Source organism: Podarcis raffonei, chromosome 9, assembly GCF_027172205.1.
Source record: "Podarcis raffonei isolate rPodRaf1 chromosome 9, rPodRaf1.pri, whole genome shotgun sequence".
In the NCBI taxonomy this organism is placed as follows: domain Eukaryota; kingdom Metazoa; phylum Chordata; class Lepidosauria; order Squamata; family Lacertidae; genus Podarcis; species Podarcis raffonei.
This window is the reverse complement of record NC_070610.1, coordinates 36,996,266-37,135,919: the sequence shown is the minus strand read 5'-3', so window position 1 is coordinate 37,135,919 and position 139,654 is coordinate 36,996,266. Positions and strand designations below refer to the sequence as shown.

Genomic DNA, 139,654 nt, shown 5'->3' with positions numbered 1-139,654 from the left:
GAGGCCCCATTAGCTAAAGTGGTGCTTCAGGTTAAGAACAGTTTCAGGTTAAGAACGGACCTCCGGAACGAATTAAGTACTTAACCTGAGGTAGATAAATAGGTACCGCTCCGGCAGGAAGGTAAACGACGCTTCCGTGCACTGCTCCGGTTTCGCCAGAAGCAGCTTAGTCATGCTGGCCACATGACTCAGAAAAACTGCGGACAAACGTCCGTTCCCTCAACCAGTAAAGCAAGATGAGCGTCACAACCCTAGAGTCGTTTGTAACTGGACTTAACTGTCAGGGGTCCTTTGTAGTTGATTGAGAGCCCAAAGAGGAGGTGGCAAGGCAGGTCAGAAGTTGCAGGACCACACACAAACTTCAGGTGAGCAGGATAGGTTTCAGTGTATCTGAAGAAGTGTGCATGCACACAAAAGCTTATACCCAGAACAAACTTAGTTGGTCTCTAAGGAGCTACTGGACAATTTTTTAATTTATTTCAGGTGAGCAGCCTGCTCTGATAAAGGTTGGGAGTAGACCGAGGCCTTTTAAGCCTCTTGTCAACAGCCTACCTCCTCCACACTTCAGCCATTCACCAAGGACTTCATAGTCTTAAAGAGCCAACTCCTGCCCTGAAGACAGGGCAGCAGACAGGGCTTGGAACCCACTCTGGGACTGGGAATGATGAAGGGAGACCTAGAAACATATTAAATAAAGTAAGATAAATAGCGGTTGACAGGCTCTTGGCAATGTAGTCAGAATCACTGATAATGCATGCCAACCATTCTTAAGTAGTACTTTCCAATTGCTGCTTTTCAATTTAATTCTTTAATGGTAAAATTCTGCTCAAAAACTGAGAAAGTTGAGATCAGATAAAGAAAGGTGCCTTTCCCCATATAATTCTAATCCTCTGCATAGCATGAAACCTACTTTCTGTCAGTTTCTGAGGAAGACCACTGTGCTGATAACTAGGAACATTCATATCCAGGCTGATCTCTAAAATAAATAAATCTGTATCTTTCCAATTTACTGCAGGTTATATTTGAGAAGTCACTTGACATGCGGTTGAAGTAAGTTCAACAGAGTCTGATGGAGCTTGGTCCCTAGTGGGAGAGTTTAGGACTGCAGCCTTAAAACCATCCCCCCCCCCTTGAAACTGATTGTTTCGTAATATTTAATTGATTTGAGAAATATATTCACAGATGTCTCATTTATTTCACTTTAATTTTTAAAAGAAAACAAAAGCGGGGGTCATGCGTATTTTGATAGTTATTTACAGGGAGGGGAAAGAGATTGAAAAGTGAAAAAGAGATTAAAATGGAATGCTTCTTGTCAGAAAGAGCACTGCGATCCATTGACCACGAGATGGCACTATATTGTGCATGCACACACACTAATTTAATCTATATAGGAGCTTACCCTGGACCCTGAGATCAGCCTTTTCTGCAATGGCACCCCATTTATAGAATGCTCTCCCCAGGGAAGTTTGGTTGGCAACTTCATTATGCACCTTTAGCTGCCAGGCAAAAAAACCCCCGGTCCATTTCAACCGGGCCTTTGGCTGATTAACATCTTACACCCCTTTTAAATGTGTTTGTGGGAGGGGGTGGGAAGGGTTATTGGTTTGTTTGGGGTTTTTTATCATGCATTTTGCGTTTTTATATTGTATTTTTATGTTGTGAACCGCCCTCAGATCTACGGATGAAAGGGGTGGGTAGATTTAATTAAATAAATAAATAAATAGCTTGTAAATGCTGTATATAAAATTAATTTAGCCATAAATACAAAATCTGACGGGACACGGGTGGCGCTGCGGGTTAAACCACAGAGCCTAGGACTTGCTGATCAGAAAGTCGGCAGTTCGAATCCCCACGACGGGGTGAGCTCCCGTTGCTTGGTCCCTGCTCCTGCCAACCTAGCAGTTCGAAAGCATGTCAAGGTACAAGTAGATAAATAGGTCCCGCTCCGGCGGGAAGGTAAACGGCGTTTGTGTGTGCTGCTCTGGTTCGCCAGAAGCGGCTTAGTCATGCTGGCCACATGACCCGGAAGCTGTACACCGGCTCCCTCGGCCAATAAAGCGAGATGAGCGCCGCAACCCCAGAGTCGGTCACGACTGGACCTAATGGTCAGGGTTCCCTTTACCTTACAAAATCTGATAAACCTATGTTTTCCTTTGGAAATTAATATATTATACCCACGATCAGTTTTATTAAACACGTTGAGGAAAGGATCCAGTATAAATGCATGTTACATGATAACCTTGCCTAGCGTCAACTGCTGTTTATAAATACTTATAGGATAGGGTATCAAAAGCCTGACAGACATGAAAATTATGTATCCCTTTCCTTCTGGAGGATTGTACACCAAAGGTTAAGGAACTTTGTTTACAATTATTTGGATGCTGTGTTATATCTTATGGGTGAAATCCAGACTAAGTCAGTTGCACTTAGTTCCCATTGAAAACAATGGAATTTACTGTAAGTCATAAACTAATTTGTAACATTAGTTAAAAGAGGACTCCTCTACCCACTTACCTAGGAGTAAGCCCCATTGAACTTAATGAAACTTACTTCCAATAGCACATGCACAGGATTGCACTGTTAAGTCCGAGATCTTCATTGGAGGTCCCACTCTCTGTCCTTTCCCCTGGGGGGGTGAAGTGGGTGGGCTTCTCATTGGTGGAGCTGCAGCATGTGAAATACCCTAAATCAACTGTCTCCATCACTCCTGTCTGTTGGACAGATTAAAACCACCACCACCCAACAGAATTTTTAGTGTATAACTCTGTTACTCTTCTAGATTATACAGCTTAATTGGTTATTATTTTATAATCTTACTATTTTAACAGTATTGCATTTCTTATTGGAGTAAGCTGCTACAGAGTGCTCTATGAACTGAAGAGTGGTGCATATTCCTACTGTCGACTTAGTTTTTATTTATTTATTTATTTATATATTTATTTAAAAAAGCACAACCCAGTTAACTAGTGGACAAAGTATTGTGATCCATACACCTGAATGTTACCTGTGAGGTTGCAATCCTAAACGTAATTTACTTGCAAATAAGTCCCACTGAACTCAGTGGGAGTTACTTCTAAAAATACATGCTAAGGATTTCCCACAAGGCACAGAAAGAAAAAGCAAATATTCTCACTGGTAGCATATTTGTATAAAGTTAAAAGGACATTAACAATTTAGTAGTTAAAACACAGAGTCTTGTGGCATCTGATCTGATTTTCATAGTCTTTACTATCAAATGTATTATGGCTTCTGCCTTCATAGACAAAGACACATGACATATGATCCTAAGTTAGCGGGTAAAAGGTAAAGGTACCCCTGACCGTTAGGTCCAGTCGCGGATGACTCTGGGGTTGCGTACTCATCTCACTCTACAGGCCGAGGGAGCCGGCGTTTGTCCGCTGACAGCTTCCGGGTCATGTGGCCAGCATGACTAAGCCGCAGGGATATGAAATGCAGGAGACTGTGATAATTATTTCAAAGCTTAATTCTAAAAATTATTACAGTAAGCAATCACAAAACACTACTGATAACTTAAATATCCTGACATTTGTGAACTAATTAACACCTGTAAAATAATCATTGTGTCAAATTGCTTCAAGACGTAGGTGACAGAAAACCAACTTGTAATTCAACAGTTCATGCTGGGGTTTTCCTCTGAAGTTTCTCTGTGCAAGAATGGTCACTTTAAGGCACCGTATTTTTTGCTCTGTAAGACTCACTTTTTCCCTCCTAAAAAGTAAGGGGAAATGTCTGTGCGTCTTATGGAGCGAGTGCAGGCTGCACAGCTATCCGAGAAGCCAGAACAGCAAGAGGGATTGCTGCTTTCACTGCGCAGCGATCCCTCTTCCTGTTCTGGCTTCTGAGATTCAGATTTTTTTTTTCTTGTTTTCCTCCTCCAAAAACTAGGTGCGTCGTGGTCTGGTGCGTTTTATAGAGCGAAAAATACGGTAAGCAGTTGTGTGTCCTGTAATATTAAGACATTCTCCTACTGGGTTCTGAATATTTCCATTTCTGATGTCAGATTTCTGTCTACAGTGGTACCTCGGGTTACATACGCTTCAGGTTACATACACTTCAGGTTACAGACTCTGCTAACACAGAAATAGTACCTCGGGTTAAGAACTTTGCTTCAGGATGAGAACAGAAATCGTGCTCCGGCGGCACAGCAGCATCAGGAGGCCCCATTAGCTAAAGTGGTGCTTCAGGTTAAGAACAGTTTCAGGTTAAGAACGGACCTCCGGAACGAATTAAGTACATAACCAGAGGTACCACTGTACTTAAGATTGTCTGGTTTGTCCAATGCAGTTTGCAGAAGGGTGTTGCTGACAGATGATACCATATTGGAAGACAACCAGGCGAATGAACCTTTGCTATTGTGATACTATATTTGGCCCTGTAATAGTGTTGCCTAAGAATTTACAGCAATGATGAAGAGGTGGACACTGATATGGGATTACTATCATAATCCTTCTTGCCTAACTACATAGAGACATACTGAGACTAGTTAAAAATTGGGGTGACTGCTCATGAGCCTGATTCCACTAACTTGCTGACCCAGGCCATGCATGGAGATAGCTGCCTCTGGAATGGATCCCTTCCGCAACTGGAGGTACCACTGTATTAGCAGCTGTTTAAAACAAGTTGCAATCAGAGAAATAAGTGGGACTCTTTCTCTGTATGTAAAGTTGTTGGCAGCCATCTGTCTCGAAAGAACAGGGGTCACAAGTCTGGGGAGTGTGTATGGAGGTCCTAGGCTGCCTAGATGACAAGACTGCCACTCATGTCCTCACTGATGTGGTTCAAAGGAACACAGAGCAATATGTTTGGCACCAGCTTGGCTGCAGGAGTTGCCAGAAGGAGGCATACAAGGCACAATCCAACCATCTTAGGGACTCCCCTTTCTCTCTCTCTCTATTTATAGATGGCCTTGCAATGTGAATGTAGTCTCTCTCTATATAGATGGCCTTGCAATCTGTGCTTGTTGAGGCTGATGGGAGTTGTGGTTCAGCAACATCTAGAGTGCCAAAGGTTCCCCACATTGGCCTTATCCCTTACCAAGTTTATTATTGCAGTCCAAGGTTCATATCTGTATTCTGCCATGACACATCATCAAGCTACTATTGCAATTGAACCTACATGAGGTGGTTAAAAATACAAAGGAAATATCTATTTGTACTCTCCTGATTTTATTTATTTATGCAACATGCATACAGAAGGGCAGGTCCCTGCTCTAAAGAGCTTGCCATATGAAATATAAGACAGGGAAAACGTAAGTGAAGGGCAGGCAAGGAGACAGATGTGGATAACATGGATGTGTTATTTCCACCATCAAGTCCACGTCTGACCACCAAGTTGCCCTGTTTGTTTGGAGAAGGGCCCTATAGCTTAGTGGCAGAGCATCTGTCTTGAATCACATGTCAGGACAGTCTCAAACAAAGAGTAAAGGTAAAGGGACCCCTGACCATTAGGTCCAGTCGTGGATGACTCTGGGGTTGCGGCACTCATCTTGCTTTATTGGCCGAGGGAGCTGGCGTACAGCTTCCGGGTCATGTGGCCAGCATGACTAAGCCTCTTCTGACGAACCAGAGCAGCGCATGGAAACGCCGTTTACCTTCCCGCCAGAGCGGTACCTATTTATCTACTTGCACTTTGACGTGCTTTTGAACTGCTAGGTTGGCAGGAGCTGGGACCGAACAACGGGAGCTCACCCCGTTGCGGGGATTCAAACCGCCGACCTTCTGATCGGCAAGTCCTACCACTCTGCGGTTTAACCCACAGCGCCACCACGTCCCGCCAAACAAAGAGTGCCAAGCCCATATTCCTAGCATATTCACCCTCCAGTGATGTCTATGCTGGAGTGCTCATGTCCACAGAAAGGAAGATGGCAGGATCCCCAGGGATGTGCTCTAGGAGGAATTGGCTTCAAGCACCAGGCTCATTGGCAGACCAGCTCTGTCTTACAAAGATGTCTGCAAACATAACACGAAGGCTGGCAACATCAAGCCTGTCGTGTGTTAATCCCCTACAGAAAACTGTAGGGCCTGGAGACAGACAATCAGGTCATGTATCCATAGCAGTGACCAGAGGAGGAATGACCGCTGAGAGGAGAGCAGAGAAAAGAAACCTTCATCTACTCCAGCTGCAACAAAACATCTCTCCCCCTTATTGGTCTCTACAGCCACAGCAGGCACTGTAACTCTCCAACGGTTACAGGCACACTCTTCCATTGTCTCCTGAGACAAACAGATGTGAACAGCCAACAAGAGCATCTGTCTTGCATGAACATGGTCCCTGCTCAATCCCCAGCATCTCATGGTAGGACTGGGAGAGAATCCTGTCTGGCCCCTTGGAAGATGCTGCCGCGCAATGTAGACAGTACTGAGCTAGACGGACCATTGGTCTGACTCGCTATGAGGCAGCTTCCTGCGCTCCTAACTTTCCTGAACCAGCATTTGGTTCAGCTTTGATCAACGCTGACTCTTTAGCTGTCATTCCTGAATTTCAGGGGGTAGGACTAGCTAACCCTTTTTGGTCCCTTTCCATCTCTACAATTCTATGATTGTACAAGGCCCCGGGTGGTGCTGTGGGTTAAACCACAGAGCCTAGGACTTGCCGATCAGAAGGTCGGCGGTTCGAATCCCCATGACGGGGTGAGCTCCCGTTGCTCGGTCCCTGCTCCTGCCAACTTAGCAGTTCGAAAGCACATCAAAGTGCAAGTAGATAAATAGGTACCACTCCGGCGGGAAGGTAAATGGTGTTTCCATGCGCTGCTCTGGTTCGCCAGAAGCGGCTTAGTCATGCTGGCCACATGACCCGGAAGCTGTACGCCGGCTCCCTCGGCCAATAAAGCAAGATGAGCGCCACAACCCCAGAGTCATCCGCGACTGGACCTAACGGTCAGGGGTCCCTTTACCTTTACCTTACAGGGCCCACCAACCTGATTCAAAGCTGGACAAGGCTATTCATGGCTGTATCTAAACCTTGAAGCATAAGGAAAAGGGGGTTGGAGAGATACCACACCCCAAACGGGAGGAGCATAGGAGGCAACTCCTAGGGGTCGTGGTCCCTTTACCACCCCCAATAAAATATTGAAGGGCCCAAGCCCCCCCCCGCCAGTTGATGGGCATTGCCATTCAGATGAGGGGGTGCACCGCGTCTTGTGATCGATTATGCAAGGCGGGGCTTATTTCCCTCCCCCAGCCTAATATTTTATTGAAGTTTGCACCCCTGGGGAGGAGAGAGTCGCCTTCCACTGCAAGATCCCCCCAGCCTCGCCTTTCCCCTCGCTGCCCCGCTCCCACCCCAGCGCCAGTTGCCGCCATCGCGAGCTGCGCCCGCGCCGCGCCTCCAGGACCGCGCAGGGAGGGGGGAGAGCGCGTAGGAGCCATTCCCTTCTCTCCCCGCCACCCCGCACCAAGTCGCGCGCTGACGTCGCGTCACCCCCCCGCCCCCAATCCTCCTCCTCCTCATGTTAGGATAGTCGGGCTAGGACCCCGGAAGTGCCGGCTTGGCGGAATCTGGGGAGAAAGCGTGGACAGCAGAGGCGGCGGCGGCGGCAGAGGGAGGTAGGCGCAGGAGCTGCAACCCCGTCTGCACTTCGGTGCGGGGCAGCGCCGGAGGAGGAGGACGAGGCGGCGGAGGCGCTGCTGCTGCCGCCGTGGGTGGGGGCGCCGCGCTCGCCTCGCCTGCCTCCCTCTGGGCGACCTGCCGGGGGTGTCCCAGCGCTCGCGGCTGGAATGGTGCTGGCGCCGGCGCGCGGTGCCCGCGTTCCCCGGAGAGAGCAGCCCGAGCGGAGGAGCCGCCGCGATGGAGATGCTGCTGCTGCAGCCGTTGGGGTGAGCGGCGCCGGCGGGGCTGGGCGCGCATGGGGGTCCGGGGCGGGGGGAGAAGCGCTGGGCTGGGCCGCGCGTAATAACGAAGCGAGGGATCCTGGAGAGGGCATCCACCACCACCTCGACAGAGTGTACTTTGGAGCAGGCCTCGGCCCCGCCGCCGGTTGGGAATGCCCAAGGTCTGCTTTTGTGAACGAACGGAGCGGTTATTTCGGAGCCCCGGAGCACGGGCAGAGTTTGTTTCCTGTTCCCCAGAGGCCAGCCCGCAGGCGCCCCAGAGCAAAGGAAGTGGGGTTGGTATAGAAGGGTCGCCTTTGGGGCGATGCTCTCGGGCGTGGAAGGGATGCTCCCTGGTCCCACACCTTTGGGGGCTGGCCGAGTGTCTGGAAACAGAAATGCACTCTGGACGTGCTCAGAAGCACTGCCCGTAGAATCAGTAAGTTCCAGGCCAAAACACTTTCTGGAACTGGACACTGGCCTTAATGTAAGTATGGGCTGCTTTGAGGTAGCCTGTAGTCTAATTTTGTGGAACATTTCCATTCATTCTAAGTGAAAGGGAGCAGCTTTCAGGCAGGCGTTTTCTTGTTTGTCTTCCCTTCACACTTACCGGTCTGTATGTGCTCTTTTTAAATCCTAATGTGGGCTGGGGGCAAGCTAGCAAGAGAAGAACCAGTTTATCCTTGTTTGTTCTTTTGTTTGAATTAGTAATAATTTTCTATTGAATAGTAGTGTGTTTGGCGCTTGCAGTGTGTTGGGTAACGTACAGGAATGATGGTTTCTGCCTGTGAGGGCTATAGTTTTGTTCTGCACAATCACTTTAATTCTTTAGCTTGAAATAACTATTCTGTCCCCTGCCCCTCTGTTTTTTGTTCACTACTTCTAACACCCATGTATTGAAAGATTCGGGAAATGCACCCTAATATGTTTCAATTGCTGCTTTGAAAGAGGTCCTGATAGCATTGTGAGTTTGCAGTTTAAGTCAGTGCCCCTCCCAGTGAGGTACTAGAAGTGAAGACCTGTTGCCCATAGCTAAAAGACTCAGCAGGCAGGTTAGAGGATCCTCAAAGGCCCTTCTACTGATGCATGCCCCTGCTGTCAGATGTTAGATGACAATAAGCAGAGAAAGGGCTTTCTCTGTGATGGTGCCTTTACTCTGGAATGCTCTCACCTGGTGCCTTGTTCAAGCTTTATGTGTCAAAACCTTATTATCCCAGGCTTCAAACAATTACTGATGTTGCTTTCTGAAACTTTGTGATTGTTGCTGTCCTAACATAGAAATATACAGTACTGAGTTATACCATCTGGTCTGGCCATCTCAGAAATGCATATACACTGATGGGCAACAGTTTTCAGGATTTCAGACCCAACCTGGAGTCTTCATTATTTAGAGCATCTACTGTACTGATCTCCTTCAAAGAAAAGTTAACTCAACCCAGAGCCAGCAAGGGTCTGTGAGTGGCTATATTTATTTCCTTGTTTTTATTTTTGGGGGTTGCATATTAATGTTCATTATTTCATTAACTGGATCTTCCTGCTTTGTAAATAGATTATAAAATAAAATGCCATGTTTCCCACTTGTCTGCCACTTTCCACGTAGGTTTTTGGCCTAGCCTGAGTTACAGAAAAGTAAGGTTTTGGGGGTAGTAGAAATCTCAATAACGCGGTGGGAACAGTTTGGAGAGGAGGGGGAGCTGGGAATGAAGCAGACAAGGCAGCTCATTTGCTCCTGCATGATTTGGAGGGAATGGAGAACACAGGAAAAGAGACTATGGGTTGGATCCAGGTGAAGTTAGTTGCACTTAAGCTGCCTAATTTCAGTGATAACCAAATATGACTAATTTGTTCCATTCCATCAATTTCAGTAGGACCTCAGTTCAACTAACTTCACCAGCATTCTGCTATATGTATGAATAAATAACCAGCTCAAATTGTTCAAGAATTACACATCCAAATAATGGATGTAAAGTGCTTCAGGTATATGGTCGGTATCAGCAAAAAAAATAAATTGCCATAGGTTAGAGGGTTGTGTGATCCCCAAAGATTCTAAGGAGTTTTGTTAAGGTTCCTCCAAAGTCCTCTTTCTTGAAGCTAGGAAGGTGAAATGTATTGGAACAAGTTTAAGAATCCTCTGAAGCAATTAATCCAAGGGGAAGCGAACCTGTTGTTTGTCACATTAGATTGAAGAAGCTCTTCTGGGACAGACAGTTTTGTGCATGATGATAGAAAAGGGATGGATGGATGAGGTGCATTTTAAGACCAGTGGTTCATCAGGTCCAGGTTTGGGGAGCCGTTGGCTCTCCAGTTGTTGCTGAACTGCAATGCACATTGTCCTCGGCCTCTAGGCATGCATGCTAGGCCTGATGGGAGTTGTAGTTCGGCAATACCTGGAGGGCCAAAGGTCCTTCACACCTTATCTAGAATAACACCCTGTTTTCCATAGTGGCCTGCCAGATACCTCTTAGTGGGTAGACTTCTAAGAAGGATATTCAAAGATTTCTGAGGTCAGTGGAGCTACAGAAAGACGTATTGCTACCCATATACAGTGGTACCTCAGGTTAAGTACTTAATTCCTTCCGGAGGTCCGGACTTAACCTGAAATTGTTCTTAACCTGAAGCACCACTTTAGCTAATGGGGCCTCCTGCTGCTGCCGCGCCACCGGAGCACGATTTCTGTTCTCTTCCTGAAGCAAAGTTCTTAACCTGAAGCACTAGTTCTGGGTTAGTGGAGTCTGTAACCTGAAGTGTATGTAACCTGAAACGTATGTAACCTGAGGTACCACTGTATATGTGTTGTAAGGAATGTGAAAGCAGGTGCACGTGCCGTGTCCCCAAACTAGGAGTTAAGTGTCTGTCTTCTAGTCTAAATGGCAACAGATCCCTTCCGTTTCCTGCACGGCAGACTGAGCATCTTGGCGGGAAGCGAGGAGCATCCCGCTGGCTGTTGTCTTATAATCAGCTATGCAAGCAACACTGATAAATGTTAAGTTGTTTATCAGGCTTGATTCTTGGAATAGTGGATGGAATGAGGTAGAGGTGGGTGCCAATTGTATATTACCACCTCTTTATAATGAGTTATTGGACCGTTTTTTGAGAATAGGATGCAACACAGTGTAATCCCCGTGTATTAAAAGATAAGCCCTACTGGAAAGGGGGGGAAAACTGGCAAAGAAAATTAGCTGGGGCTCATGTTCTTTGGTGTCTCATAAAGTTTGACTCCTGGCCTTTTGTCATACAAACAGAGCCACTAAGTAGTTAAGAGCAGGGGCACTTCCTTGATTCTTAAAATGGTTTATTGAAGCAGAGGGGGGGGGGTCCATATGTACACAAGCTAACTACCTGTAACTTTTCTTTGAGAGTTTCACAGCGATGTGGATTTTCTGGAAACCTTTTCTGTCCTAAATTTTCTGTCCTAAATTAACTAAGATCTACTTTAGCATGTTGAAGATATATTCAGTTAGCAAAGCTATTTTTAAAAAATAACCATGTCATTGTTGGTTTTATGTGCTGTTTGGAGTATTTAATTTTCCACTCAGTAGCCAGAATTATTTGAAATGAAGTGCTTTTTTCAGGAAAACAAGGCACACTTCATGTTGTTTACATGCTATATTCAAACATGTTAAAAACTTTACGTGGATATTCGTATTTCAATATGAAATGTTTTTACTTTAAAATACTGTTAAGACATGACAGCTCAGTAGCATACACTTTGTTTACATTACAGTGGTACCTCTAGTTACGAACTTAATTTGTTCCGGAGGTCCGTTCTTAACGTGAAACTGTTCTTAACTAGAGGCGTGCTTTTGCTAATGGGGCCTCTTGCTGCTGCTGCGCCGCTGGCACACGATTTCCGTTCTCATCCGGGGGCAAAGTTCTCAACTCGAGGTAACTCTTCCAGGTTAGCGGAGTTTGTAACCTGAAGCGTTTGTAACATGAGGTGTTTGTAACTCGAGGTACCACTGTATTAACTTTTATTGTTAAAAGCTAAATACGGTATATTAATTTGCATTAGAATATAATTTTAGCATGCTTGAAGAACCATATATCAACAAGGGGCAGTGTCACAAGGCATACTAACGAATGTGTGTAGATGTTGATTTAGGTCTCTTAGCAAATTAAGATAGTTGCTGGGACCTTACCCACACTGTGCTAGCATCTTTCATTTCATTTATTAGACTTATTAGTCGCTTGCTGCTCAAAGTCTTCTATGTGCTCGATCTTGTCCATTGCACCTCCTTGCAGTTTGTTGAAGAACTGTTGAGCTTTCAGAAGTTGGGCTCCACTGGGAGGACCTGTAGCTGGAAGCACCAGTTGGGCAAGCAGTGGTGCTTGCTGGATTGATCTACTATAAAAGATCTTAAAGTGGATGGGATCTCTTCCAGAACTGGCACTAAGCTAAAAGAAGTAATAGAAGAGTAGTCATAGAATTGGAAGGGACCCTGAGGATCATCTATACTGAATTTATATACTGCCCTAAACTCATAGGTCTCAGGGCAGTTCTAGTCCAAACCATTGCAATGCAGGAATACGCAGCTGCCCTGTATGGGAATCAAACCTGCAACCTTGGCATTATCAGTAGCACACACTAACCAACTGAGCTATTCAGGCAGGCAAGCCACATAAAGGTCAGGAAGAGAAAAGGATATTGAGCAACTGCAAAAATAAAAAATAAAATACCACGCATGTTCCCCTAATGTAATGGACTTGGTGATATATAGAGGCAATTTCCGTAGCATGAGAGACTTTTGGTAACTAGAGGATCAATGATTAGAAAACAATGTCTTAAAAAAGTTAATAAGAATGATGGTTTGAGCTGATCTATTTTCTTTGAAAGGCCAAGTATGTCTTCCCCTTGATCTCTTTGGTGCTTGGATACAGACATTTGACAAGAAGGCTCTGCATTCACTGATTGATTGACTCACTTTGTTGCAGACATTCACTGTGACCTTTAGGACTGATTTGTTGGAAGGACAATCTGATCCTGATTCATTTGCACGGTACCTAGTGGCTCAAACTTGTGGAATAAGCCCTGTGCTTGCCTCTCTACTCTGACCTTTGGAGCAATTGCTAATATGTGATGTCTTGGGTTACAGAGCAGCTCTATTTGAACATAATGAGATATTGTCAGTGGCCATTCTTGCTGCCTTGATTGGCAGGCAGGGGGAATTCTCCTCAAATGAAGTATTGTGAGATATCAGGCCCATGTGTCGTCATACTAGCACAGCCCTCCAGATGTTGTGGGACTACAGTTCCCATCAGGCCAAGCCAGCATGGTTAGAGATGATGGAATTGCAATCCAAAACATCGGAAGGCAAGCAGGTTTGGGAAGGACATTGGGGCTCATGATTGGTCTATAGTGTATCATTTGCAGGTGCAGGTAAGTCATGGCACTAGGGCTTTTTTCTTTTTTTCAGATTTGGCTAAAGAGCACATCATTTTGACCTCTTTCCTTGCAATCTGTTAGTACATCTTGAGTAAGTATCTGTCAGAGCGACTCCTTTTAACTGGCACTGTTTTGATCTGCTATCAGTAATTTAATCTGATTATATATGGGTTTTTTTTGTCTTGGAGCATTTATATGCATGGATCTAAATCGTCCAGAGGTTTGGGTTGTTTGTCCTGAGTGTTGAGGGCCTGGTCAAAGCAAAGTTCTGCACCTGGCTTCCTTTCTTCAGGTGGTGATGATGCCGAAGCTGCAGAAATGTAGGCAGTAAAACCTTTTAGCCCATGTTGGTGACAAACTCTCCAGCAGACAGTTAATGAACCAGCCTTTCTTACTTGCAGATGTACCAAACTGTGCCAGCAGAAACCTCTGGATCTGAAAGATGATAATACCGAAAAGCACTGTCCTGTTACAGTGAACCCTTGGCATATGAAGAACGCTTTCAAAGTTATGAATGAATTAAGAAGGTACTACTTCTTGATATACACATAGTCTGATTGCTTGTCTGGTCATTCACTGAGCTTTGCCATTGATGGGATGTACAGGCTAGCATCATGTCCTAAGATGGGGTCTGGAGATTCTCTTCTGCATGCACAGCTGTCTTCCCCTCAAAAGCAGCTCCCTAAAGAAAGTTGGTTTTCTTTTAGCGGGGTGGGGGGCGGGTTAAGGTGAGTTGCATCTAGATAAACATTTCCATATGTAGAAGCCTACACTTCTGTATCCATTCATGGTGGTAGTTCTGCACCTTAAATGTGGGTTGCTACAAACTCTATGCAAAACAGGTGGGCTGGTTTCAAGCAGTGGGAACTCTGTGGCCCCAAGCTGTCCTCCCCCCTCCCTTCCATTTCCCCCAAAACCCTAAACCTTACTGGGTGATTTTGGGCCAGCCCTATGGGGCATAACCTGCCCCATAGGAAAGAAAGTTATGAGAACTGGCTTGGGCTGTGAGATAAATCCCATAATCCCTATTAGGATAGTTGCTGTGACAATAAAATGTAGACGAAAGATGGGATAGAATGGTAAGAAATGGTTTTGTTTTTGAGCCTAGTTGGTGGTGTTGGTGCAGGGGCACTTCGAGGGCATAGTAACAGCATCACCTGTCACTTTTCTACTCTTTTTGTGTCTAGTTCCCACATCCTTTGTTCAAAGTCTTGTGCACCCATGCCTGGAGTGGCACAAGTGTCTCCCCCCTTTTTGGCTCATGGCACCTTGATTTTGTTTGGAAGTAATACAATTACCGGTAGTTGGTAACTTCTAGCCTTGTTTGCATTATGAGACTTCTTCACCCATTATATTCATGGAGAGATTCTCATACAATGACTGGGGCCAGCCCTGGAGTTGGGGATGGCGTTGTCCCCACTTTGGAAACTTTGTGCCAGTGTGGATATCTGCAGGGATGAAGTCTGCTCATGAGCAGGTGCTGCTCTCCAGAGCTAGGGCAGGTGACTTGCCTCTCCTTAGTTGTTGCAAGAGGACGCTATCACACATATAACATGTAAACCTGCTTTGTAAGTCTCAGGGTTTTGTGAATAAGCTTGATTAGGACCTGCCATCTTGCGTGGACAAGAGGGTAAACTAGTCTGACATCCACAAATGTGCACAGCTATTCTGTGCACAGACCGCAGTCTACAGTGTGCTGTCTGCTAGGTCTTCTCCCAGCAGAAATAAGGGTCACTGTATTGTGTTCTGCATACATTTCATTCCTCACAACCAGAAATTCCTTGCCCTCATGTTTTTAAACTAAATGTCCTTGAGTTCATTTGCCTCTTTAAAATTCAGTTTGGAGGGACACACTTAATGTTCAACTTCTTCCATTTATAGGCAAATTGAATCTTGGCAAATAGTATGAAACTATCTGTATATTAATAAATTGTTGTTTTGCCTCTCTGAGCTTCACCCATCCTGCAAGTGATTCTGCCATCTGTCTTGCCTCTTCCTGCTTTGAACATACCCCGATAACAAATTTTCCTTCTTTTGAATGGCTTGAATTCAGCTTGTATTTTGCTATGTTATTATGAAAGTGTTGTTATGTTATTGTTTTGCTGTGTTGTTATGAAATTGTTTTTTTGTAGTGTATGTTTAAAATGCGTCCTGCTTCTTTGTTGTAAGCCACTTTGAGCTTGGTGTGTGTGTGTGTGTGTGTGGAAAAAGTGGCATACAAATAAAATGACTGAATGAGGGATCTAGGGAAAAGGTCCAGGTAGTGAAACCATGTATGGTCCTAATTCAGTGACTAGAACATTGGATCAATATTTTTGAGTTTGAGGTTCATTGTGTGATGTTGGACAGCCAGCTGTCTTTTGCCCTTGGTTCTCCATCTGTAAAATAGGAATACCAATGAAGTTAATAGTTCTTAATAAGATGAAGGTGTGATTAGTGGAGAGCTGCAGATGTGATGCAATAAAAATAAGCCGAGAGAGGCATGTTAATAGTGGCATCATCATTACCAAGAGGAGCAGTAAGCTTCTGGACTTTGGCTGCACTCTCCTCATTTTATTTTTTTAAATGCGGGGGGGGGGACGGGACTGATATTGGTGGGGTTTAGCAAAACTCCCTGTTCCCAATTGGCAACTTTCATCAACGTGGGTAATGGTTATACTTTTTGAAATGCATCTGGAAATTAAGTATATCTTAAAAGCTTATTGGGGAGAGTATATAATATTAGCAGCTTCGTAGCAGGTGCTGTTTGGGAATTCTAAGAAACCAAAAAAATTAATGCAGTTTTTAAATTAGAAGTTAAAACCAGTGCAGTTTTTAAAAGCCTTCCATCTTAATTCAGAATGGCATATGATTGTATCCAAACATAGATAAAAACGTGCTCCTTGATCTCAGGCACCATCATACAGAATTTGGTTATGATATCTCAAGAGGGGTCTGAATATAGAGCACACAAACAGCTTTCCAAAACAGACAGTAGATGTTTGCTTTCTTCCAGATTCTGCATTGTTCACAACTCATCCTCTTCTTTTCTCGTTTTCTACATAGTCAAAACTTGTTGTGTGATGTGACAATAGTAGCTGAAGACATGGAAATTGCAGCTCATAGAGTTGTGTTAGCAGCTTGCAGCCCATACTTCCATGCCATGTTTACAGGTACTGTACTACTTTGTTTCTTATTTCTTGAAACTATAGCGTAGCTAAATGAGTATACAAGGTCAAAACACTGCAGCGGAAATGGAATTGGGAGGCGTTGGGGGGGTGAGAGAGTGCTGAGACATCAGTTGCAATATTTGAAAATGTCAAGCTATTAACAGGCATGGAGGACTTAATGACTTTGCCGTCTTATTGCTGGAGTTCATGTTTTAGTATTCTTTGCATAACTCTAAGTGACAGCTGGACTGTATATCTTGCCGTAAATTATATGCCAGCTGGGGTTTTTCTCCTTTTCTCTCTCTCTCCTTGCACTGCTTATGCTGTGTGTTTAAGGCTGAAATGTTAGTGGGTTTTCAGGACACAAGAATGGTTGCATTCGTCTTTGGGGTTGATGTCCAGGTGTTGTGCTCTGAATTCCAAACCAGCATGACCAGTGGCCAGGAATGATGGGAACTGTAGCCCAACCTCATACAGAGGGCCACAGATTCACAGTCTCTTCTTTAGATGACTTCAGTGTCGTTTAGGATAAATATTCAGTCAGTCATCAGGAAAGTATTAGTATTGAAGCTCTGACTAAGCCTCCTTTCCCTTTATACTAAAGTTTCTTACATTAGGAATTCTTATTTTCAGACCAAGTCAATCACTACCTGCATTATTTTGATTCAGGTGTCTTCTTAAAAGATAGATGAAAGAAAAATATGGAGTTCTCATACAAGTTAGAGATTATTCTGTCAGCTTAAATGCTTTTGTTCGATGTGTGTAATCAAATACTAGGTAGTCCATTGTTATGACCGGCTGTGGCTGTGGCTGAACACATTCCTTGATGGCTCTGGTCTCCCCTTACACGCCATTTTTATTTAGAAAATTATGATCCATCTTTGGGTCTTCAGAGGGGCCACCATGGTGGCTTTTAGATGTAATACAAGTAAAATATGGTATATGCAATGGGATAATTAACAATGGCAGCAAGAGAACAGCAAAAAAAAACACAAAACCCTCAGTTTAAAAATTCACCTCTGTCTGTCCCATCTTCCATTGCAATTGGGTTATGTGCTCTGGCTTCACAGGCAGGGGTTTTAGCATCTCTGTTGCCTATGTATGTGTAGAGTCCGGGAGTTTTTTGTTCCACTCAGAAAACATATTCCAAAAGGACCAAACTATTGACTATCCAGCTAGAATTCTAGTTCGGAGACTATTTCCTTCCTATCTCATCTGTCTTGTTTTGTAATTCTATCCCATACTGCAGGGGTAGCCAATGTGGTATACTCCAGATGTTGTTCAACTCCAGTTCCCATTAGCCTATGCCAGCAGGCAGGGCTGATGGGAGCTGGAGTCTAGCAACACCATGTTGGCTACACCTGCCAGGCACAATGGGCTGTATCCAACTAAGTATGATTAATGTTGGGTACAGCCCAATTACATTGGGGCTGTACTACAGGTTACAGTAGGCTTTTCCCTGCTGTTGAGCAGAAGCAGTCAACATTATCTTTATTGTGGTCACAGACCAGAGCAGAAGCAGTTAAATATACCTTGAACAAACTTCATTGCTATTAGAGGCACTGGCTTTTTCTGGTCTTGGAGTCTTGTTCTGAATCCTCTTCTCTTGCAAATATTTGTGCTGGCACTGCAGATGGTCTTCATGACCAGCCTTTCAGCCTCCACAAGCTGACACCATATTTCCCTATTTTCTGGCTAGAGGTGAAATTGTTTTGAGAGACAGTGAATCAAATGCTGCTGCGAATAATCCTCCTTGTGGGCTGCTAGAATTTTCTAAGGCAGTTTCTACTGGTATCATTTAAATATATTGGAAGCTCATTGTATCAAGTCGTTATTCCAGTTCGAATGAGTGCTTTGGTGCCCTTTCTGCATCATTGTCATGTTCTGAGTTTTACGAACCCATGAAGTTTTTAGCCCTGAAATTACAAATAGATATAGACATTTTAGACTGGCATCCAAGGTTTTCACAGTTTTGTGCAGATCATCTCAGGAAGCGTAGCTAAACCTGATAGTTGCTCCATAAATTCAAAATATTTTTCCAGCACTTTGTGGTTTTTGTTGGGGATGAGGGGGTGTCTTCCAAAAAGAGACACACTGATCTATATAGCTTCGTTCTGGAGAATAAGCTTTTCCTTTCTCTTCTCTTAGAGGAAAGTTTTTGTGCTGAGGAAGCCACCTGGAGCTGCAACATGTTGATGCCAATTGCCAGTATCTGATTAAATTAACAGAGCTATACAACCATGTATTATAGGTGAAATGAGCGAGAGTCAGGCAAAGAGAGTTCGAATAAAGGAAGTTGGTGGATGGACCCTTAAGATGCTCATTGAATATGTTTACACTGCTGAAATTCAGCTTACAGAGGAAAATGTACAGGTGAGTAGGAGGATACTGTCAACTCATCCTTTAATGGTATGCATAATGACACAAAAAGTAAGGCACTCCCCCACCCCTGTGAGGGTAATGACATTTATTTTTAGCATCTTAGTCATAAGAAGGATGTGTGCTTTTTAATAGCATTTATGTGATCTTATAGCACTTCTTTTTCTTGTTCAAAATAACTGATACAGAACTTGCACTTTAAAGTCACCTGCTGTTTTACAGTCCTCAACAAGCCGTTTAGTACCATATTTTTCGCCCTATAGGACGCACTTTTCCCCCTCCAAAAATGAAGGGGAAATGTGTGTGCATCCTATGGGGCGAATGCAGGCTTTCGCTGAAGCCTGGAGAGCGAGAGGGGTCGGTGCGCACCGACCCCTCTCGGTCTCCAGGCTTCAGGAAGCTCTGCGCAACCCTCGGAAGACCGGCGCCACTTCGCGCCCGCCTCCCGATGGCTGCGCAGAGCTGCCTGCATTCCGAAGCCTGGGGAGACCGGCGCGACTTACCGCTGGCCTCCCTAGGCTTGCGGATAGCAGGCTGTTCTCGGGGCTGGGATTGGGGGAAGCTCAGGCTTCCCCCACGCCAGCCCCGCGCCTGGGGGGGGAAATAATTTTTTTTCTTTATTTCCCCCCCCCAAAAAAACTAGGTGCGTCCTATGGGGAGGTGCGCCATATAGGGCGAAAAATACGGTAATTGTAGATCAAATATAATGGCCAGCCTTGGAAGCAGTTGAGAAAGCAGTGGCTTGAAAGGGTAATCCTAAATACGCTGCATTTGGGTATACATCTTCGCTGATGCATGTCAGAAGCTCTAGTGTAGCAAAAAGGGGCAAAGTTTGAATATGGATGAATATGGATGTCAAATATACATATTGGGATCTATCATATTTAAATTGTCATGCATTCATTGTACTCGCCGCTGAAGTGGCCAGCAACCGCTAAATAAATAGCAAATATTTGTTCTGCATTCTGGAGAAGCTCAAAAACACACACAGAGGAACAGGTTTACTAGTTGTCCAGGTTGTTAACTAAATAGGCATAATCAGCCAGCTTTCTAAATGAACTCAGTTGTGGTTGGGTTATGGTTGTTGTTGTTTTATTGATATATATTGTTATATAACAACAATTACAAAACAAAAACAAAACTCAATTTCTCCCCGCTTCCCCCTTCCAGGACGGATCAGTCTGTTTAATTTGCCAAAGTCCAGTCCGTGCCATTCTTCAGGATTATCAGTAAAGCATTTTATTAAAGGATGCCATATTTCAGCAAAATCATCTACATAATTTGTATCATTCAGTGCATGTCATCTCTTTGTTAATTTATCTGATGCAGCAGTCAACTATACGTTCTGTTTCCACTGAGAAATACACAGACATTCCAGTCTCTTCCAATTATGTGCCACTACTGGGCATGCTGCTACTAAAAGAAAATTAATTGGTTCTTTATAACAGAGGTCAGATTGCCCTTCTTTAGAAATGATTAATCCAAACTTGGGGTACATTCCGTATGTTGACCTGTAATACAGCTTTTTTCCTGTAAATACCCTCTGCTGAGGGTCAGGGAACAGGTACGTGTGTGTGTGTGTGTGTGTGTGTGTGTGTGTGTGTGTGTTATGCAGCCTGCTTTGTGCCTCCTAAGCTAGCCTGCTACCTGACTGCAGTAGAAGATACTGTCCCATCACCAGTCGTGAAATAAGATTCAGCCACCAGTCTGGTCAGCTTCTGTATCTGGAATAGAGAGAGGGGTCCATCCCCTTGGGCTGCAAAATGTCTTCGGCCAGCCTGGTTCCTGGCAAAACTTACTGACCTGAAAGCTGATTTCCTTAGTTCAGCAGATAATGATGAGACTTAAAATGTCACAATAGCATTGCCTAATTGTAGCAACAATGTACTTAAGACCCTAGTGCAGTCTTAAACAGAATAATATCCCCCATTTGGGTTGGTACTGCCACATCCTTTCTCGCTGCAGAACTTCTATGAGCTATGACTGCTGCAATAGCCATCCCTACAGATTAGGAAAAATGATTGTTCGCTTACCAGAAATCAGATACCCATCTCTTTAGTGATTTGAGGGATTTGGGTTTCACTTTGTGAGCTCTGGTTTCTTACCTTACTAATCTTTCAGTGTACAGTGTTCAGCGTTTACAGTACTCGGGCTCTGCCGATGGGTAAATGTCATTGCTTGAACTATTAGGGCAAACTGTGGCATGTAAGAGTAGCAGAGATCTTGGTGCAGCAACATCACCCATTATTTATGGACACTCTTCATTCAGCTTTATATACTGTTTCTGATTCCAGCCTACATGCTGCAATAATAAGCCGTCCAATGTACTGTTATTACATTTCCTGAGTATCCATCTGGATCGCAGTATCTAACACAGTATTAATGATGGCAGCTGGTGTAGTCAACCTTTAACTCAAGCTTGTTTCCAAATCTGCCTAAAGATTCTTCTGCCTGGAAGGCCTCTGTGCATGTTTTTCAGTTAGAGTTGTGATGTGGCGCTTTGAGACCAATGTAGGATCATATAATTGTAGAGTTGGAAGGAATCCCAAGGGTCATCTAGTCCAACTGGCCAGTTGCACTGAGAGGAGGGAAGGTGTGGGTCTCGTTTTTAACCGCAGAAGGGGTGCATGACTTGCCTTCCTGTAGCCCTCAAGTGCTTACAAACCACCTCCTTTTAGCTAAGCTTTGATGCTGGAAGTCTGTTTGGGAAAGGGAAAAGTGCTTGTTAAGAGCTGCAGTGAATAGTGGGTGCAGCGAGAGTCCAGCGCCTCTCACCTGTGCTCCTCTTTTTCTGTTAAATTTGATTGCCACTCCCTATGTGAATAGGGGAGAGCCACATGTAAAGTATGCAGAACTGCCAGCATCATATTAATATGGCCCTGCGTGTTGACACAGCTGTTTTTGCATATATAATATACACATGCGCACACATACATACACACACACGGTCAGCAAGAGAATGACTTCTGTTATATAGCCATCATTTGGTATTCTGTTGCACTTACAAGTTGCTTCTTCGTTTTCACATATTTGAAGTGCTTTGGCCCCACAAAATGTCTTTCCGAAGTCATTGGGATTGGTACCTAATGCATTGATTACATGGAGATCCCCCATCGCCAAAGCTCTTTTATAAGCAGTTCCTTTTACTCATATTTGTACTCACAGCCTGTCTTTCACAAAAGAGTAGATAAGTCTCCAAGGGATTTGCAGTATCTGCAAAGAGTGATGAAAATTGGGGGGGGGGGCTATTTCCCCTGAATTAGGAAGGGAGTTAGAAGTAATTAAAACCTTATATTTTATTCATTTATGAAACTCTTCATTCATATCCATCTACAGCTAAAAGTAATTGTTTACTTGATTATGTTAATGGAGATGAAATGTGTGGGTTTCCATGTTTAGGACTGAGCCAGTACAGCAGAGCTGTTTTGACCCACCCAAGATAAGGTGGAAAGCTCCTTACCTGGCATTTCATCCTGACAGGTGTTGGTTGTCTTGTTTTTCATTGTGGACTTTGGAATCAAGCAGTGCCTCTGTTTTTCAGGACGGCTGAGCTCTGGGTAAGCCCTACAGGCAACTCGCATTGGGTGTCTCCATGGAATTTAGCAAAATTTTAGTGTAAGGAGTCTACACTGTGTATACTTCAAAGTGTGTTTTATTAGACATTAGGCTGGACTTTGATGATAGAGAAGAGGTATAGCTGCAATTATGGAAACTAGAATCCTGTGGCTACAAATTGAGGGTCTCTGCAACTGATTCCAGAAGCATTAGATTTTGCAGCCTTTACGGGCATCAATTTATGCTCCTTCACTTCAGATGTTCATGTATATGCCACATCCCCTTTGTTTGCAACCTGAACAAGCAGGCTGCACTGTGGCTGTTCTCCTTCTTGATGGTAGAGAATTATATACAATTCTCTAAAAAAACCCGAACAGCTGCTGTGCATTACTGCGCTATGCAAATGCTGTGTGTAATGCCCTCCATCTTGTGTAATACCAGTGATCTAATGATCTCGTCCTTTGCAATTTGAGTCCTATTTCCTGTTAGATATGACTTGCCAGTATCTTTCAACTCATTATCTGGTACAGCATGTAGCATTTCTGACAAACTGTTTGGCCAAATGTTCACTAAATGCAAGAAAATGTCTCAAGCTGTTGCATAGTCAACACTTTCAACGGCAGCAATTAAGCAATTAAGGATTTTTAACACCTAATAGCTTGCTGGATTAAAAAAATTCCTTAATTGTTGGGATTGGTTTGACCGGTTTGACATAGAAATAAACTACTGTGAGTAGTATCACACTATTTTGATTGAGACCAGCTTTACCCCCCACCCCCGAAAGTGATCTTCCTCATAAAATTTGTAGCTTCTTTCCTAGGCCTAGTCTGGTTCAGTTTAATCGGTAGCTGCTTTGAGGTGTTAGGACTGTTGAACTGTTGTGGTGTTAGGCGTAAAGCAACACCAGAGTCTAAATAGGAGGCAGGTTGAGGAGAAGGGAGATCCGATAAGACAGGATCTACTTTTGAGATCATAGAAGAGTTTATAGCATGTATTTATGGGTGTGTTTGAACTATAATATAGGTAAAAAAGGTAAAGGACCCGTGGAAGGTTAAATCCAGTCAAAGGCGACTATGGGGTGTGGCACTCATCTCGCTTTTCAGTTCAAGGGAGCCAGCGTTTGTCCACAGACAGCTTTCCGGGTCATGTGGCCAGCATGACTAAACCGCTACTGGCACAATGGGACACTGTGGCGAGTGCCATAGTGCATGGAAACGCCATTTACCTTCCCACCGCAGCGGTACCTACTTATCTACTTGCACTGGCATGCTTTTGAACTGCTAGGTTGGAAGAAGGTGGGACAGAGCAATGGGAGCTCACCCTGTCACGCGAATTCAAACCACTAAACATCTGATTAGCAAACCCAAGAGGCTCAGTGGTTTAGACCACAGCGTCACCTGTTCCCTTTGAACTATAATATACCATTAATTCAGTGTGACTTACAGGTAATAATAATACTTGCAATATCATTCATTCATTCATTCATTCATTCATTTAGTTTCTTCTTATACATACTGGCGTGGATATAGACTTGCTCTTAAGTCCTGTTCATTTGAGTGGAACTTCACACCAACTAACTCTGTTTGAATTCAGTCTGTTGTTGTTAATTAGGGATTTTCTCCCCACCCTTCCGATAAAATTCCAAGCTCATTAAAACATACTGGGTTGCATCCAGTGTTGCACCAGCAGGATTCCAATGGGGCAACACGTCTTCCCTTCCTCCCCTCTCTTCCCTTCCTCCCCAGTTCTGGGCACCAGTGTCCAGTTCTGGGCACCACAGTTCAAGAAGGACACTGACAAACTGGAACGTGTCCAGAGGAGGGCAACCAAAATGGTCAAAGGCCTGGAAACGATGTCTTATGAGGAACGGCTAAGGGAGCTGGGCATGGTTAGCCTGGAGAAGAGGAGGTTAAGGGGTGATATGATAGCCATGTTCAAATATATAAAAGGATGTCACATAGAGGAGGGAGAAAGGTTGTTTTCTGCTGCTCCAGAGAAGCGGACACGGAGCAATGGATCCAAACTACAAGAAAGAAGATTCCACCTAAACATTAGGAAGAACTTCCTGACAGTAAGAGCTGTTCGACAGTGGAATTTGCTGCCAAGGAGTGTGGTGGAGTCTCCTTCTTTAGAGGTCTTTAAGCAGAGGCTTGACAACCATATGTCAGGAGTGCTCTGATGGTGTTTCCTGCTTGGCAGGGGGTTGGACTCAATGGCCCTTGTGGTCTCTTCCAACTCTATGATTCTGTGATTCCCCCTCCCCCCAAAATTTGCTCTGGAGCTGATTTTGAGGGTGCTCAGGGAGCTGGAGGGACGGAAGAGGAAGTCCCTTGAACATATGGAATTCCCATGCACCAGCAGAGCAGCAACATTGGATGCAGCCTAATGCGTTAAAAGCAGGAAATGTAAAGGAAATGAAGGTACATTCTTTCACCTTTGGTGGACGTGCCCAAGGATTAAGGCTTTCTGAGAGATGATATATAATGAAATGAAAAAGGTATTTAAATATACCTTCCTGAAGAAACCAGAGGCCTTTCTCCTGGGCATGGTCGGCCAATTGGTGCCAAAGAAGGATAGAACTTTCTTTATGTATGCAACAACAGCAGCAAGAATTCTCATCGCAAAGTATTGGAAGACACAAGATCTACCCACCTTGGAAGAATGGCAGATGAAAGTGATAGATTATATCACTCTGCTCTGCTACTCCGTTCTCCTGAGGCGTTGCCACATTGGTAAGCCTATGTTTAATCCCTTGGGAACGCAACCAGTTTCTTAGGGAGCTTGCCATAAACTCTCCTCCCCGTCTGTCTTTTCGCCAAGTTGCCTTTCTACCCTTCTTACCCAGAACTTCAAAGTTTGGGCAACGTCAGACTTTTGCTTTAATGGATAGACCCAGCCAAATCTAGAATAGTCATCCACTAGGATCAAACAGTACTTGTTATCTGAGACACTTGGTGGAAAAGGACCAGTTACATCAGCATTGGGATTCGCAGGATACTGAGTAAGTCTGCAGGCTTCAACAGGATGATGCAATACTCTGTGAAGTGCTGGGTCAGAGTGACTCAGCAGGAGTGTGATTAATGTGATTGGCTATCACCTGTTTTAAAAAGGAAAGCCTGTTCAACAGTTAGGTTGGTGGTTGTGCTGTGGTGTGGTGGTGCTGTGGTGGAGAGTATTCGTTTGCCTTAAGGAGCAGGTACTCTGTATGGACTGTTTTTGTAAATACCTGTATATAGCTCACATTAAAAAGACTGCACTGAAAAACCCTGGGACTCTGAGCGTTTCTGCTAAAAGCGCCGCGAGGAATTCGCGACACTTTTCCCTCAAACTTGTGGAGGGCTTTAAACTGTACCCCTGCTTCTCTCACCTTTTCCTTACTTGTGAGGAGATTGAACACCTGAATAGGGCCTGTATATGAAATATAAATGTCTAATAAGTCTGACGTTCCCTCTGCACAAGCTATTTTAAGGTAATATCTACAATGGGAAGTGTAATTTTACAAAATAATTTACAGCAGGGAGACAGCTGTGTGTGTGTGTCTTGTGAGTGGCCTTAAGAAAGCCTGTGTGATTGCCAGTAGAAAGACACAGATCTGTCTTAAAAGCTACTAAAAAGACTCTAAGGAATGTTCAATGTTGTTTAAAGTATTTTTTAATACTTTTCAGGAGATGCTGCCTTTGCAAGGCATCTTACAAGACTAACACACATGAAACCCAATTACAAACCCGCAGCCAGATTCAAAGCAGCAGCAGCTAAAAAAATTCTTTACCAAGTGCGTTATAGCACAATTCTTTCCCCCCCTTTTTTAATAATATTTTTATTGATTTCCACACACACACAAAATCATTACATTAAAGAGAAAAACATAAAATAAAGCATTTATAACTGTATACACAATCAATATTAAATCCACATTGTGGGATTACTTGAATCCCTCGACTTCCCTCTACTCCTTGCCTTGGTTCCTTTGTATTATCTTCATTCATGCATGTCAATAAAATATTTATCTCTAATTACCTCCAAATTTAAACATTATCATATTACAAGTGTTTTTTTTAAATTCTGCTAATGTATTAACTTTCACGGTATAGCACAATTCAACCAAGCACTGGTTTAAAGAAATGTATCTTTTGAAGATTTTTAAAGGCTATTGGGAATGAAGCTCCAAAAATGTGGGGCCTCACTGGGAGAAAGTGCACCTCTCATATCCACTTGCCTAACAACTCTCACTGATACGTCAGGGAGCAGGAGAGCTTGAGGGGTCTGGGGAGGGAGCTGCTGGGTAGATGATAGATAGATAGATAGATAGATAGATAGATAGATAGATAGATATTTGTTGTTGTTGTTTAGTCGTTTAGTCGTGTCCAACTCTTCGTGACCCCATGAACCAGAGCACGCCAGGCACTCCTGTCTTCCACTGCCTCCCGCAGTTTGGTCAAACTCATGCTGGTAGCTTCAAGAACACTATCCAACCATCTCGTCCTCTGTCGTCCCCTTCTCCTTGTGGCCTCAATCTTTCCCAACATCAGGGCCTTTTCCAGGGAGTCTTCTCTTCTCATGAGGTGGCCAAAGTATTGAAGCCTCAGCTTCAGGATCTGTCCTTCCAGTGAGCACTCAGGGCTGATTTCCTTAAGAATGGATAGGTTTGATCTTCTTGCAGTCCATGGGACTCTCAAGAGTCTCCTGCAGCACCATAATTCAAAATACAATAAAGCATCAAATATTAAAAACGTCCCTAAACAAGATCCAAAGGGTGCAGTCTTTTAAGAGCTCCCATGTGTATAAATGGCAAATTCTGCCTTGAAAACTACACCTAAGTGGGGTTTGATCCTTTCCTGATTTGTGCTTATGTATTTTTTTCTGGCACAGTTCACTTTTTATACATATGGTGCCAGAGAACAGCATATAACATGGAACAGAACTGAGTGTAAATATTTGTTTGGAGGGAGAGTGTGCTGGGCAGCTGGGAACATTTTAGACAAGGCCACACGCTCGGTCTGTAAACAGTGTTTGGACTTCAAGCAGAGCTATAAAAAAAAGTTGGTCGCTTTAAAAAGGCCTTGTTTCAGGAGGCATGTGGCTTGTAAATGATTTTTAGGAACGACTTGCTACATCTGAAATGAATGAGGGCTAATAGCTTTCTTGGGTGAAATGTAAAGTGTTAGCATTAGCTTTGTGCTACAGATGTCAAAATTTATTTTTAGCCCTCTGCACTGCCACCCACCCACCACTACAGCTGTTTATCTTGACTCATGCTTTTCTTGAAAGACAAGCAGTGCAAACGCAAAGGATCTCTGCTTGAGGCATTTCTGCAGTTCTCTGCTGGTTCAGTGAGCCCTTGGGAACCCAGAAGCATCCTCTGTGTAGGGCAGATGAATTAAGTGCAGTAAAGTAAAGTCAGTGGTGTCTGTCCTCTTGAATGTGTTCCAGTTGCGGCTAGCATTCCATGGCTTCTGTATTTAAAAGTGAATACCGTATACAACTGCTAACAGCCAATGCAGTGTATACAAAGAAGCCCATTTTGTGAGCTTACTTAGATTTCATTGAGTCAATCAAATAAAGGGGTTGGGAATACAGAATTGGATAGCGCTTTGGAATGAAGCTGATCAATGTCAACCTCTTAAACACTAACCATTTTTTATTTTTAATGCCAGCCCTGTTGTGCTAATATGATTAAGTCCTACAGTGAGCAGTAGGAGAAAAATGAATAAACCTTTGAAAATAGAAGGAACTTTGTCCCATCGTAGTTCATGCGACAAAAGGGGCAACTGCATTTCCGCAGTCACCCAATCCTTGGCAACTCATCTGGATTCAAAGGCCAATGAGTCGGAATGATAGAAAATGAATAGAAATATCAGCCATAACTTATCTAGAATACAGGGTTTTTAAAACTTTCTCACAGCAAGCATCACAATCAACACTAGTACCGTAAATTTAAGGTGGTGACTTTAAAATGCAGACCTCTGTTGGTCATATTCTCTACCGTTCTAATGTTTCTCCTAATACGTGTGCCTTAAGTTTTCCTTTTCGTTGTTGTTGACGTTGGCAATGTGTGCATGAATTTGGTTTTGGTTATTGTAGGTACTTCTCCCGGCAGCTAGTTTGTTGCAGTTGCAGGATGTAAAGAAGAGCTGCTGTGATTTTCTGGAAACCCAACTTCATCCTGTGAACTGTTTAGGCTTTCGCGCTTTTGCTGACATGCATGCATGCACAGATCTTCTGAACAAGGCCAACACTTATGCAGGCAAGTGCAACACCGATTCTAAAAAAACACACTTGGCTGGACTGTGGTTTTGTTTCTAATGCTGTCTAATGTGGCGGCCTTTTAACATTGCTTGCACAAGAGGGAATTTGAGCTACAATGTTGGGGATGTGAAAGTCTTAGAACTGACTGCCTTGACTTTTTGCACATGCAAGAAAAAAAAATCATGAAGCAACTAGGAAACGAGTGGATTTTAAAACCAGAAATTAAAACCACATTAAAATTTTAGGCACCAGTATAAAAAAATGAGTCTGTGCAGCCCAAGCCTTCCAGGGCTTTCTAGCCTTACCCAAATAAATTCTCCCAGATGCTCTGTAGACAAGCCCCAATGCTATAGGGAACCTTTTTGGCTCCATGAGCCCCTCTCTCCTTATCATGATAGGTTTTGAAGGTCAAGTTTGACTTCACAGTCATTTTGGCACAAGGTGCTTTGAAGACCCAAAGTTGGGAGTACAAAGTGCCTTGCAAGGAACTGTTAAAACAAGTGTTTCCCCCCCTCCTTTTTAGCAGAGGATTCCATACAACTCTCTTCCATGACAATAGGTGTGTGTGGTAAATACATAACTTCAACCATCATTCATTAGATGATGTCCTAAGTCATTCTATCTGATGAGTAGGTGGATGAGGCTTGGGAGGGACATGGCCTTGCACGGCAATTTGGATACCCTAGCAGGGTAAGATTGGCCCATGGGTGAGAGGGTTCCCACCATAGCTGTCAACTTTTCCCTTTTCTTGCGAGGAATCCTATTCGGAATAAGGGAATTTCCCTTTAAAAAAGGGAAATGTTGACAGCTATAGTCCCCACCATAGCATAGGGTGAGGAGCAGTCTCAGTGGACTTCTTCCTGTGACCTATATAGCCTGTGCACACTTGCATGCAGCAGTATCTTGGATAAAGGGCTGGAAGCTGGGGAAAGGTCTCTCTTACTGCAACTCTGCTCCTCAGCATTTTACCCAAACAGTTGTTCTAGCATTTGGGGGCAGCAGATCAATGGCAGAGCTGATGGTCAGGGGGTTGGACTCGATGGCCCTTGTGGTCTCTTCCAACTCTATGATTCTATGAAGTTTGAGGAAGTGAGAGAAGATCCCTTGTCTTTAGTCAAGTCAGGTTTTAAGGCAGTGCAAATGAGTAGTTGATCTCTGAACTGCTTCACGGGCTCTGCTACTTGTTTGGATATGAGGCAATGGCTTGGCTGAACTGCTGATACAAGGTAGCGAGGAGGGAAAGATCTCCTTTTCCTTTAGGGCTCTCCAGCTCTCTGGGTACCCCTCCTTCCTGTGGGTCACCCCCCAAGAAACCATAGGAAAGCTGTCTGGGTCCTCTGAGCAGCTTAGAACATTCAAACAAGATTGGAGGCGTAGCTGAGAATTAGCGGACATGCTTTGTACACATGAACATCTCAAATTCAATTCCTGGCTGCTGCCAGTGATTATAGACTAGGGTTGGGGAACAGATGGCTCTCCAGATGTTTCTAGGCTACAGTTGCCACAGTCCCTGCTCATTATTGGTAGGGGATGAAGCCCATGTATATCTGAATGGCCACAGGTGGTTCCCCATCTTGGTCTTTGGGGAAGGCTTCTGCCTCCGTCTCAACAACACACATTTTTCTTTTCCTTCGCTCAGCTGTAAGATTTATATAATTTCAGAACAAATTATTCAAAATAATTCATTTATCTGTTCCTCTTTCATGACAAAAGGAGATGCCTCAAACAGTTAAAAAGATTTCCTAGGCAACGAACTACATTCTAAACAGACGGCTGATCATAACAATGCCGCTTCAGATTCCTTATTTTTCCTATTTTTCTCGTTTCTGAGAACCTGAGTGTGAGAGAGCATAGATGTTACGAAAGGGGCAACTTGCCAATCACCTAGGCTGAATTGCTGCAGAATCTGTTGAGAATGTGGCTACTGTGTTTGAATAGCACATTAATCAGATTGGGTCCCTTTAAACTGTTGAATTACCATGTGGCAAGTGGGGCCTTCAACATAAGGTTGGCAGTGTGGAGTGCTCCTGTTTAGTATGTCAATCAGCCAGCCAGGACCCCCTTCTAGGTTACTCTATTTCCCTTCCATCTGGTTTCCTTTTCAGGGTTCAATGGCAGCAAGGCCAAGGAAACCACCTACTGGCAATACTGCAATCACATTTCAGTTGCAGCCTTTCGTAGAACCTCATAGTCTTCACAAACTGTCCAACGCCAAACCCCAGAGAGTTTTACCCTGACTGCAGCCCCCATAGTCAGATTTACAGCATCCAAATCATGAAGCCAACAAAAGAGAGGCCCTCTGTCTTCTGTATACCACAAACCACCCCAAAGAACTTGATCAGCCATTTCCTCCACCTCCCAACATTCTGTCTCATTCCTCCCAACCTTGAACAAGCCACCCTGGAGGTACACAATGCCCTGTTGTACTAACTTGCCTCTGCCACCCTTTCAACTTAAAAAAATAAGCAAAAATCCTCCAATGATGGACAGAAGGAAAATACCTCCCCTAGCCAAAGAACCCAACTCCTGCTGCGCTGCCTTGGCCATTCAGGGGCCAGAGTCCATTTAAACCAACTTTTAATTTATGAGCAAGGCAAAAGTCTTCCTCCCCAAACAGTCAGCATTCTTTGTCCACTGAACATACTCAGTACTCATTGGGCTGTTTCTCCCCTTTGGGTATTTTTAGCAGAACTTCTGTACGTCTGCAAAGCTTGGGGCTCTGCCAAGCCTGCTTCTTCCCCTTTGGTGTGTGCCATTATGGCTACAGCTCTATCCACCCATTCACCTGAATATCAAATAATATTATCCCAAATGCTGTAATGATATTGTGGTGAGTTATTGTATTAGAATGCTTCATATATGTGCATTTACTATATATGAACTATGTGCTTTCCTCATTTTGCCGTCGTGTGCCCCAGCAAGTAGTCACTGCAGTGGAAACCACTTGCTTTTATAGTCAGTACCTCTTAACTTGCATCACACGGGTGTGCGCGTGTGCATTCAAAGATATTTTTCCCCTCTCTAAACAGAGCAGCACTTTACTGAAGTTGTACTTTGTGAGGAATTTCTGAACCTCGATGTAGAACAGGTGTGCAGTTTAATATCCAGTGACAAACTTACAATAGCATCCGAGGAAAAGGTAAGGTCCTTTTCTCCCAGTTTGAAAGCTGCTTTAAAGAATCTTAAGGTCTAATCAGATACAATGGAACCTTCATTCATGTGCCGCATCTACAACAACCTATCTCACAGGGTTATTGTGAGGGTGAAATGGGGAGGAGAACCATGTACGCCACCTTGAGATCTTTGAAAGATAAAGGTGGTATATAAATTTTAATAATAGCAATAATACATTTTATTGGATAAGAAGTCTTCAGATGATGATAACTGGAAAACACCTGCCCCTGGAAAGACTTTTACGTAGGCATTAGGTGAACCTCCCAGGAGTGCAGGAACTCCAAAAGCAAGTTGCTATAATAGAAAATGGCGTTTCCTTCACCACAGATGGTAGCTGCACCCAGAGAAGGGTTTCCTAAAATGAGGGTGGGAAGGGGGAAAACCCAAAAACCTAGTTCCTGGGCTGTTTCATATGGAAGCAGACAAGCCTTCAGGTAACAAGGTCCAAAGTTGAGTAGGTAGGGCTTCAAATTATATGCTTATGTGCCAGCACTTTGGAAATGGACCAGTAGCAGTTTTGGGGCCATCTTGAAAGGTTGCCCTATGCGCAATGCATTATAGTTGGCCAACTTCAAGGCTTTCCTTGAAGTACAGCTAAAGCATCCTACCTAAAAATGAGTATTATACAGTGATAGTGCAGATATTGGAATACACATAGGCCTACAAAGCAAGATCATATGATACTGAATGTGGGCCGAGATGTAGGTTAAGTAGAGCATGTGCTGACTTTCGGCATATGGAGAAGCTGTTCTGATTGTTTTGTTTTTGCCACATGCCCTGTGTGGGTTTCTTCCCTCGGTGAGGGCTGACACGCTACTGCAGCATCACTGTCCAACTCTCTGAGTCTTGGCAGTGGCGCAGTGCTGTCAGCCCACATCTCGGCCTGCTTTTAGAGCTGCATGACTCTTATCCTTTAATTAAATCCTCAGCAGATCTTTTGGTACCCTTGCTGCAAACTGAACTGAACTTCTATTAAGCATCCTCATAGACTGCAGATATATTTAGCACAGTATGGGAATTTTATAGATAATCCTTCTAACTCAAGTGGTAAGCGCTGACAAGATTTGTAACTGGAGACCACTAAAAAACAACACCAAGTTGTTGGCATCCTTGGGGGAATTCTCGTCTTCCGCACACGTGCCCCACATGCCCTATGCCCACCCCCAGAACAACTCGCAGGGAGAGCAGAGGATTAATCATTTCACCTGACAAGGAGAAATGCCTGTGCCGATGAAAGGATCAGCTTAGCACGATGCTGAATTCCACTCCGGCGGCTTGTGAAAACACAAACATTTTAATCGAATAGCTGAACCTCAGTAAGGGCTGGATCCAGACACATCAAAGAAGCGTTTCAGTGAAACGCGTTGTAAACTTTATATGAGAAATCGGGTTGGCAAAAACGGAACTCCAAAGCGCCGTCAGGTGTCACAGTGTTATAATGCATATACAGTGGTACCTCAGGTTACAAACACTTCGGGTTACAGACTCTGCTAACCCGGAAGTAGTACCTTGGGTTAAGAACTTTACCTCAGGATGAGAACAGAAATTGTGCGGCGGCAGCGGGAGGCCCCATTAGCAAAAGGGCGCCTCAGGTTAAGAACAGTTTCAGGTTAAGAATGGACCTCTGGAAGTTCATAACCAGAGGTACCACTGTACAACGCATACGAAGCGCTTTTTCTTTGCCAATGTAGCTGTGTCCAAGGACTGAGGATCCTCAGTAGCCACAGTATTCCTTTAAGGAGGTGAGAATATACTCCATCCTCCTGATGGCTTATGAGAAGCTGAAGGTGATTGGGGAAGAGACGATTGGGGAGGAGAGCAGCCACTTTCAAAAGGAGCAAGATGCTTGGGGTGAGAGAGGGAAGCAGCTTGGGCTTGGTACCCCTTTTTAACCATTTAGAGAGTGAGAAGGCTACTGGCATCTTTAAAAGGATAGGACCTGCTGAGGATAGCTCACAGAGTATGGGCGGCAGCTGTGGCTCCTTTCCTGTGCTACTGACCCCTGATGGAAGGGTGTCTGTTCTCCACGCTCAATTACAGCACTCGCAGAGAAGGGCTTCTTAAGAGAGAATAATATGTGAATCTGCCCTGTTGCCCCACCCCCCAAAAAATGTTCAAAACTCATAGTGTGTCCTTTTGTTACTCAAGGTGTTTGAAGCGGTGATCGCATGGGTCAACCACGACAAAGATGTGCGACAGGAGCTCATGGCACGCCTGATGGAACATGTCCGCCTGCCATTGCTCTCCCGAGAGTATTTGGTTCAGGTAAGTAAAAAGTAAGCATTTGATGTGCACGCCCTCTCTCTTATTCTGTATAACCTTAAGCGTACAGACTTAGCCATAGGAACAGAATATTTACCATTAAGGAGACAGAATCACTTAACTACAGGTAGCACTTCTTGGTTCTACCTTGGTTCTAAGGTTCTACCAATCTGCTCAGCGTTCTGTATCTTGGTAGTTACAACCGGGTCTTTTTTTATCTTGTTTGTGTCGTGCTTTTTGGCGAGTGTGAAACTTTTGAAAATAGTTAATAGTGGAAAGGGTAAGGCTCCGTTAATTTGGAGGAATCACTTCATCAATCTAACTAGCCCCCCCCAAAAAAACCCACAAAAACCTACACCTAAATTTGAAGTGACCTGCCTTAAATGGTTTATCGCTAAGAATCTGAATCTGCAGCTATACTAGAACAATTGTGTACTGGTTTATGCTTTCCTTGATATTTTGTTGAAGGGAATTAATATTTCCTGTTGCCCTAGGAATGTAGGAAACCAGCTTAAATGAAGTCACTTTGGTCCAGCTGGCAGGGCTCTCCAGAGTTTAATAAGGGACAACCCCATCTTTACCTGGAGGTGCCAGGGAGTGAGTTTTGAACCTTCTGCATGTCATGCAGAAGGAAATTGGCAATATTCACCTCATTTTTCCTTGAGCCCATTTGTTTTCATTTCTTTGAATAAGGTACCTTGATCTTGTTCAGAAAAGTACTGAAATGTCTTTGCATAGGACAGAATTCCAAAGCACACATAACAAGTGATACTCAAATTGCTTTTTTTTTTTTGCCAGGGTATACAGCTTCTGTGCTTGTCTCTATATTCTGGTTTCTAGCCTGTAGGCATCCACCCTCTTGAAATGCCTTTTCTTTATAGGGTTCCAAAAATTTTGGAAGCACCGTGCTTACATCTCTTATTGAACAGATCCAAAGGGCTTGTATTTTCTTTCTTAAGAGGGCTGGCATAGGGGTAATCTTGAGATGAACATGCCAACATATTAGTGTGCACCTGTTGCATAGCAGTACTTGTTAAGACTTTTGTCCAAATGTTTAATGCGCAGAGAGTCGAAGAGGAACCGCTTGTTAAAAACAGCAGTGCGTGTAAGGATTACCTCATTGAAGCGATGAAGTACCATTTGTTGCCACTTGAGCAAAGGGCTCTGATGAAGACCACACGAACAAGGCTGCGAACACCAGCCTGCCTTCCAAAAGTAAGACCCGTCACTCTTGGCTACCTGGTTCGCCATTTAGTATTGCATTGCATTATGGGAAGAGAACGTTCAGCAGAGATGTAACAGATGGATTTAATTATGTGGCAGTCTTATTGAAAATACAGTGATTTTGGAGTAATTTAAGACAGTCAAATGGGACACATACACACACACACACACACACCAGTAGGAAGAGGCGCACCACAATCCAGTAAGTGAATTTAGACAATCAATCTAGAACGTCTTTCTTTCATATTTGTTAGTAGGGTTCTGCTTGTTCAAGAATATTGGGGTGCCATGACGTAACTGGCAAGACTGTCATGGTGGTTCAGCAGAGAGACTCTTGTTTTGCCTGTCAAGAGCATCTGCCTTTTTAGTGAGTAGAATGGAGGTATTTGGTTCCATATGTGTCCCATGAATTGTCAAGGTGACCACTTAACAGAAGGAGCAGCGTTATAGATTATAGCAAGACTCTTCTCTCCCCCCCCCCAAAAAAAAACCCTGGTGGCAGCAAAGTTAGACAGTAGGAGTAGGACTATATCTCCTCCTTATTGATCCCTGTGTACTTTGGTGGTGGAACTCTTTCTCCTGACAGTCGCCTTGGCAGATGTAGTCTCCAAAAGAAAAGGGGAATGCAGGAAGTTCAAAGATGCTATTCTGATACATGATGGGTATGCGTAAGTGAATAGTTCCTAAGTTTATTGCTCTAGCCAAAGACCATGACAAACTACTCTGAGACATAGAATAGCAACTTGTATGAAATGATCAATTTTCCGTTGTTGTCTCCATTTATGTGACTAAGCAACAAGGTTGTTTACGATGTGTTTCTTCCTTTGAAGCTGATGGTGGTGGTCGGAGGACAAGCACCCAAAGCTATCCGCAGTGTGGAGTGTTACGATTTTAAGGAAGAACGGTGGCACCAAGTTGCTGAGCTGCCTTCTAGAAGATGCAGAGCAGGTAGCTGCTTAAATTGATAGTGTTGCTTACATAGCTAGGTAACTCCATGCCAACAACTTCCTTTTAAGAAGGATGTTTTTTTTATGTGTGCAGTCTTTAAACAAAAGAGCATACATGGTCTGCAGAGACCAATGCCTGAAATGCAGAACCTTTTCTTTCAGGAGTGGTATACATGAGTGGTCTTGTCTTTGCCGTTGGTGGTTTCAATGGCTCCTTGAGGGTTCGTACGGTGGATTCATATGATCCCGTGAAGGACCAATGGACAAGTGTTGCTAGCATGCAAGACAGAAGAAGCACTTTGGGGGCTGCTGTATTAAACGGACTTTTGTATGCTGTGGGAGGATTTGATGGAAGTACAGGTATAGAGCATTTCATTCATATTGTACTTTGCATTCTTACTTTGAGATGACAGTCTTCTAGATCAGACCTCACCAATTTGGTTCAGATGCTTGGCAGTACAATTCCCATCAGCCCCAGCAAGTCGTTTTGCACTATTAAAATTGTGCTTATAAAAATGAAAACACAACACGCAGTAATTCATCTGAGTGAGACCAGCACTCTCAAGCTCACGGTCATCTCCGTAGCTAATGATAGAAAAGAGTTCATAAGTTCTTAATTCCTGTTAATAGTTCATGGAGAAACGAATGAATAATACCTTCTTTCTTCATAGCTTTGTGTACTGCTTTGTTACAGGTCTATCATCAGTAGAAGCCTATAATATGAAGACTAATGAATGGTTTCATGTAACTCCAATGAACACAAGGAGAAGTAGTGTTGGTGTAGGTGTAGTTGGAGGTAAGGTCTCCTCTTAAGACTAAATTGGTTCTGGTGTCCATGTGACTAATAGCTGTTCCCAAGCTTAACTCCTAAATACACCATATGTTCATAGCAAGCACTTTGCAAAGCAGACTAGTCTTTTCAGTCTAACTCCATCTTCAGATGAAGTATTTATTAGACCCAGGAGTGCCCTCTGCTGTGTTCTCTGTGAATTTTTCCTAACCACCTTAGTACAGTATTTTTATCTTTATTTTATTAATTTTTTGCTTTCCTTGTGCCAAGGAGAAAGTGGCAGTGTGCTGCCTGCTATATTAAGAAATAGCTATAGTAGTCAGATTTTATTGGCCAGCTGAGAAGCTGAATAGTCCTTTTTTTAAAAATGACTGCTCATGTTTTAAAATAAAAATAAAAATCTTGAATTAAATGAATATGATTGAAAGAGAAATGTCTAAAAAAATATTTAAAGAGAAAGTATTTGTTTATTCTGAAATGTACGAATGATTTAAACTGAACCACAACCTATCTGAAGTAGACAGCTCAGATAAGGCTGCCTTGCTTTCGTTCAGCTTCTTCAAAGTGTGAGTCCATCAAACCTCACAAAAAAGGACTTGAGTGGAACCTGACAAGTTCTCTTCAAAATAGACCCTTGTTGAGAAAAGCCCATTTAGCACAAAGCATCAAATGCAAAAAGGTAAAGGTAAAGGTACCCCTGCCCGTACGGGCCAGTCGTGTCCGACTCTAGGGTTGTGCGCCCATCTCACTTAAGAGGCCGGGGGCCAGCGCTGTCCAGAGACACTTCCGGGTCACGTGGCCAGCGTGACGAAGCTGCTCTGGCGAGCCGGCACCAGCGCAACACATGGAAACGCTGTTTACCTTCCCGCTATAAAGCGGTACCTATTTATCTACTTGCACTTAGGGGTGCTTTCAAACTGCTAGGTGGGCAGGAGCTGGGACCGAAAGACGGGAGCTCACCCCACCGTGGGGATTCGAACCGCCGACCATGCGATCAGCAAGCCCTAGGCGCTGAGGTTTTACCCACAGCGCCACCCGCGTCCCTAATATCAAATGCAAACGTCCACGCTAAATGGTTTTGCATTGTTTCAGTTACACAGAGCACATACCTTAACTATTTTATGTGGAAGCTTTCTCATTCAGATCAGTCACCCCTTTTAACACAAAGGCTTCTAGGTTTAATCCTCCATGAAATGCACATCATACAAATCTAATGCAGCCTTCTCCAACCTTGGGCCCACCAGATATTTTTGGGCTCTTTACTTCTATCACCGAGCATGATCAGTGGTCAGGAAAGACAAGAGTTGTGGTCCAAAGCACTTGGGCAACACCAGGTTCGGGAAGGTTGACCTATCATCTACTGGTGTATCTGTATATGCAGAATTTGTTAATCCTCTTTCCAGGTATGCTGTATGCCGTCGGTGGCTATGATGGTGCATCACGTCAGTGCCTTAGTACAGTGGAGTGTTATAACTACAGTTCAAATGAATGGAGCTATGTTGCAGAGATGGGCACTAGACGTAGCGGAGCAGGTGAGTAAACAAACTTAAATGAGAACTCTATGTGTCAAATAGAAAAAAATGCAAGGAATCCCAATTTTTTTTTGGGGGGGGGTTTAAACTAGTCATGGCAGGTACACATATTTTCAAAATCCAAATAGCTGTCTTACTGTTGCTTGAACTTGTTCCTGCACCTCCCTCACACTCATTGCTGCATATGGGACATAATTCATGAACCAGGAAATAATTGCATTTATTGGAATATGAGATGTCTCTCTGATCAGATTTTAGCTTGAATTGCAGGATTGGAGAGGGTCATCTCGCCATTCATGCTTTACCATTCTCAAGGTGGGGTGACAGGTACATTCCAAAGATCAATTGCTATCAGTTTCTTTGGAAGGAACTGACATTGTGAGTTGCAATCAGGAAGTGTTCTCAAGATAATCTTTCTTTGTAGCTAATTTTTAAATTGCTGGTTTAACGCCCCCATTTATTTGTTTTTCAAAGGTTTTTGGTATGATCTAACAGCTACTCACTGAAAAATCTGACTTTGGTTGTTTTGTTTTGTTTTGTTTTTTGTTTTTTGAATCCCGATTTAAGTATTTATGTTGGAAGCTCCCAGCAGCAAACTCTTAAATGCCAGTGGCTTTGAAAAAGCAATTTCTGGTTCAGCATGACTTGAGAAAACATAATTTTGTTTGCATACGTCTGGATTACACCCATTCAGTACTTGGTGTCCAGTTCAATTTGCACCACTGGGCACTGTGGTGGAGTAGATGAGGGCCGGTATGCTGAGCCTGAATCCTTGGAAGATGGGTTGGTGTTTCCTGTGTTCTGAAGATTGACCGGTTGTGTGTGGGGTTGCACTCCCTCTGAAAGAATAGGTTCAGAGCTTGTGGGGTGGGGTGCTCCCAGATCCATCTTTGTTGCTGGAAGCTCAGATATAGCCTCAGTGGCTAGGAGTGTCTTTTGCCAGCAACAGTTAGTCCTCCAACTATGGCTGTTCTTGGACCTGGATAATAATGGTGATGATGATGATTGGTTAAATTTGTATTGAGATTCATGTACTGGTACCGTCAAAAACTCAATTATTGCAGTGCACTCATCCCTTGAGCAGAGGCTGCAGCTGATGCAGAATGCTGTGGCTAGACAGTCGATAGGGTCGGACTATCGGCAGCACATAAACCCGGTGTTCAAGCTTGCATTGGCCGCCTATATGCTACTGGACCAGGTTCAGGGTTCTTGTATTAATTTATAAGGCCCTTAACAACGTGGATCCAGGTACATAATGGACCACCTGATCCATTATATCCCTGCTCAGTCACTGAGGTCTTCAAGGGAGTCACTGTTAGTGGTCCCCCATGGCTTGGATGCACGACTCTTATTACCAAGGAGCCATGCATTCAGTATAGTGGGCCCAGTTTTATTGAACTCTTTTCCAGATCAGACAGGACCCCCCCTCCCTGTTAAGCTTTCAGTGCCTACTGAAAACATTGTTTTATTCCTGCAGACTTTTAAGCTGAATTCTGGTTTTATAGTTTTGACTCACTTTTAGTCTTACTGCTTTGTGTTTCCTGTATGCCACTGAGAGATTGCTGCAACTAAGTGATATACAAATTGAAAAGGGGGGGAAATGGGGTGGGAAGGAGAAAGTAATGATTGGAGGAGCTGTTTCTCCTCCTCTGGCAGATGGATGGGGCTAGATTGCTCTCCCATGATTCTCTTTCCGAGAGGTAGAGAGTGCTTCTCCCAGGGGCCAATGGTTTCCTGACTGGTGGCGAAGGAAGGCAAGGATGTGCCTCACTTCAACTCTGCAGTTTGTTTGCTAGTATAGTGCTTACGCTGCCCTTTTATTCTTGCATGTTATGTTTTTTAGCTTATAGAATCTGTTGCAGGACCCCACAGTATTTCCTTCCTGTAAGCTGCATTAAGGTTTGCAAGACCAAGAACTAGCATAGCATATTGGCTAAAGGTGCAATCCTATGCACACTTGTCTAGGTGTAATTTAGCATAGGATTGCACTGGACAAAGGATTGCACTGTAAGAGAGTCAGCTGTGGGCCAGTATTTCATTAGTTTAAAGTTTGCCCCTTTGATGAACTCAATAGAACCTTCAACAAAGCCACACACAGCTCCAGCAAACCATGTAATATTGGGATAAACAAACTGACCTAAAGGTGGCTGTAAGAGTTGCTGGGGAAAAGTGTGAAGACATTTTTCAAAACTCTCAAATTCTAGGTGCATACTAAGTGTGTGTTCGTGTCTGTGAATGTGTTGGTGCCTATGAACGTATAATGTAATACAGTATTTATGTGACTTTCATTGCATCTGAAATTTTTTGATTCCCACCTCCCACCCCTTGGTACTTTGTTGGTACTTGCTAAAACCCCAGAAGTGGGGATTTATGCTTTTTCTTAATGTTAACTCGTTTTGCTTTCCCCCCCTCCTTTCAGGTGTTGGTGTCTTAAACAACTTATTGTATGCAGTAGGTGGCCATGATGGTCCTTTAGTCAGAAAAAGTGTTGAGGTGTATGATCCCACCATCAATACATGGAAACAGGTGGCAGATATGAACATGTGTAGGAGAAATGCAGGTAAATATTACAGCCTTCAAAGAACTTTTAATATAGCATTGAAAATAGAAATGACACTCGCTTGGGCTTTAATTGCTTCCACATCTACCCCCCAGGCTATTTATCTGATGAGGACCTTGCTTTGAGTAATGAGAAATCTAACATAATTCAGTATATGACACTAACACAGCCACTTTCACCATAGAACTAAATAACAACAGACAAAAATTATGGCAGTTTTGAATTTTGATAAACCACTAGCCTCAAATGCTACATTGGGGGAATACATGGTTGTCCATCTTATCAAATAAATAATTGTGCACTTAGCTTGTCACTTAGAAAGGCCTTAATGCTTCTTTTTTACAACCTCCTGGCACCAAATGTGGCCTGGTAAGCTAAGAAACCAGGCGCTGACACTATTTTTCTGCTTTGTATTAGGGGTTTGTGCTGTCAATGGGCTCTTATATGTAGTTGGAGGAGACGATGGTTCCTGTAACTTGGCAACAGTGGAATATTATAACCCTACAACAGATAAGTGGACCGTGGTATCGTCATGTATGAGTACAGGAAGAAGCTATGCAGGTAATAAAGAATAAGTTAAAAAGGAGGAGTCTTCTCCCTTTTTCTGGAGGTTAATGAAGGGGCAGGTGGACTGCATTATGCTCCCTCAGTGAGCGTGTATTATGTGAATGGATGTAGAAGCTCTTGGAGGCTGGATGGGATATAAATGGAGTTAAACACAGATAGCATCTGTATGTGGTGAAAACCAAGCTCTCATCTTTATATTTGCTCATTTAAAATATGTATATGCAGGGGCGAACGAAGGCGTTGACACCCGGGGCGGGGCATCACTACATAGGGCGCATGTGCAGTGTCGCTACGTATAATGCATGTGCCTTACATAGCAACGCCGCATGTGCACTGTACATAGAGGTTTGCCGGTGCTCCAGCGCTATACGGACAGTGCCGGGATCCCCTGCTCGCAGCTGCAGCCTCGAACGGAGGATCCTTTACATGCGGCTGTAGTGGCGATGGAGGGATCCCACCGCCATCTGTAAGGCGCTTGAGCGGCGCCGGCAGAAACCGCTATGTACAGTGCATGTGCGGTGTCATTGCATAAAGCGCATGCGTGCGACACTGCACACATGCTGTACATAGCAGTTTGCCACTGGCGCCGGGATCCTCTACTCACGGCTCCAGCCGCGAATGGAGGATCCTCCACATGCAGCTGCCGCGGGTTGCCTTCTTGTCACCCCCCCAGACATGGCACCTGGGGTGCACCGCACCACCCCACACACCCCCATTGCGACGCCACTGTGTATATGTCACCTTTTTAAGAGTCAAAGCTTTCTGAGGGCGGCGTCCATAAAAAACAACGTGTAAGACAATTTCATCACAGATAAAATGTGAATAAACCAGAAATAATGAAACAAAATCCATACAAAGAGCATTAGTTATAGATGCTTTTGAACACCTATAGAAATCCACTGAGAGATGTATTAAGGCGATGTTGAGTTAGTTGGCAACCAGATCTATCTCTCTGTTGCCTCTGACTCAGGATAAGCAGTTCAGGTGCTTGTCAGTTGTATGGAGATGGTAGTAGTCTGGATGGGGAGTACTAAACTGAAACTTAATCCAGGCAAAATTCAGGTGCTGCAGGTTCTCAAGTGTAGAATATAGGGAGATGGTCAGTTCTGGAAGGTGTTGCATTCCCCTGGAAGGAAAATGTGCATTTAGGGGGGCAGGACTCCTTGATCCATCACTGTCACTTGAGACACAGTTCGCTTCAATGGCTAGGAATACCTATTTCCAGTTCTGGCTGGTTCGCCAGCTACAGCCCCACTTGGAAGGGGATTCTTTGGCCAAAGCAATGTATGCTTTGATAACTTCCAGGTTAGACTAGCAATATGTTCTTTGTGGGGCTGCCCTTGAAGACTGTTTAGATGATGCAGTTAATGTAGAATGCAGCAGCAAGGCTACTGTTGAGTGTCTAGCCTGACATGTATTATGCTGGCTTTGAAAGATCTGCACTGGTTTCCAATTTGCTAAAGGCTTAAATGACCTGGGCTCCAAATACCTGAAGGAGCACTTCCTACCACATCAGCTTGCCTAAGTGTTGCGATCAGTGTGGGAAGTCATTTTGGCAGTGCAGGCAAAATATGGTTTGAGGGGCGGGGAGACAGGGGAGACTTTCTCTGTGGTGGCTTCCAGGTTGTCGAATGACTTCCTCTCTGAGTTAGTTCACACACCTCTTCACCCAGGTCTTTAGTTGACTAGATGCAAGGCTTTGTTTCAGCTGGAACTCACCGGAACTCAAGTCCAGCACCTCTCAGGTGGGCGCTATTGCCATTCTAAGAGAAGGAGGGAGGTGGTCATGGTGAGTTCCGGCACCTATTTTTCTAGAAAATCACACCGAGTAGATGTCTTCCCTTCTACTTTGCTATGATCTGATGTTCTGTGCTGTTGTTGTTTTTTGGTTGTTGTTGGGGTTGTTTTTTTGGCAACTTTGCCACTGGTGGTTTTCTGATGCTATTTTACAGTTTTAATGTAAATTGTACTCGTTTTTATTTGGTGAATGAAGCGCAATAAATACAGATAGCAAATAAGCAGACATCCAGCCTAGAACTAAAACATAATTATAGCCCAAGACCCACTACAGCAAAAAGCACAGCAAATAAAGCCCCCTTCAGGGAAAATATTTTAGTTTCAGGGGGAAATATGTATGTGAAGCAAAACTCCATAACTCCACTCTAGGATCAGTCCTGCTTTCTAGCCACAGAATCCGGTCACATCTTTATTTTTACACCGCTGTTTTAACACGATAAAGTGAATTACGTAGTTTTAGAACAACCATATAGGAATGTTTCTCTGAATAAGAGTTCAAGTCCTGCTTTCTCTCTCTTTCTGTAGGTGTTACAGTTATTGACAAGCCATTGTGAGTTGGTGCAAAGATTTCTCCCTACCTTGATTATGCAGTAGAAGCAAGCTTTAACAAGTGATGTCGAAGTGATTGAGCATCAAGTCACTTCTTAACTTGTAGCACATTGAGACATGTTAGAAGCTGTGGCCTGCGACAATTAAGGATGAAAATGAAGATTATTCCAGTTTGAAGCAATGTGTAGCATTATTTGATGTAAAGCAGCATCTGACTGAGATGTAGCTGGCTGTGTTGACTACAATTTGGATTTGCTGGGTTTCTGGACAAAATTCCTTAAGGACCAATCATGTGTCTCATGGTTGACTGGATTTTTTTTTTTAAAGTAAAAGATAGTGTTTCCTGGTGTCTTTTTTCCAAAGAAAAAAATATCCATTAACTGCTGGCTTTTGGAGGAATATTGAATCCCAGCTTAGTACTACAAGCTGGCACAAGAATCTGGATGCTTTTATAAATCATCTTTGGTTACATTACTATTGTGTGCATATTTAAGTGTGTGTGTAAGTAGACTTTCTTTATACTTGTTTGGAACTTGATGATACTATTTATACTCTGCACGGAACTTTGAAGTTTGCCAGTACTATGTTGTAAAACAGAGGTGTATATTTTGATATTTACCAATGCTTTAACAAATGCCACAGAAAACATACAATACAATGCTCATGAAACAAGTGTAATGCCAAAATGTTTTAAACTAATGTATTGGTGATCTCTATTTACCAAGATCTCTTTTGTTATGTTTTGATTTATCTCTCTTAACTCTGTCATAAGGGTTAATACTTGGCATGGGCATAATGGCAGGTTTATAATGAATGTATGGAGCTCTGATTTACTTGCATGGCATTTAAAACTTTTCCTGTGTAACTAGCTGCTATGAATTATGTACTTCCTGTATGTGAAAATGTTTGTAAACAAACAATTCCTGGATGCTTTAAATATGACCAAAACTATTGTCATTTTGACTTCTTTTCTTTTAATAAAACTTTGCATATTTGTTTTTCCTAAAGTTTGGGACTTCTATTTAATGTAAAAGTGATGAAATAATTTCCCTCTTCAACAAGACAGGTATTTTTTGTTTCATAACTGTCTGGGAAGACAGATTGGATGAACTGAGTATGTTTTGCTTGGAGCAAAAGAACCATGCTGACCATTCTTCAGGATGAGAACAGAAATCGCGCGGTGGCGGCACGGCGGCAGCAGGAGGCCCCATTAGCTAAAGTGGTACCTCAGGTTAAGAACAGTTTCAGGTTAATGTCAGAGAAGAGTTAGAGTTAGAAGTTTCCAGTTTCCCAGAGGGAGAAAGCTTTCCCCAAGGGGGGGAGGAGAGCAGTGAATCAAATAGAAGAGATGTTCCCAGGAAAGGCAAGGGTTAAGTTCTAGCTCAGATTCGGAGGAGGGGAGATACAAGCCAGCTCTAGCCAGGAGGTTAGAAAAAAGAGCAGGAAAACGAAGGGCGGACATTTTGAGAGTGGCTGGTCATGGAGAAGCAGAGCTCAGAAGGTATCTGAAAGAAGTGACTCTGAGGAAGAATAGTTAAGAACCGTTTATAAGATTGTTTTGTTGATACACAATAAAAGTTATAAAAGAACAAGAAGCGTTTGTGTGGTGATCTGAAGAGGACAACGACCAGTCCTGACAGTTAAGAACAGCTCTCCAGAATGAATTAAGTTCTTAACCCAAGGTACCACTGTATTTTGAACATTAGGAACTTCTGACTAAGAGCAAGGGAGTGCTACAACAAGCTGTCTAGGAATGTTGTGTATATATCAGGGGGAAAGGATAAAATTGGTATTTGATTAAGATGTTTTTATATAAGACGGTAGGGAAGAATGTTGAAGCAGTATGGTAGATTTTTGTACATTCCAATGTTTATTACTTGATCAGACCCAAAGGTGTCTAGCCCTTACTGCACTCTTTCCTACAATGGTCAGCCACATGCATATGGGGACCTCACAAACAGGAAAGGGTATAAATAGGGAGACAAAATGCAAAATATAACAGGACTCCTAAACCTTTAAGTTGTGTAGAAATGGACATGGACATGTCAGAGAGCTGCTCCATCTGAAATCTTGGCCATGTGAAACAGCTGCACATGAAGGTTCTGGGTTGCTACCATGCCTGATGACTAGTGATAACCACATTCCACACCAGACAAAAAATTTTTTGGAAGAAATGTTGTGTTAAAAGGAAAAGTGCTCACTACTTGATATACTAGTTATTGCAGTCTGTAACTTAAGCATATGTTATATGAAATAATGGCTCCTCTTTAGCCTGATTCTTAGAGGGAGGTAAACTGTCTGGGCTGTACCACTTACAAGCTCATGTTTGAATGTTTCTCCTTATCCACGTGCAGGTCCACCCTTCAGAGAAAACTAGATGTCTGAGAAAAGGCTAGTCCCTTAAGAGCACTCCAAACGAGTGTGTTCTTTCCTTTTAAAATCAAGAAGCATTCTGTCACTGTCAAACTGGTTTCTCGAGTGAAATACCTCTGAGCTGTTTACCACATCACTGAACTGCATTATGAGGATGGGATGGTGTTAACTCTTCAGTGACAACACACTTGGGACACGTTTCTGGCAGGGAAGCTTAAAAGTAGCAGTGGTCTGTCTAGTTTATGTCAATGGGTGCAAAATGTGGCTGCCAGAGTTTTGACTTATACAACCAATATGAATCAGAGTACAGTGGTACCTCTGGTTAAGTACTTACGGTAATTTGTTCCGGAGTCCGTTCTTAACCTGAAGCACCACTTTAGCTAATGGGGCCTCCCGCTGCTGCCGCGCCATCGCGCAATTTCTGTTCTCATCCTGAAGCAAAGTTCTTAACCCGAGGTAATATTTCTGGGTTAGTGGAGTCTGTAACCTGAAGCATATGTAACCCGAGGTACCACTGTACATCAACCTTTAGACAACTGCATTGGCCATCTATTCATTTCCCAGCCTAAGTCAAGGCTGCACCTTTGTAGCCTTAAATGGCTGTGCATCTTTACACACTTAAATAGCTTGCAACTCAAATATCTAAAACACGGCACCTTCTCTGAGAGCTTGTGACTCAAATACATGAAATACTGAACCTATCTGTGTTCCAAGATCAGCAGAGGGAATCTTTTTATGTTATCTGTTAGAGACTAATTAAGTGGTGGTGCAAACTTCCCCAGCATGGCATCCTTGTTTGTGGAGTGCTTTCTCCCTACAACTATATAAGGGACAAACACTTTGTGAGAGAGGAGACTTTTTTTACTGACTTTTGTGGGTTTTAATGAGTGTTTCACCCGTCTGTTTTTAGTTCTCAGCCCGACAGTGTGTTGTTTATAAACTGATTTTTAAGATTGCAATATGTTACATCACACCCAACCCTGGCAATAATGAAGGGCAGGTTGTACCTTTTAAAATATATATATCAATGCCAGTTGCTGGCCTCACTGTTTGCATGTGGAAGATACCAGTAGATTCCTGGCATAAAGCAGAGAGTAAGGTAACCAAACTTGTGTTTGCTGTTGAACAAGAACAGCTGCAATCTGAAGCACTTGCCAGTACTTAGGACCAAGCCCCAAGAGGCAAGGCCAGATTTAGGTTTGATGAGGCCCTAAGCTACATAAGGTAATAGGGCCCTTTATATGTGATACTTTAGGGAGCAGGCTAGCAGGCGGAGCCCATTACTTACATCATAGGAGCCTACACAACACAAAACACTCTTGCTGTATGTAGGTTTAATTTTATTTGTTTTTTATATTATATTTTGGAAATGTACATCCAGGTGTTTTTTCCTTTAATTTTTTGGTGGCCCCCAAGAGAGTGAGGCCTTAAGCTGTAGCTTGTTTAGCTTGTACATAAATCTGGCACTGCCAAGAGGAACCAAACCACCTATGGGCTTAGGGATTTTCTCATGTATTTATCATTTATAATTGCTCCCTACCATAAGGTCCCAGGCTGCGTTACAGCAATGAAATGGGCAGTCAAAAAAAAAAAAGGGAAACGTGAAAGCGATTCCGCATGTAGCATTAAAAAAATAATCTGAATTTTTCTTCAGCAAAAGGAAGGGGGAGTTGTATGAATCGAAAACAATACCAAACATTATTTCTAGGTTTATTTTGTAGCGCGAGGCAGGGGAGCTAAGCTGCATCAGAAAGCTGCCGTTTTATGCCCAGCTTTCCTTGGAAGTAAACCCCGTGAGCAGAGGCTGCGATCCTTCGATATTAGGAGAAGCAGGTGAGCGTGCAGCCGCCGTGCGGTTTGCATGCCTACCTTCCGCCCCGCGTCCCCGCCATCCACCCATCTCGCTCCTCTCCCTTCTCTTCGTCAGTGAACTGGCGCCTCGTCCCATTGGCCGGCCCACGAGATCTGACGAGCTCACTCCATCCTTCCACCCAATGGGAGCCCGCCGAGACCTGCTCGGCGCACGCCTGACGGTCGCCACCTCTCGTGCGGCACCAATCGCGGCAGCGGGGCTGCCTTTCCTTCCGCGGCCAATGAAGGAGGCGTATTTGAGGACCCGGCGCGGAGGGAGCCTGGCCCTTGTCGCGGAGCGTCGGTGGGCAGAGCTGCTGCATCCCTCGGCGCAGGTAAGAGGATGGAAGGCGGAGGCGCCTTGGGGGGCGGGTTGTTTTGGGGGGTGCTCCTTTCATTGGTTGCATTTGGAGACCCCCACCCGAAAAAGGCGACAAACGCAACCCCTTTACATTTTGTTTATGGGCACCAAAATATTCACTTCTTGGCCGCTCAGGCCTGTTAATTTGTGACTTTCCGTTTTATTTCTCTCCCCTCTCACCGACTTCTCTCTCAGAGAGAAAAGCTGCAGTTAAGGGTTCGGGAGATGCATTTTTATTTTTTATAGTTGTTGTTATTTGGCCCAGGTGAGTTATAGGAGAAGGCATTTCTTCCTCCTGGTGCCTGTTTTCGATTTTCGCTGTTTTGATTCGCCTAGTGCTGCTGTTGTAAATAAAAACTTGCCCTTTTCCCTTATGGGGTATCCAAGAGCCCATATAGAGTCCTTACATAGGTTCCCTATTGGTAGGAGAAAATAACAGAGGCCAACCAGAGAATATTGAGAAGCAAAGCAGCTAGTAAGCCTGATCTTTATTGATCTGTTGCAACAGGGTGCTCCCCTCACACGCAGGAAAGGAGGAGGACCCAGAAAAATGGCATGCAAGGCCTTATAAAGACTTTTGAAATTCCCATCCTGTAGATCAAGACCACCCCCAGAAACATCTACATACATCACAGAAGGGGTGTAACCTAAGACCACCCCTCAGTTACATCCCACCTACATCACAGAAATTTTAATATTGTTTTTCTCCTGTTGTTGTTTATCTCCTGTCTAGCAGGTTACTTGATTGGATTTCCTGGGTAGCCAGGCCAGTCTTTTGTAATGATAAATACTTACCGTATTTTTCGCTCTATTGGATGCACCCGCTTGTGTGTGGCTCTTGGGGGCTTTTCCTGCTTGCCTCCCCCCCTGCATTCGCTCCATAGGACGCACAGACTTTTCCCCTTAGTTTTTAAGACAGAAAAACTGCGTCCTATGGTGCGAAAAATACGGTAGTTCCTGGCCAGGTCACAGGCTCACACCCTATTCAAACAGACATATCCTTAAGACAGGATTTGTGAGGAAAGAGACAATGGGGAGGCTTTTCCAGTTTGACCTTGCAGAGAAAGGATTTGGTCAGTTTAGGAATCAAAATGGTTCCAGGTTGGCCTTCCTGTACTTATCTATGTATGTGCTTGGTTGGTACACTTATGAACATTACCATATATCTAAGACCATAAAATTCCTATTACACTGCTTACCTGGTAGAACAAGAAAGCAAACCATGGCTTGATATTCTAAAGTTTATATTATTTGTTTGTTTGTTGTGGTTGATGAGCTTGGCCAGGCCTGACAGATGGACTGTCTAGTTTTTATGTAACTTTTTTAAGACAGATGAGGTAGCATGTTTTAAGAATGTAACATCATTATTATTTACCGGCTGTTCTCCAAGGAGCTGTAGGCATTCTCCTCCTGCAACTTGTTCCTAACCAAACTTTGGGATAGGTGGGTTAGGATGGATAGTGGGAAACCACTTTAGTGGTCCCCCCCCTACAATTTAGCGGTGTATAAAATTTATGGTATAATAAGTATAATAAGTAAAATACAAGGACTAGACCAAGAACATCAAATGTACTTTGTGGCTAAGCAGGGAGTTGGCCTAGTCTGATGCTTGGGCCACTGTGTCCTACAACATTAGCCCAGTTTAATTAGATAAATGTGCTGCGGAGTAAACATCCTTGAGATTGTGCTATAAGGTTTCATCATTTCGCATGCTTAAGTCTTGCTTCACAGAGCTAGGATGTATCTAGTTTCAGTCATAGTCTTGCGTTGTACAGGAACCAGTGGGTGGCATGCTCTGGCCTCTGTCACTAGCAGGGGTACACATGGCAACTAGGAAGACTAAGAGGAAGACCAGCCTGGCCCCCTCAGTCTGCCAGTAAAGGAATAGCTGCTCCAGTGCTTGCTTTTCATGCCTCCCCATTACTTTTCCCTATTGAGTTGCGCTGTTGGAAAGCAAACTTGCAGGCAGAGGTGTCTTATCTCTTTTAACTTGTAATAACAAAAAGGTAAAGGGCCCCTGGACAGTTAAGTCCAGTCAAAGGTGACTATGGGGTTGTGGCACTCATCTTGCTTCAGGCCGAGGGAAATGGTGTTTATCCACAGACAGCTTTTCTGGGTCATATGGCCAGCATAACTAAACTGCTTCTGGTGCACAAGTGAACAAAACAACACAAGCAACGCTGACACCAAACTCTACATAGATTAAACATAATAGAAACACCGCCACCCGACCCCACCCCCATCCATCTTCCCTCTCTCCACCCCCCTTTCTTTTTTCTTTCTTTTTTCTTCTCCCCCTAATGCCTCAACAAATGAAACGGATTTGTAAAAATGTTACATGGAAGAAGAAGAAAAAATACGAGGCACTACACTTCTGTAAAACAAGAAAATCCTTAATAAAAAATATTAAAAAAATAAAAATAAACTGCTTCTGGTGCAATGGAACACCGTGACAGAAACCATAGCTCACAGAAATGCTGTTTACCTTCTTGCCACAGCAGTACCTATTTATCTACTTGCACTGGCATGCTTTTGAACTGCTATGTTGGCAGAAGCTGGGACAGAGCAATGGGAGCTCACCCCATTGCAGGGGCAGAGCAATGGGAGCTCACCCCATTGCAGGGATTCAAACTGCCGACCTTCCAATCGGCAAGCCCAAGAGGCTCAGTGGTTTAGACCACAGCACCACCTGCTCCCTTTAACTTGTAATATGGGTAGAAGAATTTATTACTGATACTGTTAGGAGGTTGAAATGTGCATAATTATAGCAGATAGATTGGGTAAGTTATTTGATACATTCCAATTCACTTTGAGTTTACTTTTTATGTTAAAAAAAGTGTGCAATAAATAAATAATAGACCTCAATCATTTCAGATTTTAGTAACTTGCCAGTCTGGTCTGGTACCTGGCTGGACAAAGAGGGGGGCATAAACTTCCTCCAAATAGATTCACCTGAATATCAAGTGCAGCACAAAGTAAGGCTTGAGGTACAGAAAGGCAGAGTAGCCATTATAAGGATTTCACCCCCCTGGTCAGGTACCTTAGCCTGCAATCACTCGGTTTGATTGCCAAGGTGGGATTGGGATTCTCTTGTTGTGGCACTCTGAATGTTAGTTGATTTTCACACATATTGGGGATGGCTGGCCTCTGGCTCTCTAAATGTTGCTGGACTACAACTCCTGTCATCTTTGACCATTGGCCACTCTGGAGGGTCAGGATTGTTCTATCCGGCAAGCCTAAATTCTTGCTCTGACTGAATAATTAGAAGAGCACAGCATTTAATTCCTCTTTATTAAGAGTTACTTTATTGCATCAGGTTAAGCAAACTGACACATATACATTTGAAAGCATGTATGTGAATCCTTGAGGGATTCGGGTGGTGCTGTGGACTTGCCTAGGACAGAGCCTAGGACTTGCCAATCAGAAGCTCGGTGGTTCGAATCCCCATGACGGGATGAGCTCCCGTTGCTCAGTCCCTGCTCCTGCCAACATAACAGTTCGAAAGCATGTCAAAGTGCAAGTAGATAAATAGGTACCGCTCCAGCAGGAAGGTAAACGGCATTTCGGTGCGCTTCTCTGGTTCGCCAGAAGCGGCTTAGTCATGCTGGCCACATGACCCGGAAGCATGTAATTTGATCTTATACCTCCAATATTGAATGCTTATAAAAACTTTGTTCAATCTGATGCATTAGCAATGCCATATAGGTAAGAATTGGTTTGGACTGAAATTGGTACGTAAACATTGGCACCTGTCCTTTGTTCATATCAGGAAGGGAAAGATGATACAGTGGTACCTTGTGTTGCATACTTACCGGTAATCCGTTCCAGAGGTCCATTTGTAACCTGAAACCGCTCATAGCATGAGGCATACTTTCCCTAATGGCACCTCCTGCTGCTGCCACGTCGCCTGAGTGCGACTTCCGCTTGCGTCCTGGGGCAAGGGTCGCACAAGGGGGATCTACTTCCGGGTTAGTGGAGCGCGTAACCCGCAGCATTCGTAAGGGGGACGGTACATAACATGAGGTACCACTGTAATCGTTTTTGTAGTTAATCCTTGGATGCTCTCTCGAGGTAAATCCTGGTAGTTTCATGCAGGGCTTTCAATTTATTTTTTATTATGTAACAGATAACTAGCATGATCAATCAATTTATGGCCGAGGCATCCTAATTAAGCAGCAGCACATTTCCTTCTTGTCAGGCGGTAGAGGAGATTCTGTCAATGTATACAGCGCAAGCAGGTATGAATTAATCTCTTCTCCTACCGGACAAGGACAAAGGGCAAGCAGCGACATCTGTTTAACTCTGTTGTCTAGTATGGAAATGGATAGATCTTGTCCCCTACTATTTTTATGCAAGTCAACAGCTGCACACTGTGTTGCTGGCCGATGTCATTTTGGTTATGGTGTCTTTACCATGATGTCTATTTACTGTTCCTAGAATCCTGCAGAGAAGCTACAGGTGTGATGTTCCAGAACTGAATGATGGCAACTAACGACAGTGTTGGCATACTGAATTCTGCCTACCTGGCTGTAGAATATATAGACTCTTTCTTGCCTGAGAATCCGCTACAACAGCCATTTAAAAATGCTTGGACATATATGCTGAATAACTACACCAAATACCAGATTGCAACCTGGGGATCACTTCTCATGCATGAACTTTCCTACTTTTTAATATGTTTGCCTGGATTTATCTTTCAGTTTATACCTTACATGCAAAAGTATAAAATACAACAGGTAAGATGGAGTGTTGTCTAGTATGAAAAATTCCAGCTCTGGTGTCATACATGACTGCAACAAGTCGCATAACTTTGGAGCTCCCCAGATCATGAGTTCACTTCCCATATTCTGCCAGCTTGCGACTGGTGACATTTTTGTGAGCAGCCTCTTTCAGAGGATAGAAAAAAACCGATCTTATGCTTTACTCTGCTTTTATAACAAACATGGAACAATTTACACTTATGTGATTGTATAATTATTATGCATATTTTGGTTAATTTCTTATATTATAATAATAATAATAATAATAATAATAATAATAATAATAATAATAATAATAATTTATTATTTATACCCCGCCCATCTGGCTGGGCCTCCCCAGCCACTCTGGGCGGCTTCCATAAAAACCAAAAATACAGTAAAATATCACACGTTAAAAACTTCCCTGAACAGGGCTGCCTTAAGATGTCTTCTGAATGTCAGGTAGTTGTTTATCGCTTTGACATCTGCTGGAAGGGTGTTCCACATATAAATATTTAGTTTAGCTATCCATGAGTACGTATTGCTGACTTCCAATCTGAATTCTGGGTGGTACTGTTGAAAAGCACGAGGCAAAGGGCCTTTGACAGTCTGGCCTCTAACTTGCAGGCTTTCAAGTAAATAGGGTGTTTGTGTATGTTTTGATACGTTATTGTAGAATGTGGAACTTCTGAACAAGTTTGCCAACAGTATTATTTGCTAGATGTTTACTGTTATCCTGCACACTACCCCAAAGGACAAGAGGTAATGTTAAAAATGTATTTAAGCTGGAACGCTACACGGACTTACCTGTGAGTAAGCCACAGTGACAGTTGCTCAGATGTGATTGTCACTGTGGCTTACTCACAGGTTAGTTGGTGTAGGATTTTATCTTAAGCAATGCATAGGATTGCATTGTTCAGCCAGTAAATGAAGAAAGGAGATAACATTGTACAGTTGCTAGTTTCCCCCACAGAAGCTGTAGAGTGGCTAGAACACAGGTGGGAACCAGTGGTCCCCCAAACTGTCCTGTCATCTCTGACCATTGGCAATGCTGGCAGGGGCTGATGGGAGTTGGAGCAGTCTGCAAAGCTTCAGGCTATCCATCACTAAGCTAGAACATGGCCCCTGTATATAGCATCAGTCCTGGGCACTCTTGTTTTTAATAGTAACCATGTGTGAAATTCGCTTGAGTGACATACACCCTGATACCTGAATTGTATATATGTAATAACATAAAGCTTGGAGTATTGCAATACACTGGTACCTCGGGTTAAGTACTTAATTAGTTCCGGAGGTCCGTTCTTAACCTGAAACTGTTCTTAACCTGAAGCATCACTTTAGCTAATGGGGCCTGCCGCTGTGCCATCGCCACACGATTTTTGTTCTCATCCTGAAGCAAAGTTCTTAACCCGAGGTAATATTTCTGGGTTAGCAGAGTCTGTAACCTGAAGCGTCTGTAACCCGAGGTACCACTGTATTGAATAATAAGTCAGTGAAATTTGTATCGTATAGAATTCTGGTGCCTTCTCAATCCAGTTTCTACTAAAAAGGTAGATAGATCATAGTATCCTGCTTCCTAATGAGATCCGGAGCCCAGAAGTCTGTTATAAAACCATGATTACTTTACTGTGCTGATTTCCTGCAGCCTTCTTGAAACAATGTACAGGCTCCAAACTAATTCAGGAGTGGGGAAACCTGTGGCCCTCCAGATATATGAGCTCTGCTCATTCCTGACCTGGGCTATGCCAGCTGAGGCTGACAGAATTTGGAGTTCAACAATGTTTGGAAGGTCACAGGTTACTCATCCCTGCTGTGATGCCATAGATGCTGTGATCTATGCATACCATAACTGTTTCCTTTTGACTTGAAAATAGCATTTGTAATGTTGATTCATTAACAATAAATTCAGACCAAATGGCAGTACTGTTCCCGGGCTGAAAGACAAAAATCTGAGCATTCTAACACTACTTTAATATTTATCTCTCGCCTTACCCCAAGTACACCTGGAGTAGGATGATAATTGACAGGGAATCAACATTGAAATGTATATCTGATATTAATGGAAACATTGATCATCGCAGGCAGCAGTGTTGCTGCATTTTGGGGCAATATCAGTTGAAACAGTGTCAGATAAGACAAAGCTGATATTCTGTTACCTTTAATTTAGGTATTCTTCTATTATAGTATGAAGTACTATTAATTTAGTACTTATTCCCATGTATCACATCTTCAGTAATATCATTGGAATATTCTACTTCTATTTATAAAATACTTTTATTTCTTGTTTACAGGATAAGCCAGAAACCTGGGAAAGACAATGGAAGTGTTTCAAGGCACTTATGTTCAATCACTTTTTTATTCAGTTTCCTCTGATACTTGGTACCTATTACTTCACAGAATATTTTAATATTCCTTATGACTGGGAAAGCATGCCAAGATGGTAAGTAGATGGATTTCACTTAAACAGCTCTGTGCATTTAAGTACTTCAATAAATGCAGTGTTTCTCAAATCCTGTTATGATCAAGTACTGCACTTCAGCATCTGGAAGATTTCTAAAAGTTCTGCACAGAAAAATAATAATAAGTTTCTAGTAGTCAGTCATTTTCAAGCTGAACTTTCCCTATAAAGCGTTCTTATCATTACAAATTACAACTGATTTGCAAGAAAGAAAGATGTTAATGGATTAAGTAAATTTTATGTGAAATTAGTTTTAGAAAACTGCTACAATGATTTATATAGAAACTCAGCCAGGGGGATTTGAGGAAGTCACCTAACAATGATAACAAAAGAGGAATTTCTACAGTAAGGATATATGTTTGTTTGTTTGCTTGTTTTTTGATGTTTTTCTTTTTATGTTTGTTGATAAGTTTGTTATAAATTTGGAAAACTAATAAAACTTTTTGGAAAAACAACAACAAATTACAACTGATCTGCTTCCAGCAATGTCACCAGAGTTGACAATACCAACTTGCGTTTTTTCATTCATTAGCAAACAGAATACAGTATACACCTTTCCCCCATCTATATTGTATTTGAAACATTTCTCACTAATTCCTTAGGGAACAAAGCAGCAAAATATCTCACCAGCAACTATGAATCTTCCCATATGTTACAACTTAGGCTATATTTTTATCCCCATATCTATTGTACATGGTAGCTTGGTTTCTACTTGCGTGCCTTCTTATAGGTCTTTAAAAGTTGCTATAGTTGTGACCTACTTTGGTTGTCAGCAATACGCTGTTGCATATGATGCAATACACAAGGCTGTGTTGTGTTTCATATTGAGCATAATAATAATAATAATAATTATCAATCTTATGCTCAATACAAAGTAGGTCGCAGCTATAGCAATTTAAATTATTCTAAGATTAATGTTGCTTGACACACAACACAGCCTTGTGTATTGCATTATACACAACAGCGGTGTTTGTGTACGATGTAGTCTCTTAAGCCACTCTTATCCTCCCTATACAATAAAGTTGTTGTGGACAAAGGTTATGTGTATGGTAAGATATACTTTTGCCAATTCTTTGTAGACTGCTGCTGCCTTGCAAGCTATTGGATAACATTTTTCTCCAAAACAAGAAAAACTGGTTTTATAGTCAGATATAGAACTGCAAAAGCAAAAATTGGGTTGGGAGACAGGGTGTCCTAATCTATTATACTTGTCTTAACAAATGCTTCTCTTTCCCTGCCCCCCCCCCCCCAGGTATGTGCTACTTTCTCAATGTTTTGGATGTGCTGTGATTGAGGATGCCTGGCATTATTTTCTGCATAGGCTGCTGCATCACAAGAGAATTTATAAGTACATCCACAAAGTGCATCATGAGTTTGTGGTATGTATTGCCTTAAATTCTTGGTGAACGTTACCTAGTTAATGCTGTAATGCTGTGAGCATATAAAAGCACTAGGCATACATTAGCTATTCTTTTTGTAAAAAGGGAGAAGAGAAAACAGCACGCTTAGCAAACTGTTTTCATTAAGAGTTTAATATTGCTGTAGTTGGACAGACTTCGAAACTGATCACTCAAAATAGTTCGCCATTTTAAATGCTGTGCTCTGAGTTTGTCTAACTTCTTACCCACCAATGACTGGCTATAAAATACAAAAATCCCTTCAGCTGGTTTCCCCTACAAATGATCTCTGTCTGTTATTCTGATAATGATTATGTAGGTTAGGAACATAACCCACTCTGACCTAGTATATTTGTAGTGAAGTCTGACCAGCAGCAATTCTCCAGTCTCTGTTTAATAGGACCAACAGAGAGACCAGTGACTGAACTTTAGTCCTTCTGCATCACTGTGCTGTACTACTGAGCTAAAGCCCACCTGTAAGGTTTCAACCTACATTGGGTGGTTTCCCTAACAACCACCCTCCAATTGCTTTTTTGAATAGCTAGCTTCTATTACTGAAATAACACTCAGTAGGGAGCATAGGCTAAAGACTCAGAAAAACCTCTTCAGGGGGATCTGAAGGTGAGGAAAGCATCACTGTAAAGTTTTCATATAAGCTATGATTTGCTTCCATTCTGAATATTTTACAGGGGGTTCTTACTCTGTCGTCTTAAGTCATCATGGTTCTATGCTACCAGCTGAAATTATAGTGTTTCAGGGGCAGTCCAGAATTTGTAGTCATAAAGTGTTGGAGTGGAGCTAAATGCAGTTCACTCATTCCTCTGTTACCTGTATGTAACATTAAAACCAGGATCTGAGTGCGAGAGGGGGAGATTTCTGCTAGAACAACCTGGCCATGCAGGAAGTACTGTCCTATCTCGGGTTACAAACGCTTCGGGTTACAGACTCCGCTAACCCGGAAGTAGTACCTCGGGTTAAAAACTATACCTCAGGATGAGAACAGAAATCGTGCAGCAGCGGCAGGAGGCCCCATTAGCTAAAGTGGTACCTCAGGTTAAGAACGGTTTCAGGTTAAGAACGGACCTCCAGAACGAATTAAGTTCGTAACCCACTGTATACATTTCAGATTAGCCGTAAAGTATATTTATGTCTCGGCATACAAAAGAGCATTCTTTTTTCCCCTCTTCCTCCTTTCATAGGCTCCGTTTGGAATGCAAGCTGAATATGCACACCCTCTGGAAACCCTTATCCTTGGAACTGGGTTTTTCATTGGAATAATGGTGTTTTGCAATCACGTGATTCTTCTGTGGGCATGGGTGATCTGTCGCTTGCTGGAGACCATTGATGTCCACAGGTAATCTCCTTTCGCTGTTCAGTCTGGTCATATTCATCAGAAATATAGAGGGTTGTATTCAACAAAGTGTTACTTGGGGTATTAGACCTAAATTAGTCATCTAGGTGTACTCTAAGTCACACTTCGTTGAATACCACCCAAAGTCACCAGGTAAAATCTAGACAAATGCCTTTTTTTAAAAAAAAAATCTATTAACTATTCAGGATTTCCTCTAAATGTCCTTATTCTAAGTGCGTGTATTTAATACTGAAATCCTGTGCATTCCTACCTTAGAGTAAGTTTCCATGACTTTAGTAGAGCTTGCATAAACATTCAGAGGATTCTACTGCACATGATTCTTTAGATGTCAAGCTTACAAACTAATTTGATACTCTTTGAGCAAGTAGGGTCACCTTAAGTTCCACATAAAAGCTGCTCTATTAAGTATGATTAAGATGTAACTAGAAATGATAAGATACAACTGGAAACTATGCTACCTAAATGAGCCTTAGGCTCACATGCTCCCTCTTCCCCTCTATTTTCACATGTCAAAGATAGATACAGAGTGGCTGGGGCAACCCAGCCAGATGGGCAGGCAATTAATTAATTAATTAATTAATTAATTAATTAATTACAGATAGAAAGCTTTTTAATGTTAAGCTAACTAGAATTCCTTGTGATGTCTGAACAAGTGAAACAAATTAGGGTTAGAGAGAACATTTAACCATAATTTTTAGTTGATGGGAACAACATTTGGAGAGCAATACTTTCCCAGCAAAATCTAGCTATGAATCCAGACTGTGTGTGTGTGTGAGAGAGAGAGCCCACATTTTTCAACTATTTCATTCCTATGTTTGGCATAGTTTTGTAGACACTTTGTACTGAGATATTTACATGACCTCCTAGCAGGGACTATATATAAAGCATGTATCATCAGTACAGAAGTAAGAAACACACTTTAAATACCACATGACGGATGTTACTTCTACAGCTTCAGAAGTATGTTGTCCAGTTGAATAGTCCAGGAACTTCAGGGGTTTTACAACCAGGTTAACATGGAAACTGGTAAATGTCTATGGTTGTAGTCCTATACCCACTTACAAGAGAGTAAGCACCATTAAACTCAGTGGGACTTGCTTCTGATTTTAACAATGCTTCACTTGAATGGAAATGCGAGCAATGTCTTCCGTATCTGTATTGTAAATTCTCCTCTCTCTCCTTAGCGGCTACGACATTCCTCTGAATCCATTGCATTTGGTGCCTTTCTATGCTGGGGCTCGATTCCATGACTTCCACCATATGAACTTCATTGGCAACTATGCTTCAACCTTCACGTGGTGGGATAAACTGTTTGGTACCGACTCGCAGTACAATTCTTACAGAGAGAAATTGGAGAAACAAGAGTGCATGGTGGAAAAGAAGACCAAATAAATTTCCCAGCAGAAATATAAGGAGGAGCACTTGACAAATGCACATAACTACCATGAACTTTTGGTTAAGCCTGGAAGATTTAACACCCGCTGCAAATTCAAAGCTATATGATGCTTTAAACTGGAGCCCAAGAACAAGCCTGCTGGGCCCTAGCTGTGTGCTAGAGGAAACGGCCCTATCTTCCTAAAATGAATGCATTTTCTATTTTATATGTAAGTGAAGCATATATATTTAAGTAAAGGTTAAAGATGAAGGCCACAAATTTGAATGTTTGTAAAGAACAATGTATCCATTTAGAATTCAAAGTTTGTAAAAGAATAAAGTTTCCATTAGAGTTGGATAGAACTGTTTGTAAAGTATTTGGATATATGAAGTTAAGTTTCTTCTGAAGCATACCCATAAAAACTGGTTTAATGAGCTGCTGAGTAGAACTTCCTTGGGAACAAAAATACCGGAAGACACATGTTAATAGTTGTTTCCTTTAAAAAACCTTTCTTAGTCTGGTGTTAGAAAATTTTTAGATTTGAGAGAGGAAGCTTTTTTTCTCCCCTTCTTCTTAATCTGCTGGGATGAGCCTTTCTATTCTCTTTTACTAAATTAACTGTGTCAATGTAGTTAATGTTCATAAATAAATATTTGCAAACTACTGAATGATTGCTATATTTTGCACTTGTCGTTGGCAAAAAAAAATTTGTAAAGGTAGTCTGACATTTTCATGTTTACCATGCAACAAATAAATAGATATATATATTGGAATTTGAGCTATGTTTTCCTGTTCCTTTATAACATTCAGAAAACGAGGGTGTTGACCATAACTAGTGTCTGAGAATATACATCAGGGATGAGAAACCTTAGGCCTGGGGATCAAATGTGCCTCTGCAGACCTCTTCATTTGGCCCTCTGGGCCCTCTCCACTCCCCTGGCCAATACCCTTCACAGACCCTGCTCTGTACCCTCTTGAAGGGCTTTTGCCTGCCTGGATTGTGTTCTTGAACTGTCATAATGTTGTTTGCTTGTCTGAATGGAGGCTGGAGTGGGAGGGCATAAGCTTCTGACTTTGGTGAGGGTGGTATCCTGCTGTACAGAGTAAGACACCCGTTTCTCCACCCACCCATGAGCATGTTATTGCTTGAAGGTGGTCAATGAGCGAATGCAGCTCTTGTTTGACCATATCTCAGGTTTGTATGCAGGAGAGAGGTAAAAAACTACACAGGCATTTATTCAAACATCTTTGCTTTCCACTCTGCTGTTTCTAGAATTTTATTCTTCGGGGGAGAAAAAGTTTGCATGACAGTATTTCAGAAACAATCCTATATTCTCCGCTGCTCTTCTACTTTTTTGTATTAATAAAAGTAATAGATTTGTTTCCAGTTATTGTTGTCCATTATATTCATTATTTGTAATCAAAATCAATTTGCCTTACCGTACAACCTCCAGGTTTGGAAGTGACTCCTAACACTTAGTTTATTGCCCAGATTCTTTTAAACCTATGAAGTCTTTCTCGTGAACATTTGTGTTTACTAAACCTAATATGTTTACTGTATCTACCCTGTCTTATTTGTCTCAGTTTTCAAACAAGTCTCAATACTAGATGTGTATTTGAACAAAGAACAAATTCACATTTGTATGTTCTGTGTTTTTTCTTCTCTCTGCTTGGTTTGGGGATTTCCTTGGTCTGTTATACTTCACTCTGACCAGAAGATGGTGCATAATACTTCTTGGCGGCATTATGTGTGTTCTAGTTCCCCCCGCCCTCAGATTTTCAGTATTTTCCCCTCTGCAGTATTGTTCAATCGAACAAGCAGCTTAGTGACATCTTTCACATTCACACAAAGTGCCTAATTCTTCTATTGTAGAGAGAACTACTTCCCTTCAAAACAAATTGTTTGATGATTTGTGCTCGTAATGCTCTCTGGCCACTCACACACAAATCTGTTTTCAGTCATGTTTGTGCCTGCAAACGTTTTGGGGGCAGTCACACTGTTTCATTTCCAATCAGTGCATAGCCCATAACTTCCTGCTGAAATCCTGTAACTTTTTACGGCACAAATGTTCTTGCTTATCTTTCTGCCCAATGCACAAATATAAGTGGTACATAGGCAAGGCAAAGATTAAATGCCCTGAGGGTGAGTTGCAAGGTTAAGTGCAAGCAGAGACAATGATCCAAGAAGCTTCCCAGCCATTGTTGTTGTTGTTGTTTAGTCGTTTAGTCGTGTCCGACTCTTCGTGACCCCATGGACCAGAGCACGCCAGGCACCTCTGTCCTCCACTACCTCCCGCAGTTTAGTCAAACTCATGCTGGTAACCTCGAAAACACTATCCAACCATCTCATCCTCTGTCGCCCCCTTCTCCTTGTGCCCTCCATCTTTCCCAGCATCAGTGTCTTCTCCAGGGAGTCTTCTCTTCTCATGAGGTGGCCAAAGTACTGGAGCCTCAGCTTCACGATCTGTCCTTCCAGTGAGCACTCAGGGCTGATTTCATTAAGAATGGATGCGTTTGATCTTCTTGCAGTCCATGGGACTCTCAAGAGTCTTCTCCAGCACCATAATTCAAAAGCATCAATTCTTCGGCGATCAGCCTTCTTTATGGTCCAGCTCTCACTTCCATACATCACTACTGGGAAAACCATGGCTTTAACTATACGGACCTTTGTTGGCAAGGTGACGTCTCTACTTCTCAAGATGTTGTCTAGGCCTGTCATTGCCCTTCTCCCAAGAAGCAGGCGTCTTTTAATTTCGTGGCTGCTGTCACCATCTGCAGTGATCATGGAGCCCAAGAAAGTAAAATCTCTCACTGCCTCCATTTCTTCCCCTTCTATTTGCCAGGAGGTGATGGGACCAGTGGCCATGATCTTCGTTTTTTTGATGTTGAGCTTCAGACCATATTTTGCACTCTCCTCTTTCACCCTCATTAAAAGGTTCTTTAATTCCTCCTCACTTTCTGCCATCAAGGTTGTGTCATCTGCATATCTGAGGTTGTTGATATTTCTTCCGGCAATCTTAATTCCAGCTTGGGATTCATCCAGCCCAGCCTTTCGCATGATGTATTCTGCGTATAAATTAAATAAGCAGGGAGACAAAATACAGCCTTGTCGTACGCCTTTCCCAATTTTGAACCAATCAGTTGTTCCATATCCAGTTCTAACTGTAGCTTCTTGTCCCACATAGAGATTTCTCAGGAGACAGATGAGGTGATCAGGCACTCCCATTTCTTTAAGAACTTGCCATAGTTTGCTGTGGTCGACACAGTCAAAGGCTTTTGCATAGTCAATGAAGCAGAAGTAGATGTCTTTCTGGAACTCTCTAGCTTTCTCCATAATCCAGCGCATGTTTGCAATTTGGTCTCTGGTTCCTCTGCCTCTTCTAAATCCAGCTTGCACTTCTGGGAGTTCTCGATCCACATACTGTTTGAGCCTTCCTTGTAGAATTTTAAGCATAACCTTGCTAGCGTGTGAAATGAGTGCAATTGTGCGGTAGTTGGAGCATTCTTTGGCACTGCCCTTCTTTGGGATTGGGATGTAGACTGATCTTCTCCAATCTTCTGGCCACTGCTGAGTTTTCCAAATTTGCTGGCATATTGAGTGTAGCACCTTAACAGCATCATCTTTTAAAATTTTAAATAGTTCAGCTGGAATACCATCACTTCCACTGGCCTTGTTATTTGCAGTGCTTTCTAAGGCCCATTTGACTTCACTTTCCAGGATGTCTGGCTCAAGGTCAGCAACCACACTACCTGGGGTGTACGAGACATCCATATCTTTCTGGTATAATTCCTCTGTGTATTCTTGCCACCTCTTCTTGATGTCTTCTGCTTCTGTTAGGTCCTTACCACTTTTGTCCTTTATTATGGTAATCTTTGTACGAAATGTTCCTTTCATATCTCCAATTTTCTTGAACAGATCTCTGGTTCTTCCCATTCTGTTGTTTTCCTCTATTTGTTTGCACTGCTCGTTTAAGAAGGCCTTCTTGTCTCTCCTTGCTATTCTTTGGAAATCTGCATTCAATTTCCTGTATCTTTCACTATCTCCCTCGCATTTTGCTTGCCTTCTCTCCTCCGCTATTTGTAAGGCCTCGTTGGACAGCCACTTTGCTTTCTTGCATTTCCTTTTCATTGGGATGGTTTTCGTTGCTGCCTCCTGTACAATGTTACGAGCCTCCATCCATAGTTCTTCAGGCACTCTGTCCAGCAAATCTAAATCCTTAAACCTGTTCCTCACTTCCACTGTGTATTCATAAGGGATTTGACTTAGATTGTATCTTACTGGCCCAGTGGTTTTTCCTACTTTCTTCAGTTTAAGCTTGAATTTTGCTATAAGAAGCTGATGATCTGAGCCACAGTCAGCTCCAGGTCTTGTTTTTGCTGACTGTATAGAGCTTCTCCATCTTTGGCTGCAGAGAATATAATCAATCTGATTTCGATACTGCCCATCTGGTGATGTCCATGTGTAGAGACGTCTCTTGTGTTGTTGGAAAAGCGTGTTTGTGATGACCAGCTTGTTCTCTTGACAGAACTCTATTAGCCTTTGCCCTGCTTCATTTTGATCTCCAAGGCCAAACTTGCCAGTTGTTCCTTTTATCTCTTGATTCCCTACTTTAGCATTCCAATCCCCTATAATGAGAAGAACATCCTTCTTTGGTGTCACTTCTATAAGGTCTTGTAAGTCTTCATAAAATTGGTCTATTTCAGTTTCATCAGCACCAGTGGTTGGTGCATAAACTTGGATTACTGTGATGTTAAAAGGTCTGCCTTGGATTCGTATCGAGATCATTCTATCATTTTTGAGATTGCATCCCAGTACAGCTTTCGCCACTCTTTTGTTGACTATGAGGGCCACTCCATTTCTTTTACGGGTTTCTTGCCCACAGTAGTAGATGTGATGGTCATCCGAACTGAATTCGCCCATTCCCGTCCATTTTAGTTCACTGATGCCCAGGATGTCAATATTTATTCTTGCCATCTCATTTTTGACCACCTCCAACTTACCTAGGTTCATGGTTCTTACATTCCAGGTTCCTATGCAATATTTTTCTTTACAGCATTGGACTTTCCTTTCGCTTCCAGGCATATCCGCAACTGAGCGTCCTTTCGGCTTTGGCCCAGCCGCTTCATCAGCTCTGGATCTACTTGTACTTGCCCTCCGCTCTTCCCCAGTAGCATGTTGGACGCCTTCCGACCTGAGGGGCTCATCTTCCAGCGTCATAACTTTTATATGCCTGTTGTCTTTGTCCATGGAGTTTTCTTGGCAAGGATACTGGAGTGGCTTGCTGGTTCCTCCTCCAGGTGGATCACGTTTGGTCAAAACTCTCCACTATGACCTGTTCATCTTGTGTGCCCTGCTCGGCGTAGTTCATAGCTTCTCTGAGTTCTTCAAGCCCCTTCGCCACGGCAAGGCAGTGATCCATGAAGGGGTCCCAGCCATTACCTCTTCCTTTTGAAGAGTGGTGCAGGCACAAATCTCAGTGTGGTGAATAACAGGCATTTCTGCTCTGGGCAAGCAAAGGGCACTGCTATACAGTGGGCTGGGTCTGTGGGGTTCATTTATGTCAATGGTGGCATCTCCATGTCCTTGAGGACAGAGGTGTTGGTTCACGTCTCCAACTTCCTCTCAGGTGCCTCTGCTGGAGGGAGGCTCCTTCCTGTCAGGAGGAGCTGGGAGTGATGACAGCTACCTTTTAGGAGACGCCTGACTAGAGGCATCTGACGTCACAAGGTGGGACACCTCTCTGACAGCCTGCTTGAACCTTCTCCAGGATCCAGCTCCTGACTTTTTTAATCACAAGCCAGCTCCACCAGCTCTGACCTTTCTTGAGGCCTTGACCTTCCTCCATCCTGCTCAGGCACTTCCTGGGTCACCCAGCTCTGACTGCCTGATTCATTCCCCCACTTCTTTGGGATCTGCCAGTCCCCTCCATGGCATACCCACGGGGCTTGTGAAAGCCCTGGTGACATGAGGAAGCAATGTGGGGTAAACCGCCTGGGGAAACCTAGCCAGATGGGTGGGGGTATAAATAATAAAATTATTATTAATCAGTGCTTTTTTTCAGGGGGTACTTTCAGTACCAGTATCTCCTTTTTTGTTGTTAAAAAGTGTGGCACTTACTGTAACTTCATGGTGAGTCCCGGCGCCTATTTTTCTAGAAAAAAGCACTTATTATTAATTCATTATATTATTATTGACCTGTGGTGCTGCTGGGGCTTCAAGTCACACATGAATTTGAACTAATAAGCCAGTTCTTTGGCGACAGGTTTCCAGCCTGAATGTACTTGGGTGGGCCAGTAAGAGCTAAAAAGAAATCAATAAAGACTCCTTCTCCCACCTTCTCTCCAAAAAGAGAAATGTGCTCACACACATGCCAAAGAGATCCTAGGAGAGATTGGCTCAAATAAACAGGAATTCAGTTCCATTCCTTTCCTTTTCAGTTCAGTGTGCGTGTGTTTTTTTATAGAAACCGCATTGTTGTTGCATAGGATGCCATGGGAATATGATTAGCTTGTATATTCTGGCACACAATATGCTATTCTAGTGATTCCCCAATCCCTCTCCCTTCTTAGGCTCTGGGGTGCATGACGAATATTTACATCTTCTGGAGCTGGGTTTTTAACTACAACCACAATCATTCATAATCATGTTAAGCACAGGAAATGCCATGAGTGGTGCAGAATCCTCTTTTTTGCTTGATAGCAATTACTTCATCATACTTGGAAACATACGGCTACCAAGCAGTATCTGGAAATATATTTGACACTCAAACAATTTAAAAAATGAATTGTGTTGATTTTAATCTCCAGAGGGTTATGTGGGCAAATATGCATTTTGGTCATTCCTTCTAGGCTGCAGGACACCCATCAATCACAACAAATGGGGTTCATCTGGTCCCCTCACTCCATTTTTGGTGGTGTGGATACTCTGTAATTGCACGTGTTTCTTTCATGAACCTTCGGCCGTTGCGGGGGGGTGGAGTGTTTGTTATGTGTTTGATTCTGCTGAATATTTACTACACCCCTGCACACACTTTATCTGAGCCACATTAAACACTGTGGGAATTACTTTCGAATAAATGTGCACTGTTCATTTATCTTTCTGCTGTTTCAGTTATTTTTATTGCATTTGATTGTTTTGCATAATTAACTAATTAATTAATCACCCTTTACCCTAAGATCCCAGGGTGGGTTACAACAATTAAAACACAATGTTAAAAATACTGCCTTTTGTTGATCCGCTTTATATGTTTATTTCAAATAGAAAAGCAGTGTTTACAAGTTTTAAAAAATTAGTCCACACCGATGCAATATCTGTCATTCATTGAGCCCTTGCACAATGGGAAATTAGCCACAAAAAATGCAAAGAAAAGCAGGTGAAAGTTTGTGGGGATCTAAGATGTTCCCGCCATGCTCTCTGCTTCAAGCCACTATTGCTCTTAACCACCTTCAAATAACCTCCCATCACCACTGATTGACCGAATTTACATACCTCCTTTCTGCCAAGGCACCCAAAGCAGTTTACAATTCAAATACTAAAACGAGAACATTATATAAAATGAAGACTGACAGAGTCCACTACTGCCAACTGGGAGCTGATGTGCTCACTGGCCTGGCCTCCCTTGCCGCTGCTCTCCTTCAGGTCCTGCAGCAGCCCCTTGCAAAAAGGTAAAGGGACCCCTGACCATTGGGTCCAGTCGTGACATGCTTTCGAACTGCTAGGTTGCCAGGAGCAGGGACCAAGCAACGGGAGCTCACCCCGTCGTGTGGATTCGAACCGCTGACCTTCTGATCGGCAAGTCCTAGGCCCTGTGGTTTAACCAACAGCGCCACCCATGTCCCGCCCCATGCAAAGGTCACCATTAATATGCCTAGCTCCTATATACATCCCTGTTTCCCGCAAACTATGTACAGCCAGGGAAATGAGGTTCTAGTGCAAACTTCAAACTGACGATGTTCCTGGGTGCTGCCTCAGGCAGCAAAATATATTGGAACTGGCAAAACAGCTAGATGAGGACAGAGCATGCTAAGAGGCCATGCACTGTTGACTGCCTGGGAAAGTGAGAAGACTGGAATCTAGTGGACTTTTGAGGAAGAGGGTATGGTTGTCTGACACACCCCACAGCAATGTGTTGTTGCATTGCAGCATAGTAAGGTATGACTCTTCAGATTAATTACCTCCCACATAGTAACAATAAGAGACAGTGAATGAACAATCAGCAAGGTTCTGGTGAAAAGAATTCTGCCCCTCCCCTGCCATGGCCTTAGGCAGTCTTCTTAATCCTTTGCCCAGAAGGAAAAAGCAGCCGCACCCTCCATCTCAGCAGGCCACAGTGGTTGGAGAATTCAGGGGAGGAGGGAGTCGTGACAATGAACAGGGGGTCTGCCACAGAGAATGGAAAGAAGGCACAGAAGAATCCGATGCTGAGGGCTGTATGATAACAGTAGGCAGGTTGGCCACTTCTGATTTAATGATCATAATCTTTAAAAAACACACACACACAGGAAAAACAAGTGAAAAATAATGTTTGGAATGACAACAGGAAAATAAAACACAGACATGTGTCAATGTCAAAATTTAAACTTGGAAAATTACAACTTATGGTTAAACCAAATTACAATGAGCAGTTTCTCTCTACAGGAGAGGTACTAGCAGGAAAGTATGTTTTAGGGAGCTTAAATCTAAAGGTTCAGGAAAGTCTGGTGTACCTCATGTTCCAGAAGATGATTTGCTCTTGTGGCAGGTAGAAGTCTGGTAACTGCTTCAAGCAGCTGATCTGTTGTGGAGGCTGTGAATGCCACGGAGCTGCACATCTCCTACCTGCCCCGCAGAATCCTGCTGTTTGTGAAATGAGTAGTGGCACCACTTCGCATAAGTGATGGCTTCATTCCATCTGAGTCATGGATGCCAGTTAAAGCTGAGTCTGTAAAACCTGAAAATCATTCGTTCCAATCTGAAATCAGGATGGGTGTGTGATCCTCTGCCTCGTTACAGTCCAGATATATTAAACCACTAAACGCTACTGCATGTTGGAATAAATACTAGTGGTCATGGAAAACCAACACCGTGTGGCTGAAAGCAGGCATTTAGCTTCATCTCCTTAAAAAACACACACTTCTAACTACAACACAAGCAATACTGCCTGCTTGTAGACTGGAGTGTGTGGTTTCTAACAGCTTGGTTGTGCTTTGCATGCACACACACATATACATATACACATATACATGTATATGTACAGTGGTACCTCAGGTTACATATGCTTCAGGTTACATACGCTTCAGGTTACAGACTCCGCTAACCCAGAAATAGTGCTTCAGGTTAAGAATTTTGCTTCAGGATGAGAACAAAAATTGTGCTCCAGCGGCATGGCAGCAGCAGGAGGCCCCATTAGCTAAAGTGATGCTTCAGGTTAAGAACAGTTTCAGGCTAAGTACGGACCTCCGGAACGAATTAAGTACTTAACCTGAGATACCACTGTATATGTATATGTATATGTATATGTATATGTATATGTATATGTATATGTATATGTAATGTGTGTGTTTGCAATAAGGATGGGAAATTGCGGCAGAAAGGGCAGGATAATGCTGGAAGCAATGTCGTCTCATTTGTTTTAATTGTTTGGAATATTGTATTTTAAAAATTGTTGTAACTTGCCCTGAAACTTCATGGCGAAGGATTGGCAACAATTCAAATAAGTAATAACAAAAAATGTCCCTGCAAACTTCCTATGAACAAACCAGAATGCTCAGTAACCAGGTAGTCTGGAAGTGACCTTGGAGAGTAGGGCAGTTTCCTATGAGTGTAAATATAGGCTGAATCGCCACATGTATAAAAAAAATGCTGTGAACATGCTTTTTTTTTATAAAAAGGTTTAAAATACTGTACTGTATACCTGTACAGTATATGTAATTTGGCATTAGCTTACCAGCGCCATCTGGTGTCACGTTTGTATAATGCACTTAAAACACACCTAAAATGTTTTATCTGCAGCTGTACAGCTGATTACTCAACAAACATGTGAAACGAACAGTGACTTTTGAGCATGGGAAAACAGCAGAACCTTGTGGGATGTTAAAGCCCAGTCGCACCCTGATTGTGGCATGCATGGCCAACCTGAATAAAATATGGGGTGTCCCCCCCCCCGCATAATCAATCACATGATACGGTGCACACACACCATTTGAATAGCAATGGTCATTAACTGGGGGGGAGGGGGGGAGGTGCCAGGGCCAGATTTAGGTTTGATGAGGCCCTAAGCTACTGAAGGTAATGGGGCCCTTTATACACCCAGCTGTCCTTTGTCAACAACAAATTGTCGCTGTATTTTGTGTTGAATATATGCTATACGGTAATTTATGGACCTAATAGGTATCTAAAGCCATTTGCACATAACAAAATATGTATTTTATCAAAGTAATTGTTGAACTGAAATACAATTAAGAAGTATATTGATATTGAAATAATTATTAACTTCTAACTTAAAATGATTTTTTATTCATAACAATTATTTTATTTTTATTTTTTTCTTATATTTTGGAAATGTACATCCAGTTGTTTTTTCCTTGATTTTTTTTTGAGGGGGCCGCAAGAGAGTGGGGCCCTAAGCTACAGCTTGTTTAGCTTATACGTAAATCCGGCACTGGCAGTCCCCTCAAGTATTTTATTGTGGGGGTGGAGGTGGCAAAGTGACCTCGGCCTCTAGGATATGGTTCCTAGGGTGGCACGCGTTCTGGCAGGCAGGCATACATGTACTTCATCCTATGGAGAGGTTTGGGGCATGTGCAGAGTGTCCTGAGAGGCACACCCTCCCGCACCTCTTGACGCGCGCGAGGAAGATTCTGGCGCCAAACCTGCAGGGCGCTTGACCCTGGCCAATCGCGACGACTATGGGGGAAGCGGCCCGGGCGCCCCCAGGGCGCTGCCAGGTGGACGGGGCGGCGCGCGCGCGCGTGGCCGCACGTCACACCTTCGCATCCCCCGCGCGCGGCAGTGGTACATCCTTGCGTCTCCCCCCGGCGGCTGCGGCGCGAGTAGTGCAGTCTGCGGCGCGAGCGCTCTTCTTGGACGGAGCAGGTTTCTCCGCCTGCGGGAGGTGGAGGCGAGCGCAGAGGGAGCGCAGCCCGCGTCGACGCAGCACGTCAAGGCAGCAGCTGAGCGAAGAAGAAGAAGAAGCCCGCATTGCCAGCCGCGCTCGCTCGCCCGTCCTTCTTCTCCGTTAGGCATGGCGCGGCGAGGTGGGCTCTGGGCGCTGCTGCTGGCGGCGCTCTGCGGCGCGCTGGGCGCCTTCGCCTTGCGGCAGCAGGGCTCCGAGGCGGAGCAGCCCGAAGCGGCGGCGGCGGGCGGCGGCTCGGCGAACCGGCGTCGCCGCCTCAGCCAGGAGGACGGCATCTCCTTCGAGTACCACCGCTACCCGGAGATGCGCGAGGCGATGGTCTCGGTGTGGCTGCAGTGCTCGTCCATCAGCAGGATCTACACCGTGGGCCGCAGCTCCGAGGGCCGGGAGCTGCTGGTCATCGAGCTCTCCGACAACCCGGGCGAGCACGAGCCTGGTAAGGGAAGCCCCTGACGCAGCCCCCCCCAGGTAGTGCTGGGTTGGGGGTGTCCTGCGTGTCTCCTCTTTCCTCCACCCCACCGCCCCCATTTTTTCCTTTGTTTTCTCAGGTGGAATAAACAACCTCTCTCCCTTGCAAATTCCTGCCTTGTTTCTCAGCATTGAGGTCACCACGATCCCCTTGATGGCGGTGGGTCTATTTCGGGGATCATGAGCTCATGCAGGAAGGAGAGTTAGGAGACCTTTGAAATCCTGGCCATGGTGACCCCCTTTTATGGCAGAGAGGGTACAATGTGCTGTGTTCCCAGTATGGTACAATGTGCTGTGTTCCCAGTACGGTTACCTGGAAACGCATGCAACGGATGCTATGGTGATAATGATAATCTTTCCTGGTAACCAGGCTTTGAGGATCTCTGCCTACACCTTCGCAGCCATGATTTTGACTCGGCTTAGTGGGCTGGCTGAGCTGCTTGTGTGATGGCAGAGGCCACGTGCGACGCATTTCACCGTGGAATGGCTTTGGATGGGCAGCTGAAACCTTCCTGGTTTAAGGGAATTAGTTGGGAAAAGGATTCATCTGTGCCAGCCTTATTGGAGGGGGAAGAGAAGCAGGTAGAGAGCCATTTGGTGGGATGGTTTCTTATAGACTTGAATCTCCAGATGCCATTGAAGCTGGCCCTCCCATAATCTTCCACCACTGGCCATGCTAGTTGGGATTGATGGGAACTGGAGTCTTAACTACACCTAGAGAGCCACAGGTTTCCCATCCCTGTTCTAGATCAAGGTACCAGCCACATGTCAGGTTGCATAGGAAGGCCTCTGTCTTCAATCTTTAAAGAGCCAGTAGCCATTGATGGAAAGAAAGCCGTATATGTATCATGACTTGGTGGAGATTAGCTCCATCTTTTTCTGTCTCTCTCTTCACACATGCTTGCGCATGCACGCACGCACACACACACACAATGTTAAAAGAGTAATACAGTTCCTCCTATTCAGAGAAATGCTTCTGCACAGCAGCTGCTTGATGCTGCTGTAGTAGTAGCTAAAATTTCTCTGAATACATGAATCGGTCAAATAATACCGATAATACCCATGCTGGTGCTGCCAGGTTCCATGGTGGCACACAGTGGCCAACAATATTTACCGTACAGTCTGGCTGGTAAGGAAATAGGTTCACACAAAAAATTATTTATTTGCTTAGTGATTTGTAGCCTGTTTTTCTGTCAAAACAATTCACAAAGTGGAACAGAGTGACAGAATTGTGACATCCTCCTGCCACTTCAAGATATTTACTTTTTTAGTGACAACCCTACGCACCGAAATAGTAACCTCTCTCTCCCATCTGCCAGTAGACTGTGGGTGCCTTGAGACAGGAGGGAGACCTGCCTGCAGCCTAATGTGGCACTACATGCTTTTGTTTACTATCTCAGTTCTTTATTATTTAAATACTTTCATTTAATTAAATAATTTCTATACCACTTTTCATTAAAACACAAAAACAAATATCAAAGTGGTTTACAACCTAAGAAAACATTACGGATGAAGATCAAGTATAAAACACACATTTTTAAAATCAGCATAATTAACAGGAAAGTATGATATTCTTTTAAACATCAGAACATTACAGATAAAAATCAAATACAAAAACACAATAAACTCTCCAAAACAGCACCACTAGTAGTTAAACAAAATAACTGAGATAAGGAGCTGCACCCATCCACAGTGATGCCTCCCAAATGCATCCTTAGCAGTCTTCCAAATCAAAGCCTCACATTTGTGCATTCCAACCAAGCATACAGATAATTAATCCCCAGTCAAAAAGTTATTAAAAAGTGAACGTTTGGTCTACAAAAATACATGGCATAATTAAGCATAATTTACAACCAGCTCATTCATTCTAAGGCAATGTAGTGTCATATAACTAGCAACAAAACTACTCCCATCTAGACTCCCACCCTCATAGGGTTGTATTCTATACCGGTTCAGTGTCTCACACTGAGTGGTACTGAACAACTTTGAAACGAACAAAAGCATTATAACTCATATTCTCATTTCAGACAGCAAAAACTACCCAACAAGGCTGGCTCAAGACATTTTGGTGCCTGGGGCAAACCACAAAATGGCACCTCCCTCCCCACGAAGGAAGAAGTGGGGAGTTAAGATCTACTGTACATCCAAATCTGCTACCCCTATGGGCCCTGCCACCTGAGGCAGTCACTTCACTTTGCCTCATGGGTGGGCCAGTCCTCCTACCCAATATTACATCACTTCTTTCTCCTACTTGGATAATACATTCCACAGCACAAACTTAAAGAGGTTGGTGCCCTCATGCAAACTCCAAAAGGTTTGCACTGTAGTGTGGCAGCAAGCCAGATAGCCATAGATGTTTTTCTATCCTCCTTCTGGAATCAGCAATGAAGTGCTGGCTGGTTGGCATCTAGGAACAGAGTGGGCAAGCAGATGGAATGGCCCAGGAGCTCTCACTAGCAGCAGCAGTAAAAAAATATATCAAAAATCAAAATCAGAGCAGGTCAGCATCCTATTAGTTGTTGAAAACAGAGATCGCTGCAAATATCAAAGCTGCATGAATCAACACATGGGGCAACAGGCAATATAGCAATAGAAGTATAATGATGAGATACCATATGAATGAAAACATTTCCATTTGCCATAGCCTTTGCTGTCTATTACTGTCTGCCACGGTAGAATGTGGACTTTCTGACCACTTGATTGTTATTTATTGTATTTAATGTTTTCAGCGGCATTACATATTCTGCATTGTATTTTCTTATTTGCTTTGAGGTGCCAGCATAACAGGTGGGACATAATTATTTAATCAGTAAATAATGAACATACAATTTTCATAAGTCAGACCTGCCAAACGAATATCTAGACCTTTGACAGCATCAAAAGATTCTGATGATAGATGCATACACCAGGCAACAGTGATGATGAATTCTAGAATATCTCTCTTACTGCAAGATAGAGCAAATGATAGAATGACACTCAGGATTATACATTGACTGATGAGCACCAGCTGTATAAGAATAAATCGAGTTAATTAGGAAATCATTGTATAATAATGGATAATTTGCTCTGTTTTTAAAGCCCTTGAATTATGCCAAGGTTCTGGATTAGGTTCTATTCACTTCAAGGGGACTTCACAGTTTATAGATGACCTTATTTGTTGGCCACACACAATGTCCTGGTTTGCAGCTTTCTTTTGAAAAGCTTGCTGAGCTCTTGGGGATGGGAAGCTTGAGGTTAATTGTTCTGCTCCTTTTATGATTTTTCATGACAGCAGTTCTGTGAGAGCCAGTGCTTAGAGTCTGTATGGAGCATGACATATGACAAGGCAGGGTTCGTCTTCTTGACTTCAGATCTATTATCCCTCAAACTAGCATTTCAAAGGGAAGCTGCCCATTGGCTACTGTGTCGCTTTTAGGAGAGGACAGTTTTTATGATGTCCATAGATGGAAATGCTGGGTCATGTTAACAATATTTGTGAATGGTGAAAATTGTGTTAGGCTGCAGTCTTGTATCTATTTATTTGGAAATAAATCCTATCGAACTCCAGGGGCTTATTTTTGAGTAGACATGTACGGGATTGCACTGTTAATGTGTATGTTAATGTGTGAAACTTATTATGTAGTAAGTCTGGGATGGGAGTTGGAATATCATTCTTGTTGAAGCAGTGCTCCTGCTGTCTTTGTCGTCAGCAAGTTGCCTGCTGACATACTGTAATTGTATTGTACTGAAGTACATGGACATATGGAGGCTGAAAAATCTTGCTTGTGATGGGTCTGACATTAAAAAAGAAGAAGCACAACAGAATGTTTTATATTTAGCATTCCTGTTAAAGCAACCAAACATGTCCCATAATCTAAAAGATAAAAAGAGGCTCAGCACTTTCTAAAATTAGTAAACAAGTGCTTTTAACTATAAACTAAGATTTAGGCTTGCAATATATCAGGAAATAGGAAGAAAAAACAAAACAAAATGGATTATACAGCCTCCATGGTATCATCAATGGTACTGATGGACACTTCTCAAAGAACTAATACTATGGCACTAGTCTGCATAAATTAGAGCAAGACTCAGAAGCTGCTCTGCTGCTTTTTTGTGGTAAAGCTACAGAATGTACCAATTGTCCTTCAATGCCTGGAAAACCCAAGTCTTCAAAAGTTTTCTTTTCGTTCTTCCTAGGAAAACCCTGGCTTGCCTTAAGATTCAGCCACATGTTCTGTCAAGCCAAAATAGTTCTTAGCTGCTAGCAGGGCTTAATCTTTGTTTGGTTGTGTGTGCCTTTGAAAATTCCTAAAGCTGTACCTCTTCTAAGCTGAGCAACAGAATGATTTGACTTTTTAATTTACCAAAGCTTTATTTTTATTAGAAACTCAGTGTCTTTATACCAAGAGATCAGTGAATTAACCTTGGGTTTTGTGAATAGAGGCTTGATTGTGAGAACTCCCGAATCTATTGGGAGAACAGTGTGGGAGTGATGAATACTGCAAGTGTCAAGAGCTAAGGAAGATATTGAAGGGAAGGAAAAGATCAGGAAGAAAACCTGCTTGGGACCATATGTTTGTGAAAGATGCACACCATGTAAGGATGAAGGGGGGGACCTGTTTCAAGTATGTGTGTATGTTCACACACATATTTAAAGGGAAATATTCCACAAAACAGCTTATAACATGTTTAAAAATACAAATCCAGGCTTATAAAACTGTTTAGAAAAATACAGCAAAACAATAAAATCAAAGCTCAGCAACAGCAGCAATGACTTATCCACACTCCACTAAACAGCCTCCATTTAGGACCCTTCCCTGCCCATTTTATCCCCCCCCCCTTTGAATTTTTGATAGTATTTCAAATATACATTCCAAGATGTCACTGGTATCTAGTCTGGATGTTATACAAAACAGAAAAGGCAGTGGTCTGTGACTCATATTTCTGCTATTCTCACCCCTGCTGAAATTATATGAAGTATGAACTTGTGGGTCTTGTCTCTGAGGAGTTCTATAGGGGTTGTGTCCATGAAGGTTGGAGTCCCCCCCCCAAAAGTGAGAAAGTTATCAAAACAAGCCACTACTTCATTACAGGCTGAATGCAGTTATGCAGAAGACTTAGCTGCATTGAAATAATTTCTGTACATTAAAGTGTTTCACCTTGTCAATTAACCATCATACAATCATGTTCAAAACCTGTGTCGTTGTGGGTTCCTCGTTGTACTCAACATTTCCAGGTTACTTGTTCTACATGATTTTGCACTTTAGGGGCATCGCACCATATTTTGGAGCTTAGGAAGTGGCTGAGAATTATGTTGCATGTTAAGAGCCTAGCAATCCCTTTGCTAGCACAAACCATGGCAGTTTCAAAAGATTTCTGCCAGCACAAGAATTGGGTCAGCCTAGGTCTCCATCCAAAACCATGGAAATGGCATTTGAACCTGAGGGGAGATTGCCACTTTGAAGGTAAGATTTGAACTTGGGACTGTCACTTACCAGAGAAGATAGCTTGTAGATGCAACTACAGTACTACCTCGGGTTACCAACGCTTCAGGTTACAGACTCCGCTAACCCAGAAATAGTACCTTGGGTTAAGAACTTTGCTTCAGGATGAGAACAGAAATCATGCTCTGGCAGCACGGCGGCAGCAGGAGACCCCGTTAGTGAAAGCGCACCTCAGGTTAAGAACAGTTTCAGGTTAAGAACGGACCTCCAGAACGAATTAAGTTCGTAACCCGAGGTACCACTGTATGGATGTCTTTAGATTCTTGCACCCGGCTCAGCTGTTTCAAGAGATGCTGAAGTCAGATTAGAAGGTCAGTTTTCACAAAACTTATTCTAGTTACATTTTTTAAAGTGGTTTAAAAAAGTAGTTACATCCCACCTGGGACACGGGTGGCGCTGTGGGTTAAACCACAGAGCCTAGGACTTGCTGATCAGAAGGTCGGCAGTTTGAATCCCCGTGACGGGGTGAGCTCCCGTTGCTCGGTCCCTGCTCCTGCCAACCTAGCAGTTCAAAAGCACGTCAAAGTGCAAGTAGATAAATAGGTACTGCTCCGGCGGGAAGGTAAACGACATTTCCGTGTGCTGCTCTGGTTCGCCAGAAGCGGCTTAGTCATGCTGGCCACATGACCCGGAAGCTGTGTGCCGGCTCCCTCGGCCAATAAAGCGAGATGAGCGCCGCCACCCCAGAGTCGGCCACGACTGGACCTAATGGTCAGGGGTCCTTTACCTTACATCCCACCTTATTTCTAGAATAACAATAGGCACACTTAGAACATACATTTAAAGCATTGTGATACTACTTTAAACATTCATGGCTTCCCCCAAAGGATTCCGAGTGTTTGCTAAGGCTGCTGAGAATTGTTAGGAAACCATCTGTTCCCTTACAGTTCCCTGTGAAGCGGGATTGGTCATTATACCACTCTGGGAACTGCATTTCTGGAAGGGGAACAGGGGTCTTCCACCAGCCCTCAGCACACTTATCAAACTAAAGCTCCTGTAATTCTTGGGGGGAACCAGAGACTATTTAAATGGTATCATAGTGCTTTCACTGTTTGATGTAAACGTGGCCAATAGGTTAAGTACTCTCTGGAAGGCCGGTAAATTTGTTAGACTGATAAGTTAACAAATCTGGTCAGCTGTTGCAGTCATATATAATGCACATGTCTTCTGTCTGAGTGCATACTTCAAGGAGCTTAGATTTCATAAACAAGCTATACATACATATATATATATGTGTGTGTGTATATATATATATATATATATATATATATATATATATATGTGTGTGTGTGTATATATATATATATATATATATATATATATATATATATATACAGTATGGGTTTATGTTCTTAATCGTCTTGCAAAACTTAGAAAGCACAAATTAATACAGTTGTTGGTCTTCTGTTTGATTTATTGAATGACACTGAATAAGAATGCTGCTTGTTAAATATTGTGACCTATGGTGATTCTTGGAGGAGGTCTGAAAAAGGAAGAGGCTTAGCCTGCCTGCTAAAACTTATGGCGTATAGATCTATGCCTCACTTTGTGAATATGCATATGAGCATATTTTGTTTCATGTATGTCAAGCTGAACTTTGAGACGATCATTTAGGCCTTAAAGTGAGCCTCAATTGTTCATTGGCAACAGAGGCTTGCTATCATCACCAAGCAGCTGACTGCGCTACAAAGTTCCCTAGTAGGGACTCCATTGTGCACCGAACCCCCCACCAAAAGCAGATCTTGAAGTTGGCATGAATCAGCTGATTGGCGGTGACTTCAAGCAACACTTGAATCAGCTTGGCTCATCCTTTTGTGCAAGGGGAAAATGAATCACCTGACAGCATGGTGAAGTCAGGTGGTTGACAGGTGGGTGCCTACCTCCACCCCACCTGCAAGAGTGGCCCACTGTGGGTGAAGGAACCCAGGAACTCAGGAACCCATGATCTGGCTGCTGGATAGAAAAGTTTCAAAGATAAAAATTGCATCGGACTGAGCTGCAGTTTATACATGGGATTTAATTTTTTTTTTTTTTAAAAAGAAGCAATCTCAGACATATTTGAAAGGTAATATTGCATCGTATTATAGCGGGACCAAGAAATTGAACCCTGGGTGAGGTTGTGCAAATGAAAGGGCAGGACCATACATATAGGACCGTAGAGTAAATTTCAGTGACTGAAGTCACTAGGGGTGAAGAAAGCAGATGGAGAGAAACATGTTGAGGTATTGATTAGATTGCACAAGCAACTAATCTGATTTCCAGAAGGCATCCCAATCCCAGGAAAACAAGAAGTTACCTTATACAGACCATTGGTCTATCTAGCTCAGAGTTGTCAATAGTATACTAACTGTCAGCAGCTCTCAAGGGTTTCAGGCAGGAGTCTCTCTCAGCTACACCCAGAGATGCTGGGGATTGAACCATGGACTTTCTGCATGTAAAGCAGGTGCTCTTCTACTGAACCATGGCTCGTCCCTAAATATTTCTACCAGTGTTTTGTGTGCCAGCATAAAGTTACTTTAGGGTTGGCATATTTGGACGTATTGTCACACAGCTCTAGAATATTGCTGTTGAAACACCATGTCCTCCTGAGGACTAATGGACTGGTGTCATTCATAACATATATATTAGTTTTAACATTTTCCATAACATCCATATTTTATATCTTTTCTTTTTTACAACTTCATTTAACCTTCAGGCCTCCTCCCTTCCCTCCATGGATTTCTAAAATCATGGGGTCAAGTATGCTTCCCGACTTTAATTCTGACCACCCTTTTAATATACTCCAGGGTGGCCTTTTAGCTCACCACTGCTTGTTAGTTAATAGAGGTTTACTCAGCAGATATTAAAATAAAATACAGTGTGTTCACACTCTTTGTAGCTTGTAGAAAACTTCCTGCAGCTCACCACAGCTGGGATGGACCTAATGGACTGGTGTCTTGAATTGGTTGTAAGAAAAGTTTTTCTTTCTAAAAAAAACCTCAACAACATAAAACCCTTTATTTAAATACCCTACAAAGTATACATTAGAGACAAGAATAGTTCTCCAGGAACAGATCTGGCTTATTGTGTCATTCTTTTAAAAGTATATTGGCAAATCTTGAAAACCAATTATGCACTTAAAAAAATACAGAGTGGCTTTTTCCCTAGACTCTTCTCCTAGAGCTGCTAAATGTTAAAAATGGGAGAATGCCAGCTTTTGCTTGGCCAAAAGTCTTTGATGGTTTATTGAATGCTAGCAAAGGATAATAGATTTTTTTTTTGTGAAAAATGTAACTGGACTACAGAGTTCCTATTTACTGTGCCCTTTCTCAGAGATAAGTAAAACAAAAACGTAGACCTCAGGAACAAGTTGCCCCACAACACCTTGTCTGAAGAACTTACATGATCACAGGCTATATCTTGATTGGAATTTGCTAAATGTAGTTTTGATGCTGCAGCTTATTTTGACCAACGATATAAAGGGGTCATATAAGCTGTAGTTTCCATTGCCTCACAAAAAAGTAATAAGTTGTCTTACTCATCCGTATCGATGTTGCTTCTCTGTAATAAATGGTTTGTGTCTTCCTTTTGCTAATCGGATCAAAGCATGACTGATGACTTAAATTATCTCATCTGGATTCTTCACAGCATTGCATTTCACACCAGCAACATGAATCACAGCAATTGAGGCAGATGATGTGCAAGAAAAGAGGAGAGTGACTTATCTATAGCATACTGCATTGCCTAGATAATGTAAGGCTCCTCATGGCAGAGGACCCAGAAATTGTAGGGATATGCATGTGGGGATATGTAGGGAGTTTCCATGTCCTAGTGGTTCAAAAGTCAAATGCTGCCTTAGTCTGGAGGGTTGTTACTTTTGGCAGTCTTCCCTGGGATGCCTGGATTAAGTTATGATTCTGAAAACCTACAACATAAAGTGGCTTGGGACTATGTTGTCTGAAACAATTGCATCTTCGCTGTGGCCTTTCCTTGGCATCAGTCTCACATTCTGAAGTAATATGCTGAATTATATTAAGTTGTCATGCACAAGGCACAAGAGGCTCAAAGCAATTTATTTATTTTAAAATTATTTTTATTTGCCATTCTCTGGAGGTTTGTGGTACCACTACATTTTCCACGTTGTTCACTTATTGTTATCTTTGATTACTTTTTATTCTGACTTCCTCTGGTGGTAACTGACAAGAGCCCTGTTGGATCAGTCCAGCATCCTGTTTCATACTGTGGCCAACCAGAGGCCTTTGGGAAGCCCATATAAAACAGACCATGAAAGCAATAGCTCTTGTCTGGTGTTCCCAGCAAATAGTAATTTGTAGGCATACTGCCTAGGAATCAGAGGCAGGCAGTGACTTTAACTAGAGTTGTAGAATCTGATTACATTTTGGTCAGTCCTGGCTCTTGTACCATGGATGGTTTCCATGCTCAGTTGCTTTTCTTGGTGAGAAAATAGAGATGATGACTGTATACACATTCTCCTTCTTTTGACGGATTCTGCTGTAATCTACAGCCTTCTCTGTCTCCGAAGCCCAAGCGTGGGGGAATGGAACATAGCAGCAGTCAAACAGCATCATTCCTGATACAGCTGTTGCGGCTCAGATATTTCTTGGTACTTATAAATAGTGGCATTCAGTTGTATGTCATTTTTATTCACCTAGCTACAGAAATTCCATGTGCATACAACAATGTTTTGTTCTGCTGTAGTTATCTGGCTTGCACGTCAGTGAAAATTAAGCATGCCTGAATCTTGTGTGTGTTTTAAAAACTAGAATCTAGTTACTAGGTGTTGGCTTATTTAGCATTCTTCAGTGTTTGAAATGAGTTGATCTCACTTGGTGTGGAGCATAAGGGGTCGGCTTTCTATTAAATGTAGCGCTTAAGCATGGGGCTAAAAACCTGCCATTTGGCATAAATATAGGACAAATGCAGTTTCAGTCAAAACCAGAACCCAAGTAAAATGCTTTGCAGCGTCTTCAGCAAAGGGGAAAAAAAGATTCTGTAGGCTGAAAGCCACATGCTTTGCAATTGGTTGATCAACATGTCCACCAGTAGTTTTTTATCATCATCTTCTACTTTTAACATGTTGGCACTTCCCCATCATAATTCCACTGTCTGACTTCCCCATCATAATTCTGATCACCTTACCTGACTTGCATTTGTATTGCTCTACCTCTAGCTGAACCAATCACTGGAATGTGGCCCTCAAGCTGAAAAAGGTCCTCCCCCCGGTATATGTGATGGAGGGCATTTCCATCTCAACATATCTTCATTGTAAGGGAAGCTGCAGGCATGGTGCTTGAAAAAAGGGATCTGTATGTGCTGTGGAGCTTTAATGCCAAAAGAGGCACTTAAAGTAAGGAACACTTGGCAACTCTCTTAGGAAGTAAGCTGGTGCATGAGGACAAAGAATGAGTCCTTTGGGGATATCTGAAAATGTCTGAAAATTACATGTGAGTAAAATTTAAACATGACTCAAGAAGATATATTCCAAAGGTCTGTATGGGATGTTACAACAGCTGAGGGGCTTGAATATTCATGCGCTATTATTTTGCTCTCCAATGTGGGGTTTGGGGCTGCACTTTGACCGTTTCTGCTACAATCAAAGCACTTAAGCAAACTCCCTTTCCCCCAAATCTCTTGTAATATCTAAATAATCTTTTACTCACTTAAACTCCCCAGCGATTCAAAGGGCCTTGTTGAGTTCAACTTACAGCAACATTTTTCTTTCTCGCTGGTGAAGCCATAAAAATGTGTACGCTGAGTACTTTTTAATGAAGGGGTTTTTTTAATAGGGAATGGGTGTATTTCCTGCATTTGGCAATAAATGTCAGTTTAATTTACAAAAAGTTGTAAAATGTTTTGGAAGTGCACTGGAATCTCTACCTTTAAAGGGATGCTTTTTCAAAACAAAAAAGATGTTAGCAAATAATTGGCTCAAAGAAAAAGAAAGGCTGCCATTTTTAGAAAGTGCTTTAACATTATTTTTAAAGATGCTTGTGGGTTCATCCAAAGGTTTTATCTTTTGCAGTTATTTTTTAAATTGATGGAAAACAGAGATACTTGGATCTGTGAAAATTCCAAGGCTAAAGCATGTATACAGATGTTCACGCAAACATTTTCATTAAACAAGACAAGATATAGTGAACATATTTGTTGTTTATAGTGGCTTCAAAAATCGGTGCTTCAAATACGACCATGTTGCTATTTTACAGACTACAATTCAGGTTAACAGAAGAGACAAGCATGATTATATGCATCAATTTGAGTTGACTTCTGTAACCTATTTATTTGCTATTGTAGTTGTAGGAATGTTGATGCTACAGTGTAACATCTTGTTTTGGTGTGTTACAATATGTTGGATTGTTCCTCCAATAGATAGTAAACTTAATAGAGGCTAATAAAAGAATCACTTTAAATTAAAGGAACTCTGTGCCAAAGAGAGATAAGTACCTTACTTGGAAAATTCCTCCTTGTGTGCTAAATACCACCCATGCAGAGCTACACTAGAACTATATAGAAAGTAATCATTTGTTCTAGTGAAGCACTTGGCTCTTAGGCTAAGCTTGTTGCATGGGTTTTAACACTGAACAGATTCTCTAGAGAAGTTTCTGACCTTGCCAGAAGGATTGGATTCAAAGACTTTATATACTCTTTTCATATTTCCTAAGATTTCCCCAAGCAGCATGTTGTAATAACATTATTGAACCTCTTCAAACATTGCGAGTATTAGTGCTAGAAGGAAAAAGGGGTGGGAGTAAGAGAAGATGGAGACCAACATGAAGGTGTGTGTGTGTTTAGGTGAAGGTGAAAGAAGAGGACTGGAAATTTTCCTATTGAAAGCTTGCACACTTTTTCAAGAATCCTGGAGCCTTTCTCCTTCAAACTGTTTGATGGTGAAATGAGAGCCTTGGAAGGTGGTAGATGACAAAGACTGGGTGGCCACCTCTCAGGGGTGATGTAGTGGTGGATTTTGTCCTTTGGCACAGGTTTGACTAGATTGGGTTTCTCAAGCTATGGTCTCACATCGGTTGCATTAAGTATTCACATATACTGCATTTTAACTGTATTTTTATTACTTCTTTGATTTATTATATTGTATTTTATTGCATTATAATTTGAATTGTATGGGATTGTGGTATAATAAAATACAATATGTAAGAAATAAAAGAAGCAATAAAACCATTAAAAATCATACAGCATATAGCAGAGTACATTACAATTTCCGCAACAGGCAAAAAAATAAAATAAAAATTAAGTGGTCCACCAAGATCCCTGGCAATTTTCAAGTGGTTTGCAGGGGAGAAAAGGTTTTAGAACCAATGGAACTTCCAATTTTATGATCTAGCTTGTAAAAAACATGGGGGTCAGAGTGTTTGTTACTCATGACTGCTGTGCAGATTATGTTCGTTTCCCTGAGGCTTTCAAGGCTGCAGCTCAAAAAGACGTAAAAGAAGGTTTCATAATAATAGTTAAACTTGGTGGATTGTGTCCAGTGTTTACTCATTGACTTTGCACTTTCACAACTCCATTCCAGTTGCATTTAATAGAATTTGAGGCTCTGCTAATTTGGGAGAATGTGGTTGTACTTGTATACTTATGATATGTTGTGGGACTTTTGTCCAGCTAAGAAAAGTGAGTTATTTCCAGATGGATCTAGGGGCCAAATGAGACATGACACTACAGATTTGTGACTGGATCCTCTCATGATGTGAGCCTTTGTTTCTATAACTCCTAGTAATCTGAATGTGCACCCTTTTAGCTTTTCTGTACCTCTGATGTGTTGCCGGAGAGCAATATTCTGCTACTATTTTATGTGTTCCCTCGCACCTCGACTCTAAAACAGGAGTGGGAACTCCTCCAGATGTAGTTTGCCCTCCAGATGTAGTTTGACTCTCAACTTCCATCTGCTGCAACCAGCATGACCAATAGGCCGGGTTGGGAGCTGTAGTCCTGCAGCATATGAAGGGCCAAAGATTCACCACTCCCCCTGTAAAGGTTTCCTTTTGCCTGGGAAAAGGAGCAAGTGAGGATCAAGAGCACAGGGCAGATCAGGTTGTAAGCGTCTCACCAAAACACTCTCTTGGAAATAGACACGGGAGTAGCCCTCAATCGCTATTCAGCTGGCATGGGATCTTATATAAGCATGTAACCTTCCTCAGGGTCTCTATTCATCTGTATATATTGTGGATATTTTGTTTTTCGTTAACGGCATTAGTTGCGAGATTTTCATACCTGAGAGTAGGTGTTCTTGAAGCCAAGTCACGGAGAGTTAGGAGCCTGATTTCTTTGTATGGTGTACTGTGTTGCTGGCTTCATTTCCCTCTGCAAACAGACTCTTTCTGTCTCTTTCTGATAGATGGAGCAAATACTTTTTTTCCTGTGGAAAATTTGTGGCACTTGCAGAATCCTTCTCTTCTTTCCCTGCCCTCCCGAGTTTGAGAAGCCCCATTTAAGCCACACAGAATGTTCCTTCCCTGATTTATGATTTTGCAACAGCTGATATCAGTTCAGCCTCATGTCACAAGGCGTGCCATATGGAAACTGATAACTGCATAAATCTGCATAGGAAAAACGAATTCAGGCTTTCCTCTCAGTAAAATCTCTTGAAATGTAGTTTCCTAACACAGGAGAAAATATACCTGGTTGCATTAGTAGTGTTGGAAAAGAGGTACTTGGACTCACGCAGGCCCATATGACTTGAAAATCGTGGAACTGTCTGAAATAGAAGTTGCTATGGTTACAGAGAGGATTAGCCGGCTGAGGCTGCTTCCATTGGTCTGCGACTAGCACAAGTTGCTTGTTTGAGTAGCATTAAAATGTTGTCTCCTGCTGCTTTTATGTCAAGACCATCTGGTGTAGGCAGTATTTAAAGGTGCAGCCCTGCTCTGAAAAATGCTGGGCAGCATGGTGATTTTTTTAATTTGTTGTAAATGGAGCTTATGAGGTTCACAGGTTTTCAAAGGGGGCAATGACACCTTAAAAGATTCTCAGTACGTGTATAATAGCAAAGCATGCTATTGGCACAGCAAGCTGCCGCAGTGCCTATTATGTTGACTGCACACATATGTAGTCCTGTTTATTTCTTGGAGGTGCCACCTGTTTAATCAACTAGTATTTAAAATGTCTTTACATGTAGGAAATCTCTGTATATAAATTATTCTGGTACGTGGAATTTGCTGGCAGTTGAGGAGACAATTTTTGCTGTTGGAGGCAATATATCTCTGAATGCCAGATCTTGCTTGTCAGCTTCCCATGGGCAAATGGCTGGCCTCTGTGAACAGAACACCAGAGTAGATGGGCTCTTCTTATAGTTTCAGGATTTTGCTTTAACTGATTCCTTTAGTGTGAGAGATGTTACCTCTTCATGTTTATTTATAAAGATCATACAATTCTTCAACTCTGATTTACATCAGGTGCTTTTGGATTTCCACAGATACCCCCCCCCTTTTGCTTTAGTGATTTATGCTATAGCAATTCATTATTCCCAAGAATGTAAAAATAGACGATTGGTTCCAGTAGTATCCCATTCTAAACAAAAGCAGATCCCATCAGATTGCACAGAAAAATGTGCTCTTGGGGCCAAACATTGTGTTATATATCTTGCACTAGGTGATTTTCAGGAGGTTAGCACGAGTGTAAGACAACAGAGAATTCAGCCCTCTGCATTGAAACTCAGCCAATTTAAATTCAAATCTTGATGAGAGCAGTACTAGGAAACTGTTATGTAGGGCAGCAGGAATGTGCTTCTTATTTTAATTTTGCTAATACTATACATTGCACATGCACACATGATTTTGTCCTAGGTGGTTTGAGTGCGATGTAGAATGTAAAGTGTTTTCCTGCAGAGGATGCTGCAGCATCGGACAATATCAGATAATGAGCTGGGGGGAGAGATGTGTTTCTTGTGGGCACTTTTTCTTTTCTTATTCATACCTACTTCATTTATATGCTTTCATGGTTGCCAGGCCCATTTAGTTTTGTTAAACATTTTTTTTTTTTTGCTTGGGCAGTTGTGCAACTGAAGAAGAAAGGGGATGGCCTTCCTGCAAGGACAACCCACCCTTTAACTGAATAATCCTGCCCAGTGTGAGTGGCGGCCCATCCTAAGACCTGCTCCATCTCCTGCAGAAAAAAAACTTATCATGGGTTAGTCCAACATTTCGTTTAACTGTGTGACAGGGCAGTTCGGTAATGAAGAGGGGTTTTTATCTGCTTCACTAATCCACAGATTTCTAAGCTTTCCTATTAGAGCTTTGGCTTCAGTGCAGTTTTATTTTTAATTATTTAGAAACACAAGAGTTGCATTCAACACTGTATGAGCAGCATTCCACTCATGCAATGGGACTTCCTCTTCCTTACCCTTCACACCCCTAAGATCTGCTGCAGAGGAGTGGAGGGGGGAGTTCTGTTGTGCAAGCAGAAGTCTGTTGTGTGAGCAGAACAGCAGTGTTGGACACAACCCATGATTTTTAGTCTGCCTGTTGCCTTCATTGTGAAGATGATTGCATTAAGAAAATAAACTTGTTAGTATGTATACACTCTTTAGCAAGGAGCAGACCCTCTTGAACAAGTTGGCCCTGGACCCAATGGATTGTGGCAACTATTGCCCATTTGAAACAACTCCAGACATTCCTGGATAAAAGTGAAAATCTAGATTCATTTCAGCCTTGGGACTCAGCTACATTAGTAAAGAAAAAGTGTTGTACAGTATATGCGTTATAACACTGTGACAACAGATGGTGCTGTGGAGCCCCGACTTTAGCCAGTGTGATTTCCCATTATGAAGTTTACAATGCGTTTTCCTGAAATGCTTTTTTTTTTATGTGTCTAGATCCAGCCTTGGTCACCTTGATGGCTGACCTTTATAGAGAGAAGCTCGGGGAGAGTGCAGCCCTCCTCCTTCTGCTCAATGTCTTAGTCACTTTTGGTTCCATTGGTCATGGTATCCTTCTGAACTGATTTTTTGGGATGGGTATTGGTGACAATGTTTTTCAGTGGCTGTGTTCCTACCTGCTATCTCCAAATAACAGCATTGTGAGAGTGTTCTTCAGCTGCTTGACATTTGTGCTGCAGAGCACGAAGGGGCACTTTATTGTCCCTAGTGTTATTCAACATCTATATGAACCTGTTGGGAGAAATCATTGGAAGTTTTGGAGTGAGAAGACATCAGTGTACTGATGATACCAAATTCCATTTGCACATTACATCTGAGTCAGTCTATGCAAGCCCTGGACTGATACCTGGATACAGTGTGTGTAATTCCTGTTTCTGGGAGATAGATCAGCTACCTTTTCTGTATGGGGTTGCAGGTCCTCTGAGCAGGTGTGCAGCTTAAAGATACCCCTTCATTCATCTTTGTTACTAAAGGCCCAAATCACCTTTATGGCTAATAATACATTTTACCAGCTTCTTCACCCACGCCAACTGCTCACTTCCATCTCTAGACTGGGATAGAGAGACCACAGTGGTCCATGCATTGGTAACTGCCCTGAACTCATTTTGGAGGATGGGTGGGATAGAAATATAATTTTAAAAAATAAAATAATTTTCAAGGCTTAATTACTGCAATGCCCTTCATATGAGACTGCTCTTGTATCTGGGCCAAAAGTTGTGGCTATTGGCAACAGGCTACTTCTTGGCCAAGAGAGCTGCTCTGATTGCCAATTTGCTACTCAGCCAGGTTCAAGGTTATTGTGTTAATTCACAAAACTCAACACAACCTGGGCCCAAAGAACCTTAAGGACCTCATATTTAACCTCAGATCTTTTGGTAGGGCACTTTTTACAGTCTCCAGTCTTCATGATGGACTAAGCCTTTAGTGTGAAGCTCTTTTCAAATATAATGAGTCACCCCTGGTTTCTTTTAGATAACTTTCGGAAGCTGAATTGTTCAAATTGGCCTTTGTAATTTGAAGTTTTGCACCCACCAATGTATTGACATGCTGTTGATGTTTTTTTAGATATTACAGTAGCCTTGTATTTTTTTGTCTGTTCTGTTCTGTACTCTTTTATGTTATGTACCACCTTGTTATATTTCTAATGAGAAGGCAGTCTATAAATATTTTAAGAAATAAAAATAAATATAAAGTATGCTGTTGTGCATCTGGCACTTGTATTTTCTGTAGAAGTATATAAAGTGGGTGGGTGGGGTCTATGCAGGAATAAATGTAAGAACAGTACAGAGTTCATAGTGCTGTTTCTGTTTCAGATGGCATCTTCACCTGCAGGCTATGAATTTGCTGTGGATGAAGGAAGAATGCCAGAGTGCTGTGTAAAAAAACACCTTGATTAAACCACATAATTGCATCAACCTGTCAACAAGTAAATTGGGCCAAGTGAACTGGAAAAGTAGGGGCAGGAACTGCGGTTTGCCTGGAACTGTAGACAGAATCCACAGAGAATATCACTTCTGTGATTTAACAAGGCCATCTTTCTTTACTTTGTATGGGGTGGCTGTCTTTTAAGTTATGAAGATACAAGTGAAAATGTTTATATGCAAGTGCCTATTTCACCAGTATAACCCCCTTTCTCTCACACACACATGCATATCCCCCCTCCCATTTTGATCTGTCTGTATTGCCCAAGGGCTCTTAGTCTTGATGAGACTTGCCTTCCTGATGCTTTCAAGCAGCATGCTGGGACATGGTCCATCAACCACATATAGATGTTCCTTAAGCCCTTAAAATAACCTCCTAGATAAGACTAAGGCTTCAGTTCTATATCCACTGCCTGTGAGTAAGTCCCATTGAGCTCAGTGGGATTTACTGCTGAGCAGACAATGTGGGCTTGTACTGTAAGTAGGCTTTGAAACCAGGCTTGATTGATTGAATGATTAAGCAGCACACTGCGTACTTGAGCAGGCTCAGTAAATCTAGCTGCACTACTCATGTCATGTCCTTATTTATAGACATATATATATACAGACATAGATAAATAGACTCTATTTATTAATGAAGGCCCCAGTGGGGGATGAAGCCATGGCTCAGTGCTAGAGCCCATTGCTTTCATGTAGATTCAGTCTGCAGTCCTACACACACATAGGAATACGTCCCATCAATCTCAAGTAAACATACATAGGGATGTACTGTAAATTTATAGCATCTCCAAGTAGAGTTGTGGAAGACTCCAGTGTGACTTGCAGCATATCTCCAGCATTTCAGCATAAGTAATACCAAAGATCCAATGTCATACGTTCAAATAAATGTTCCAACAAATAACTTTGAGCCAAATATTGATTTCAATTTGCATCATTTTCTGTACAGGTAAAATCAATACAACTGAAGAAAGGAAGTATTGTCTTTGTTTTTAAATGATGCACAAATATGTCTATAAGAGACGTCATCTTAGCAGAGACAATATTCCTGTGTGCAGCAGAAGAACAAAGGTATCTTTCAAGATGATGCTTGCCCATCTGCAGCTTTTACAAGTCCTTGTATTAAAAAATACTATTTGAAAACAAAAATCAAGGACATCTCTATCATTGATTTGAAGAGGATTCCCATGGCCAAGAGATTCTGTAGTGAAGCAATAGCCATAGCAGAAGCCTTGCCAGCTGGCAGAAGGTTTGGTGGTGATGGAGAGTTTTGATTCCAACAGGAAGGAAATTATTCACCAGCTTCAGGGCTGACATTGTACTGTGCCCTTTTGGGGTCATGTCCAGGCAATGAAGGTCCTTAGGATCCTATATATCCATGTCCTCCACTGACATACCACTCCTCCCACCAATGTTTGGTGCAACATGTATGCCCACACAGCTTTCTGTGGGTATTCAGCGGTGCATGTTCTGGCATCATGAGTGCTTCCCACTGATAGGCTTCTCTCTCTGGCAGAGTGGCATTTAAGCTGCAGTCCGAGGAAGCATATCAGTTCTGGAAATCACAAGAGAGAGAGTGGCTGTTTTGCTCAGATTCTCCTTGTATGCTTTCTCAAGGCATCTGGTTGGCCATTGTGAGAACAGATGCTGGACCAGATGGATCACTGGCATCCTCCTGATTCTTATGCACCAACAGCCTCTCAACTGCCATTTGGTCAGTTTTAGGGTTGCTCTGCCCAAAGTTATTTTTACAAAATAATTTCATACAGGTGTGGAGAACCTTTGACCCCTCCCAAGATGTTGCTAAAATACAATTCCTATAATCCCTGGCTATTCACCCTGCTTGCTACAGCTGATGTGAGCTGTTGTTCAACAACCTCTAGAGGCCCCACACCTCGTTTAATGTAACCAACTAGTCAGTTAACTCTTGAGAGTCCCATGGACTGCAAGAAGATCAAACCTATCCATTCTTAAGGAAATCAGCCCTGAGTGCTCACTGGAAGAACAGATCCTGAAGCTGAGACTCCAATACTTTGGCCACCTCATGAGAAGAGAAGACTCCCTGGAAAAGGCCCTGATGTTGGGAAAGATGGAGGGCACAAGGAGAAGGGAACGGCAGAGGACGAGATGGTTGGATAGTGTTCTCGAAGCTACCAGCATGAGTTTGACCAAACTGCGGGAGGCAGTGGAAGACAGAAGTGCCTGGCGTGCTCTGGTCCATGGGATCACGAAGAGTCAGACACGACTAAACTACTAAACAACAACAGTCAGTTAACTGTTGCAACTTTTATCTATAGCTGTGTCTTTGGTGCCAAGATCCAAAGAACTAAGCAATTTGTTTAGAGAGCTCAAGGGCAAGATGTGTTTTCTCTTTCCATAGCATCAGCCCTTCTCTGCCCTGCATAAGTAAGGAGAATGACTTTTCTATGTGTGTGGTCAGACTACAGAACTGTCCACTGACAGAAACCCACTTTTTCTATTGTGTATAGATGCTGAGTGAAGTCTGTTCTCTGATTCTTGTGTTTTGAGTTCTTGGCTGTTGTGATTATTTAATCTTCCGTCCTGATACTTTTATCTGCTGCTTTGGATTTTTATTATGACCGATTGTTAAGCTACCTCGAATGCCATTTATAGCAGAAAGGCAGCATGCTGCATTTTCAAAATCAATTGGTCACATCGCTTTTAACTGTTAGTATTGAATGATAATAAACACATGACTTTCCTACTACTTTGCCAACTTCCCCTTCTTGAAGAAAGTTGCTTTAGGAGCTGTCTCTCTTTCCTGGATTCCTGCCAGTCTGGACAAATCCTAAGGGTAGTCTTGGGCTGCAGTCTTTTATGCAGGCCACTTAAACCCCATTAGTGTGTAGCGAAGTATTTGCATAGCAAAGCAAATTATCATTTCTTTTGATGGCTTCCTAAGTCTTGATTTTCAGTGCTGACAAGCATTTTTAACATGCCACAGCACAACATCTTTGTGTAGAAATACCTGCCAGCATTTAATAAAACAGGGGATCTGAGCAAGGAACACAGCGACTGCACAAACTGTTTCCCTGTGCACCCAAGCAATTAACATGTCATCTTTCCTGTGGCAACGCCCCAAGAAAGGAGGCAGCGATGTCTGGGCTCATTGCAGTTAAACTAGCTGAGTCTCAGTTCCAAGTGCACTGATTTGTCTTGGGACATCCTGCTAGAACTACTAAATCAGCAGCACTGCTGTAGTGTGGTAAAATACCAGTAGCAGGGCGAACCCAAAGGAGTGAAACTCATTTAGGGAGCAATAAGGGTGTGGGCGCCATCCTTTGACATGTTGCAGAGAATGGGTCACTCACTCCTGAGTGAGAGACAGAACCACAGCAACCCATTCTGTTCATGATGTCAGAAAGATCCTGGTCAGGGATAGTTAGCCACTATGACTCATGCACTGGTAACCTGACATTTAGACTACTGCAATGTGCTTGATGTGATGCTTCCTTTATGGATGGTCTGGAGGCTGTAGCTGGTGCAGAATCCCATAGCCGGGGCAGTGAGTGATGCCCTTTACTGGGTGCATACCACACCAGGAACCTTCTCTTGCTGAACAACCACCAGGAGTTTAAGTCTCACCATTGTTCCTTTGGTGCAATTCTATTTACCTGCCCTATACCTGATGCCACATACATCATCAGGTGTGGGGCAGGAGGGCATTGTTTAGGAAAAACTTATTCATGGGTGGGCCAAATTAGGACTCTTTTGGGCCTAATTTGGCCTGCAGGTAGGAGGTTGGCTTACACTTTTCATTGGGAAAGGAGCATGACAGAGTGGATACGGAAATTTCAAGCAGTTTGTTTCGTTTTGTAGGAACTGCAAAATAAGAAGAAGCAAAAAGCAAAAAACACCTGCATCTTCCCTTGACCTGAATATGAGGCATTCATAATGTGCAAGATAAAATGCACGAACTCTAAGGTGCAAATTGTGGAAGAAGGGACAGCCTAGTTACTATTGATTTAGCATTTTTAAATGTCAGTAAAATGACACTGATTTAAATGACACTGATTTGTGTGTGCCTGTTTGTGAATCTCAGAGGGAATGTGAAATGAGAGGGAACCGAATCACTTTGATCTTTTGTAAATGAGGAGCTGTGTGATGTTGTATACAGTGATCCCCTTTTCATCCTTCCTCAGCTTTCAGTAGGGAACTTCTCCATCAGATCTAAAGTTAGACAGTCACAGAATCCTGAGATTCTCCCCCCCAGTCCTGCTTCTCAGTTCAGAACCAGGATTTTGGGGCTAAAGCAAAATTGGCAGGGGAGGAGGGAGAGAAAGGAAGTGAAGAAGGCAATCTAAGAACTCTCCTGGGACTGCTCCACCCCAAAATGCATGTGAAAGATCACATTTCATTTCTTCTCCCCTGCAAAACTCCCTGCATATGGAAAACTAATGCATTAGGTAGGCGCATATAGCCAGGATTTTTGTTAGGGGGGCAGGCCTTTTTTGGGAGGGCAGAACCTCTGTTACCTATGTATTTTTGTTGATTTGGGAGGGATGCTGCCCCTCCCTGCACCCCTTGACTATGCCCATGGGCAGAAGGCTTGGGTAGAACTCTTCTTCCTGAATTGTTATCTTTCCACAGGCAAAAACTGGACTGGATGCAGTCCCATGATCCTCTAACCTGCATTCTAAGGTAGCACAGTCCCATGAGGTTTGAGCCATATTTTTAACTTTCTCATGATGAAATGCTTAATTTCCACAATAATCTTTAACCTGCTAAATTTGCTAATGAACTTCCAAATGGACTAAAATAAGAATTTTGCTCAAGACTGGAAGGAAAACTAAATGATCATTTAGATTAAGGCAGAGGGCTGGTATGATTAAAATTATTGATTGTGGGTGTGTGTGAATTGGATTGACATAGAGTGGTACTTACTAGAAATATTATGGGAGTCTTTATTCAAAGTAATGTAAGAATCTCTTCTCACATGAAGAGGACTTTCTGAGCAGATGGGTGGTTTTTAATTAGAGAAGAAAATGGAATGTTTTGTGCCTAACCAAACTGAAGTTTGCCAAATACCGTATTTTTTGCTCCGTAAGACACACTTTTTTCCTCCTAAAAAGTAAGGGGAAATGTGTATGCGTCTTATGGAGTGAATGCAGGCAGCGCAGCTATCACTGAACCCAGCAGAACAAGAGTGAGAGCTGTGCAGCGCCTCTTGTTCTGCTGGCTTTCCAGCAAAGCAGGAGGAGGAACGGAAGGGAGCCCTTACGGGCTGCACAGCTTTCACTCTTGCTCTTCTGGCTTCAGCGATAGCTGCGCAGCTTGCTCTGGCTTTTCAGGGAGGTGGGAGAAGGGACGGAGGGCAGCCCGTCAGTCCCTTCTCCCACCTCCTGGTAAAGCTAGCAAGAACCGCTCTATCTTTAAAGAGCCGCGCCGAGCGAGAGTGTCTGCGGCTCTTGCTGGCTTTTCTTGTTTTCCTCCTCTAAAAACTAGGTGCATCTTATGGTCGGGTGCATCTTGTAGAGCGAAAAATATGGTAAATGGCTTGCTGACCTTGAGATACATCAAAACCTGATAAGGAGAGGGCATATCTGAGACTCTGCCAGTCAGAGTAGACAATGATAGATCAATGTATAAGGTAGCTTTGTATGTTCATACTGTGAGTGTGCTCAACACAATGGGGAAGATAGCAATATTTGGAGGAATTCTAAGAAGCACTTCAAAGTAGTGAAATGAGGTGCTTACCTGAGTGACAGTAGAAGGATGACATTTACTGTACGATGCCTTGGGAAATGAGCTCATGCAAAAATATACTCAGCAGATTGGCTGGATAAAACATGAAGAGCTTCTGATTCAGAGATATTGAAAGCGGCTAAAAATCAGCATGTTTTCTACAACTTTAAAGCATTTTTTTTAAAAACTGACAGAGTGGTTTAAATGTGAGAAGGCTTCTTTTTTATCTTGCTGAAAAGCAACGTGCATTAAAGGCTTAGTAAAGTTTAAGGTTTCTGGAGTGAGTTTTTGATTCATGATTGATTCTTTAGACTACGTTGCTAATCAAAATGCCACTGTGAATCATGATAACCTTCAGAAGCGCTATTATTCTGGGTCTGCACTTCTCAGCAGTTCATTTCGAATAAGGACAGAAAAAGCCAGACACAACGTTTCTCCCTGACGCCCTTCATTTCCCTATGTAATCTACAATATAAAGTTCTCAAATCACAAAGAGTAGGCACAAATGGCAATATCTGTAATACAATAGCAATAAAATAATAATAATGCATCCATTTCCTTATGCTGATTTAACTGATTTTAGCCTCAGAATTTTAAATTGCCTATAGCGGTATTCTTTTGAAAGCAATTATTCTAAAAATAAATTATTATTTCTTTTTTTAAAAATCTCATTGTACTAGTAACCCCTTCCCCTTCTTCAAGCAGAGCTTAGAATGTAAGGGAGGTCATATAAAGCACCTTCCCATTTATTTACCATCTCTGTTCAATATGAAGCAGTTAAGTAATTGGCCAATCCTGGCTTTTCACATGCCATTACATCCTTGATGTATCCTAAAAGAAATCTTAATGATGACAGATCTGTAGTAATTTGTCTAATAATAATTACTTTACATTATGCTCAAATTTGTACACCTTATGCTCCCCAGCTTATGAAAGTCACCTGCTCTGAGTAAAGCTCATCTCCAACAATTATCTGTCATTGTCTTACCCATTTTGCTTAAATGTGAAGGGGTTAAGTATCAGTGATACAGAATGTTGAAGCGACGTTCATTTAAAGCAGTAGCAATTGAGATTTACAAAAATACCTTCCCATATGTTTAACCACTGTGCTTAGTTTTTAAATCATGTTTTCTTCTTCCTTTGTTTACTTTATTAATCAAGCCCCAGCTGTTAAAAACCTGCTTTATTTTTAAAAAGAGAGGGTTGAATCCAGTGTAAGTTATTTTTGCTGTGGTCCTATTGAAATCAGTGGGACTTCATTTAGTCGTGACTGATTTTTCCACTTTAATTTCCATGGGACCTAAGTCCATGTAACAGTCTGGTTCCAACCCATTTCTTTTTAATAATTTATGTTGTATCTTGAAACAACCTTAGTTTACAGCATTAATTAATGTTCTGCTCACACGTATTATTGTGTAGTCTGTAACTCTGGTTTTCCACGCTACCTTGGGTGAGCAAACCATGTGAAGTCTGGTATTTACCACACCAGTCTCCCTTCCCCAGTGTTAGCCTATTTTGCTTTTAACCTGGGAGTAAGCCATAGCAAATTAAATATGACTTACTTCTGAGAAGACATGGTTAGGCTTGTTCTGTTATTATCTGCCATATTTTCTTCTTCTTTGTCATTCCTCTCTACAAACCGCCCTGAACCTGGCCATTTGTGATCATATTACATGGATGCTTGTAACATCATAAGTGTGATATCGAAAATGCTGATTTGCAACAACTTTTGTACTCCATGCAGTCTTTATAGAGTTCAATGGAACAGACTCTGTGAAAACCATTAGCTGTTAAACTGCATGAGAGCAAACTGCACAGGAAAAACATATAATGTATAATTCCAAATAAAACTAGAGGTGCCAAATGCTGAAGACAGGAATAGCAGATGTGAAAATTCATGTTAACTTTAACTTGTGCTTGCCTTTAATTTTAATTTTAAATTTTGAGTTCTAGGACTTTTGTTTTAGGATTTTTCCATCCCTTATGCCTTGACTTCCTGAGGCTCTGCCTTCTCTCCATGACAATAGTAGGCATGAACTCACAGGTACAATTCTCCAGGCACTATATAACTTGCAGCTCATTAGCTGCTCTTATCCAGAGAGTTTCAAGTTTTTCTTTGAATGAACCTTTTTATCGATTGATTTGTATTTTTGGATTTTAGGGCACTGAGTGGTAGGAAAGCTGCTTCTGCCAATAATACTAATAGGATAATACAAATTAATAATAGCATTGTTATCTTGTTATCCATCTTTTTATATTTGAGGAAGATTCTGGGGAATAGTAGAGTGCATGCAAGAGTTCACAGGATCCAGTATGGTTTAATGATGAATGTTCTGGACTAGGATTGGAAAAAGGTAAAGGTAAAGGTACCCCTGCCCGTACGGGCCAGTCTTGCCAGACTCTAGGGTTGTGCGCTCATCTCACTCTATAGGCCGGGAGCCAGCGCTGTCCGCAGACACTTCCAGGTCACTGCCGAGCCAGTGCAGCACACAGAATGCCGTTTACCTTCCCGCTGGTAAGCGGTCCCTATTTATCTACTTGCACCCGAGGGTGCTTTCGAACTGCTAGGTTGGCAGGTGCTGGGACCGAACGACGGGAGCGCACCCCGCCGCGGGGATTCGAACTGCCGACCATGCAATCGGCAAGTCCTAGGCGCTGAGGTTTTACCCACAGCGCCACCCGCGTCCCAGGATTGGAAAAACTATGGCTCAAATCCCTGCTTACCCATTAAGCTCACTGGGTGAACTTGGGCCCTATTATCAGCCTAACCAACTTCACAGGGTTGTTGTGAAAATAAAATGTGTGTGTGTGTGTTTCTTGGGAGAAAGGTAGGATATAAATGTAATAAATTAGGGTTGCCCTATTTTGAAGAGCAAAAAAGAGAATGCATTTGCTGACTTCTACTTTTAACTATGGCTCGCTATGCGGCGCTCATCTCGCTTTACTGGCCGAGCGAGCCAGTGTATAGCTTCTGTTTACCTTCCTGCCAGAGCAGTACCTATTTATCTACTTGCACTTTGATGTGCTTTCGAATTGCTAGGTTGGCAGGAGCAGGGACCAAGCAACAGGAGCTCACCCCATCGCGGGGATTCGAACTGCCAACCTTCTGACTGGCAAGCCCTAGGGTCTGTGGTTTAACCCACAGCACCACCCGCGTCCCAGATCTGAGTATAACATACTAGAAAAAATTTCTTTGGTTACTGTAAACAAAAAAATAAATAAAAATTCCCAGACATTTTGCCAAATTTTAAAAATAGGCCTGGACATTTTAATTCAAAAAAGAGGGTGTGTCCTGGAAAAAAAGATGGCATATGGCAACCCTAAATAAATAGATAAAAATAAAATGCCTACTGTGAACCCCCGTTGTGTTGCAGAATATTATGGAGAATAGTCTAGGAGGCATTCTCAGTTCATATTTTTTATTATTTCATTAGATTTATTCCCGTCCCTTCTCCATGAGATCCCAGAACAAATTAAACAGTTCAACAATATGGGATCTGCTGGGCCACTGTGTATGGAGAGTGAGATCGTGCAGCGTACATTGCAGAAAAAGAAGCTTCACTGGCATTAGTGGTCTTACTTATGAATGAAGACACATTTCTTGTGAAGCAGGAAAATGTTACTATGGTTTGAAGAAGACTAGAGCTGTAAACTTAGGAACTGGGAGATATTGGGGCCAGGCAGATCACAGAGGCTGGGAATCTAGAGAAATCAATAAAACTGAAGTGATGCATCAATTTAATTACACCTAAAAAAAGAGAATGAACTGTTGCATATGAAACAGGTATTAACTAAAGGTTTTGTAAGGCTCATATGCAAAATGAATTCTATCCTACACACAGCTTTTGTGTCTGATCTTTGTTAGGACTAGCGGAAAGAAGAACAAAAATGATCCAAATATTTCCACAGTAAAACAAACAAGCAACAAACAAACAAAAAGAAATAATAAATTGAATACTTCAGCAGGAGGATACGCACTTAGTTGATTTTCAAAGGAGAACTGCGACTAATTGCTGGAAAATAACAAAATAGTCACCTCTCTTGAGAAACAGAATACCAGATCTGTTTCTAAAGCTTTCTTGTATACTGAGACACAAAGTGTGGAAATCTTAAAGGCTTGCTGTGCATCTTAAATACGTCTTACTGCAAAATGAATGGCCACACAACTTTAGCTCTGTGAAAATCTCTTGGATTAAAATAAAAAAAGAGAGGAGGGATTCTGAAAGGAGTGTTAATGTGTTGCTATGAGTACAATTGTAATTTAAGTGATTGGAAGTGTTTACGAAGTACTTTCTATCATAATAGGTGTTTTCTGAAAGGAGGATCAGGGGACTCCAAATGTTTTCTGTCTGGGGAAAAGAGCTGCCTTCTGAAGAATATGTTGTCTAGCGTTTCCTTCAAAGGAAAAAAGAATGCGTGGATGCCCTTTAAACAGTCTTTCAGCTGTGTGGGTGCCATTTGTCCATGAACAGCTCCTGAGCTGCTGGGAGAACTTTAAAATGAACCCCCTCCCCAGGAGTTTGTAGGGCTTCACCAGTGTTGGCATTCTCTTCCTTAGTGCAGTGCTGATTTTGTAGGAAATACACCTTCATTCATTCAGTATCCCACCTTTATCCCTGACAAGGACTCCTGATCACTTGGTTGGGGAATTTATTTATTATTTCATATTTATTTAATTAATTTTGATGCCATACATGACCCCCAAAAGGGCTCCCTCTCAGTTTAGGGTTCACTATATATTTGGACCCCCAAAAGGGCTCCCTCTCAGTTTAGGGTTCACCCTACCCTCAGATTTACAATGTAAAAAGACATGACACAAAAGGAGAATGGATTGGGACTGAGGAGGAAATAAGCAATCTTGGGCACCAGTTCTTAGTTGCAAATTCTTCTAATGACCAGCTGTGGAGGAAAATTTCAATGAGAGGAGGAGATAAATGTTGCTGGCCTCTCAGTTATGATGACTGAGTTTCCCTGTATCCCATCGGCTGCTACCAGGTGACATTTATTTGTTCTCCTAGCCATGTGGCAGGTACTGATGGTGCAGTGAACAGGGCGTTTGACTAGATGACATCCAGGGTCCCTTCCAACCCATGATTCTGTGGTTCTAAATTTGAATTGATTTATTAAACTTGTATATCACTCTGTATGAAAGAAATCCCAAAGAGATTTACAACATGTATTAGGCAACAAAACACATCAAAACAACGACCAATATCTGTGCAGTAACAATGATAAGAAAAACATCCTGATGCCTGGGGAGGCTTATGGCCAAATGGAGCTGGGCTTCTGTATCCATGTCTAACCACTACACCATACAACCTGCTGTCTTCTAGAAGGCATAGCCAAACAAAATACAAAAAATGTGTTGTGCAGATGGGAGACTTAGCTGAAGGTGATGGTGTTTACCCACAACGACTGGAGTGTTGTCAGCCTTTAAAATTAATACTTTTATTTCATTACAGAGGAAAATTGCTAAAAGAGAGAACACAGTGGCAGCTAAAAGTTCACATCACCTTCATTTCCCCCAAGGAGCTAGAATTCAGAAGCTGCATTTGTACTTGATGCTCCAGGGAATAACACTTGCCTGACAAGCTGGTTTTATATGGTGCATTACTGAGTTTGCGGCTTATTGTTAGCCATTCTGCACTATGCCTAATACATCGGAATGTCCTGTAAATGTACCTCTTAGGCTAGAAGGAAACCAGCTTCTTTTTTGGGGGGGGGGAGCAAATCTGAGAAATGTATTAATATAAACCAAGTTTATACATTTTGAAAGTTACATTCCTTGGCCCCATGAACAAATGTGTGGAATCTTAACCTATATGAATGTGCAGCAAGGAGATGCAAATGATAGGAATAAGCTGAGGATTCTTTTGAGAGCCTCTTGGTGCTATAAAGTGCCATGTGTCCTCTAACACATTTCCCCACCTGGAATGTCTACATGCACAAATCTAGTTTACTAATGGAGGAAATGAGAGGATGTTCACCCTTGTACTGTAATAAGGCCCACTAATTTCAATGTGTAAATGTAAAATATGTTTCAAGGGTAACTTGTCCTGTTCATTATCATTTTGAAATATTAATGTAACTAGAGATGGGGAGCTTAGTTTTTCAATAAATTATTCATGTAGAAAACAGCATCTACGTTGTGTTAATTTTAGTACATTAGCAAACCAGCCTGAATTAGCATCGGTTTTCCCTTGGGCTATTACTTCACATTGCTCTGGTGGTATAATAGAAGGTAGGGTGAAATTTCTAGAATGAATGTAGCCCATATATTTTTTGCTACCAATGCCGAAGAATTGGAAATTGCCATTTTTGTTGGCTTCTTTTTTTACATTGTTCTGCTTTGCACTTTACACATTTGCACTGAAATGAATGGTGTGGAGGTAATTATGTCATTCATCACGCTAAATTCGTAACTTGCATAAATAATGCTAAGTAGTGGACAGGAAACGTATAATGTGGTACTTGGGGGAAACCAAACTGCAGCAGAACAGAAACCGTGCTGATTGTGACAAAGACATGTCAGAATATTGAATTCATTCTATGTTGATTGAATTGTTTATTGTCTTGTTGAATGTGAGCCATTTTGGACACAGTTCCCTGTAGAAAGGTGGCATATATATATAAACTAAACACATAAGAACATGGTTTGACTTTGCGTTATGAACATAGGTACCATGAAAGGTACTGTGTATTGTGTGCAGCCGAGATCCCAATAAAACAAAGCAATCATGTTTTCTAGTTTAGCTTGAATGCAAATTATACTGCAATATTTTCAATTAATGGGTGCCCATTGCACGGAGCCTCAGCCAACTGGAAGTTTGCTGTAGCAGGTGTCAAATTAGTATCAAAAACATGTTTAAACCCACAAATTCAACATACTTAATGTTTAGCATATAGGCTTATGGTATAAATTATAAATACCACAATTGTGGTCCTCATTCTGTTACTTTTGATTGAAAGGCTTTATTTCTCACATTTCCTCTCCGGTGCCCTGGGGGTACAGTTGTGTGGCAATCCTAAAATAACCTCACTTGGGATAACACCTTTTGCTGTTTTCCTTACAGAGCATTGCTATTTCAGTTTGGAACTGTAATTGCAAGTAACAAAGACATACATGCTTTATATATATCTCACTCACCACCCCAGCTGGATAGCTCAGTTGGTTAGAGCGTGGTGCTGATAATGCCAAGGTTGTGAGTTCGACCCCCAATAGGGACAGCTGCATATTCCTACATTGCAGGGGGTTGGACTCCATGATCCTCAGGGTCCCTTTCCACTCTATGATTCTATAAATCTATGTGAGCACCTGCACACTCTCTTTGCCCCAAAGAAGCAGCAACTGAATCATCATATGATATTTTCTCCCCCGCCCACTGTATTGGACCTATGTCTGTTATTCACAGAAAAATATATTGCTATTGATTTTTGCAAATATGTAATGAACCTTTTGTCAATTACAATGTGGGCTGAGGGGGTTTAGTAGGCCTTCTACTTTCTGTGAGCATGACTAAATATCTCCCTGGGGTGCTTTAGGTTTTTGGTGATGACTTCTACCTTGCAGAGGAAAATGGGTGAGGTAGAAAGATCTTTTGCCAAAACTGCTCTGAGGAACTTGTGTATTTGCCAACTAGATATGTGAAGGCCCGGGGGCAGGAGGAAACCTGGGGAAAATGTGTTTCCCCCCTGAAAATTTTGGATTATGATTTTTTTTTTGGGGGGGAATGATGAGTGAAAGGTTTAAGACAAGGTGTTCATATATTTACTTCACCAAGATAATTTCTAAAACCTTTATGTTAGACTATGTACAGTATTAGATCATTACAATTACAAACCAAGTTATACTAAATCCACTTTATGTTTCTAAAGTAACAAAGTGGCTTTTGATCTGTAAAGGGTAGAAAAATAAATTGCCCATTTTTCACATTTCTCCATACTCATATATTGTTTTGGCAAGTGCAAATTAAACAGATTCAGCTTTAAATGTGTACTGGATCAAATTTATCCTCCATCTATTGTCTGCACCCTCCCTAAGGCTCACATCAGAAAAATGAAGTGCTGCCCCACCCAATATGAGCCACTATGGAAAAAAAGAGAAGCTAGGCCAGTTTATAGGTGTAATTCAGAGGCACAATTCTGTTTCTCTTCCAGCCCATCAATTATTTCCTCCCTGCTCATTCACGTGCTGCTCCCATGTGGTAATGTACCTGCATGTGCCAGTTGTTCCAATATCTGAATAAAGAGCTTTGCAGGGGAAAGGCAGGTGTAGTGTGCCAGCTTTGTACTGCCTATGTAGGACACAGACTATATACGAAAATGAAAATCTCAATTTACACAAGCCTTGCAAACCTCTCATATTCATACCGTGCTCCCAGTAATCTCTTTCTTTTACTTACTCACAAAGCACAACCAAGGAGCAGCAATATACACTCCTTTTAAGTTAATAAGAAAAAAGAAATGTGAAATTTATGATTTCTGCCTTTGAAGCCAACCTAGGATTTGAACCAAACTTCTGCAGATAACATATTTCCTTAGATATGGGACATTAATCCCTAAAAGAGGCATTTTTTGAAACCTCTCCTCCTTGTTCTTTAATTGAATATGTACTTTCTGTGAAACCAACTCCCCCACCCCATATAATCTGACAGTCAGTGAGAAAGAAAGCATACCCTTTTAAACATTATTTTTGGCAGCTGTTATAGAACAGACCATAAAATATAATCTTGAATTGTCATTCATTTAGCCTGAACTGGGAAAGGTGTAAGGCCACATGAAGAATAACATTCCGTTTTTGTTTGAAAACTAAAAATGTGTCACTCATTAAAACTGTAGCTTGATTTTAGTGTGGCCTCTATAGTCATCGCTTACAAAAATGCATCACCGAAAAGAGAACGGATGAGGACTTGCATATGCTGATGCAGATGTGCAGATGTAAATTGAGAAGTAATGACTCTAATTTCAACAGAAATATAAAACAGCTTACCAAAATGGGGAACACTGTGACCTGTGAGAGCCAGTGTGATGTAGTGGTTAAGAGTGGTAGACTCGTAATCTGGTGAACCGGGTTTGCATCTCCGCTCCTCCACATGCAGCTGCTGGGTGACCTTGGGCTAGTCACACTTCTTTGAAGTCTCTCAGCCCCACTCACCTCACAGAGTGTTTGTTGTGGGGGAGGAAGGGAAAGGAGAATGTTAGCCACTTTGAGACTACTTAGAGTAGTGATAAAGCGGGATATCAAATCCAAACTCTTCTTCTTATTCTTGTAACTTGCTCAGGTTGCTGTCCAGGTGCTGGCTTTTGACTGACAAATTCAGGGTCTCTCTTGCTCTCCCCCTTTGTGGTTCTTTAAACTGGACTTGGACCAGACAGGTAGAGGACTGTCCTCTGTAAAGTAGTCCACATATCCACATATCATGATTTTGAGATGTGTGTGTTTGGGAGGGGGTTGACTGCGTGTTTAGTAAAAATGTTCCTGCATCAGAAGGCCTTTGAGCCTTGGCAAAGCTGATTTCTGTTGCTTCAATACCCTCTCTCCTCTGAACTAGTTTTCCTTTGGAATTTTCGAATCCCCATCAGAATTCAGTGAATCCATTTAATTATTTGAGCATTTGTTGCCAGGGCATATTACAACTGTAATTTGTAGTGTTCACAGGGCGTAACCAATTGAACTATCGGGGTGGGGGTTTTCATTTCATGTATTTCTGTGCAACATAGGATTTTTAGTTAGGAATGTAAATACGGCTTGATAAGAAAGGTGATATGAAGGGGCTTAGTGAGACGATGGGGTAGTTGTAAAATAGATTAAATATGACAAGAGCACAGATATCATGACACTGTATAAGTCCAAGGAAATTTCCCTCCAAAGTGTGGAAGAGAAAGGGATAGGCCCCAGAATGAACAAAAGGGAACTGAGCTTTTGGGACTATACTATTCAAACCCACCCCCCCATGGGAAATTTTTATAACAAGACTAGTTCCACTTTATAAGTAAATAAAACAAATGAATGGCAGTTAATTGTTAGAGGCAAAAGCTCACAAGGTGAGTAGAAATAGGGCAGGTAGATCTCAGAGTTTGAAAGCCTTGGTACCATGACAGAAAAGGCCCACCCTTAGATTGTGAAGGGAACACAGACCAGAACTCAGTGTTTGGGTGGTTTTATATGATGCCAAAATGCTTCTGTACATTTCTGATAATGATGAACAGATGTGATGGAAGAGAGAGAAAGTGTTTAATGCAGGAAGCAGGTAATTAAAAAAGCAGGGGGGGATTTCAGAGGGAGTAAGAAGAGGCAGGTGAGAAGTTCAGTAAACCTGAAGATGGATGTGACATGACATGTGAATGCATAAACAGCAGCTGACTTTTAGGCTCCAGGTTCCCTGAGCAACAAGTATGGGAGAAGGTAAACTAGGAATTCCTGTGCAATGCGGCTTCCTGACCGTGGGGATGGAGATGCAGGGGTAAGGAAGGGGATTGGTTGAGACCCAAGTTCTTGAGTCTATGGGATTGATGAAGCACAGCTGTAAGACCAAAAAGCCTTTGGGATCAGAAGGCTGGGGAGAGGAGGGGTGCCACTTTAATATTTCACTTAGTCATAGAGAAATGTCATTTGTGGCCTTTTATGTTTCTAAGTTGGTTCTATCTCTTTCAATTACCTTTGACATGAACTTTGTTAGTTTGTTACTGAATTCATCTGTTTGGTAAATAATGACGAGGTTGCGATTATTATTATTATTAATTATTATTTGGTTGTGGGTGGTTGTGTTGGACAACCTTCTAATCTTATAATTTGTCTTCTGCTGGTTATGTCTTCTGTATTGCTTGAGAAAACGGTAATAAAGCGTATGGAAACAAACGTTACTAGTGAAAAAATGTATAATACCGATCAGATATTCACATATATAATCTTCCAACCCTTCAAACTGTTTCCTCCGGAATCTTTTTTGGGCAGCAACCATGTTACTTACAAAGAAGTTCAACATACACTGCTCTGCTCCCGTGCATTATCTGGTCATGGCATACACAGAAGTTTACACTTCTGTGGTCTTTGCCTTCTGGTCCTGTTTTCCACCCACACAGTCTCCAGAGATGAATCACGCAGATTAGCTCTCTGCTTCTGTTCTGTGCTAAAGTGTAATCGACAAAATTCTGTTCAGAAGTAGCTGAAGTTGGATGGATTTTTCTTCTCTAGCTATATAATGCGTCTTATTGATCTTGTTATATCTTCTAAATGTCTCTTTAAAATCAGGTGGGGTGGGGAACCTTTGACTGGAGGGCCTTCTTAGCACTTGCACATACAGCTGCCTTTGCTGATGTCCCTCTTTCAGGTGAGGGCCGGAGAGTTTTTGTAGCCAAAGAAGGAGATGAAGAAGATGAGATGAGAGTTCACATTGAATGTGCACCGAGTGCAGCAGCTTCCACCTTCCCTTCTCCTTGCTCTGCTGTGCTTCTCCACCCAGAGAAAGCAGTTTTGCCAATTCCTACCCATGCCAGTCCCATCCCCCCCCCTCAATCCAGAATTCCCCTGTGGTGTAAGGACAACAGAATCTCTTTCCTGGGGGTTGGGGTATGGCTTCCAGCAAAGAATGGCATAAACAGTAAGTCAAGAAAGACGGGGTGAAGGGAAAGGGGGGAGCTTTGTGTTAGTGCCAGTGGTGCAAACACAGAAGTGGCATTTTGAAGGTCTTGGCCCCAAGAAGCTGGGAAAGCTGAGAGGTACTCAAGCAAGATCAATTTCACATAGCAATTGGAGCTTTATCAGCCAAATCTTTGGCTACAGGCCACTAGTTCTTAAGTCAACACATCCTTCAGTATTATGCTCCAGCCATGATGATGTTTGCTTTTGCTCTGACTACTGTTTTTTTGCACACTTAGCAACTCTGCATACTGGGTGGGGAATGTCATTTCATTTTTCCTCTTGTTAGTTAGGAATTACTACTTGTAAGAAAGGTGTCATGCTAGCTGACATGTACATTCCTGGCATTTCCTCCTTCTTTTTAAAGGCAGGAGGTCCAGGACTTCTCATTATCTTAAACTTGCTTTCTCTGACATGGGTTAAAGTTACTTAGCAATGGGTGAGGAAATACATTGAGTTGCACTTTTCTGCTTTTCTTCAGTAGATGTTTCCATCCTGAGTCCTAGCATCAGCATGCTAAAAGGGTTTTGGGTCTGGACACGAAACCTCCTCAGCAGAGAGATTTTTGCAGTGTTTTGCTTCTGGTCTTCATGTTGGCTTCCCATGTTCTATCCGCTTCCTAGCTATCCATTCTTAACAGCTGCTATTTTGGGAGCTGTTCATTGGAAGCCAGTGTTTCACATTTCCTGAGGCTTTCTAGCACCCATCTTTCAAGCATCATAGCAGCCTACATAAAGGCTGTGAATGTTAACTGAAACCATCATGATGCAGCCGCAACTGAAGTGAAGAAAAAAAGGCAAGAACGTGACAACAGCCTGATGTTTAGAAGAGGGAGGGATTAGCTTTTGGGGTGTTGGCTTAACTTTTTACTGTGTTCTCCTGCAGATGGTTTGATTCCATCTACATATGGAAGACTGAATTACCAGTTGCAAATGTCCTTTAGCATTTTAAAAGAGAAGCAGGGGGAGTGGCAGTGGGTTTGTTGTGAGGGAAAAGATGACAAAGCTGAAAACGCACTTATTAAATGTTTTAAAGCTAGAAACTTGCTTAAGAGCAAGGGTTCCTTCCTCCACAATACACGTTTCCTGTTCCAGACTTGCACATGCCACATTGAGGTATAGCTAATCAGAAGTCCCCTGCAGAACAGAGACATCCAACTTTTGGGGACCAGTGGGAACATTTAGAATATTGAGAAAGGGTTATGGGTGCCAATAACAAAATGGCTGCCAAGGGATGTGGCATAACACAAAATGGCTGCCTCATCTAAAAGAGCAGAAGAAGAGACAGGACCACAGAATTGTGCAGGTATATACATCCCCATCAGCAGGAAAAAGACGCCTACATCAGCCACTAATGCACTGACTCTTCATACCTCTGTTCAGAACAGAAGGAGGGGAGGGTGTCCACTTCTGGCATCCAGGGACAGGTCAGCATAAGTATGTGTCCAGTGCAGGAGAGACCAAACCAGTGCAGAGAGAAATTGAACAGGAAGAGCAAACAGCCTCATGTGGATTTTTGAGGGGATTTTTTCTCAGGCCTTATGTGGGCATCATAGGAGGTACTGGCGGGCACATTAGCACATGCCAGAATCAGATACAAATGTGGTGTGCTCAAACATGTATTTTGAATCTGTGTATTTAGCATGCAGAATAAAATATGCAAAAGAGCATAATACATAGCAGCTCTAAGAACAGGATCTTCCAGAGAGAGACTACAATTCCTCTCATGTCCCAGCTGGCACATCCAATGGTCAGGGGTGATGGAAGTTGTAATTTACAACGTTTTACTATCCCAGGTAATACCAGCAATGGCATGCTACTTTGGGGTCACTGCTGTGCTGCCTGCTTTTTTGTTTTGTTTTTAAATCTAGCTAAACTACTCTCTTAAGATATTTCCTCAACTTTCTTGCAGGCAGTGTTAAATAATGCACCTTTTAATCTTCTCTCTCTTTGTCACTGTAATCATCTAACTGCATTTCATCCCCCTAACATATTTATCTTCACCTGTTTATTTTGGCAAGACTGCATAAGGGGATAAAGTGATGCGACAGTGTTAATCTGCTCTGTTCTTCCTGTGTTTGTTTTTCCTTGAATCAATCAAACAAAAAGTCACATTTTACGTTATGGAAGCTTTCTGTGAGCACTGTGTTTATCCATAAAGGGCAATGGCTAAAGCTAATGAGCATTAGGTATTAGTCATTTTTACCTCTCATAATGGGCATATAATGTTATTAAAAGAAAACATCACACCCTATTGAACAAGGGAAGGCAGCTCATATTTAGCCTGCTTATACGAAGTTGTCTTCTGACTATAGTTCTGATACAAATCATATACTTCTGGTGGTGTTCATTGCTGTTGGAACTACAGGCACTACAGTATTCATTCAAGATAGTTTTAAATGCCCTGTGTGTTTTCATGTAAGTATGCATGCATGCATACGTGGTGTGTGTTTATGCTACACTTTAGTGCTTGGAGAATGCAGCTTCTATAGTCTGTACTTTAAAGCAGACAAACTTCAGCAATTCACCCAGTTATATGTATTTCCAAATATGACAAACCTGAACCATTTTAAGGGAAAATATTTGGATAGAGAAAGGAGAAATGAAACCAAGTTATGAAAGTTATATCATATTTTTCCTCTACATTGAGCTTATGTTTGTTCACCTAGTTCCTGATTGTTTCTGGGCACTTGCAGTCTTACTAGTGCCAAAGTGACATTTTCAATGTGGGCATCCCTAGACATCCTTTTATTGTTCATTCATGATGATTTGTGCTCATGGTGGTATTGGAGTGGTTATATGCAATCCTGCTTTCAATACTTTGCACGTGCAAATGTTTTGGGGCAGACATTTCCAGTAAGTGTGTTTCCTGTAACTTTCTCCAATTTTCTAACTTTTTTGGACCTGCTTTTGTTGCACTAAGGCACAAGGGTGCCCCTCCAGGTGGCAATAATGTGCCAACAGTAGAATGATGTGTGGATGATCCATTATAAATCCACCACTAATATGCTATTTTTGTGTCAATAACATGTTGCAGAATACATCTGCAACAAACAAGCAAACAGACCCAAATCTGGACAGGCCCTGTATTCTTCTATATACTTAACAAGGAGGATTTTGTATAGTAGCAGACTTCCATCAACTCATCTGAGCATCACTATAAAGTGCTGAATGCATTTCTTATTGGGAGCAGCTGCACTGTCATCTGTTATGTGCTGTTGGATTTTCAATTTCCCATTTATTCATATAGTAAACAAAGAATGAAATGGAACTGTCAAACCGAATCCTATTGACTTGATGGACAGTTGGCAGAAATGAAACGACACATCTTCTGCAGTCTGCAAAAGATATATTAAAAAATGTCAAATATACCTCACAATGCCTCACAATGAACTATCTTACACAGATTACAAATAGTTTATAAATACTATCAAAACATACATATATGATATGCTAGCTGGTCAAAGAAATATATTTGCTCATAATGCACACAATAAACTGAGGAATCTAGTCAGCCCATTGCTGTATATGAATAAAGCAACCATAACCAACCTGGTATCCTCCTGACATTTTGAAATACAACCCCCATCAGCCCAGTTAGCATAGGCAATGGTCAGGGCTGATGAAAGTTGTAGTCCAGCAACATCAAAAGGGCACTAGATTGGGAAGGCTGAAATATCTAAGTCCGGCATAGGAGGCCGCCTTGAACAACGATGAAAGTCACTTCCCCAGGATGATAGGGGCAGGAACAAAGATACTGCTTTCTCTCCTGGAAGAGCACTTCTACTTTCAAATTGGTTTGTTTGCTGCATCTTTGGAGATAAGAAGTTCCATCTTCAGCTCTCATTGAGCCAAGTCTTGTGATACAAAAGGAGAAGAGCTAGAGAAGAGCAGTGAATATATGATCTTTCCCTATACCATGTGATAGTGGATGAGGAGGTTAGGCTTGTTGCAAAGGAGTTATGCCATTCTTTACACCCTCTTAAAAAAGAAATAAACCAATGCCTACGTCAGAGAAGTGAAATGCATAGTTTCAAAGAATTAAATGGTCCTCAAAGGAAAGTTCCAAAAGTAACTCAACCATATTGGGGCGGAGGGGTTATGTCACTGAATTGCGTAAGAGACCCAGTCAGTATATGTGACAGTAGTGTGAATCCATTCCATGCTGTGTGTTCACGGTTAGTATGCTTTCTGTATCTGGGAAAAGTATGAAATTATGTGCTTTAAATGCGTGGGAAATGCAATATCCTCACAATGGAAGGAAAGATATGTGCACTGTGTTCAAAATCCTCTGAAGCTTGGGATAAGCCATCTGGTATGAAATTTGTCCCACTTACTGGCCAAGACATTGCAAGAGGGAAAACGATAACTGTTTATTGCCCATTATTTGGGAGAAAGCACTAACACTCGCTTTGATCGCCGCTCCAACAGACTGAGTAAGTTCTGGCATGAGTAGCTTTCCACAGAAACACTTAAATCCTTCAGAGCCTCTGCAGCATCATTAACAAGACTGCTCCAGTAACAGCCAGCAAGTAAAGGAAAGTGAACAAAAGAGCCAAATAATTCTTAGGTCGAGGAAGATCTAATGGGGCAGGGAAGACCACTGTGAAAACTCACAGTGTTCCAAAAAAGTGCAATGGCAACATTCAGCCTATACCGGTAAGCTCAGTGACCTTGGCATTGAAGCCTAACACTCTCTGTCTCCCTAGTTTGGCCATTAAATTTGTTGGTATCAGGTCTGGAAGCCTTCAAGCTCATCATGTTCATCAGATGGTTTTCTCCTTTTCCCCAACCCCAATGTAAAGTTCACAGCTTTTAAGGAGCAGTTTGGTAGAGGAGTAGAGAAAACGACTCTATTTGAATTCAAGACTGCTCCATGGTGGCAGTAACTTGTGCATCAGACAATAGTGTGAATTAGACAGCTTTTACGTCAAACAAATATATCTTATATGGCTTAGTTGTTGGTTCCCAGACGAAGAACTCAACACTTTGTAGCACTTATCTGACAAAGGACATGAACATGGTGTTTAAGTATTAGGGAAGCAAGGCCTATGGTCTATTGTCTCAAATGGAAGAGGTCTAGGATTGTGATTTTTTTGCTGTGTAGATTCTTGCAGCCCACCTTCATTCTTTTGTTCTTGGTGTTTTTGTCCTTGGAACATTTCCTTCCAGGATAGTACAAAGGTTTTGAGAGCCAGTGTGGTGTAGTGGTTAAGAGTGGTAGACTCATAATCTGGTGAACCGGATTCATGTCTCCACTCCTCTACATGCAGCTGCTGGGTGACCTTGGGCTAGTCACACTTCTCTGAAGTCTCTCAGCCCCACTCACCTCACAGAGTGTTTGTTGTCGGGGAGGAAGGGAAAGGAGAATGTTAGCCGCTTTGAGACTCCTTCGGGTAGTGATAAAGTGGGATATCAAATCCAAACTCTTCTTCTCTTCTTTGAGGAGTGAATTCCAAACAGCTCTCAAACCCACCGTCTGCCATTAAAGTAAATACTGATGTAATGCTCCAGTTAACATTAGTGGAAATAGCTCTGGGATTGTCCTGAATGCTTCTGGACATTGTTGCATGGAATGCTAATATATAACCAGGTACATAGCTGATTAAACCTAATTTAATCCAGCAGATGTTGTCGAGACCACATTAGGCTTAAAGAGAAGCTATTCTGTCTCACTTGATTGTGAACTAAGCTGTGTACAAGCTGCATGACTTCTCCTCCTACACATTCAGTATTAAAACTGCACAAATCACAGATTTCCTGTATGGCAGATAGTACTTAAAAAACCTGTTTCCCAGATGCCTTGAAAACAGACAGAGCTTTACTTTCCCCATAATTGTCATTTTCCTGTGAGCAGAATGTTCAATTTCTTTCTTGCAAAATTGTCTTTTAAAGTGATTTCTGGATAGTTTCACTGTAATTGAAGGCAAAAACACGACAGAATTCTGACTTCAAATACGTATAGATTAATTAATTTCCTGTTCCTTATGGTGTTTATATTTGAAAAAATGTATGGCTGCAAAAATTGTGTACATATTTTAATATTTAAAGCTGACAGGCAAATGGATATAATCAGAAACACCAAGCTTAGTAACACACAAGTCACTCTGGATTTTCCCTAATGTTTAGTAGAGAATGGAAACAAGATTCGAAAGTACAATTTTATTCTAAGTTTCGGACAAAATGCTGCTCACAAAGAAGTCTAAGTCTGTGAGGTTCTTTTTACATAAAATTGTTAGAAAAAACTGTTCAGGATTTGTTCAGGATTCAGACAACAAGTAACCTTGTATCTTCCCCCATGCCCAGTATTTTTTGGACTTTCTATGAGTCCATTTATAATTTTCAACAATTAAAAGATCCAGGAATCTGGCAAATCTTATAGAAGGTTCTCATGCTTCTTCCTTCACAAACATGCTTTTTATGTAGCCGTAATATAAGGCCCAGGCTTTCAAAAGCAGATTCTAACCTTTGGTTGTATCAAAAACAAATGTAGATCAAAGAGCATTTTTCCAAGTAATTTGTCACTCTACTCTAGCCTTCTCCAACCAGATGAGGTTGGACTCCCAATTCCAGTCAGACCCAAACAGCATGGCCCAATGACCAGGGAAGATGGGAATTGTGGACCAAAACATCTGGAGGGCGCCAGGTTGGGGAAGGCTGCTCTTCTCTACTATGAGGTTGCTAGTGTTATGGGGAACCCACAAATCAGAGGTATGTTGCTACCAGCCTTCTGTTGCCTCTAAGGTGAGGTGAGGTCAATTCCCATGGCTATGAGATAGCACTAGGTCCACTCCAGGACACTTCAGATATGAAGTACTTGCTATTATTACAGACACATATAGCTGACAGATTAATAGCACTTTCCCACATTAATTTATGGAGATTATGATCTTGTATCACCAAAATTATATTTTAGGGCACTTGTCAGATGAGATTTCTTCATTGCAGGAGGTTGGACTTGGGTTCCTTCCATGATTCTATTATTATTTTTTCCCTTGTTCCAAATGTCAACTAACTTACTATTTATTATTCTGGTACACAGAAAACTGCATTTCTTAATAGAATGAATGAAGGGGAAAGGCATTTGAAATGGGCAAAACAAAACATTAGATGCTATTGTGGTTTGGGGGGATTAGAGACAGACTGAAAAGCTATTTTTTTTTTCCTAATACACACTGATCATCTCAACATAAAGCTCCTTTTTTGGAAACAAGTGAAGCCTTGTTTACTAAAACTGTGACCACATAAATGCAACACAACCGTTTTTCATATACTTGTTGTTGTTTAGTTGTGTCCGACTCTTCGTGACCCCATGGACCAGATCACGCCAGGCACTCCTGTCTTCCACTGCCTCCCGCAGTTTGGTCAGACTCATGTTTGTAGCTTCGAGAACACTGTCCAACCATCTCATCCTCTGTCGTCCCCTTCTCCTTGTGCCCTCAATCTTTCCCAACATCAGGGTCTTTTCCAGGGAGTCTTCTCTTCTCATGAGGTGGCCAAAGTATTGGAGTCTCAGCTTCAGGATCTGTCCTTCCAGTGAGCACTCAGGGCTGATTTCCTTAAGAATGGATAGGTTTGATCTTCTTGCAGTCCATGGGACTCTCAAGAGTCTCCTCCAGCACCATAATTCAAAAGCATCAATTCTTCGGCGATCAGCCTTGTTTATGGTCCAGCTCTCACTTCCATACATCACTACTGGGAAAACCATGGCTTTAACTATACGGACCTTTCTTGGCAAGGTGATGTCTCTGCTTTTTAAGATACTGTCTAAATTTGCCATCACCTTTCTCCCAAGGAGCAGGCGTCTTTTAATTTCGTGGCTGCTGTCACCATCTGCAGTGATCATGGAGCCCAAGAAAGTAAAATCTCTCACTACCTCCATTGCTTCCCCTTCTATATGCCAGGAGGTGATGGGACCAGTGGCCATGATCTTCGTTTTTTTGATGTTGAACTTCAAACCATATTTTGCGCTCTCCTCTTTCACCCTCATTAAAAGGTTATTTAATTCCTCCTCACTTTCTGCCATCAAGGTTGTGTCATCTGCATATCTGAGGTTGTTGATATTTTTCCGGCAATCTTAATTCCAGCTTGGGATTCATCCAGCCCAGCCTTTCGCATGATGAATTCTGCATATAAGTTAAATAAGCAGGGAGACAATATACAGCCTTGCCGTACTCCTTTCCCAATTTTGAACCAATCAGTTGTTCCATATCCAGTTCTAACTGTAGCTTCTTGTCCCACATAGAGATTTCTCAGGAGACAGATGAGGTGATCAGGCACTCCCATTTCTTTAAGAACTTGCCATAGTTTGCTGTGGTCGACACAGTCAAAGGCTTTTGCATAGTCAATGAAGCAGAAGTAGATGTCTTTCTGGAACTCTCTAGCTTTCTCCATAATCCAGCACATGTTTGCAATTTGGTCTCTGGTTCCTCTGCCCCTTCAAAATCCAGCTTGCACTTCTGGGAGTTCTCGGTCCACATACTGCTTGAGCCTACCTTGTATAATTTTAAGCATAACCTTGCTAGCGTGTGAAATGAGTGCAATTGTGTGGTAGTTGGAGCATTCTTTGGCACTGCCCTTCTTTGGGATTGGGATGTAGACTGATCTCCAATCCTCTGGCCACTGCTGAGTTTTCCAAACTTGCTGGCATATTGAGTGTAGCACCTTAACAGCATCATCGTTTAAAATTTTAAATAGTTCAGCTGGAATATCATCACTTCCACTAGCCTTGTTATTAGCAGTGCTTTCTAAGGCCCATTTGACTTCACTCTCCAGGATGTCTGGCTCAAGGTCAGCAACCACACTACCTGGGGTGCACGAGACATCCATATCTTTCTGGTATAATTCCTCTGTGTATTCTTGCCACCTCTTCTTGATGTCTTCTGCTTCTGTTAGTCCTTTCCACTTTTGTCTTTTATTATGGTAATCTTTGTACAAAATGTTCCTTTCATATCTCCAATTTTCTTGAACAGATCTCTGGTTTTTCCCATTCTATTGTTTTCCTCTATTTCTTTGCATTGCTCTTTTAAGAAGGCCTTCTTGTCTCTCCTTGCTATTTTTTGGAAATCTGCATTCAATTTCCTGTATCTTTCACTATCTCCCTCGCACTTTGCTTGCCTTCTCTCCCCTGCTATTTGTAAGGCCTTGTTGGACAGCCACTTTGCTTTCTTGCATTTCCTTTTCAGTGGGAGGGTTTTTGTTGCTGCCTCCTGTATAATGTTACGAGCCTCCATCCATAGTTCTTCAGGCACTCTGTCCACCAAATCTAAATCCTTAAACCTATTCCTCACTTCCACTGTGTATTCATAAGGGATTTGACTTAGATTGTATCTTACCGGCCCAGTGGTTTTTCCTACTTTCTTCAGTTTAAGCTGAATTTTGCTATAAGAAGCTGATGATCTGAGCCACAGTCAGCTCCAGGTCTTGTTTTTGCTGACTGTATAGAGCTTCTCCATCTTTGGCTGCAGAGGATATAATCAATCTGATTTCGATGCTGCCCATCTGGTGATGTCCATGTGTAGAGTCGTCTCTTGTGTTGCTGGAAAAGAGTGTTTGTGATGACCAGCTTGTTCTCGTGGCAGAACTCTATTAGCCTTTGCCCTGCTTCGTTTTGAACTCCAAGGCCAAACTTGCCAGTTGTTCCTTTTATCTCTTGACTCCCTACTTTAGCATTCCAATCCCCTATAATGAGAAGAACATCCTTCTTTGGTGTCACTTCTATAAGGTGTTGTAAGTCTTCATAGAATTGGTCAATTTCAGTTTCTTCAGCACCAGTGGTTGGTGCATAAACTTGGATTACTGTGATGTTAAAAGGTCTGCCTTGGATTCGTATCGAGATCATTCTATCATTTTTGAGATTGCATCCCAGTACAGCTTTCGCCACTCTTTTGTTGACTATGCGGGCCACTCCATTTCTTTTACGGGATCTTGCCCACAGTAGTAGATATGATGGTCATCCGAACTGAATTCGCCCATTCCCGTCCATTTTAGTTCACTGATGTCCGGGATGTCAATATTTATTCTTGCCATCTCATTTTTGACCACATACAACTTACCAAGTTGTATGTGGTCAAAAATGAGATGGCAAGAATAAACATACTTAGCTATTTTTATTAGTTAATTATTTAGCTATTTTAAAATGGGAGGCTATACGCAGGTACCAGCCCTTAGAAACCTTGGTTTTAAGCAGTATATATATTGTTGAGATAAATATTAAGATGCTTCCAGTGAAGACTTTCTGATTAATCATTTCACTAAGAGCTGATTAATCAGCTCACTAAGAGCTACACTATCTCTGTAATGCACATTTGATTGTCACTAGTGAGCAATGCAATCTCTATGGTGCCAGGGAAGGCCCAACTCACCTCACGTTTCCACAGTGAAGCAAGAGCTTCAGCAGGAACACTTGCTCTATCCAATGGAAAATCCCCCAGAGCCATCAGAAATACCTCAGAATCCATCAGCTTCTGATGGCGGACCATCCAGTTTGGTCCCCCAATCCTGCAGACAGAAGTAGTTGATGCTAGATTAAACTTCACCAGAAAGTGGACCATAACCATGGGATAATATCTACCCTACTTCCAGACTACTCCCCTCCTCACAAGGAGCAAAGATCAAATCAAGGGTATGTCCTGCTCTGTGTGTCGGGCGAGTGACCATCTGAGACAGTCCCAATGGTCACCATGGAGACTATGAAATCCCAAGCTGGTCTCAAGGCATCCTCAGTATGGATCTTGAAGTCATCCAGAGAGGCTGTTGGGCAGCAGGGTGGATGGTACACCAACAGCATCCCTAGTCTGCTTCTTTGTCCCAGCACCAGATGCAACCTCCCAAGTCCTGTTCCCAGGAGGAGAGGGAACTTCATTGGCCTACCACAGTTCCCCCACCTTGTCCCTCCAGCTTGGCTTGGTACCTTACCAAATACCCAGGCAGGCAGAGCTGCATTATGCCCACCCCATCTTGCTCCCCCACCTAGGTTTTAATAATAAGTGGCCTGGCCATACCATGTTTGTTTAAATATAACTCATATTACGGTTTTCTCATATGCCTAATGTATTTTGACTCTTGGTCTGAATTAACATTTAGAATGATACTTTCTAGTGCAATCTTGAAGCGTATTTTAATATTGAAAATGGTTATTATCCAACTCTTTTGCCCTTTAGACAAAACAGCTTATATGAATCAGAGACTATATTATGATTTTGTTGCCAGACATTAAAAGAAAAGTCGCATTACCAGATGCTCAGATTGTATTTCTCAGCACCAGCATTGCAGCAGCTGTAGATGTTGAAGAGACCCAGTATAGGGTTTTAATAGCTCTGCTTGCTGCTCCAGCAAAGTAATGTAATAATATTGTTAATATTGGCAATTTGTTTATGTATATGTATAGTGTATATAAATTATTGTACTCTCATATATTCAAAGACTCTGGAGTGGTGGCGCAGAGCCCCAACCCTGGTGCCACCTCACCCTTCTCCCTCCCAGTAAATGCCAGATATGTCTCTGGGAAGCTAGCATTGCATATCCCACCCCACCAGGTGAGTCATTTTGAAGTATAGTCATACCTTGGATCCTGAACGCCTTGGTACTCAAACGTTTTGACTCCCGAACGCCGCAAACCCGGAAGTGAGTGTTCCAGTTTGTGAATGTTCTTTGGAACCCAAACGTCTGACAGGGCTTCTGCAGCTTCTAATTGGCTGCAGGAGCTTCCTGCAGCCAATTAGAAGCTGCAGTTTGGTTTCTGAATGTTTTGGAAGTCGAATGGACTTCCAGAACGGATTCTGTTCAACTTCCAAGGTATGACTGTATAGCATACATGCCAGTTTTACAGAATTCACTGGAAATTCTGTTACTCTAGACAAAGGCAAGCACTTTCCCAAATAACTGCATTTTTTAAAATAAAAAGTCTGAATTGGAATCTTAGAAAATCAAATATGACAACAACAATAATGCAGAATGCAATTACACATGCTTGCATTATTATTTCAATTGGACACCACTCCTTGTTACACTGTACAGGACTTTAGCCCGTCAGTGTGATCTGATACATGTTGGCTTGGATCCTAGGTTGTCATGATCTGGTGCACATTAACTTGAGTCCTGACTTTCCTTACATGAATACAAGAAGGGGAGCCTTAGATGTAGGTGGGAGGTGATAGAAATCACCCCCTGAATTGAGAAGCAAACTAGGATCTGGGTGATTTTATTATATGATTGTATGATCGCTCTCCGCGTGTGATCTGATGCGTACATTATTCATTTTGATTATTGTTATGTGTATATGCCCAACACCACATTTTTCTTTGTGTTTTAGGGGAGCCAGAATTCAAATACGTTGGCAACATGCATGGAAATGAAGCCGTGGGAAGGGAGCTCCTCATCTTCTTAGCTCAATACCTCTGCAATGAATATCAGAAGGGCAATGAGACTATCATCAACTTGATTCACAGCACACGTATCCACATCATGCCGTCGCTGAATCCAGATGGCTTTGAGAAGGCAGCGTCACAGGTATGCAAACAGTAGCCACATAAGCAAATATTTGCATTAATAGAATTTGTCAAATGCATTACCAGTGGTATTATTGCTCAGTGAAGCAGATTTGAAATGAGGACCTTACAGTGGTGGCTAAAATCATCATTTATATTATGTCCTTGTGGATGAGATACAGGATGGAGTGATGGCCACCAACATGGCTTCGGCCCAGTATGCCTGAAGGAGCGTCTCCACCCCCATCGTTCAGCCCAGACACTGAGGTCCAGCTCTAAGGGCCTTCTGGTGGTTCCCTCACTGCAATAAGCCAAGTTACAGGGAAACAGGCAGATTACAGGGAGCCAAGTTACAGGGAACTAGGCAGCTTTCTCGATAGTGACACCTGCCCTGTGGAATGCCCTCCCATCAGATGTCAAGGAATAAACAACTATATGACTTTTAGAAGACATCTTCTAAGGCAGCCCTGTTTAAGATAGTTTTTAATATTTTGTTGGAAGCTGCCCAGCCAGATTGGCAGGGCATAAATAATTATTATTATTATTATTATTATTATTATTATTATTATTATTATTATTATTGATTAGACAAATTCATGTAGGGTGAGGTTGTCCATTGCTACTAGCCACATAGGCTATGTTCTAGCTTCACTGCCTGAGGCAATATGGTGTGGTTAAGGTTCCCGATCATGAGTACAAACCCAGAACAGCATGTGCAGTTGTACATATGCAAAGTCATTTTTGTACATTCCTCCCAGCCTGCAGAAATTGGGGCCAGGGCCAGTGGATTGTCTCCTGATCTAATCCACACATTTATTGAATGTGTAGATTGGGATGTAAGAAGAGGGCTTGTTTCCCACCCTGACAATGACCACCCCAAGGGCCTTCTAGCTTTAGCAGTGTAACCATAACATAGACACTTGGATTATTCTGTGTGTGTCATGGGTGAAAGGCCACTTACATGACACTGTTCCTTAGTGGCTACAATGCCACAAACATTTGTTTATTAAAAAACATACCAATCTCTAAGTGGGTTACATTTTCTTCTTCTTTGGCAATTACTTGTAGCTGAGTAAGATAGTCTTCCATAAACACGGTTTTAACAGTGAGTCTGTAAGTGACTGTGGAGGCCAATTCTGGATCCACATGTCCTTTCACAGTGGGGATATAGGTTTCCGGGCGGGAATTGATTACGGTGAGTGTTTGCCAAACGTGCCTTCCTCTTAGCACATTTCTCCCTTTCGTTCTGAGTTTGAGCGTCTTCAAAGTCCATGATACCTTTGGTATAGGCTGTTCTCCAATTGGAGCGCTCGCAGACCAGTGTTTAATAAAATCTCTAAGTGGCTTAGCTTACATAATGTGTGTAAATAGGCATTCATCGTTGTCACCCATGCCTGGTGCTATCTCACTTCCTCTCACTGGCATCCTACATGGAGCATTTTGCAGATTTCACCTAGCTTCTTTCAATTTCAGATACATTGTACATGCAGTTAGAGCTATCCCAAAGTTACTTGCTGATAAGTAAGTCATGGTTGCCTTGAAACACCAATAAATTATAGATTAGGGATGTTCAGTGTGGGAGCACCCTCTGGTGGCTCCATGTTACATTTTCTCATGAACACCTTGCATTTAAACACAAATTGGCCCAAAGGAAAGCTTTTCTTTATCATATTTGTCCTGCATGCCTTATTCCAAGAACCAACATTGCTACTAATACTTTGATCAATACATAGTAGATGTGTGCATTTATCTCACATTGAACTATTATTTCCAAATTTCAAGGACTCCTAATTTTATACAGCTGTGAGGAAGTGGATATTAGAATGTCTACTCATTTTTTTAACCCATGTAATTTTCAATATCTACTATGTATTTTGGAAATGTGTTTGTTCACTGTACGTTTGGACACCTTAAGATATCATAACCAAATTTTGTATGATGGTTCCTGAGATTGAGTAGCAGGTTTCTCTCTCTCTGGATACTGTTAGACACCCTTTTGACTGGAGATGACTGGTGGAACTTTTCAAAACTGCACTGATTTTAATCACTCTTTTCAAAACTGCAGTGATTATATATATATATATATATATATATATATATATATATATATATATATATATAATTCCTAAGCAGTGTCAGGTATGAGGCTGCTAGTTAGCTATATTTTTTGTTTAGTTTCAGTTAATTCACTGCTGCTAAGCACCACAGAACTTGCGTATCAACTCAAACACAATTCTGTCAACGGAGACAGTGAGTGTCAGTCATGAAGTGAAGAATATGCATGTGTTAAATCAGCCACAAGAATCGGTATGCTTCTGAGGACTAGATGCAGACACTGGTGAATGTTTCCAGAATGCCATGCTTTTGAATTTTTCTGAGAGTCTTTCAAGTCCCCACCAGACAACACAGTGATGAGCTAAATGGGTCATTTCTCATGGAAACTATGTTATACTATTAAATGATAGCATCAGTGCTATTTTCTAATAATCCCTCTTGATTACTTCTTCTTTTTAGCCTGGTGAACTCAAAGACTGGTTTGTTGGCCGAAGTAATGCCCAGGGAATAGACCTAAACCGAAATTTCCCTGACCTGGATAGAATAGTTTATGTCCACGAGAAAGAAGGAGGTCCAAATAATCACTTACTGAAAAGCCTGAAGAAAGCTGTGGATCAGAACCCAAAGGTAAATAATTGCAGTTTACCATCAACATTATAGACTGTCATCTGTTTCTCTTCAGAGAGTTCCATATGCCCTTTCAATCAGGGGACTCATCTACATTAAGCAAAATACAGTGATTTGAATGCGTTATAAACATGCAACACCAGATGGAGCCAGATAGAACAAAAGTCTTTCTATAATGATTTAATTTCTGACTTATTTATAGCGGTTTCTTTCCTGTGTGTAGATCCACCCAGGCATTAAAAAAAGAATCAATCCACGGGGGTCTGAAAATTTAATAAATAAAGCAGAATCGGGACAGAAAGTTGTATTGATTCAAATATTTCAGCACATGATAAACCTTTCTAGATTTCCGTAGCATGTTTCTTTCAGATGACTAGTTTTACTCTACAGAGGAAAGACCTTCCCCTCCACCACCTTTTGGTACTCCTCTCCTTTTGTCTATGTGGTTGCAGATGGATGTAGACAAATGGCCAGAACCTATGTATAATATGGTCAAGAGCAAGGTGAAAACCAAAGGCTGTGCAAAATCCAGAGGAGTATTTTTTTAGGTTTCAACTTGAGGTCTTCTCTGGACCAGGAATGCTGAAAAGGCAAGCAGACAGGATCAGAACTAGGAATTCAAGATAGGATGGACAAGGGCTTCAGGACAGGACATGTTAGTGTTTTTAAGAGCATGATGCTAGAACATCTTTTTAAAGAGCATCCTTTTTTCTTGCTAGAGTAGAGCAGAAGGGCATACTTGACCTCAAATGTATTCTCAACACTTCTTTGTTCATTTGTTTTAGTATTTACGGGCCATTTTCCCATTGGAAGACCCTCAAAGTGCCTTATGGTACAAACAAATACAGCAAAAGTCCAATGATCGCAATAATAAAACATTAAAAACAGAGAATACAAAGAACAGTAAAGTTAGGCAACAAAGAATATCAAAGAGGCCATAACCAAGCATAAAATTCCTTAAGGCTAAAGGTCTGACAGAATAAAAGTCTAGCCACCCGATGACATGCTTCTAGAGTGGCATATTTTCTCCCCTACAAATTCAACCTGCTGCTGCTTAGACATTCCCTGGAGATCCAGATCTCTTCTGAATATTCAGTTGGACCCAAGGCCAGAAATGGGTGAAGGCAGCAGGGGACCTCTGTGGGCTTCTTCACATACACATATTGTGTGACTCTGAGGCCTAAATCCAACAGAGAGTTAAGATGGCTGAAGCCCATTAATGTGTTGCGTTTAGGCCTAAGTCTACACTCAGCTGGGACGTGGGTGGCACTGTGGGTTAAACCACAGAGCCTAGGGCTTGCCAATCGCAAGGTCGGCGGTTCGAATCCCCGCAACAGGGTGAGCTCCCATTGCTCGATCCCTGCTGCTGCCAACCTAGCAGTTCGAAAACACGTCAAAGTGCAAGTAGATAATTTACTACTTTAATTTATTTACGGCTATTAGCCCATAAAATATGTACAAACATAAAAACACAGAGACATAAAAACCGATATATCCGACAACAGAAGGTGAACACCACGATGCAAGGGTGGGTCATTGAGCAGAGCCAAATGACAGCTTGGGGCCAGGAGAGCTCCAAGGGACGGATCACAGAAAAAGGAAAACTGAAGACGAAATCCGACATGCACTCTCATCATAACAGTCCGATTAGTTTTGATGTTGTTGTTGTTTTCTGGTGGTTTTTGAGTGTGAGATAACTGCATTCAGGAATCTCGCCACCTGCAGAGTTACAGAAGGATCTGTATCCTGCAAAAGCAGTGCGGCGTGTGACTCAACAGGCCTGCCAACCAAGCGCAGTAAAGCAGGACCCAGGAATTTAGTCCTGGCTATGCTATGTAGGGGACAGTTGAACATTATATGTGAAAGAGCAAGTAGATAAATAGGTACCACTCCGGTGGGAAGGTAAACGGCATTTCCGTGCACTGCTTTGGTTCACCAGAAGCGTCTTAGTCATGTTGGCCACATGACCCAGAAGCTGTACGCCGGCTCCCTCAGCCAATAAAGCGAGATGAGCACAGCAACCCGAGTCGGTCACGACTGGACCTAATGGTCAGGGGTCCCTTTACCTTTACCTTTTACTACACTCAACTTGTGTAATGCACCTATTAATAAACTTGTGTGTTGTAATCATACATCAGCACCTTTTATTGGTACATCCTGAAGATATAATGTAATTCTGATTCAATTTTCAGAAGTCATGGAATTTCACAGGACTCTAAATAAAGCTTATGTGATAGCGCTTGTTATACAGTATTAACCTATTTACTGGCTTTGAAGTGCTGGTGAATAATACATGCTTCTTCTTCAATAGCTTGCGCCTGAAACAAAAAGTGTAATTCACTGGATTATGGATATCCCCTTTGTGCTGTCTGCCAACCTCCATGGTGGGGACCTTGTAGCAAACTACCCTTATGATGAGACTCGAACTGGTATGTACAATACACTTGAATGTGCAATCTATTTATTTCTAAGACATGTGAAATATGCCATCATTTTGGCGCTGTAGAAAGTTAAGTTTCCATAATTCTGTGGCAATATGTAATGTCTTCAGAAAGTTACAGTATTTCTGCATGCCACTGGCAGCTGATAGAATTACTGATCGCTGCTACAGTGTGAGAGTAAAGTTTAGAACAGGGGTAGGCAACCTAAGGCCCGGGGGCCGGATCCAGCCCAATCACCTTCCAAATCCGGCCCGTGAACGGTCCGGGAATCAGCGTGTTTTTACATGAGTAGAATGTGTGCTTTTATTTAATATGCATCTCTGGGTTATTTATGGGGCATAGGAATTCGTTCATTCCCTCCCCCCTCCAAAATATGGTCCAGCCCCACCACAAGGTCTGAGGGACAGTGGACCGGCCCCCTGCTGAAAAAGTTTGCTGGCCCCTGGTTTAGAATTAACTGTAGACACCAGAAGTCAGCAGTGGAGGAAAGGTGGCCTCATTCAGCACCCTGCAAGGGCATGGTTGCTTACTAAAATGAGTCAGTTTAAACTATGGTTTATAAAACTGGCTTGTTTCAACATTAACCACAGGTGAGAGTTTAGACATAATGCTAAACTATGGTTAATTTCTATCTTGGCCACACTGGGGCACAAGTGAGAGGCTCATGCAAAAAATCATAGTTTATCATTATGGCCAAATCAGGTCTTCTAATAGTCACTCTTTAAACTTTCTGTTACCACAGGCATTGTTTCAGAAAACCTAGCTTTGTTTCTGGATCTATAATTAATAGGGAGCTGCAGCCAATGCTTGTTCTCTGGTGCATATATCTACAGATATATCACATTCACACCCTACATCTTAAGTATCTTTTAAAATATCTCATATGTAATCTTTATAAAATGTAAATGTGTAAATGTGTCCCTAAATGTTAGTGGCTAAATGACATATGTGAGATGAATGCACTCTGCTTTTGCCCTGTAACTTGAAACGACATCCACAGTATGAAGACTACACTGTGACCAACTGATCCATGCCATTTTGCATCAATTAAAAATCCTAAAATTAAAATAAAAGTTGTGGAAATAACAATAATCTTATTTCTCTTTGGTGATCATCAGGTAGTTGATCTCACCGTATTTTATTTTTCTTAAGAAATATTTGCAGATTAAAATGCATTATTCTTGCTCAGATAATTTTAACTGCAACATGGCTGCCTGATTTTTATGTGTAATGTGTCTAGATTTAAATCAATACAAATAAGGACAGTTTTAGCTACCTTTGTTTTTGTATTCATGATTGTTTTATTGTTCTGAGCTCTTTTATTGAACTTGGATTTATTGTTTTAAATGGCTCTGATAATCTTTTAAAAATGGAAAGTAGTCTAAAAATGATTTTAAATAAATAAATTAAGTGCATCCAGCCTTTTTCCTATGAGACTTCCCCCACCCCCAATAGTAAATACTTTGGGCAAAAGCAACAGACACAGAACAACACAGAAAAAAATAAGTCTATCTGTTCCTCTACATGTTTTTGGTTTTATTTCCTCAGGTAGTGCACATGAATACAGCTCCTGCCCAGATGACGCTATTTTCCAAAGCTTAGCTCGAAGCTATTCATCCTTTAATCCCGCCATGTCTGATCCAAACAGGCCACCGTGTCGCAAGAATGATGACGACAGCAGTTTCATAGACGGAACAACCAATGGTGGGGCTTGGTACAGTGTTCCAGGAGGTTTGTGCCAATGTGTTACGATACTTCAGAGATTCATTTATTGTAGAGTATAACAATTATAGTGTATACACATACACCAACACACGTGAATGGACAGTGGGTCTCAGCAGCAAATCAACTGCTGCTTCCCTTCACTGGAGCTAAAACTTGCAACTTTTAAAAAATTGCCTCCACTTATGTAAATCTAACTTGGCAAAATGTATTACTGTTCCGTCAACACCTTTGCACATCTCTACAGAGATAAATGTGTCTTCTGGAAGCTCATCTCTCAAATGTGATGAGAGAAGTGGCCCTTTAGGAATAAATGATTTGTTCTCACAACGATCAGTGACAGTCATACTGACTGTTGCCTATCTTGCTATTTCTTGTATCTACTACAAAAGTATCCCGACATGGTAGAGGCTAACCACCAAGTAATTTGGAGGGATAAACCCTGCAACACAAAAAGCTTAATATGTGACCAGAGAGAGGATGTAAGAGGCAGAGGAAAGGGGGAAAACAGCTATGCATATATACCTGGTCACCTTGCATGTATAGATGAATATGAGTGAAACAGTCAATTTTCCCTAAGACACATAATAGCCAGACATTGGAGGGTTTTCCGCTGCTTTTAAGCACCCCTGAGCATTGCTAGTCTGTATTCCTAAAAGGGCTCCCAAAGTGCAGGATTAAGGGACTCTAATCTGATTCTCCTGCACAGAAATAGCACCAGCAAGAAGATTACCTTGTCCTGCAGCCAGACTGCATTTTCAGTGCTGATGGATATATTCCAGTACATTAGCTGCTTAAGTCCTATTGAAGTCAATAGGAGCAAAGCAACTTTACAGGCTGCAGGACTGCAGTCTTTGCTTTTAAGGTGTTGTCAGCCTAATCTGCAACTCTTGCAGCTGTTAACTCATTTTAATTAAATTATTATTGTTGGGCACACAACGAACATTCGTGGCATAGGTTTTACTATAGCAGATGGAGGCTCTGTATAGCAAATACAAAGGGGAACAAGATGTCCTGCATGCAATGCTGTGACACATTATGAAATTAGCAGACTTTTGTAATGTAGGGCTGACTTAAAAATGTGGAGTTGTAGTCAGAGCAGACTCAGTAAAAGTAATGACTCTAAGTTAGTCATGTCCATCAGGGGGTCTACTCTAAGAAGGACTAGTCTAGAATACCACCCTCAATGTCTATGGCTGTAATCCTAACCCTACTTACCTGGGAGTAAGCCCCACTGAAGCCCCACAATAAGTCTTAATTCTGAGTAGCCACGGGTAGGATTTCACTGTCATTTGCATTACACATTCATCTTAGCATTTATGCAAAATGTATTTACAGTGAATTGCATCAACACCACATTTTTCTTAAGCTTTATTTGTTTTTTAAATGGAGCACCGTTGATTTGTTTGTTTATTTATTTTTAAATTTATTTATTTACCTGGAGGTTTCAGGGCAGTTCACAGATAAGATCAACATAAAAACCACAATATATATAATCAAAATAAAAACAACAACCCAATAACAGTGTTTAACAGTCTTTATTGTGAAAACAACCTTCTGGTACACTACCTACAGTTTGCTGGAGATATCAATCTTCAAGTATCACAGAGTATTTAGTTGCCACATTTAAAATATTTGGTATATATGAAAAACAAAATGTAGCCGAAATCTGGAGACTTGAATGCACGGTTGTCAAGTTGGACATCACTGACAATCTTTTCAAGGAAGCCCTGCCCCCTAAACTCAGGCTTCCTTTCCTTTGTCTCCCGTTCTCAACCCTGATGATAAGAGAGAACCTACATTCAGGTATGCACCTCACCATTCAGGTGATCAGTGCTGACTATGGTGAGCTCTATGTAGGGCATTCCAACTATGTCGGCATTAGAACATTCTGTATATTTAGTTCTTGATTCAGAAGGAGATGCATATACAGAAGCCTACTCCTATTTATTTATTTATTCATTCACTCACTCACTCACTCACTCACTCACTCACTCATCACCCCACTCCTTCCTTCCTTTTTCATTGGTGAGCATATGTCTTTGATTGGTTCATAATGTCTTAAACATGTGCAGCTGGTAATGTGTACTGTCGACACACATTTTAACATTGGCTCCAACATTTTAAAGTCTCCTCCACATCATTAGCACTGGTACATTGCCTTTGGTTTTTCTTTTTGGTGAATTGCAGGATTAGGAAGAAACCCCTGTTTCAAATTATTTCTTGAAGCTTCATTGGCTGTGCCACTATCTGTCATTTGCATGTTTTATTGTACACATAATAACATGTTTCCTTGTTCATCTGGAATTAATTGAACTATACCTGGAAACTGTTTTTTTGGCTTCCGAAAATGGAACTTTTTGAGCCAAATGTATCCCAGTGGAATATACGCACCAGATGCAATATTAGGCTTCATACAATCATTAACAGAGCTGTGACTGCCAAGATATTCATTGCACGAAGTTAGCCATTTCGGCGCATTATGTATCTGACTTGAGTTCAAGAATCACATATTGAGTGAATTGTTAGCTGCCCAGGGAGTTTTATATACTAAAGGGCAGTGTGAATACTTCAAGCAAATAAGAAATAAACGTTAGCCCTGATTCTCCTATATTATACATCTGCTTATCTCTGGGTGGCCTTTAGCTAATTTACATTAATTTGAGAGGACAACATTTCTGAAAACTTTGACGCCATGGAGAAAACCATTCTTAAAATTGAAAAACAACAACAACAACCCTGAAATATATGTGTGAGACTTTTAAAAACAGATTGTAGGGCTGGAGACCTGCTTTCGAGATTATACAGAGACATATTTTAAGTCCTGTTTTCATTGCATAGAACTCAATGCTTGTCCAAATGTCAACCTGTCTGTATGCTTATAATGCAGGCATGCAGGACTTCAACTACCTCAGCAGCAATTGTTTTGAAATCACTGTGGAGCTTAGCTGTGAAAAATTCCCTCCAGAGGAAACACTGAAGAGTTACTGGGAGGACAACAAGAATTCACTTATCAATTATATTGAGCAGGTAAAAGAGAAGTAGGAAGGACAAGTCATGGCATGAGTGGGGCAGGAACCAACCCCAGATTAGTTTTATCCAATTGTTCATCAATAGTTAAACCGTCTTCTGCTTAGTTGTACTCCATATGCTCAGACTGGGGATTTAATCACATATTGATTTATGTTCAAACCACTTCAAAACATGATTATGAACCTAACCACATGAGGCTACCTTTTTACACGAAAGCTTAACCCCACAGTAGAATGGCAAGGAAAGATTACCATGTGATCATGGTTTTCTCTCAGAAACAATTGCATAAATTCTCCCCCTGCTTGGGGATTTGAGAATAGAATGTGTTCTTGCACTGAAATGTCAGTCCTGTTTACAGAAGATTTATTAAAAGTTGGTAACTTTTAGCTGAGAGCACTATTTTTCTGAATTACCAGCACTGTATTACAGGTCAAACAAAAGGCCCATTCAGACTTTCTAATCCATCACACAACTGCAATAGCAAGAGAGGGAATGAGTGTACATGTTCTTCCATAAGTCAGAGACAGGTATCTGAATTGGGGAGTCTGCTATACTCATGTATCCTCCCCAGGCAGTGAGAGTCCTTGGGAGATCCGAACTCCAAATTGTATGGGAGCTTACACGAGTTCAAAAGTTTACCTACTTCAGTAGCTATTCCTCTGCCTTGTGGAGGGAAGTGGGGTGAAGCTAGAGCTTTGGCCTTGTTGCATGAGGAATCTGAATGCCTGACTAGGTCTAATGCATCAGATCCCTCAGAATATCTGCTATTATTTCTAAAAAGTGCCTAATGGTTGTCACTTGTACTGTTCCCGAGTATGGTCATCTCACTGTGATGGGAAAAGTATACAGGGTGGCATCTGACCAAGTCAGAGTAGTCTCATTTAAATTAATTGCCTTAGGGTCTACTCTGCATACTACTTAGATGCGGTCTATACAGACTAACAACACAGTAAGGTAAAAAGGTAGAGGACCCCTGGACGGTTAAGTCCAGTCAAAGGCGACTATGGGGTTGCAGTGCTCATCTCACTTCAGGCCAAGGGAGTCAGTGTTTGTCCATAGACAGCTTTCCAGGTCATGTGGCCAGCATGACTAAACCGCTTCTGGCACAATGGAACACTGTGACGGAAGCCAGAGTGCATGGAAACGCCGTTTACTTTTCCGCCGCAGTGGTACCTATTTATCTACTTGCACTGGTGTGCTTTTGAACTGCTAGGTTGGTAGAAGCTGGGACAGAGCAATGGGAGCTCACCTGGTCAGGGGGATTCGAACCACCAACCCTCTGATTGGTAAGCCCAAGAGGCTCAGTGGCTTAGACCATAGCTCCACCCGCAACACAGTGCCATGCAGGTGCACTCAGAAACAAATCTTGTTGCCCTGTGAGGCTTACTCACCAAGAGTATCTGCATAGGAATTGCAATTTAAATGTCATATTGTTCTTGCAACAGGGTATGCTTACTCGCTGTAACTATGAGAAGTAATAGATTGTAAAACTGCAAGGGTGAACACTTCCCAGTATGGCCATCATAATCGCATATTACAGGATTTGATTAGAGATCAATCACAGCCCTGTAATCAACACCCAGAAACCTTATGTTTCGTAAATAGTTTCTCCAAGGGGAAAAAAATCCATATAGAAGAATTATTGGTTTGTTACGCTTTGTCGTTTAATCCCAAACTAGAGGAAATTCTGTAACTGGTACTATGATGCACTCAGTGTAGTTTACTAGTAAAACAAGAGACGAATAAAAACACATTTAAAACTAGTTTTTCTAGGGAGGAAATGCCCAGTTTGCCAAATAAAATATTCCCAAGGACTGACTCATTCAGTCATGCCTATTTAATTCTTTGTAAAATGTATACAGAGGGCATTGCAGGCTTTCACCCTTCACTAGAAGATAACTTTGTTAACTGTTAGGCACTTACTGTTTCATATAGAATCATCTGCAAAGCTTCTGCAAACTAGAACGGCCTTATGTAGACAATGTTTTTATTTTGTTTTGCTGCTGCAAAGTTACCTTCTGTGTTTCTGGAGTTTATGAACTTCCAGCTAGTGGAGAAAGTGTCCCAACATAAGACGTGTCATGCCTGGACTCAAAGTCCTGCACTCTTTTGCGGGAAGTTCTGCACTCTTTTTTGGAAGCCCCTGGTTAAAAGCCCTGCCATTAATGCACCAAATGGGCTTAGTCAAGCCACTGCATTCAGATAACCATATCTCAGCTTAATTGAGTAAGCCAAAGTATGAATGACCCTTTTGCTCGCACATACAGCCACTTCACTCAAAGACGTCTCTATTTAACCATAGTTTCCTGATTTGTCCAAACCATGAAACAAGGATTAACCACTTTGGAACAAGCAGGGGTATCAACCTGCAGTTTTGAAGGGGTGTCTCTGACTGAATGCACCATATTTAACATGAGGGCAATATTGGCCTACCTCACAGGGCTCAAAAGATTATTTAACAGATGTAACAGAGACCACATAAGAAAAGACAGACTATTGATAACAAAGAAATTTTTTTTTCAGATCCATCGTGGGGTGAAAGGATTTGTTAGAGATCTTCAGGGCAATCCCATTGCTAATGCCACCATTTCTGTAGAGGGACTAAACCATGATATTACTTCAGGTAAGTTATGTCATATGTGATACATTTAAACAGGTGATGACACGGGCTTATATAATGGGTGCATGTCAAGAATAGAATCACATTCTCTCTCCCCACCAATCCCAATCCCATATATACTATTAGTCAAACTCAGAACAGCTCCCACGGCTCCTGCCTCTTTCAAGACGTTGAGGCATCTGAGTTCCAATTTCAGCACCAACAGGATGTTCGCCAGAACCCCACCTTTTGCTTCCTTGATTGACGCCTTTCCCTGACCCTCGTTAACCTATGAGCACAGGGAGGTTCTGGCTGTCGTCCTACCTCTTCCTCTGACGAATCATTCCCCACCCCCACCCCGTGTTATTGTCAGAGACTGCTTATCAGTGACTTGGCCTCTCTCCAGCCTCCTTTCGCTTTCATGAGAATTTATCTCTTCTTCTCCTGCTGAGGAGGAAGGTGGTTGCTGGTGACTAGTTTCAAACTGCTGAGAAGGAAGCAAAACTACTTCTTCCTCCACTGACTCTCTGTTCCTCTCATCGTTGCTCTGGGGAGCCCTGTCCCTGCCATCCTCTGACTCTCTGCCCCCCTCCTCATCCTCATTGTCACTCTGGGGAGCCCTGTCCCTGACAAACAGTAAAGAAACCAAAGCAGACCCTGCATATCTGAAGGTTGCCCCTGCTGGTTCTAGAATATTTCTGGAAGTGGTAACATACTGCTTTTTCCACAGCTAAGGATGGTGATTACTGGAGATTGCTCGTACCTGGAAACTATAAAGTGACTGGCTCTGCACCAGGTTATCTAGCAATAACTAAAAAAGTGGCTGTTCCCTTCAGTCCTGCCATTAGGGTAAGTATCACCTGGTTGGCGTAGCCTTGTATTGCATGCCAGTTACTTCATATTGGTTAGATGTATATTGTGCAATAATACAGTGCCCACAAGGTAACCTCATAGGCTCTCTATGTAATATTCCAGGCCTTTTAACATTCCTGGTGTGGGAGCATAGAAGGTGAACATTTGATGTGTTTTTATTTATTCCATTTATATCCCGTCATTCCTCTTAAATCGGAGAAAGCATCTTTATGTTTCTTTAGAAGTAAGACCCACTGTGTTCAGGGAAGCTTTCAAGTTAACAGGCATAAGACTGCAGCCCCTACCATGAAAGCCATTTCATGAATTTCTGAGGTCCTTAATTTCAGGATGTTACTTCAATTAAAAGTCCAATGTGCATAAAAAATTCTTGTTTTTTATTTTATTATTTTTCTCATGCCTAGGTTGATTTTGACCTGGAATCTCTGTCTGAAAGAAAAGAAGAAGAAAAGGAAGAGTTAATGGAATGGTGGAAGATGATGTCAGAAACTTTAAATTTTTAAGCAGAAGCTCTGAATTTACAGCTTTTAATCTATTATGTGTTGACTTAGTATACTGTACTGTGGAAAGTCCCTATATTTTAGATTTTGTGTAGCTCACAATATTTAACTTGAGTTTTTTGAGTATTTTTTAAAAAAATCAGTAATCTGCTCTACATAAAAACAAATTGCTAGATACTTTCATGCCATTGTTTGCAATCCTACATATTCAACATAGGGGAAGAATATCTGAATGAATGTCTCATCTACCTAACTTGAATACAAATCCTGAATGTGTAGGGCAAGCACAATGATGATAATAATACTAAACACATTATAGTAATTAGCAGTCACTTGCAACTTCTGCTGCTGATATGTGGCAGTGCAGGTGAGCAGATGATGTTTTCTAATGTCTCATGAAATAATGGCACTGCAAATGTATGCAGTAAAAACTTGGTGTTGTAAGTAATGCTTTACTGCAATTAAAGTTTGTTTATGTCTCTGTGGAAGAGCCATGTAAAATAAGTATAATGACTTGGGTTTCATCTACTCACATGGAAATAACTTTCATCATTCTTATTTAAAAGAGAAGAGGAATAGTACAACTTTTTCCCTTACTCTGTCCAATAATGTTCCCAAGCAACTTGGTAATCAGATTAAAATTTCTGGATGGATAAAGAATAACCCTATAGTGACTGCATGTTGTTTTCTCTGCTTGCAGTGTATTCTGCTATCCCATTTGTCAGCAGTTGTTTGTGTATTAAGTAGACACGAGTTGCATGAAATGATGTCTGTATAATTTGCACAAAGAGCAAAACATTAACCCAAAAGCTGCCTGACCCACTGGACTTGAAATTCAGTACATGGCATGTGCTCCCAAAAGCCCAACCCCAAACAAATTTACTCAAAAGCACCAAGTTTAGTGGGACATGCTTCTCATAAGCTGAAACGAATAGCTTGGATTCTAAGGGTGTGTCTGCTCAAATGAGTTTGCAGATGATCAGTATTTTGCAGGTCAAAGCTTGCAGTTCAGGGGAGCAATCCCTGTTTTGATCAGTGCTGGTCCAGACAAACAAGCCAGATCGAGATATAACACAAAACCAACATCTTGCCATAACAGACTGGTAGGTCAGTATCTGCAACAGCAAGCATAGCAACCATGATGGTTTCTGTGCTGCACTTCCCAGTATATCACTCCTGTTGCTGGTCAGCAGTGACATCTGAAGTGCTCTTAGTGAAACAGATGGCATTGTTAATGAGGAACATGGGGGGGGGGGCTATACATTGGACCATACTTCAAATCCTTGAAAACTATCTGGCTAAAGAGACAACGATGATCTTGCAGAACTTCAATTAATATTTAAGTAATGTACTGCAACAAAGAAACATGCTGTGTGGGATCAAACAATCATTTTGTTTCCCTAACAATGTGCCTCTAGAACTCTATCAACATATCCCACTAGTTTGTATATAACTCACTGTAAAACAACCCAAATATGAGAAACAATAAATGCAAATACATTTTAATCATGAAGATAAGCATATTGTGTTCAAACACAGCTGGAGAAATTATTCTGAAATTTATTGCAAAAGATCTTGACACCTGGTGAGTGGTGATGAAGACACTATGAATTTGAAGCTTGTTAGTCATTGTACTTAACTCTACTAATTTCCCCATTTTGAATCGAAGCCAGAAAATGCAGCCATACTCCTGTCATGCAGCTGACTCTGTAGACTCTGTGTCTAATGCTAGCGCAGATGTTACATCCTGCTGAACTTCAAAATGGGTTTCTAGTCTAACTTAAAACATGTGTATATAATATATTCTTTTCATGTTGAAGTAATGAAACATAACTGTCTTATAAATTGTCTCTTTGGTTTTCCTTTGGTACTAACTGTACCAAAAGATTTTTAAATGGCAGACCACTTTGCTATGAGAATCCATGGAGGCAAGGAAGCAATAACTCAATGCTAAACAACTTTCTTTCTACGGAATGGGTTCCAATTTCATTCCCTGTCATCTCCTGTTATAGTATTATCACCTATCAAGGTGACCTCTTCTTGGAGGGCCACTCTCGGTCATAGTCCCGGTTTGCTCAACTTCTAAAGCATGGTGACTTGGACAAAACTTAGTTTCACTTTCCACAAAATGTGCCTTGTCATTATATATAAACAACATCATGGTTTAAAGCAAACAATAGTTAAGCATGCCAGCTTCATAAACCCTGGTTTGAACTCTGACGAAAGTTTCTTTTAGAAACACAAGAATAGCTTGCTGGATGAGGCCAGTGGTCCACCTATTCCAGCATCCTGTTCTCACAGTTGCCAACCAGATGCTTATGGGAAACCTGAAAGCAGGACCCATGTTCAACAACCATCTCCCCTCCTGCACTTTCCAGCAGCGGTATTCAGAAGCTTACTGCCTCCAATAGTGAAGACAGTTTTAAACAATGACCTTTCATTTATAGCTTAATGCTGCTCCAGAATTCCTTGAAAGAAAAACTGAACTGAAAAGTTTTCTCCCAGCTGCATGGGAGGAGATGGGGTTAGGGAGTGCATAAAGTCAAGATTCAGTGGCTCATTCCTTCTTGTTTACATGGTACTGAACCATTGGTTGTGCATCATGTATGAATTTGGCCAGGGTGGACAGCACTGGTCTAGATGTGCCACTGGCCTTTGAGCCCTTCCAGAAGGCCTTTTTATTATTGTGCATTCATGATGATTTGTGTTCATGATGGCATAGGGCTGGTTATACACAACCCCACTTTCAATGCTCTTTGCGCCTGCAAATGTTTCAGGACAGACGTACTGCTTCGTTTCCTATCAGTGTGCAGCCCATAGCTTCCTGCTTAAATCTTGTGACTTTTCATAGCACAAGGGTTCAGGTGAGTGGGTGTTGTCCCACTTCTGCTTATTTATTTATAAAAGCATTTCTTTATTGCCATATGAGAGGGGGAAAAAATCAGGGCTGTGTACAATTGCAAAACATAAAACACCATCAAAACAATGCAAATGGTTGTGCTAAAGCTGGAGAGTGCCCTTCCAGATGTAAATAATGCCATATCATTAGGGAGGTACCGTAGAACAATCCAAAATGCAGAATGATGTGTGAATGGTTCAGTATAAATCCTCCATTGATACACTATTATTGCATCAATGAAATGTTGTAGAATACACTACAAAAAAGAAAAACGAAAAACTAGAACCCACACCAGTCTATAGGGAGTCCATCCTTCTGCTTCCAGTCCTTGCTCTCTTTTCAACAAGGATGCCAAGGTAACAGGAGGAAGAGCCGAGCTGCTGCCATCATACCGTGTGCTTGGGAGATGGTATCTCAAGAGTCCACAAGCAGCTGGGCTGATATGTGCAGGTCCCTGAAATATTTAGGGCATTTCTACATGGTGACCATGTCTAACAGGAACAAAAACCACAATGAGCATATATAACACTACAAATATTGGATTGAATGATCCACTGCAATCTCTTGGAATTCTGGTTCAGTGCATTTCTTCCATGGTCTATTCAGGATAATGCCACCGTTCCTCGTAACCCTACCTGCTTCTGAAGACCGGAGTGAGAATGAAGACAGCTGAAACAATAGTGGCCACATCCATGACTGGCACCAGTACAGGCAGCATATGCGACCCTTCCCTGCCCTTCTCCTCTGATGCTTAGCGTAGTCTGAGGCTTATAGTGAGTGAGCCACTATGTATTTCCCAAATGGCATCAGCTACAAACACAAGTTCCTTAATTCACAAAAAGTCCTTTGCTAAAAGTTATGAAAAACAAAGTTACGAAAAACAAAATAAAATGCAGAATTGGAGTGAAGGCCTTTGATCAGGCTTCTTTTTCATTTCTCTAGTATAGAGATGGGGAACCTGTGATCCTCCAGATATTGCTGGCCTATAACTCCCATGCTGGCCATGCTGGTTGAGGCTGATGGCAGCTGGAGTCTCAACAACATCTAGAAGACCACAAGTTCCACACTTGAGAAATGCAGAAGCAATGGAAAATAAGCCTCTTCAAATGCTTGAACTCCAACTTTAGTGGCTAGAAACACAAGCAATGAAAAACAAGTCTCATCCAAGGCTAGCAGTAAAAAATAGAGCCTGTCATGTTGTCTTTTGCATGTGGACCAGCTATAATATACAGTAAAGCTTAGGCAATGAATATCCATAGGATAGTTTATAATACACTATCTTATTTTAGGACACCAGGCATTTGCATAATGTTCTGATCAGTATTTATTTGTGCTTTTTGTTTTTAAAACCCACCAGATGTAGCTTGGAATACTTTTTTCTGAGCTAAGGGAAAATAGAAATGTGGAAGGCATCTTGAACTAGGTCACTAGCTGTTTGTTTACTAGTGAGGTGGGTACTGTTAAAAGGTGCCAATGCAAATCCAAATTCACAAGGAAAGTATTCATTGCTTCATATTATCTAAATTCCTGGAACTGCACACTGCCAAATAGCTAGGTCTAGACAGAGAAATCCACGTACACACTAAGACTGGCCAGTCTGGATATAAGCAGAATTTGATCTGACCAAGGAAGTATGTATGCAAAAAAAATGGGCATTTAGACATCTGAAATGAATTGGCACCAGAAAGTTGTACCAATGCAATCGAGATAGGAAATGAAAAGCCTGTGCTTTCAACAACACCATTTCCCCACTAGCAGATATATACTCATATTTGCTGTGTGGCAAGACTCTTCCTCATGGTGAGATAGATCTGTTGCCAGTGCAGCAAGCATCTGAAAATGGGGACCATGGGACAGGGCCAAGTGTACGAGCCCTTCTTTTTTGGCTGGGTGACAACTGGGGAAGACAGAGAGGCAGAAAGACTTAGAATGTAACTCTGTGTACCTTTATTAGGGTTTAGAAAGTTGGGGCTTGGTTAATGCTTAGAAATAAATGTGAGAGCACTGGGCTGCACCGAGTTATGTTCTACTCAGAGTAGAGCGACTGAAATTAATGGATCCAAGTTAGTCATGTCCATAAGTTTTAATGGGTCTGTTAGCATGACACAACTCACAGTTTGGCATTAATAACAACAGGTGGTTGAAATTAATGGACTTAACTTAGTCATGTTCATTTATTTCAGTCGGTCTACTATGCGTAAAGCCTAGTTGACTATCACCCAATAAGGTTATTGCTTACTAGCCACTCAGGCCGTTCACATACACAAGGCAATAATAACGACAAAACAGGAACATACGGAATGCATTAAGTCATGTTAAAATGTGATTAAAAATTATATCATTACAAATAGTTGGCATGTATTAGCATATATTATCATCCAAGATGGTAAGCATCTTCTCCTTTCCTAAAGCCAGTTTTACAAATTTCAGTGTCCTAGATGTCAGGTGATGATCTGTTCTGGAAAATAGGAATAGAATTTTGCTTAAACAGAGAGTTATTACTAATCCTAACAATAAGGGGTTCAAGGCAACAGATCGAAATACAAAGCGCATTCTAATAAAAAGTGTATCAGAACCTTTAGGGCATCCGGCAGGACAACGTTTAGCCACCCCATACTGAGCAGTTTAATGTCCTATAACCTCCATCAACTGTAGAGAATTCAATCTGTATTTGTTAAAAAATAGGGATGGGTGAATATGTCAATTTCGGTTCCTCTCTGTTTCTCATTTTACTTATCCTAAGTTCAGTTCTCCACATTTCCACACCAGTTTCCAATTTTCTTTTTTAAAGTCCCCATGAAACTTCAAACGAATCTCTGGATGCTTGCAAAATACTCAGCTTCCTATCTTTTTCTTAACTTTTAAAAATGTCATCTGTTTCCTCCTTAGTACTCCCTTTCAGTGATGCATTTCCTCTTCCCTGGCATTTAACTCGTATGTACTTCTAGATTTTTGTTTAGAGGCTTGCTTTATTCTTAGTGATCACTAGGTGGAGACATATGTCTGCATACAAACGTACTGCAAGCGAAACCTACTGTCATTTCTTCTTTTGATAAACTTGTTGAATATATTAAGGCAGATTTACTAAGAGTGTGCACTGGATCCAATATCCACCTCGTATTTGTATCTGTAGCAGTGGGAAGCAAACTGATCTGTTTTGGATCTACTCTGTGTCTTCCCCATTTCCCATTCCTAAAACAGATCTGCTAGATTGAATGCTCTGTCTCTTCCCTATTGACTATAATAGAGAATCTAAAAAAAAGTATCTAACCCTTTTCCTTTGCATAGAAGTGTATGAAATTTGCAGGTTAAGGTGCCCCTAAGTCTGCCAAACTGCAGGAAGATTCACCCAGGAGTTTTCATACAGGGAACCTTTTAGGTCTTTCTCTATGTGTGTTTTAAGAAAACTACATATAACTTTTAAATTTTATCTCAGAATTGGATGCAATTTGCAGGCCTGGTTGCCCCTTCTGAATGGATGAAATCTGCCAGCTTTAAGTATGATAAGTGCTGTAGTTCCTCTTTACTCTTTGCAGGAAGAGCGTTAGATCACTTAACTTTCCTCACTAGTGTTTCGCTGGCAATCAGTCTGAAACTGGTGAAATGAGAGAGGAACCCCATGGTAAATGAGTAATAATATGCCGTCAATGATCAAATTAACTGGGAGCTAACTTAAGGGACAAGCAAGTTTATGTGGTGGGGAAAGTACCAGGCCTAGAGAGCAAACCTTTGTCTATATTTATTCATAGTGGTCCACTGTCATGCTGTGATGAGATTTTGAGCCACTAGAGGGAATAAGAGGCACGTGGACCGAGCCAAGAATTGGAAGCTGGTCCT

General features: G+C 42.0%; 3 protein-coding genes across 5 annotated transcripts; all 3 read left to right on the top strand.

The window, feature by feature from the left end:
• Positions 1–7,566: 7,566 nt before the first annotated feature.
• KLHL2 (kelch like family member 2) lies at positions 7,567–44,950 on the top strand. Of its 3 annotated transcripts, none has more exons than XM_053402921.1 (15): positions 7,567–7,835; positions 13,614–13,739; positions 16,258–16,364; positions 18,613–18,734; positions 28,377–28,539; positions 31,571–31,680; positions 33,864–33,980; positions 35,043–35,192; positions 36,032–36,149; positions 36,296–36,508; positions 36,843–36,944; positions 38,342–38,470; positions 40,890–41,030; positions 41,448–41,591; positions 43,920–44,950. In XM_053402921.1, the coding sequence occupies exons 1-15, from the start codon at positions 7,807–7,809 to the stop codon at positions 43,946–43,948; spliced, it is 1,800 nt and encodes a 599-aa protein (XP_053258896.1). In that variant the 5' UTR covers positions 7,567–7,806; the 3' UTR covers positions 43,949–44,950. The 3 variants fall into 3 exon arrangements, with proteins under 3 accessions (XP_053258896.1, XP_053258898.1, XP_053258897.1); XM_053402922.1 differs by having other exon boundaries at positions 7,568–7,835; positions 36,311–36,508; XM_053402923.1 differs by lacking the exon at positions 13,614–13,739.
• A 3,425-nt stretch (positions 44,951–48,375) lies between these two features.
• MSMO1 (methylsterol monooxygenase 1) lies at positions 48,376–60,647 on the top strand. Its single transcript, XM_053402920.1, has 6 exons — positions 48,376–48,502; positions 52,966–53,264; positions 55,559–55,707; positions 56,978–57,104; positions 58,322–58,476; positions 59,679–60,647. Exons 2-6 carry the CDS (start codon positions 53,007–53,009, stop codon positions 59,884–59,886), a joined length of 897 nt encoding a protein of 298 aa, XP_053258895.1. The 5' UTR covers positions 48,376–48,502; positions 52,966–53,006; the 3' UTR covers positions 59,887–60,647.
• A 10,260-nt stretch (positions 60,648–70,907) lies between these two features.
• On the top strand, positions 70,908–133,581 carry CPE (carboxypeptidase E). The gene is made up of 9 exons (XM_053402902.1): positions 70,908–71,419; positions 118,897–119,093; positions 121,586–121,753; positions 124,065–124,182; positions 125,743–125,925; positions 128,807–128,946; positions 131,473–131,572; positions 132,279–132,397; positions 132,823–133,581. The coding sequence occupies exons 1-9, from the start codon at positions 71,092–71,094 to the stop codon at positions 132,919–132,921; spliced, it is 1,452 nt and encodes a 483-aa protein (XP_053258877.1). The 5' UTR covers positions 70,908–71,091; the 3' UTR covers positions 132,922–133,581.
• Positions 133,582–139,654: the final 6,073 nt, after the last annotated feature.

Coding starts and splice junctions, on each gene's coding strand:
- KLHL2 (XM_053402921.1), top strand. CDS start 7,807: ATGGAGATGCTGCTGCTGCAGCCGTTGGG. Junction 13,740..16,257: donor GTTATGAATGAATTAAGAAG/GTACTACTTCTT, acceptor TTTTCTACATAG/TCAAAACTTGTTGTGTGATG. Junction 31,681..33,863: donor CAATAGCATCCGAGGAAAAG/GTAAGGTCCTTT, acceptor TTGTTACTCAAG/GTGTTTGAAGCGGTGATCGC.
- MSMO1 (XM_053402920.1), top strand. CDS start 53,007: ATGATGGCAACTAACGACAGTGTTGGCATACTGAATTCTGCCTACCTG. Junction 53,265..55,558: donor AAAAGTATAAAATACAACAG/GTAAGATGGAGT, acceptor TCTTGTTTACAG/GATAAGCCAGAAACCTGGGA. Junction 55,708..56,977: donor TGGGAAAGCATGCCAAGATG/GTAAGTAGATGG, acceptor CCCCCCCCCCAG/GTATGTGCTACTTTCTCAAT.
- CPE (XM_053402902.1), top strand. CDS start 71,092: ATGGCGCGGCGAGGTGGGCTCTGGGCGCTGCTGCTGGCGGCGCTCTGC. Junction 71,420..118,896: donor CCCGGGCGAGCACGAGCCTG/GTAAGGGAAGCC, acceptor TTTGTGTTTTAG/GGGAGCCAGAATTCAAATAC. Junction 124,183..125,742: donor TTATGATGAGACTCGAACTG/GTATGTACAATA, acceptor TTATTTCCTCAG/GTAGTGCACATGAATACAGC.